The sequence below is a fragment of the Podarcis vaucheri genome, assembly GCF_965113315.1.
Source record: "Podarcis vaucheri genome assembly, chromosome: 5".
NCBI lineage: Eukaryota > Metazoa > Chordata > Lepidosauria > Squamata > Lacertidae > Podarcis > Podarcis vaucheri.
The window spans coordinates 26,217,113-26,319,571 of NC_138763.1; the positions used below are offsets into that span (position 1 = coordinate 26,217,113).

At 43.2% G+C, this 102,459-nt stretch overlaps 3 protein-coding genes and 1 long non-coding RNA gene across 9 annotated transcripts; 2 read left to right on the forward strand and 2 right to left on the reverse strand.

Annotated features, from left to right (window-relative positions):
- Positions 1-5,688: 5,688 nt before the first annotated feature.
- On the reverse strand, positions 5,689-8,156 carry LOC309533391. The gene is made up of 3 exons (XR_014220203.1): positions 7,408-8,156; positions 6,322-6,536; positions 5,689-5,917 (listed from the first exon to the last, which is right to left on the reverse strand). It is a non-coding gene; the product is annotated as an uncharacterized lncRNA (long non-coding RNA).
- On the forward strand, positions 6,718-39,436 carry CP (ceruloplasmin). 4 transcript variants are annotated; one of them, XR_014220096.1, is made up of 20 exons: positions 6,718-6,899; positions 10,778-11,022; positions 13,877-14,089; positions 18,034-18,204; positions 19,189-19,443; positions 20,622-20,787; positions 22,892-23,031; positions 24,676-24,816; positions 24,952-25,163; positions 26,478-26,628; positions 28,489-28,701; positions 29,996-30,203; positions 31,830-31,969; positions 32,437-32,565; positions 33,649-33,755; positions 35,636-35,855; positions 36,171-36,310; positions 37,591-37,754; positions 39,135-39,294; positions 39,325-39,436. XR_014220096.1 is itself a non-coding variant. In XM_082223971.1 (19 exons), exons 1-19 carry the CDS (start codon positions 6,745-6,747, stop codon positions 38,347-38,349), a joined length of 3,246 nt encoding a protein of 1,081 aa, XP_082080097.1. In that variant the 5' UTR covers positions 6,719-6,744; the 3' UTR covers positions 38,350-38,661. The 4 variants fall into 4 exon arrangements, 3 of the variants coding, with proteins under 3 accessions (XP_082080097.1, XP_082080098.1, XP_082080099.1); XM_082223971.1 differs by lacking the exons at positions 39,135-39,294; positions 39,325-39,436 and adding an exon at positions 38,274-38,661 and having other exon boundaries at positions 6,719-6,899; XM_082223972.1 differs by lacking the exons at positions 39,135-39,294; positions 39,325-39,436 and adding an exon at positions 38,506-38,661 and having other exon boundaries at positions 6,719-6,899.
- Positions 39,437-39,621: 185 nt separating this feature from the next.
- On the reverse strand, positions 39,622-63,222 carry HPS3 (HPS3 biogenesis of lysosomal organelles complex 2 subunit 1). Of its 2 annotated transcripts, XM_082223979.1 has the most exons (17): positions 62,927-63,217; positions 61,648-62,142; positions 60,646-60,820; positions 59,022-59,110; positions 56,912-57,104; positions 56,233-56,314; positions 54,820-54,974; positions 53,540-53,648; positions 53,227-53,408; positions 50,560-50,740; positions 48,904-49,134; positions 46,529-46,714; positions 45,080-45,268; positions 44,121-44,228; positions 42,830-43,036; positions 40,206-40,296; positions 39,622-39,935 (listed from the first exon to the last, which is right to left on the reverse strand). In XM_082223979.1, the coding sequence occupies exons 1-17, from the start codon at positions 63,147-63,149 to the stop codon at positions 39,808-39,810; spliced, it is 3,024 nt and encodes a 1,007-aa protein (XP_082080105.1). In that variant the 5' UTR covers positions 63,150-63,217; the 3' UTR covers positions 39,622-39,807. The 2 variants fall into 2 exon arrangements, with proteins under 2 accessions (XP_082080105.1, XP_082080106.1); XM_082223980.1 differs by lacking the exons at positions 39,622-39,935; positions 40,206-40,296; positions 42,830-43,036 and adding an exon at positions 43,049-43,465 and having other exon boundaries at positions 62,927-63,222.
- A 2,388-nt stretch (positions 63,223-65,610) lies between these two features.
- HLTF (helicase like transcription factor) lies at positions 65,611-99,308 on the forward strand. Of its 2 annotated transcripts, none has more exons than XM_082224014.1 (25): positions 65,611-65,751; positions 68,231-68,426; positions 69,664-69,830; positions 71,160-71,293; positions 71,501-71,598; positions 71,712-71,786; positions 71,923-72,114; positions 72,912-73,016; positions 75,422-75,455; positions 75,792-75,879; positions 76,183-76,259; positions 76,353-76,397; positions 76,891-76,974; positions 77,470-77,564; positions 78,594-78,737; positions 84,834-84,972; positions 87,007-87,142; positions 87,392-87,571; positions 88,916-89,040; positions 91,502-91,680; positions 93,216-93,335; positions 94,162-94,274; positions 94,917-95,097; positions 96,057-96,137; positions 97,663-99,308. In XM_082224014.1, exons 1-25 carry the CDS (start codon positions 65,732-65,734, stop codon positions 97,801-97,803), a joined length of 2,949 nt encoding a protein of 982 aa, XP_082080140.1. In that variant the 5' UTR covers positions 65,611-65,731; the 3' UTR covers positions 97,804-99,308. The 2 variants fall into 2 exon arrangements, with proteins under 2 accessions (XP_082080140.1, XP_082080141.1); XM_082224015.1 differs by having other exon boundaries at positions 65,615-65,633.
- Positions 99,309-102,459: the final 3,151 nt, after the last annotated feature.

Sequence of the window (102,459 nt, forward strand, 5' to 3'; positions counted from 1 at the left end):
ACTCCCACAATGAGGTCTCTGTTATTCTTCTCTCCCTTAATTTTGATCCAAATGCTCTCACTTTGGCTTTGAGGATCTAAATCTTGGATCTCTTCACAGGTATACACATCCCTGACATATAACGCCACTCCTCCTCCTTTCTTGTCTGGTCTGTTTCTCTGAAATAGATTGTATCCCCCCATTATTACATTCCAATCGTGGGACTTATCCCACCAGGTTTCAGTGATGCCTATTATGTCATATTTAGTTTGCTGTACCAAGAGCTCAAGCTCATCTTGTTTATTTCCCATGCTTTGCGCATTAGTGTACAGACATTGAAGTCCATTAATCATTCCCCTGTGTCTCTTATTTAAGGATTTTTTCCTCCCACCACTAGGTCCGCGTGCTGTTTGCTCCATTTGGTCTATGACATTTGGATGATCATCTTCATTAATTGATAGACCCCTACCTTCAGGAGCACTGTCTCCCTCCCCCACATTAGTCAGTTTAAAGCCCTCCTGATGAGGTTTCTGAGATTTTTGGCAAAAACATTTCTCCCAACCGTTGTGAGGTGCAGCCCATCACTTGCCAGAAGTCCATCTTCAAGAAACTGCAGTCCGTGATCTAAGAATCCAAACCGTTCCTGTTTACACCATTTGCGAAGCCAGCTGTTCACTTCCACTATTTCCCCCTCTCTCCCTGGACCACGTCGTTCAACTGGGAGGACAGACGAGATGACAATTTGTGCATTTAGTTGCTTCAATTTCCTGCCGAGAGCCTCGTAGTCTCTTTTGATCTTCTGGAGGCTATTGCTTGCAGTGTCATTGGTTCCCACATGAACCAAGAGGAAGGGGTATTTGTCAGTGGTTTTATGATTCCTTGCAGTCGTTCAGTTACATCTTGGATCTTAGCCCCGGGGAGACAGCACACTTCCCGAGACATCTTGTCAGGCCCACAGATCACTGCTTCTGTTCCCCTCAGTAGGGAATCCCCTATCACCACTACACGCCTCCTCTTGGGTTTGGTCGGGGTTCTTCCGTGAGCTGTCCGTTCCAAGGTCGCCTGCACATTCCCTGAGGACTGACTTTGCTGCTCGTCTTCATATACCTGATCGACTGTAATGAGGGAGAGATCCTCAAATGGAGTCTGCTCTTCGTCTTCCATGCTAGGGGAGAGGACCTCAAAGCGATTGTGTATTTCTAAGCAATCAGAGTGAACCCTGGGCCTCCTACTTCTTTGAGTCACGTTTTTCCATATATCTGGCTCCTGTGTTGGTGAACTAGACTCCTTCTCAGGGGAGTCCCCTGTCTCCTCCTTGGTGGAGACGGTGTGCTCTGTTGCTTCCAAGAAGAGCTCCAGCTCTCTAATTCTTTGGAGCGTAGCTACACGTTCCTCCAGTTGCTGGACTTTGTCTTTTAAGAGGGCAATCAACATGCAATTGCTGCAGGTAAAGCTGCCTGCAACCTTTGGCAAGATGGCAAACATTGCGCAGGAATCGCAGGCGACTGCAGCTGTTCCCTCCCCTTCCATCTTGAGATCGTGTCGTTGGGGTTGGCTACAGAGGTCCTCCATCATAAAAAGCTTGAAGACAGGACAAATAACTTCCCCCCCACAAAAAAACACCTAGATCTCCCCCAACAAACGTTTGAGACTAGCTCCCCTAAATCTAAAAGATGGATCTAACTGCGCGCGCCGCTAGGCGCGCGCCGCTGCCCTCCAAACTCTGATAAGCTCCTCCCACAGCTAATCCCCTGCCTCAACAGAAACCCTGCCCCCTCTGACCTTTACACAGGGAAAACAGCTAATCAGCCAGAAAGAAACACACAGACACAAGAAAACCCTTTTTGCTCCTTCTTCAACTGATGCCCTGCAAACTCTGATAAGCTCCTCCCACAGCTAATCCCCTGCCTCAACAGAAACCCTGCCCCCTCTGACCTTTACACAGGGAAAACAGCTAATCCCTTCCTCCCCCAAAACAAACACTTTGTGAGGTGAGTGGGGCTGAGAGAATTCAAAGAAGTGTGACTAGCCCAAGGTCACCCAGCAGCTGCATGTGGAGGAACGGAGACGCGAACCCGGGTCCCCAGATTACGAGTCCACTGCTCTTAACCACTACACCACACTGGCATTTGCTCACATTCCACATATCATTTCACTGCAGGCTCAGTGCTCTTTTCTCAAGTTACACTCACACAGTGCTCTAAATTGACCTAGATATTTTCTCTGCTGACTGATCTCTTGTCATTCCCCCAACTTGTTGCCCTATGGAGGCGACGCCTTTCATTAGTTTTAAGTGGCAGAGTGAAGTGGAGCGCCTGCTTAATTGACCAGTGCCTTTATCGTTAGGATTCCTAGCTCTGAAACTGTACATTAGCAATTATTTGGGAGGCGGGGAGAAGCAAGGTCACATTTCCAATTTGTGTCCAAGAAACAAAAATAAAAGAAAGAAAAAGACTTTCAGAATTTCACAGCCTCTGTTTAGTGAATGGCTTCTTTGTCTCAGGCTTCAGGGGCAGGGGATTGGGGAGGGACAGGAAGGCGGAAAACATCAGTTTTTGTTCAGGCATTAGCTTGGGTAAGCATGGAAGAGACATCTCAACAGCCACAGCGAAAAAATTATTTGACTAGACAGACTTCGAAGAGTTGTTTACAGACGATAACTGAGTGCACAGCCATATTTTGAAACTAAGCCACTGTTATTTCAAGATTCTGGTTATCAAATAAAGCAATGCAGAGTGTGGCTTGATTCAGTCTGTATCTTATCTGTCTTTACCCCCTATATTTCATAAATTTTCCTCTCCCTAGAAATGGTATTGCTACTGAAGGTCAACTGAGAGCAAAATTGGATGAAATTGCTAATATCTAACTGAAATAAAGCAAATACAAAAAACAGTAGAAGCTACATAAGAAAAAACAGACACTAATATATGCATAAAGGAAGTGGCTTAGCTAAGGCTGAAGCAGAACTTTTGACCATATGTATTCTTGGCATCTGTCTGCCTTGAGAGACAATGGAGTGTCACCGGGTTTGAAATCGAACTGCTGGGGAATCATAGCGCTTGGGGGCATCAGGACCCTAATCTTGACATGCTTTGCCTGTAGGGAATTTTAGTTCTAATAATGAACCTACACACATTAGTCATAGGCGAAGTTTTACAAACTACTGTAATAAAAACTCAATAATAGCAATCCTACTGTGTAAACTTAATTCTGGGATTAATTGCATATCCTTCTTTTTGTTTCCTGCACAATGGCTTGTAAAATTTAATAAGACTTTTATTAATTGCATTTCAGTGAATGCAAATGAACTTAATGAAGCAATTAAGCACAATTTTTCTTGTCAAATTACAGAAGGAAAAAGCACATGTTCTTACATTGCAGGAAACACATATTAATAGTGCCTTTAAACGTGTGTTTTTTAAAATAGAAAACCCAGATTAGGCCAACTGTATTGTTCTGTGGTCAATTCTAAAACAAAAGATGAAGCCATATATCAGAATAAGCTATAATTACATGAAGTTCAAGATGTTCTGTGAGCTAATTTAGGCAGATGCTGTTTTTGAAAAGGGCATTTTATGCAGTCAACAGGATCAGTATGTCCCCAGTGAAAATATGCCTTTCATAGGCATCTCATTTGCCATCATGAGAACAAGCTGCTAGACTAGGTGAGCCTTTGGTCTGATCCAGCAGAGGCCTCTTCTTATAGTCTTATGTCAACTATCTAAAAGCTTCAGATATCTTTGCAGCAGAGCAGAGACATCACCTTGCCAACAAAGGTCTGTATAGTTAAAGCCATGGTTTTCCCAGTAGTGATGTATGGAAGTGAGAGCTGGACCATCAAGAAGGCTGATCACCGAAGAATTGATGCTTTTGAATTATGGTGCTGCAGGAGACTCTTGAGAGTCCCATGGACTGCAAGAAGATCAAACCTATCCATTCTTAAGGAAATCAGCCCTGAGTGCTCACTGGAAGGACAGATCCTGAAGCTGAGGCTCCAATACTTTGGCCACCTCATGAGAAGAGAAGACTCCCTGGAAAAGACCCTGATGTTGGGAAAGATGGAGGGCACAAGGAGAAGGGGACGACAGAGGATGAGATGGTTGGACGGTGTTCTTGAAGCTACCAGCAAGAGTTTGACCAAACTGCGGGAGGCAGTGGAAGACAGGAGTGCCTGGCGTGCTCTGGTCCATGGGGTCACGAAGAGTCGGACACGACTAAACGACTAAACGACTAAACAACAACAACATCTTTGCAGCAGGCCAGTTGATTATGGCAATCAACACAAACCCAGTTATGCAGCTATAGGAAGAGAGCAGAAACCACTGAAAATGTCATTTGGATCATGCAGACATTATTTTCAGCAAACTGTTATTTTGAGACATGGGTTTGGATCTGGGCAGAGCAATCCTAACATCTGGCTGGACACATTGTGACATCTGAAGCCCTGCCCCTCGTGCTAACCAGGGCAGAAGGTAGGGATGCTGTTTGTTTTACTTTTTGCCGTGCCAGTTCCAGGTCCAGGTGGCTGCAAATGAGGACTCCGAGGATGATCTTGAGGGATCAGCAGATCCGAACTGCTGGCCCCAACCCCAAATGCCCCATATGGGGACTTACCACTCCCAGAAGCTTCTTCTCTCACTCTGTGCAGATGGGGTTTCTGCAGTGGAGTCCTTATCCTACCCCCTTCAACAGCAAAGATCAGGGTGTTGGGATTGTACTGCAAGGTCGCCTAAGGAAGTTCACAGAAGGAAAGTTTTCCAATCCGTTCTTTCCCATGCAACCAGAAGGTCCCTCCCCTAGCACCCTAGCCCATAGTAAAACATCAAACATTGTTGTTGTTGTTTAGTCGTTTAGTCATGTCCGACTCTTCGTGACCCCATGGACCAGAGTGTTGGTTTCTGTTACCCTCACTGAGCTGCAGCTGGTAGTCACAAGACTATGTTTTCATTCCACAGTTCAAGTTACTGTTGGGTTCCCACGGGTAAGGAAGACTGGATGTGACGTACACTGGTTTCCTGTTTCTTTGTTCTGTCGTTTCTTTGTTGAGAGAGTTGCTCTCTGCTCTCACAGAGGCAAGATGTAAATTTGTGTGTTTCTCCGTATAGCGAAATAAAATAGCAATGTAGCCATACCTTCCTCATCCTTTCGTTGCGGACTACGAGATTACACACTGCTGGGCTCAGGACAAAATGAGCCATATCAGCTCCAGATGGTCCGGAGCTGAATAAACTAACACAGAGCACGCCAGGCACTTCTGTCTTCCACTGCCTCCTGCAGTTTGGTCAAACTCATGCTGATAGCTTCGAGAACACTGTTCAACCATCTCGTCCTCTGTCATCCCCTTCTCCTTGTGCCCTCCATCTTTCCCAACATCAGGGTCTTTTCCAGGGAGTCTTCTCTTCTCATGAGGTGGCCAAAGTACTGGAGCCTCAGCTTCACGATCTGTCCTTCCAGTGAGCACTCAGGGCTGATTTCCTTAAGAATGGAGAGGTTTGATCTTCTTGCAATCCATGGGACTCTCAAGAGTCTCCTCCAGCACCATAATTCAAAAGCATTAATTCTTCGGCGATCAGCCTTCTTGATGGTCTAGCTCTCACTTCCATATATCACTACTGGGAAAACCATGGCTTTTACTATACGGACCTTTGTTGGCAAGGTGATGTCTCTACTTTTTAAGATGCTGTCTAGGTTTGTCATTGCTTACCTCCTGATACAGGGCTGCCTTCAGATGACGAATAAAAGTTATGTAGTTCTTTATCTCCTTGACATCTGAAAGGAGGGCGTTCTACAGGGAGGGCACCACTACTGAGTGGTTGATGATAGACTGTTAGATCCTATTTGCATTCCATACCTAATAAGTAACCACATGGTTAGATAAAAAGAAGGCCTTGGGTGGAGAGAAAAAAATCAGGCAGGAAATGTTGGTCTGACTTGAAACCTGGAAGGGATAAATATAATTTAATAAATATAAATAAAATGTCTGTGCTTCCTAAAATTATTTTCCTATTCTGCGATGTATCAATCTTTTTAACAGATAAAATTTGGAGAGAGTAGCGGAATTGACTGAATAGACAGATTCATCTGCGTGCATTAAAAACTAGTCATTCTTAAAATTGTGCATGACTCTTCCTATACTAAAAGGCATTGAATTTAGTCTTTGGCACTCTGCTATCAGGCTGCTAAATTTATATGGACTTTATCAACTGGATGAACAATGAGGAAGACCAAACAAGCATGAATGTCGAACAAACCATTTGTAAAATCCCTCAGTACTTACTAGGGTGAATAAAGAAAAAGAAAAGGAGACCTCTTTCGAAATTTGACAACTTTAATATTACTGACCACATGGAATCCACGTCACTGTCTTGCTGCTTGAAACCGTATGTTGTGGAATGCAGGAAAATCCACTAGGACCATGTCCAAGAAAGTAGATGGGCATTGCTTTCACACCGGGGAAACTCCAAAAAAAATTCACGGGGAGCTTTAATCCTTTGAACCCTTTTGATGGGGGAAAGTTTCTTTTACAGAAGGTCTTATTTGCATTTGAAGGAGGTTGGCTGAAATCAAAAGGAAGTTTTTCTAAAAATACTAATCCGTCAGCTGCCCGAGTTACTGGCATCAAATCTGGCTGTTTATTCTAGCAAGCATTGTGCAATCTTTTAGTCTACTGAACTATGCAACAGCAACCATGGGGGCGGGTGCGTAGGGGAAATCCTGATCTTATAAAGGGAACACGATCTTCTATTACACCGGCAGCAATAGAAAATGGAGCTGTTCGTACTAAGCCACTTGCTGGCTTGCTGCTTCTTACAGGCCTGGGCAGCAGATAGGGAATATTACATTGGGATTACAGAAACGGATTGGAATTATGCTCCCGGGACAAAGAACATCATATCTGGAAATCCGTTTTCAGAAGATGAGTAAGTGATACTCGCTTTGGGCTAACTGTATTGAAAACAAGCTTTCGCCTTTTAGTATAGACGATTTATCTCTGTTGATTTTAATGGGTGCTCAGTAAATGCATGTTGTAGTACAGCCTGATGCAAAGAAGGATGAGACTCTTTGCAAATTTCAGCTGATGCAGTTTTGTTCAAGCTATGCCTGCAAAAATTGTATACGTGGCTTCTTTTCTTTATTGTCACATTAGTATACAGTGGTACCTTGGGTTAAGAACGTAATTTGTTCTGGAGGTCTGTTCTTAACCTGAAACTGTTCTTAACCTGAGGTACCACTTTAGCTAATGGGGCCTCCCGCTGCCGCTACACGATTTCTGTTCTCATCCTGAAGCCAAGTTCTTATCCTGAGGTACTACTTCTGGGTTAGCGGAGTCTTTAACCCATAGCTGTCAACTTACAGATTTGAAAATAAGGGACCAGCAGCCTTGAAAATAAGGGACCAGCAGCCAAAATAAGGGACCTGCAGCCTCACCTGTTCCAGGCACTCCAGTCTTCCTGTCCTTCTGCAGTCTGGTCAAACTCATGCTGGTAGCTTTGAGAACACTGTCCAACCAACTTTGTAATCAGAGGTTCAACTGAATAGAATCTGAATCACATGCACCACAAGGCCTATGCAGCCTCAACTTAAGATGGCTCCCCGGCCTGGCTTTGCACTGTAAAGTTTGCAGCAGCACGTGCAACAAAATGGTGTCCAGCATTCAAAAAACCCCTCAGCTTGCATTAACTAGCCACACACAAGGCATGCAAGCTCCACCCCCCAGTCGTTCTTAGACTTCTTATTGGGTGAGCAACACAGCCAAGCAACACAGTTGGAGCCTCCCTCCTCCCTGGCCGGCAGGGAGGGAGGGAGAGGAGCTGCTTCCTTTGAAATTTAAGGGACATCATTTAAGGGACATTTAAGGGACATCTATCAAGAAGGGACAGCAGCGGGACATGGCGCTGGAATAAGGGACTGTGCCTTCAAATAAGGGACACTTGACAGCTATGCTTAGCCTGAAGCATCTGTAACCTGAAGCGTCTGTAACCCGAGGTACCACTGTACAGATTTGCTTCTATCGAAGTATACTGGCTGCTTAAGGACTACTTAAGAAAAAAAATTGATTTGTATGGAAAGGAAAAGTGGCTCATGCGGTTCCTACAGGAATGCAGCGATGGCCACTAACCTAGGTGGCTTTAAAAGAGGAATAGACAAATTCATGGAGAAGAGGGATGTCGAAGGCCACTAGCCATGATGTCTATTCTCTGCCTCCATTCAGAGGCAGTAATACTTCTGAATACCACAGGAGGGGAGAGGGCTCTTTGTGCTCAGTTACTCCTTGTAGGCTTCCCACAGGCGTCTGGCTGGCTACTGTGAGAACAGGATGATGGACTAGATGATTCAGCAGGGTCATCTTAAGTTCTCCTCCAACCAGCCTGAGCGTTCAGCTTAATTTACTTGGCTGATGAGGAGTTTAGCTAATGTCCTGTGTCTATTGAGCGCTTGTTCTGATTTGTTTGTGCGGTGGTTATACAACACTGAACCTCCTGCACCCATCCTGATTTGCTTGTGATATGTTTATATATGTGTTCATGTGGGCAATTCCTCCACCCAGGGCCACCTTACCCATAGGCACTAGGGGCGCGGGGCATCTGGGTGCCAGGCTCTCAGGGGCGCCAGGCCGAGAGTCTGGGGCCTGAGAGTTGAGTCCGGGGAAGAGCCTGCCTGTCGGTTTGAGTGCCACGGCCGGCTCTTCTGTTCTGGGCGGTTCTGAGCTGCGAGTTTGGGAGTGACCGAGACAGTGAGGCGCTGAGGCGACTGGCTGGCTCCGCCCTCCTGCACGCCTGGGACTGGGCAACCTGGGGGGGGGCACTGGCTGGATCTTTGCACCCCAGCACCGCATACGCTTAAGACAGCCCTACCTCCACCTCACACTTTTCAATGCGTTTCACTGTCACTTTCCAAATCATAAACGGTCCAAATATTTTCTTAAAGCTGACAAATCCTTTTAAGCTGCCATCCCTGCATGAATCTAAAGTTTCCCTCTGAGTTTTCATTCCCTCCCACAAAATACTGGCGCTCTGGAGGCACCCCAAAATGTTGTGGTGGGACAGTCTATACATCTAAATTAATTTAGAGTTATTTTTACAGTGCAATCCTATTCATGTCTACTCAGATGCATGCCCCATTGTGTGCAGTGGTTCTTGTGGTTTAAAATAAACCAATTATAAACAGTCATTCTGAGGAGAGAGGAGTGGTTTGATAAGAAGTGAGGTTGTGGCCACGGGTTCTGTGTTCGAGATGGATGTGGAAATGCAGAGATGGCAATCTCTGCTGGAGAAGTGTTGAAACAGGAAGCAAAAGCAGAAGATGGTCAAAGAGAAAAATCTGTTAATCCTTCCTCAAGGGCTCTCATGTGAGATGCAAAAGAGGCGTTTGAGGACAATGGCATGACACAATGAGCACTCAAAATCAACAAAGCTGATCCTGGCCTTTGCCCCTCCCTTTGCTTAATCTAGGCATCTTACCAACACCAGTCTCCTTGTCTTTGTTGAAAGCAGCTGGGCAAGAATGAGGAAAGAAATTCAAAGGACTGAGAAACAGTGCCTCTCAGGGGCTAGCAATAACCAGACACACAGAGTATTTCTGAAGAGCAAAGCAAAGGGAAAAGGCTGGGCGATACCAACAAGAGACATACAACAGACCTTCACTGCCGTGGTGTGTCGGCAACTCTATTAGCTCTCTGACAAAGCACAGAGGCATAGGGTCCAATTTCTTTCTTGGTGTAAATTCACTGAGAACAGCGAAGTTGCACTGTGGGGTTGCTTTTGGTCTATGACGCTTGACGTTTCACTTTTAACCTCTACTTAAACCCTTTAGCCCTCAGGAATCTTAGCTATGAGGTGGAGTTTTAATGAAAGCTATTATCTTTGCAGAGGAAGAGAAGGAGACCTTCCAATTAAATATGAATTATTTGGACAGTCCAAGGAGAGCCATGACATGCACATCCGATTTAATTTGTGACTCACAGAGCTTCCTGTAAGCAGGCTCATAGCCTGAGCCTTTGCAGCAACACTGGTCTCCTTTGGAAATCTCCTCCTTGCAGAGAAAAACCCAATAAGGAGAAACTACCCGTTGCACATTGGCAACCAGTCCTAGGTGGGGAAGCTTGGATGGGGAGTTTGACAAATGTGTGTTGACATTTCAGTGGGTCTCCTCTGTTGCTGCACCCTGCTGAAAAAAGCCCATTCTCATGTTGCCAGCTTCTCATGGCGCAGGCACATGAAGAAGGGCCTCAGATGATGATCACAGGGTCCGTGTCAGTTCATATGAGGAGAGGCGGTCCTTGAGATATTGCGGTCCTGAGCCATTTAAGGCTTTATAGGTCAAAATCATCACATTGAATTGGGCCCGGAAACCAATTGGCAGCCAGTGCAGTCAGGCCAGGACTGGTGCTCTAATTATCATTATTTATTGATATCATTAGCTGTTTTTAACATCTTGTACCTCTGTAAATCTTGGGATTTACTCAAGCCAGATGACATCTCCCTCTTGTGCATGGATGACGCCATTTTGTCTATGTAAGCAATGGCACTCGCCTCCAAACTTCGGAAATAGAAGGAATGATAATAATAGTTAATTTGAGACAAAACATATGCTGTGCAGAAGCAGTACTCATAGGACCACAGAATTGTAGAGGTGGAGGGGACGACCCCCTGCAATGCAGGGATCTTTTGCCCAGTGTGGGGCAAAACCCCACAACCCTGAGCTTAAGAGTCTCATGTTCTACTGACTGAGCTATCCCAGTGTACCCAGTATTTTTTTAAAGGACTTACGCTAACATGATTGTGTGTTGATCCTTTAGACAAGCTGCTGTCTTTCTCCAACAAGGCCCAGACCGGATAGGAAGCACATACAAAAAAGCTGTGTACATGCAGTTCACAGACAACTCATACAGCCATATTATTGCAAAACCACCGTGGCTGGGCTTCCTGGGTCCCATTCTTAAAGCAGAAGTTGGAGACACACTCATCATCCATGTAAAGAATTTTGCGACAAGGGCCTACACACTCCACCCCCATGGTGTCAAATACACAAAAGAAAACGAAGGTAAACTTCCATTCATGTTTCAACAGTCTTCATGAATACCAACTGATTCCATACCTTTCCTGTTTTGTAACAGAATTGCATCATTATGCCTGTAGACACCCACCCAGTGCTGTGAGGAACACCTTGAATTACAGTCAGGGTAGCCAACTGACTGGGTAAATCAACTGGACAAATCTAGTATAGTTGGCAAGACTGAGGGAGCAGCTGCATCTCTGACATTTTTGTGCTGATATTAATGTCTGACTCGATCCAACTCCCCACAGGCAGACAACCCTATGGGTGTAGGATAAGATGCGGGTAGCGCTGTGGTCTAAACCACTGAGCCTCTTGGGCTTGCCGATGAGAAGGTCAGCGGTTCAAATCCCCGTGATGGGGTGAGCTCCCGTTACTCTGTCCCAGCTCCTGTCAACCCAGCAGTCCGAAAGCATGCCAATGCAAGTAGATAAATAGGTACTGCTGTGGCAGGAAGGTAAACGGTGTTTCCATTCACTTTGGTTTCCATCGCAGTCCTCTGTGCACCAGTAGTGGTTTAGTCATGCTGGACACATGACCAGGAAAGCTGTCTGTGGACAAAAGCCGGCTCCCTCGGCCTGAAAGCAAGAAGAGCGCCTCAACCCTATAGTTGTCTTTGACTGGACTTAACTGTCCAGGGGTCCTTTACCTTATACCTTACCTATGGGTGTAGGGTTCTTTTTCTGCAACTAGGAAATCTGCCCCCCAACACCTTCAATTTTGAGATGCGGGAGAAATTTGTTTGCTTCACATTTTAATCCCAACCTGCTCAGCCACACTTAACTTTGCTCTGTGCTTTCTAGGCAAAATTCTGAGTTTCCCAAGTCTGTGTCTGAGCAGTTTTTTTTCCCTCCAGAGCTTTCCCCAGGGAAACCCAGAGTATACCCCTGGATCAGAGAGAATGCCAATCTGCAGAAAACCCAATTGCTGTTTGTTCCGATTCATCAGTACAGTGGTGCCTCGCAAGATGAAAAGAATCCGTTCTGTGAGTCTCTTCATCTAGCGGTTTTTTCGTCTTGCGAAGCAAGCCCATTGACGGATTAGCGGATTAGCGCTATTAGCGGCTTTTAGCAGCTTATCGGCTTAGCAGATAAGCGGATAAGCGGCTTAGCGGCTTAGAAAAAGGGGGGGAAGGGAAAAACCCCCGCAGGAACTCGCAAGACATTTTCGTCTTGCAAAGCAAGCCCATAGGAGATTCGTTTTGCGAAGCACCTCCAAAACGGAAAACTCTTTCATCTAGCGAGTTTTCCGTCTTGCGAGGCATTCGTCTTGCGGGGCACCACTGTAAAATGTTTGCTTTCCCAGGGAAAGCAATGGGACAAAAAAACCCTACCACTCAAATCTGTCTTCTTCTTTGGCGATCACTCGTAGCCAAGTAAGATTGTCTTCCATAAACACAGTTTTAACAATGAGTCCGTAAGTGACTGTGGAGGCCAATTCTGGATCCACACGTCCTTCCACAGTGGGGACATTGGTTTCCGGGCGGGAGTTGATCACAGTGAGGATTTGCCAAGCGTGCCTTCCTCTTAGCACGTTTCTCCCTTGCGTCCTGAGTTCGAGTGTCTTCAAAGCCCATGACACCTTTGGTAAAGGCTGTTCTCCAACTGGAGCGCTCGCAGGCCAGTGTTTCCCAGTTGTCAGTGTTTAAACTACATTTTTAAAGATTTGCCTTGAGACAGTCTTTAAACCTCTTTTGTTGACCAACGGCATTTCGCTTTCTATTTTTAAGTTCGGAATAGAGTAGTTGTGCCAAATCTGAACCTGTGTCTAGAAACATGGCACAAAAGGAAATGTGAATGAGTCCAAAACTGCATTTCCCTAGCTAATGGATTGTGCCCAATGATAGTCATACTCAGAGGAGACCCACCAAAATAAATGGACATGACTACCTTAGGTCCAATACTTGCAATTGGTTGAACTTAATTGGCTACAAATAAGTATGTGAACTGAGGGGCAACTCTCTCCCAGTACATTTCTGAGCACAATTGAAAATGTTGATGCTGACCTTGAAAGCCCTAAATGGCCTTGGCCCAGCATACCTGAAGGAACGTCTCCATCCCCATCATTCAGCCCTGACACTGAGGTCCAGCGCCGAGGGCCTTCTGGCGGTTCCCTCACTGCGAGAAGTGAGGTTACAGGGAACCAGGCAGAAGGCCTTCTCAGTAGTGGTGCCCGCTCTGTGGAACGCCCTCCCACCAGATGTCAAAGAAATAAACAACTATCTGACTTTTAGAAGACATCTGAAGGCAGCCCTGTTTAGGGAAGTTTTTAACGTTTGATGTTTTATCATGTTTTTAATATTCTGCTAGAAGCTGCCCAGAGTGGCTGGAGAAACCCAGCCAGATGGGCGGGGTATAAATAATAAATTCTTATTATATTATTATTATTTTGCAATATAATTCTGCAACCAAGAAATATACGCAAACAGGCATATATTAGGGGCAAGTGGACTCAAACTGCATATGTTAGTGAAGTGGCTTTAAAGGTCTGCACCAACACTTTTAATTGTGCTCGGAAACGTACTGGGAGCCAATGTAGGTCTTTCAGGACCAGTGTTATATGGTCTCCAGTGGCCACTCCGAGTCACCAGTCAAGCTGCCACATTCTGGATTAATTGTAGCTTCCGGGTCACCTTCAAAGGTAGCCCCACATAGAGTGCATTGCAGTAGTCCAAGCAGGAGATAACCAGAGCATGCACCACTCTGGCGAGACAGTCTGCGGGCAGGTAGGGTCTCAGCCGGCTTACCCAATGGAGCTGGTAGACAGCTGCCCCGGACACAGAGGCACTTGTACCAGTACTGTGATATATAATACCACGTTCACTATTTGTTGCATTTCCTAGGTGCACTTTATCCTGACAACACCTCAGGTTTGCAAAAGAAAGATGATGCCGTGCAACCAGGAGAACAGTATGTGTATAGATGGGAGGTAACTGAAGATCATGGTCCAGCAGCAGGAGATAATAACTGTGTGACCAGAATTTATCACTCACATATAGATGCCCCAAAGGATGTTGCTTCTGGGCTTGTTGGACCTCTGCTCATTTGCAAGAAAGGTAAGGGAAATATGGAAAATGACCGAGTGCTGTTTCCTTCCCCACCCCCCAAGAAACGAGAGTCAGAGAATCTTATCTGTTTGCAGTTCATGAGTTGTGTTTTTGAGAATTTATCTGAAGTTTTTTTTTTTTTAGATTTTTATTCAGTTTTCTTTTTCCTTATATTGATTACAACCATAATTACATATTTACAGTTTTTGAACCTCCACCAACACCTCCCACAATCATCCATTTTTCTTATTTTCTCGCATTTTCTATATAATATTGCTGGTTTACGATTAGTTTACACCTCTCTGATTCAGTCATGCAATATACCTTACAGTATTACAAAGTCTCTTTAAACCCCACTAGCGTTGTTTGTTGATCACCTATAGTTTCCAGATATACCGCAAACTTTCCCCAGTCCTCGATGAATTTTTGATCTTTCTGATATCTTATTCTTCCAGTCAATTTGTCCAGTTCTGCGTAATCTATGAGTTTCATCCTCCACTCATTCAAAGTCGGCATTTCCTCCTGTCTCCACCTCTGGGCCATCAGTATTCTTGCCGCTGTAACAGCATACTGGAACAGTTTATAGTCTCGTCTTTTTATCTCTCTTCCTGTTATACCTAATAGGAAGGATTCTGGCTTCTTAGCAAACGAATATTTAAACATCTTTTTCAATTCACAGTAAATCGATTCCCAGAAACCCCTCACCTTCCTGCAGTCCCACCACATGTGAAAGAGAGATCCCTCTTTTTCTTTGCACTTCCAGCACCTATTACATGTCTTGTACATTTTTGACAGTTTTACCGGTGTAATATACCACCTGTACACCATCTTCATTATGTTTTCCTTTAGTGCTGTACATGCAGTGAATTTCATATTTCCGTTCCATACCTTTTCCCAATCCTCTAATTGTATACTGTAACCAAAATCTCTGGCCCACTTAATCATGACCGACTTAATCTCCTCGTCCTTTGTTTGCCATTCCAAGAGTATTTTATACATTTTCGAAATTATCTTAACATCATTATCAATTATATCTGATTGAAATTTGGACACTTTTTCTATATAGCCCCTTTCTTTAAGATCTTTGTTAAACATTGCATTTGCCTGAAAATAGTGCATCCAATCATAAACCTGATCCTTAACTTGTTCATATGGCCTCAGTTTCCATTTCTCCCCCTCTTTCACTACCAATTCGCCATATGTTATCCAGTTTGGTCTCATATTAATATTTTTTACCGACATTACCTCTAGTGGTGACAGCCAATGCGGAACTTTAAATTCCAGAATATTTTTGTACCTGTCCCAAACCTCTATTATAGAACCCCTGATAACATGATTAGTAAAACCTCTGTGGACTTTCTTTTTCTCCAGCCACAAGTAGGCGTGCCATCCAAACCTATTATCGTGACCCTCTAGATCTAATAGTTTATTGTTATTTAACTTTATCCACTCCTTTAGCCAGCAAAGACAAGATGCCTCATAATATAATTTCAGGTCCGGCAGGGCAAAACCGCCTCTTTCCTTAGCATCTGTCAACAGCTTGAATTGTATTCTTGGCTTCTTGCCCTGCCAGATATATCTTGAAAGCGTTCTTTGCCATTCTTTAAATACACTTATTCCCCTAATTACGGGAATCATTTGAAACAGAAATATCATCTTTGGAAGCACACACATTTTGATCGTTGATATTCTGCCCCAAAAGGACAGTTTCAATCTAGCCCAGGTTTCTAAATCTTTCTTGATTCCGTTCCACACCTGAATATAATTATTCTGATATAAATCAATGTTTTTTGGGGTCAACCATATTCCCAGATATTTTACCTTTTTGGCTACATCAATTCCTGATTCTCGTTGCAGTTCCTCCGTTAAACTCTGGTCAATGTTCTTAACCATTATTTTTGTTTTCTTCTTATTTAACATAAATCCAGCCACTCTACCAAACTGTTCAATTTCCTCCAGTACCTCATTTAAGCTATTTTTGGGCTCTTCAATCGTTATCACAATATCATCGGCAAAGGCTTTAACCTTATATTCATTTTTACCGACTGTCACTCCTTTAATCTTATTATTATTCCTTATTGAGTCCAAAAGGACTTCCAGGACTATTATAAATAGCAACGGCGAGAGAGGACACCCCTGTCTAGTACCTTTCAATATCTTAAATTCTTCAGTATGTATATTATTCACAATCAATTTAGCTCTCTGTTCCGAGTAAATTGCCCTTATTCCATTATAGAATTCATTCCCAACCTCCATCATTTCTAAATTTTTCAACATGAATTCCCACGACACATTATCGAAAGCCTTCTCTGCATCCACAAACAATAGTAAAGCTTGCTTCTCATTCCTTACAGACAGGTATTCCAAAGTATTTATTATATTCCTAACATTATCTCTCATTAGTCTACCCGGAAGAAATTTATCTGAAGAGAATTTATCTGAAGTTTATCTGTGTGAGTCACATGTGCTCCTCATTTCTCTGAGAGGTGAGTAGTTTCAAGGAGCAAATACAGCACAGGTTTGGGTTTCCTTTGAAGGAGAGAGCACTGGAAGGTCATGACTTTATTTATGAATATACAAGCAGAGAGTAGATGGAAGCAAACAGGATGTGTGTTCCTGCCAAACGGAAACCACTGCTTCACATGAGATCTGCAGACTGAGTCACCCTGCATCCTCTGATGTTTCTATAGCCATCAACCAATTCTGTATCTTCCTGCTTCTCTCTGTCCCCAAACTTTCTCTCTGTCCCCAAACACACGAACATCTTACACAAGCCTCTTTCTCACAATTGCAGTGTGTGTGTGTGTGTGTGTTTGTCATTTTCCATTCTCTGATAGTTCTTCCATATCTGTTTTGTGTGTTTGTGTGTGGTTTATAACATTTCATCAGCTGTTGCACCCAACATAACTGTCCTGGATAGCAATAGACTGACCACTGTTATTTTTACTGTAGGAACCTCCAGATGACTCAGCTGCTATGCACTGCATGAGGAGTTGCCTTTAGAGATTATTTGAACTATTAGGAAACTTTAATTGGTTAAAAAAATAACAACAACAACACTCCTAGATAGTTGACCAGCAAACGCATTAGGGTTGCCATGTGTCCTCTTTTTCAGCAATAAAATTTGGGACACATTGCATTTATTTGCTTTGAATGGTCGTCATAGTGTCCTCTTTTTTGCTCTCCAAAATATGGCAACCCTAAAACACATCCCACCAGTTCTTAAACAGCTGACTTCTGGTCTGCTCTGTACTGTCTGCTGGTCTGTTTCTGATCACAGTTCAAAGGTTTTGGTTTAATCCTTTCAAGACCTTTCAAGCTTAGGATCTGGGAATCTAAAGGAGCATCACTCCCATGTGAACTTGCCCAAATGTTGAGATTGTCTTTGGAGACCTTTAGATAAAGAGAGTGGGTGACCACTGGGGGAAATTCCTTTTCAATAGCAACATCACATCCAACAACAGAAGGCTGCATCTCAGAACTGGAAAAGAGCCTTACTTGATCAGAAAAGCCCATCTAGTTCCACCACCATTCCAGTTCATTTGATGGCCTCAAGTTCTAGTTTTGTGATTTTAGATTTGTTTGATGTTGCTGATCCATTCAGGGTGTGCTGCTGTTTTAGCCATGATCTTTAACATGTGTGTGTGTGTGTGTGTGTGTGTGTGTGTGTGTTAGCTGCCTTGAACATTTTTATTTCACATTGAAGGGTTTGCTATAAAGTATTTCAAATAAATAACCTCAAATGTCTCTCTTGGCATTTTCCCGCCTGAGTGAATGCCCACTATTCATGCACATGGAGAAAAACAAAAGAGCTGCATTTTCAGACACTGTAGCAGAAAATGGGCTGGCCTCTCTATCATACACCACTGGTGGGCATTTTTCTGGTAACAAATAGCTGGGAGACAAGAATTTCAGCAGGTAAATGTGCAAAATGTGTCCTTCGTTTTCCTTAGGTACACTGCAGGGTGGAAAAGATAAGGATGTCGACCGAGAATTCATCCTGATGTTTGCTGTGGTAGACGAAAACTTCAGCTGGTACTTAAATGATAATATCAAGAAATACTGCTCTGAACCTGACAAAGTTGACAGGAATGAGGACTTCCAAGAGAGCAATAAAATGCACTGTAAGATTACCTTTCAGAACAAATTGTTTCATTCTTTTAAGAAACTTCTTTGCAACATGTACCGTATTTTTCGCTCTATAAGACGCACCAGACCACAAGACGCACCTAGTTTTGGGAGGAGGAAAACAAGAAAAAAAATATTCTGAATCTCAGAAGCCAGAACAGCAAGAGGGATCGCTACGCAGTGAAAGCAGCAATCCCTCTTGCTGTTCTGGCTTCTGGGATAGCTGCACAGACTGCATTCGCTCCATAAGACGCACACACATTTACCCTTACTTTTTAGGAGGGAAAAAGTGAGTCTTATAGAGCAAAAAATACGGTATATGTGTTTATGACAGTACAAGTAAGTTCCATAGATATTCACAACTTAGGCAAGATATTGAAAGTTATCCACAGCAGCAGGCAGTCAAGAGATATACTCTCCCTGAACATAGATGTTTCTGCCATAGTGAATCGTTTTTATATTGCTCCACACAAATATCTATATGGTGTATGAGTTACTCTAGATTGTACGTTTTTTTTTTTAAAAAAATATATGGCACCTGTTTAGAAGCTAAGTAGCTGATCCGTAGCTGAATGGCAGACTGCTTAAATGCCCCAAGTTAGTCACTCTGAAGATTCTAAAAACAAGTACAAGATATAGAGTGGGCATCAAAGTTCAGTGGGTCTCTTGCAAGTTTCCACTAACAGACCCAGACCAAAATAAAAAAATTCCTTCCAGTAGCACCTTAAAGACCAACTAAGTTAGTTCTTGGTATGAGCTTTCGTGTGCATGCACACTTCTTCAGATACACTGAAACAGAAGTTGCCAGATCCTTCTATATAGTGAGAAGGTGGGGAGGGGTATTACTCAGAAGGGTGGTGGGAAATGGGAGATTGGCAGATAGCTGGCAGATTGCTAACATATTAATTTGAATGTACTCTGTTTTGGGGGGGAGGGCACCATGGTAGTTTGAAATAATCTTTTAACTTTTTCTTTTAAAGCAATCAATGGATATATGTATGGGTATCTTCCCAATGTCACAATGTGTGCGGAAGAAAATGTGAAGTGGTATCTTTTTGGAATGGGTAATGAAGCCGATATCCATTCAGCCTATTTCCATGGGCAAGTCTTGACAGAAAGGAACCATCGAATTGACACGATCAGCCTCTTCCCGGCTACCTTCGTGGATGCTCTCATGGTGCCAAAGAACGATGGGCAGTGGCTGCTTAGCTGTCAAGTCAATGATCATATAGAAGGTACAAACCAAGGGTTTCTTTTTGCATACCAAAGAATTATAAATATTTTCAAGGTTCTGAAAGGTGTGTTCTCTTGAAGCCTAGAGTTCACAGCATAGGGTTCACTCCTTAAGAAAGTAATAAGATTGAGACAGGCAAAAGGACAGAGACTTTAGATCAGGGTTGGAGAACCTCTGGCCTTCCAGATGTTGCTGCACTACAGGTTCCCATTATCCCTGGGCATTAGCCATGCTTGCTAGAGCTGGTGTGCATTGTAGTTCAGCAACATCTGGAAGCCCAAAGTTTTCCCACACCTGTAAATCTGGGGTGGCTCCCTTTTTTTGTCAAATGGGCCAGCTTCATCCTTGACCAACCCACTGGGGCCCACATGCAAGCAGTGGGTGTGGTTGGGGATCGGGAAGGAATTCATCAAACTCAAATTGCAAATAATCAGATCTGGGCAGACCATGAGCTGGGTTGGATCAGGGGTCTACAGAACCCACAGCCCCGCAGAATCCTTTACAAGGTTGCTGCCTCTGTTCCTGTAAAAGGTGTTTCTGGCTTTTAATCCTCTTGGGGGGGAAAACAGGCAATACAGCTGCCCAGAGCCTGGAACAGCTGGCAGCTGAAGCTCCACAAATGGGGCTCTTTGTCGCTGCATTCTTTAAATTCAATATGGGAAGTCCCCTTGAGAGTGATGGGCCTTGATGATATTTCATTGCTTTCAGGGGGAATTGAACAGGAGAAAACAAGTCTGCGCTAGGGAGCAATTCATTTCACTTTCTCTAACAAATTTGCTTAACTGAGCTGCTCAGATATACTGAATAAAATTATAAGGTTCTGATAACTCATGAAAGACACCCTTCTCCAATTTTGTGGCTCCCAGATGTTTTTGACTACGTCTCCCATTAGTCTAAGCCAGCACAGCTGCTTCCTGGGGATGTTGGGAGTTGTAGTCAAAAAAATCTGGAGACCATCAGGTTGTAGAAAGCTGCTGCAGATTCTTGCTGATCAACACAAGCAAGAGAATGCTCATAGCTTTTACAGTGCTTCACGTTAAGGTGATTCTTCATGAGGAAATATGGACCTGGGGCTTATTAAAGCAAACCTTTAACTTTAAAGAGTCTTCAATCTGTTTGCAGAGATTCCCAGAATTTGAAGTATCCTAACGCCATGTGTTCTGTCTTTCTTTTCTTCAGGCGGCATGCAGGCCATTTTTGAAGTGAAAAACTGTAATAGCCATATCCCCTCTCCCAAGAAGAGCACCATAGCAAGGCACTATTACATTGCAGCAGAGGAACATGTGTGGAACTATGGCCCATCTGGAATAAATAACTTCACAGGGGAATCATTAATTCTGGATGAGTAAGTATTGCCTTTTAAGCTATCAAGCAAACAGCAGCCAGATGATTGCATGAAAAAAATGTGTGCTTCCAATGCACTCACCAACAGAGCTGTTCAGTCTTCATAAGCAGCTGTCTGGGAGGGATGTGTGGAGCAATCCAATCCAGCAGTGCCTTTCCTTTGTTTGTATGTTCAGATTTTTTTTAGCAGGGAGGGAAGTATAGAGTCAAGTCTGCACAAGAAGATGTGGCCCTGGTCTGGTACCAGCCCCTGGCATCCTAGGGCAGCTGCTGGGGACCCATTGCTCCCAAAGGACCCACCAGGGCTTATACCGTATTTTTCGTCCTATAAGGCACACCGGCCCATAGGACGCACCTCATTTTTTGGGGGGGAAATGAATTTAAAAAAATTATTTCCCCCCCCCCCCAGCCCTGGCTGCCGCCCCAAGCCTTGCACTCACCTGCCCGAAGCAGGGGAAGCCCTCCAAAGGGCTCCCCGTGCTTCGGGCGACAGGCTGCTGCCTCAAGCCTCGCGCACCCGGTGGGACCTCCTGCCGGGCGCGCAAGGCTTGCGGACACTTGCGGGGGCTGCAGGCGCAAGGCTTGCGGACACTTGCGGGGGCTGCAGGTACTCCCACTGGGCTTGCAAGGATTGCGGATAGCTTCCTGAAGCCTGGAGAGCGAGAGGGGTCGGTGCACACCGACCCCCCTCGCTCTCCAGGCTTCAGCAAAAGCCTGCATTCGCCCCATAAGACGCACCCAGATTTCCCCTTCATTTTTGGAGGGGAAAAAGTGTGTCCTATGGGGCGAAAAATACGGTACTTACCTTGGGTTCTCAACATCGTGCAGCTAGGCTTGTGAGCTTCAGTTACCTACAAGGCATGACACTACATTAGGCACTCTGTGGTATTGTGGGAAATTAAAATGGCAGCTCCCAGGCGTTCTTGGGTTCCCATTGCTGCAGCTATGGGGAGGCCCATTAATGTAAGAGGGGTCCCTGTCCTGGCCCTACCCTTTGCCTTGTGCATATCAGTTGCCTCAGGGACACGGGTTACGCTATGGTCTAAACCACTGAGCCTTTTGAGCTTGCCGATCAGAAGGTCAGCGGTTTGAATCCCCATGATGGGGATTCAAAAGCACACCAGTGCAGTTCAAAAGCACACCAGTGCAAGTAGATAAATAGGTGGGAAGGTAAACGGTGTTCCCGTGCAGCCTGGTTTCTGTCACAGTGTTTCGTTGCGCCAGAAACGGTATAGTTGTGCTGGCCACATGACCCAGAAAGCTGTCTGGACAAATGCTGGCTCCCTCGGCCTGAAAGCGAGATGAGCGCCGCAACCCCATAGTCGCCTTTGACTGGACTTAACTGTCCAGAGGTTCTTTACCTTTACCTATCAGTTGCCTCTGTGGTGGATGGGAACGTCATACCCCTCAAGTGCCCCAATTAAATCAGGACACCCCGTTTTTTGAGCTCTGTGCTTTCTTGCGGGTCACGTGACCCAGAAAACGCACATCCTGGCTTTAGGCCTGGACTTGTTGGAGGGTGTGGAATGTGAGAGTCTGGTCGGCTCTTCTCCTTCTTTGCTGCCACAGTTGAGGCCACTGACCGAAAAGGTGATGTGATTTGGAAAGAGGAAGGTTAATGTGATAGAATTGATTCCTAGAGAGGAGAGACAGGGAAGGGTATGTCACCAGCAATCTAGGAAATAGAGCAATTGATACAGGTCATGACTAGCTGGAACAGCAGCACAAGAGGACATCTGCACCTGGGGAAATTGTGCCGCTATTCCATTGATTTTTTTAAAAAAGTTGTTCAGAATGTCGTGTAAAGAGTCAGTGCATGGAAGTGTGGCTAGTCCATAGCAAATTCCCAGTGTGGAAGCAAATGTTGTTACCCTTTGCTCCTTCATTGTAGTTCTTCCATGCTGCCAGTAAGACTGACCATTTGGGACTCCAGGTGGAGTCCAACCATCCAAATCACTTTGATCCCAAGTTATGCCATTCAAAGCCAAACAACAGAAGAAATTAGAATGAGATGAGGACTAAACAATTTTAGTATGATGCAAAATGTCTTTCTCTTAGTCGTTAACTGAATGCAGCTCTTGAAAATAATTTGTGTTGCTGCACAGGGAGTCCAAGACATTTTTTGAAAAAAGCGAACAAAGGATTGGTGGATCTTACAAAAAAGCTCTTTTCGTTGAGTATACCAGCAGTGAATTTTCACAGCGCCGGAAGAGGCTCCCTAGTGAAGAACATCTTGGGCTTTTAGGTAAGACTGTTTTTAGCCTCTGGCAATCAAAAGCAGAGGAGATTTTCAGTTTCCTGGGCTGAGTCTTTCAAGGCTGAAGACAATACACCTTCTGAGAGGTAAAAGCAATGGTGTCACTAGTTTGGTGTCTGAGTACTGCAAAGGGGTCTGGCAATGTGGTTTTACCCAAAGTGACTGTCGATGGGAGCCTGAGACTTGACACGAAAGAAACCAAAACAGTCCTTTAATACAGGAGTGAGGAACATCATGTCCAGAGTCAAAATGTTACTGTCGTGGCCCCCACTAGCACACCCTGTGCTCGGGCTCTTGAGTCAGTTGTTGGCATTAAAAGTTTTATTCCAAAATTCTCTACAGCACCCAAACGTAAGTAGACTTACTGGTTACAAAGTCAGGAAGCATGGCAGATAGGCAGAAAAAAGACATTGACACAACATTTGACACACCCTCGTGGGTGGCGCTGTGGGTTAAACTACTGAGCCTAGGGCTTGCCGATCAGAAGGTCGGCGGTTCGAATCCCCGCGACGGGGTGAGCTCCCGTTGCTCAGTCCCTGCTCTTGCCAACCTAGCAGTTTGAAAGCATGTCAAAGTGCAAGTAGATAAATAGGTACCGCACTGGCGGAAAGGTAAACGGTGTTTCCGTGCGCTGCTCTGGTTCACCAGAAGCGGCTTAGTCATGCTGGCCACATGACCTGGAAGCTGTACACCGGCTCCCTTGGCCAGTAAAGCGAGATGAGTGCCGCAACCCCAGAGTCGGCCACGACAGGACCTAATGGTCAGGGGTCCCTTAACCTTTACCTGAGCATTCCCTTCGAAGAGCAGGGTGGGCACCTTCATTCATGTGGCTGAGGTATGAAGACTCAAAACTGGGGACTCAGCTACATTAGTAAAGAAATAACAAATTGAATGTATTTTAAACATGTAACACTAGATGGTGACAGAGAGCAAGAATTGTTTAAAACGACATTTCCCACAGGGTTTTTTTTATCCTTTTTAAAAAAACGATCTAAGTTATCACTTATCTATAGTGTTTTTCTACTCTGGGAAAGCAAGTAGGCTGGACATGTGGAGTCTGTTCACACCAGTACAGTCACTTCTGCATTTTTGGTGATGGCGGTAGAGACGATAGGGCTGACTCACGATCAGGTTTATCCCTCCGCGCCTCCCTGAGGACAGTAGATCTATGTTGTCAGAGAGCGCTGCCAGGGGCAGCACATTGACTGGCTGGGATACCCCATCCAATGACACTGAGGCAGGCCAATTTCCTGACAACCCATTTGGCCCTTCTCCTGGGTCTAGGTCCCCACCTCCCGATCTGCTGGACCTCTCCCTGGGGCCAAAGTCCTCCACCCGGTCCTGTTGATCACCTCCCACTCCACTGGGCTCCTCCCATGGGTCAGATTCCTGCAGTTCCTTGACCTCTTCCTTCCCGTCTGACCACTCCCACCAAGATGTTTCCATGGGGGGTCATGAGAGCAGCTTGCCAGCTGATGCTTGGGACCCTTCCTAAGCCACATCTCCATACAAGCTTTGTACCACACCTTATTCAAGTGCTTTGGCTGAGAGGCAAGTGTGTTTGAGCTGCAACCGTGATTAAGATATAATAGTTTTAATTTGTGTTGTTGGGTTTGTGTGATTTTTAACTAGGACCTGTCATGAGGGCAGAAGTTGGTGAGACCATCCAGGTGACGTTTTTTAACAGGGCAACGCACCCTTTCAGCATTCAGCCGCATGGGCTGAGCTACAACAAAGACAATGAGGGTGCCTTCTACAACACCATCTCTGGAGGTGAATATTTATCTTAAGGGAATGATGTAAATCTTGTGTTGCATCCATTGGATGAGGTAAACCAACTTTCTTAACATGCTTCCCATGATACAACTACTTAGGGGCATTTCTTTCTTGATGATGAACTTAATGTAGGACCTGCAAGCCCATCCTCGCATGTGAATCCTGGAGAAAAATTCACTTATGAGTGGGAGGTTCCTGAAACCGTGGGTCCTACTCCGGATGATCCAGATTGCCTTACTTGGATTTATTATTCAGCATCGGATTCAATCAAGGACAGCAGCTCTGGCCTAGTGGGCCCATTCTTGGTGTGCAGGAAAGGATCACTGCTTCCTTCAGGCAAACAGGTAATGCAGGAATAATTGAAATCCTCCTCTTTGTATCACCTACCTTTTTGGTGCCAGCCGCACATTTGGGATTTTGAGAAACTCTGGTGAGTGTTGGTCACAAAATGCCTGCCGCAGGGGCATAGCATAATGGCTGTCACATCTTAAAGACAAAATGGTGTGGGCATACCTCTCCCCACCCCAACGGCACCTACATCAGCCACCACCATCCACCCTCACAGACAGAAGTGCTTCTGTTCTTAACAGAGGGGCAGAAGAGAGGATAGGTTTCAAATTCTGGCATCGAATGAGGTGTGGTAATTTTTAAGGGGATGTGTTCAATGTAGTAGAGACTGAAAAAAGGAGGTGAGCAAGGATTTATTGATTTTTGAGAAGATACTTACTGAGATTTTTCTTGGCTGCCATACTGGGGGCACACTGGTTCCTGTGGGCACCACATTGACTCATTGCCTTTGCCATAGCTGTCAACTTTTCCCTTTTCTTGCGAGGAATCCTATTCGGAATAAGGGAATTTCCCTTAAAAAAAGGGAAACGTTGACAGCTATGGCCTTTGCCCACTGCTATCCTCCAGAAAACCTTTTTTTTTTAGTGCTAAGTTGGAGCAAACATCAGGGGTGCCAACTTAGATAAAATATTGGGGGCTCCCAGATAAGCCCCCTCCCCAATAGATCACAAGATGTGACACACGCACACCATTTGAATGACAATGCCCATCAACTTAGGGGCGTCTGCCTCCTCAAATATTTTATTGGGGGGGGGCAAAGGGACCTCAGCCCCTAGGAGTTGACTCCTTTACATAGAAGACTCGATTGATGTTTGCTCCAGTTCAGCGGTAAACAGTGAGTTTTCTTGAGGGAAGGCGGCAAGTAGAGGTGTGGGTGAGCCCTGACTTTCTAATCTCCAGCAGCATAGGAAGTCATTTGCCGGGTGATTTGAAAAAAAGCACCCCAGAACCTGAAAGGCGTTTGTAAGGATGTTGGATAAGGAACTTCACATTGTTTTACAGATACAGTGGTACCTCAGGTTACAGACGCTTCAGGTTACTTACTCTGCTAACCCAGAAATAGTACCTTGGTTAAGAACTTTGCTTCAGGATGAGAACAGAAATCGTGCTCTGGTGGCACGGTGGCAGCAGGAGGCCCCATTAGCTAAAGTGGTGCTTCAGGTTAAGAACAGTTTCAGGTTAAGAACAGACCTCTGGAATGAATTAAATTCTTAACCCGAGGTACCACTGTAGCTAGCCCCAGCCAGTTTAATAGTGTTTTCCCACAGGTGTCCCCACCCCCACACTTTTACACTTGCTCTTTTCCACAGAAAAATGTAGACAAGGAGTTTTTCCTCCTTGCCACAGTATTCGATGAGAATCTGAGCTGGTATCTGGATGACAATATTGCGCTATCTGGAGGAAATCCTATGCAGATTAATAAGGAGGATGAAGATTTCCAGGAATCCAACAAGATGCATTGTAAGTTTATTATTTTGTTTTGTTTTATTGAAATGATGATGCCAAAATTTTACCCCATCTCGCCCACCCCAATCACCTCCCCAAACAAACACTTATTCAGAGAAGGTCTCTGGGGAAGGTCTTTCATCCTGGCTCAGATGGGGAAGGGCGGCCTGTCTCATTTTGCCGCCTGAGGCAAAATGGTAAAGTGCCGTCTTCCCCAGCTGCTGCCACTGCCCACCTCGCTAACTGGGGTTGTACAGCTTCCAGGTTCTGGCAGTGCCCCCTCCCCCCATGAGATGTGGCAATGGCTTCCAGTTTCTGGCAAGATCCCGCCAGAACCCAGAAGCCAGTGCTGCAGCTCTTTCTCTTTGCTTCTCCAGCAGTGGTGTTTGGGGCTATTCTCCACTGAAGTTCTGCCACCCAAAGCAGCTGTGGCCCAGCCCTATATCTGGGATCAGCCCATAGAACGTAAGCAATTGGAACTTACATAGGTTCAAGGCCCCAAAATGGGCACTCTGGGAGCATGCCCAGAACAAGGAGAGACATCCTGGGAGCATGCCCAGAACAAGGAGAGACCGACGCCTATTCAAAACTTCCTTATGCTCAGTCACATGATACAGCCACCAGGAACTTAACCAGCAAAAGTGTGGGGTCAAATTCCCCCTGAAAGGAGCTTAGTTAGAATTTCTATAGTTAGAATTGTTGGGATACTGCCAGGGAGATAAAGCCCATCATGGCCCCCACGTCGTCTCCAGACGATCCATTGATCTCCCGTAGATACAGTATCAGCAATTAGCGGCACGAGCTCCAGAAAATAGCTTGTGACATTCCAGATGCACACACTATCAGCAGATAATTCACAGCAGAAGTTGCACACAGGAGAGCATATTTACAAGTTTATTCAGCGTTGGTCAGAACAAAGAAAAACATGACTGCCTGCTTCAGTGTCTCTGACACAGAGAAAGAAACGAAAGCAATAGAAAACATAAACATCCTGTGAACAGGAAATGCGCAGACTCTGTGACTCACAAAGCCTGCTCCCTTTTAAGGTGGAACGGAAATGTCCTAACAAGAATTGCTCTGTGTTTCTCAGCGAGTAATGGGGAATGAGATTGCAGTCTATCATTCTCTCATTCCTTGGGCAATAGGAGAAATAGTTTCGGAGACTTGGGTGCTTTCAATCAAGAAGCCACTGTTCCATGAAATAATTATTCATTCAGTACATAAACTATGGCACACACTCCCACAGGAAGCAGTGATGGTCACCAGCTTGGATGGCTTTAACAGAGAATTAGGCAAATTCACAGAGGAGAGAGCTATCAGTGAATACTAGCCATGATGGCTGCAGTCAGAGGAAGCCACACTTCTGAATATTAGTTGCTGGAAACCCCAGGAAGGAAGAATGCTATTGTGGTCGGATCCTGCTTATGGGTTTCCTGTGACCACTGTGGAACATGATGCTGGACTAGATGGGCAACTGACCTGATCCAACTGGCTTTCCTTACTTTGTTAGATTCATTTATTCCAGTGAGTTTGAGTAGGACTTAGCTGAATCCAATCCTAAGATTCTACAATTCACTCCTGTGTGACTTGGAGCAGAATCCAGATAAGACAGCAAATATGTGTATAGATGCATGTTTAATTAGATGTAAGCCCTATTAGCAGGGTGAAATTTATGTCTGAATAAAGATACATAGGATTGGACTACATGTGTTATTAAATATTTCAAATAGATGGAAGATGATGGCTTGTTTAATTTGCAAAAACTGTAAGCACATAATATGCATCTTTCCTTTTTGCTATTGAACTATATTATGTTAGTTGTGGGATTTTGAACCTGAATGTGTTTAAACATCAATTTGCACCTCTCTTTTGCAGCCTTAAATGGATACATGTACGGAAGCCAGGAAGGCCTTGAGATGTGTAGTGGAGACACCGTTTCATGGCATTTGATTGGCTTGGGTTCAGAGGTTGACATTCATGGAATACATTTTTCAGGAAATACCTTTTTGACCAAAGGAGGAAGAAAGGCTACAGCTAATCTCTTTCCACATAGCTCTCTCACAGCTCTTATGAAGCTTGACTCAGAAGGTGAATGACGACAATTGTACTTACTAATTTTAAACCATCCATTTGGTTATATGAACTTCTCAGTTTACAGTCTCTGGACCAGCAAATTATTTCTAAAAGGGGGAAACTGAGTCGCCATCTCTCCTCAGTCCTGTACTTAGTTTGAAGAAAACTTAACTATGGAACTCACACCCCAATGAAATTTCTGTGGCAGAGTTGAGCAATTTCCAAAGCGAGGTTAGGTATCAATGGAAAATTATACCAGTAACTGCTAGCTGATTATGCAAAACTCTGCCTCCATCCGACACTGTTCTGTAGTTGGCTCTACCCCTGCAGCACCATTTTGTGACTGGCGGGCCTTGGTAATTTTCAGTCTTCTCAAGTCAGCCATATGTGTAAAAAGCTTGGAAAACCCCTGCTCTAGCTCAAGTCTAGGAGGTGGTCTAGTGTGCACTCCTGCTGGACATGCTAAGAATTAGTGGAGTTGGTTTTTCTCTCTTGTATCCTTCTCTTGAGAACCTTCAATTGCATAATGAGTAAATAGTATTCTGGTCCTTCTCTTTTCTGTTAAGTGTGACCCATGGGTAAGCAAACTAAGGCCTGGGGGCCGGATCCGGCCCAATCGTCTTCTAAATCCAGCCCACGAATGGTCTGGGAATCAGTGTATTTTTACATGAGTGGAATGTGTCCTTTTATTTAAAATGCATCTCTGGGTTATTTGTGGGGCATAGGAATTCATTCATTTCCCCCCCCAAAATATAGTCCGGCACCCCCCCACAAGGTCTGAGGGACAGTGGACCGGCCCCCTGCTGAAAAAGTTTGCTGACCCCTTCAGTTGCCCCTTTGCTTGGGACAAAAAGATAGCTGGTTTATTTTTATTTATTTTTTAAAATTGTACTTGTCTCTGAATCTTCAATGTGTTACATTGAAAAATATTCCACTTGACCTGCTTCATCATCTTGACCAATTTATATATTGCACATCTCTGCAGCTCGAGATAACACTTCATTCATTTGAAGAAGTGTGCTGACACCCACTTCAGGAAAGCTGATACCATAATAAGTGTTTTAGTCTTTAACACGCCACAATGCACTTTGCTGTTTTTGCTGCAAGAGACTATAGTTTACTAAGGGTGTTAGGGGCTGTAGCTCTGAAGGGTTTCCAGGATCCTTTGCTTTTTCAAATGCTTGATGTGTACGTAGCCTAATGAGGCTCCTCCATTATTTTAGTTCCTGCAACGCAGGCCAGGCCATCATATTTCCTAGGTGTGCTTGGTTTGGATTCATTTGTTTGCTTCCTCTCTTTGTTTCTCCAGGGGTATTTGAAGTGGCCTGCATGACTACAGATCATTTCACAGGGGGTATGAGACAAAACTATGAAGTGAGGAAGTGTGCTTTATCACCAGAGGATAATGAGGTATATACCCATGAAAAGACCTATTACATTGCAGCAGTAGAAATAGAATGGGACTATTCCCCCAGCAGGACCTGGGAGCAGGAGAGACATCACTTTCATGATGAAAGGTAAGGCCAGATCAAACAATAAATTCCTAGAAAAGCATATCTGAGATTGCTCACTTTTCCTTTCCATCCTTTTGTAGCAGACATGGATCCCAAGTGGTTGGTCTAGGCTTGGTGAGACCCAAGTCAAAATCCTCACCAGCCTAGTCACCAGCTATTAGCCTAACCTACCTCACAAATTTGTTGTGAGAATAAAATGTGCAAGGATGGGGCAGGGGACCACATAGCTATCCTTAAGCTCTTTGGAGGAATGGTGGCAAAAATAAAACAATACTTCTCTGGCATATTTAAATGTAAAATGTAATGAATGCATGGCAAACAATAATTAGGTGGTGTCTATTATCACTAGAGGTGATACTAGAGCGCAAGGAAATGCTGTTTACCTTCCCACCGCAGTGGTACCTATTTATCTACTTGTGTTCCTGATTCTACTATGAATTATGCATTTCATGTAGCAGATTTCATAGGGAGCATTTTTTTCCCTGCTTCCGGCTTCCCTGTGTGGATTATTTTATGAATGCACAAGGGATGAGTTTCTTTTTTATGCAGAGTGCAAAAAATATTTAGGACTGGCACATCTCCATATCATCTCCGAGGACAGGCAAACCCTTTGATTAACACAAAGCCACATTCACAGAGTGTAGTAAAGGGCACTGTTGACTCCAGACCTAGGGTCTTACAATACCAAAGCGCTTAAGATGCAACAGGATTTTAAGTTTACCTTTATTCCTCTATTTAAGTTTCCATCCACTGTTTTGCTGATAAGGTCTGCCATTCTGTAAAGCAGCCTTCTCCAACTGGATACAACTCAGATACATGACCAGTGGTCAGAAATGGTTGGAGTTGTAAGATCTGCTAAACCTGGCAAGGCATGCAATGACTCATGCAACCCAACCCTTGCTTTTAAGCACGGGGCTGCAGGCAGTTATCTCTACCAGTCTCTGGTTAAACTCTCATCACAGGCAGGTGGATTGTTGCTCCAGAATAGCTATGGACTCTTCCAACATGACTTACTGAGATAGTGTGGCTGCAATTTAACAGGTCAGGTAGGCCTGCTGGAGGCCAAGATCGGGACCTCTCAGGTAGACAGGGCCTTTGGAAAGTCAGACGTGGAGCACATCTTCCCTGCGTTTGCTCCCCCCAAGCTTCAGTCTTGTTTGCAGGCATAGTGGAAAGTTGTCCCAGCCCACTTTTCAGCAGTGGATGGGGCCAACCCCCAAAGTAGATGGGGCAAGACACCTCACACACAGTCACACTGTGTGTGACTTTCCTAACCATAACATGGAGATGTCAACCAGCCATAAGCAGAATGGCGTCTCATTAGTTCCTTCCTTTAACTCAAGAGTGGGGAATCTTAGGCCCAGTGACCAAAGGTGCCTTTTGAAGCCTGTCTATCTAGTCCTCAAGAATTTGCACTCTCCTTTAGCATTTTTGCCTGACTGAAATTTGTCCTTGAACTCTGGTAATGCCTTTTGCCTACCTGGTTGGAAGATGGATGGTCTATGTGTTTGTGTAAAACACATTTTCACATTTGCAGTTACATAAATGATACCTGGAGTTTTTGACCAGTGCCTCTTAACTTTATTGGTTCTCATTTTCAATTGTATCCTTCACTTTTCCCCCCTTCAGCCCAGGGAATTCATTCTTAAATAAAAATGATAAGTTCATTGGGTCAAAATACAAGAAGGTTGTTTATCGAGAATATACTGACAAATCATTCAGCACCGCCAAAAAAAGGAAGGAAGAAGAAGAGCACCTGGGAATTCTAGGTACTGGCTTTATAAATTGAAAGAACAGCTATTGAACGTTATATTGGCATGAACTGAATTTTGCTGTGTGGGTCTCAAGTAAGGATGAAAGGAGGCAGCAGCTTCTGTATGTCACCATTAGCACTTTTTTTGATGGGCTACATCTGCAGGGCTACAGGTTCCTCACCACTGCATTAAACTGTGGGTTAGCATTATGCTTGAACCAGATCAATGTCTTGAAGATAAAGTTTAAGACTTAACACTGGATTTAATCCAGAGAAAATTAAACCCGCTTACATATAATTAAAGTCAATTGAATTTAAGTACACTGTTAAGTGCTTAAGAGCCCTAGCAATTTAATTTGAGCCTTAAGCGCCTGTAGGTTTCCTTTGCACTGATTAATCTTTGCAGTTTTGTTTTCCAATGCACTTTGGAATTTCCTTTAATGCTGTGTCTAAGAGAACATGTTTGTTTTTAATCTCTCCAAGGTCCACTACTTGTTGCAAATGTTGGGGATAAAATCACAATTATTTTTAAAAACATGGCCTCCAGACCTTATTCTATTCATGCACAAGGAGTGAAAACTGACTTTGCGGACGCAGCCGGAACCAGTTCAGGTAATAGTCTCATTCATTATTTCTCTCACTTTTAAAAATCTTGTTTTCCTTGCCTCAAGGTCTGTAGAATGGGGATAATAATAACAAAAGGACAAAAGAAGCAGAGAATGTGGAGCTGGTGAAAATCCACAAGGGCTTAATTCCTCCTGTTCAGTTTTTTGCAAAAACGTTTGGAAGATGATACAATTTAGTCTTGGTGAATCTGAAGGGGAAGGGCGTGCAACCACCAAGAATGCCTATCTTGTGTCTCTTATCATAGGACACAATCCTAACCCTAGGCCACCAGTGGTAGGGATTGACCTTTACCCTAAGCCACCAGTGCAGGCAGTTCTGCGCCCACAGCCCAACTGCTCACACCAGCCAGGGCAGAAGGTGGAGAGCAGAAAAAATATCCCTGTGCTACACCAGTTTTTAGGCTACTGCACTACGTAGGCCTAGAGGAGGCGCATTCTTGTCACATGGTGGGTCAGCACAGGATCCAGTCCTGCCCATGAAATGCTGCTTTTCGGGGCTTTCTGCCTGTCACCTGCCAGCAGGGATGCCATCAGTAGTAGCTTCCACCCACTTGCGATTTGGATGGGTGCATTGGGGTGCTCCTCACTGTCAGGGCTTCCCTGCCAATGTGGGCAGAGGGGCAGCTTCACTAGATGCCCATGCATTTTAGTGTTATGAGAGAGTGAGAAAAAAGTTTCCTCTATTCCCCTTTCTCCACCCCCATCGTTCTGCCCGGACACCGAGGTCCAGCGCCGAGGGCCTTCTGGCGGTTCCCTCACTGCGAGAAGCCAAGTTACAGGGAACCAGGCAGAGGGCCTTCTTGGTAGTGGCACCCACCCTGTGGAACGCCCTTCCACCAGATGTCAAAGAGAAGAACAACTATCAGACTTTTAGAAGACATCTGAAGGCAGCCCTGTTTAGGGAAGCTTTTAATGTTTAACAGACTATTGTATTTAATATTTTGTTGGAAGCTGCCCAGAGTGGCTGGGGAAACCTAGCCAGATGGGTGGGGTATAAATAATAAATTATTATTATTATTACTCCATGCTATGCATGATTTTATCAATTTTAAATATCTGTTTCATGCAGGTGCAGTCAGAGAGTATGTCTGGAAAATACCAAAGAGATCTGGTCCTGCTGAAGGGGATTCCGACTGTATCCCTTGGGCATATTACTCAGCTGTGGATAAAGTTAAGGTGTGTTTTTAATGGCAGTTACCAAATCCGTTCCCTTACCTGGGCACAGAACACTTCTTCACCAGACCCCCTGCATTGGCTTCATTCCTTACTAAACAACGAGTCATCTGACTTTGTTGAAATCTTGATGGAGACAATGGGATTGGCCCCATGTAATCTGGGTGTAGTGTGGAGTAGTGGTTAAGAGCGGTAGACTCGTAATCTGGTGAACCGGGTTCGTGTCTCTGCTCCTCCACATGCAGCTGCTGGGTGACCTTGGGCTAGTCACACTTCTCTGAAGTCTCTCAGCCTCACTCACCCCACAGAGTGTTTGTTGTGGGGGAGGAGGGGAAAGGAGATTGTTAGCCGCTTTGAGACTCCTTCGGGTAGTGATAAAGCAGGATATCAAATCCAAACTCCTCTTCTTCAAACTCTTCTGGAAGCAGAGCTTTTAAGAGCGGCGGGGAGGAAAAGGTAGAGGCAGAATCTGTTTTCAAAGTACTTTGGAAGTGGCAAGCCAACTTTCATCTATAATGGATGTGTATAGAAGGGGTTGGATCCAGACTAGATTAGGTCCCATTTAAATCCATCTGAAAAATTAGTCATGATTTAAATCTCATTGATCTCAATGGGACCTAAATGTGACTAATATATAGCAACATAGGCCAGAAAAATACGGAGTCATGGTGGTGGAGCTACCATTTCTGAAGCCTTGCCAACCAGGGTTAGAAGGTTGTGGGGCAGATTCCCCCCTCCTTTCATGTACAGTACTTGGTTTCCAGATTTTATTTTTCTTGTCGTTGGTTTCAGTGGGAGGGGAAATAACTATGGCAGCTCCAGGACTGGCTTATTATCATTTTTTTGCCCTTGTCTGGGAAATGGGACGGCTTTAGATCCAAAGCCTCCCTCAATCTGTCCCTGCCACACCTGATTTTCCCGTGCCTTACTGCCACTGCAGCACCAATAACTAAGGTGGTGAAGCAGGACCACCTGGAAGAATTTTACCCTTATGATTTCTATATAATCATCTATCCATATATAACCATATATCTTTATGATGATTTCTATATATCCATGTATACGAAGGGTGTTTGAATCATGAAGGCTTCTGCAGAGCTAAATGCTTAGATTTTAGAAATCCAAAATGACCTCTGCCCCATTTCTTCCCCCTTGTTCTTCTAATGCACTCAATGGCTCGCCAACATAGTAGGAAGCAAGAAATCTGATGTGCCGGCACTTTCCTCTGTCTAGGAAGCCCCTCAGCAGGAAAATGCTAACCACAATGTCCCCGTTTATAACAGATGGCGTGTAGGAGGGTTACCAACATTGTAACGGGCAAATAAGTTTCTTTTCTCCTTTCTTACTATAATTCAGGGGAAAGGTCAGGCTGATGTACCGTGAGGAAAGCAGAAGTTGGGGTTTATGCATGCGCTTGCTGGTTTGATTTTTGCTGCCATATGTGATTATATACGATTATGTCATGTTTTATGACGTATTTACTCAGGTATAAAGCCTAAGGGCGCTAGAGCTTCGGCACCCAGTCTTTGGAAACCATTCCACTGGGTCATTATTGCTCAGCAATAAAATACCACTTTCTCTTTCTCCATTGCTGCGTCTGACAATTCCTGGACACAATTTGAGTGGGCCACAGGTACTTTAAAAATCCTTGCAACAGTGGCAGCAGAGCTTTCCATTGCTGCAAGTAGGAGGCCTCTAGAAGGAGACTTCCAGAGGTCTCCATCTGTGAAGGGCATCTGCAGGATCCAGCAGCCCCTTGGCCAGAAGCTTAGACTTAATCCCAAGCACTCGATATGGGCCAATATTTCGTCAGATGCTATTTCCCCATCTCCATTATTTTAGTAATGGCGATAGGTAATTATATCCCTTTTTTTGGCTTTCAGGACCTCTACAGTGGATTAATTGGGACACTGCTAGTCTGTCGCAGGGAGCATATACAATTACTTTCCACATCTGCACAACCGATACAATTTAATGTTCTTTTTTTGGTGTTTGACGAAAACCTGTCTTGGTACCTGGATGAAAATATCAACACTTACGCTGTCAACCCAGAAGGCGTGAACAAAGAAGACGAGGAGTTTATCGAAAGCAATAAGATGCACGGTACGTTTCTATGGCGATGGGATATTTCCAACACCCACAATTGCCAGTCATTAATCAGACATTCTGTGTTCATTACATTTGCCACATACATGCCAAACTGTATGGCATAGGGTTGTATTGCAGCTCTTGGGTCCTTTTCTCTTTTGGAAGCTGGGCTCCAAACATCCTGCTCGCTTTGTTTCCTTCACAGTTGGCCTCCTGTAATTCAGTAGGCAGAGCGCATTTGAGGACCGGCCCTACCATTGGCTTCACTATATTGAAATTCACGTTCCATCAAAGAGTTTTTGCGTTCATGATAAACTTCTCTTTCCTTAGCCATTAACGGAAAGGTGTTTGGAAACTTGCATGGCCTTACAATGCACGTTGGAGATAAAGTCAGCTGGTACTTAATGGGGATGGGGAACGAAGTGGATATGCACACAGCACACTTCCACGGCCACAGCTTCGACTATAAGGTAAGATGATTGGTTCCTGCCTTTAATTTTAAACTTAGTGTTGGAGGAATGATAATGCGTTTTTTGGAGAATGCTCTTAGTCAACTGAATATACAAACCTGCTTTATGCTCAACTGTCCCAGTGTTTTCTATTCTGACTGGCACAGCTTTCAGCTGACAATACTGCCTGCCATCTTCTACCTGATGTAATGTTATTGGTGGCAAACAACAAGGGCGCCTTGGTGGTTTGTTTGGGAATAGGGTTTGAGCAGATCCACAGCAGGCATTTAAAGCACATGACTTCCCCAAAAGAATTCTGGAAACTGTAGTTCATTAAGAATGCTTGAAATTGAAGCTGTGCGAGGGGGAAACTATAGTTTTCAGGATTTTTTTGCAGGGGAAATTTTAAATGTGCACTTCGTGATTACAATAAGTTACTTTAACATCCTATCTGTCTCCAAGCTGCCAGGTCTGGAAATAATTACAGACCAGCAATTTCTATCCTAATTCAATGGAAAGGCAACTCTTTAAGAAAGCAACGATACAAAAAGGGCTACAGTACACAGCTCCACTGCCCAGTGTCCTAACAGCTACCCCACAGCCACAACCCACACTGTTTTTTCAGATTTTGGTTTTAACTGGTGGTAGTAGCAGGACCGGATTGGGCAAAGTTGCTATTTCTAATACATAAAATGAGGGGTGGGCAAATCTGTTGTTTTTTGTTTCTCTCCGTTCCCATTGTTAAGTTTAGTTCTTCACATTTAGACATCAATATGTTGAAATGGCTGGGGTAACCCAGTCAGATGGTTGGGGTATAAATAGTAAAATTATAATAAAATTTGCATTTAGTGTAAATTTCTCCTTTTTGTATGCAATGTTGCCTAATATACACATTTTTACAAAACAATTCCCCATAATATAATGCATTTTTGCTTGTTATTTTCACCAGTATATGCATTTTATTGCACACTTTACCCTAATATACACATATTTGCACACATTACTTGGGTAAAGAACTGCATTGCAAAATTCAGAGAAGTGCAAATTTAAAAGAGTTATAAGCTGAAACCAATTTCTCCCTCATGCAATAAAGGGGAAGTAGGCATAGATGGCTCTTACTTATTTTTTAAAAAATTAAGTTGCCTGCATTTTTCTTCCAATTGTTTAAGTTTCCAGCACAAATACATTCAAAGTTCTGCCACAATATTCTTAACTCATTTTATGTCTTCCAATTAATTACTTCAAAGACGCTGCAAAAATGTTTACTGATGTAAGGTGGTTTTGTGTGCTTGCCCTAAAAGAACACCAGAACCTACCGGGCCGATGTCTTTGATCTGTTTCCTGGGACTTTTCAAACTGTTGAAATGTTGCCCAAGTATCCTGGGACTTGGTTATTGCACTGTCATGTGACCGACCACATCCATGCTGGCATGGAGACCACCTACACTGTGCTCCCAGAAGAAAGGTAAGCAGTCACCAAATGTGTTCAAGGAAATACGTTGCACTTGCAAGGCCTACCACTAACTGGGGAGATTTAAGAAATGGGAAGGAGGCTGAAGGGGTGTGCAAAACAGAATTTGGGAAGGGGCTCTTCTGAAGACCTCAGGGCAAAACAGAAGTTCACCTGACACCATCATAACCCGTCAAAACGTAGCCCGTGAAGGGTGGGGAAATGAAATCATCAGCCTAGAAAGATTCCACATCCCTGAGCTACAGCAATCTTGTGCTGCTCCCCACATCAGAAGAGCTAACTGATGTTATCTGCAGCCAGTTGCACAATTGAGGCTGACTCAGTGGCAGCTAAGAACATTGGGTAAGTAAGGCAGGATAGGTCATGATAGATGGAGCCAAGGATAACAAGAGGCAAACTAAGAATATCAACCTACAGCAGACGAAGCTTAAGATCTGCTCCCTGCCCGTTAACAGTGACCACATATACCCAACTGTTGCATTCTTCAAGTGGCCCTACTTCCTCTCTTTTCAGAAATAAGTCCAGCAGCAAGGATCCCACCCTCTACCTCACCTCCATGATTCTGTTGTTTTGTGTAGCATTTCTATGATTCCACCAAGTACTGCTGCTTCCATCCGCCACTCAAGTTCCTACCCCTGGACTTTTAACATCCCCTGAGCCTATTTTTCTATTGCTTATTTCCACACCAGGAAGGGATTCACCTGCTAATCTCTTCCACTGTGCTATGCTTATTGTTGTTGTTTAGTCGTGTCTGACTCTTCGTCACCCCATGGACCAGAGCACGCCAGGCACGCCTGTCTTCCACTGCCTCCCGCTATAAATGAAACCGTGGTAGGGGGAACTGCCAGCAACAACATTTAAGCAACACACACGCTAAATAAAAGACAGCCAATCTACTCAAGACTGTTTCGGTTCTTCTTTCTATGAATAGTGTGTGTTGCCAGCCTTAGGGGGGGGGGGTGGACAAAATCCAAGCTATATTCACTCTGTCATTTTGAATCTCACTTCTGTTGACGTGTACATCTCACTCACCCAGCTGTTATTAGACAGCTGCATTTCAAGTGCAAGTAGATAAATAGGTACCACTCTGGCAGGAAGGTAAACGGCGTTTCCGTGCGCTGCTCTGGTTTGCCAGAAGCGGCTTAGTCATACTGGCCACATGACCCGGAAGCTGTACGCCGGCTCCCTCGGCCAGTAAAGCGAGATGAGTGCCGCAACCCCAGAGTCCTCCATGACTGGATCTAATGGTCAGGGGTCCCTTTACCTTTACACATTTATAAATCTTAGTATTTTTTGGTACTTCCAGACAGTTGTAAATAGAGACCAGGGAGAAACTCAAGGCAGATTAAATAGCATGTGTTATTGTTTGTGCAGAAAATCCGTGATAGGACCAGCTTATAAGAACAGCCCCAGCATCTGATTTCAGTGAAGTCCCGTTACAGAAGCTGCTTGAACAAAGAGGCTACTACAGATCCAAAAGGAAATCCAAGAACTTGCTGTCACTTTTTATTCGTGGCTTTTGGTGCAGAGAATTTTATTATTATTATTATTATTATTATTATTATTATTATTATTATTATTCACATGAGATTTTCAGCTGTTTGGTTTGTTGGACACCCCATCTGACACAGGTGATTATAAGGAGAAGAATAAAACTGAATTATATTCACAGTAAAGCTATCCTTGGAATGTACTGGCATATAGCCCAACTTTCTCCACATAGTATATGTCTAGCTCACTTATAACACCAGTGTTTAGCATCATAAAACTATCACAAGAAAGGGGAGTGAGATGGTTAGGAAAGGATTTCAGGCCACAGCTGAAACAGGCAAAGTCTTAAAAACTACACACACAAACTTACTTTAATGTGCCAATATTTATATTTTAATGTGTCAACCAATCTTCTCACGCACACAGGGAAATGCTAAAGACCCCCCCCCCATATCTACAGTATTGAATTTATAGTTGCAGAGTGAGCTTTCGTCCATTTGAGTACTTTCTCTTGCAAAACGTTTCTCAGAGATCACGCAGCCCTTCTTTCTTGTGCTTAGGTCACTAGTTTCCTTCTGCTGCACTGAAGCAGATGTGGCAGGAAGAATGCTGCGTTCCCATCCTCTGGTAAGACATTAAGGAAGTCCCTCAATTCCAGTTCCATGGCGATGACAGATAATGTTTCTGGGCAGGGAAGATACACCATGTTTAAACAAGATCCTCTTTAGCCATCAATTCTTACTTTGCCTAATTATGTTTAGCCTTGAAAGTGTTGCGATTGGTGCAGAAATGAGCTCACTTAGCATCTGCTCTGAATCCAGTTCTTTAATATAGTCATTAAAAGCTCCGCCCCCCCCCATGGCAGCCATCTATGCATCTAAAAGCTTTAAAAAAAAAAACCACACTGCAAAGACTCTGCACATCCACAAACTGACAAGAAGCACATTTCTTTACCTGTTAGGGATGACAGGAGTACAGAATAGTTGTCTCCAGGATCTCTGATTCGTTTACAGAGCTCAGGAAGGAGTTTGTTCCACCACAGAGCCTAAGCAAGACCCAAGGAGAGAGGGAAAAAATATCAAGAGTGCTATAATGTTCCTAATGGAATACAACCTCTTTGTTTCTTCACACACACACACACACTTTCTGTCTTAAAGGAGCACCTTTAAATACAATATATATTTATATTTGTCACTCTTATATCTGTGAAGTATAGCTTGTCAGGGTTCTTCTTAAACTTATCAACAAACAAGAGCGATGGCTCCCTCTTGTGATACTAAGAATTCAGGGCAAAGTACAAGCCGAGATGAAAGAAGTGATAAAATGCCTAACAGTGCCAAGGAAAGCTGCATTCTGTGACCTGCAGAAATCATACAAAATTATATATACTTTATACAATGCGTTCCCTTCCACTGTTACAGGGGAAAGGAAGAAAGACATTGAAAATGCTGCCCCACTCCTAAGTGTCAGATTTAAGCAAGCATTGCCTATAACTTTCAAATTATATTTGAAGCTTTTCTTTGCAGACTAGAAGCTTTTTCTCATTCTCTCTCTCTCTCTCTCTCTCTCTCTCTCTCTCTCACACACACACACACACACAATTTAGCACCCCAACACAATCTTGACTTCCACAATATTACATCGGTGTAACTTACATAACAGCTGTATTTGCAAGTAACACCAAACCACGGTTTAGCACAATGCAAACAAGTCCAAGTGTTGGACTTGCTCTCCAGGAGGACGTCTACCAAGTTTGGCCTTGCATTTTAGGAATCTCAGTTTAGCACATTGTACACATTAGGATCATGAATTGCAGCAACGGTTATGCAACTGAGCTTCACAACCCATGGTGTGAGCTGGCTTATTATGAGACTGGCCAGAGTTTTATAACTACGCTCCCTTGCTTGAATGCAAATGCTAAGCCAAGATTTAATAAAAGAGAAACTAAGCTTTGTAAAAGTCCTCAGGTATACATGATAAGATAAGATAAACTTTATTCGCATTAGCCAACGGCCATAGCAACATAAAACAAGCAATATATACAAATAAAATACATACAAATTAAAAAGACAGTAATGGGTAAAAAGGGCAATCAAATGACCAAGATTATCGTTCAGATCGTGGCCCTTAATCTCATTGCACCCTCAATAAACCTAGCAACCTTTGCTGTTGTCTGATCATTTTGATCTGATAAAAGAAAGAACAGTGTGGCCTCAGATGGGCGGCCTGGGATGGTAAGTAAGAGTGGGGTAATGATCTCATTCCTCAGATCTTTATTAAGGGGACAGGACAAGAGAACTTGAGCCACTGTTTCCAGATTACCATCTCCACAGGGGACCATGTATACATGTATGTATGTATATGTGTGTGTGTTCAATAGGTAAGGTAAATATACCCCTGCCCGTACAGGCCAGTCGTGTCCGACTCTAGGGTTGCGTGCTCATCTCGCTCTAGAGGCCGTGAGCCGGTGCCGTCCGAAGACACGTCCGGGTCACGTGGCCAGCGTGACGAAGCTGCAGCTGGCGAGCCAGCACCAGCGCAGCACACGGAAATGCCGTTTACCTTCCCGCTATAAAGCGGTCCCTATTTATCTACTTGCACTTAAGAGTGCTTTCGAACTGCTAGGTGGGCAGGAGCTGGGACCAAACGACGGGAGCTCACCCCGCTGTGGGGATTCGAACCACCGACCATACCATCAGCAAGTCCTAGGCACTGAGGTTTTACCCACAGCGCCACCCGCGTCCCTAATGTGTGTTCAATACACAAACCCAAAGCTTTGCTTAGACTTGCTGAATGTTGGCAACGCAGCGTTTAACCATGCTTTATATTTGTGCACTAATGGGGTCACTATATGGTGGATGGAGCAATGCTCATCAATAACAATGTACACGCCATCAGAACGTACATGACATTTCAGGACAGCAGAAGCTTTGTAACACCAAGTGTGATGGTGAAAAGGCAGCTGAGGAAACCGTAGCAGGAAAGCAACAAACAGCCTCCAAGGTGTGTCTTCTCGAAAGAACACCAGTTTTCTATATCCAGCAGAATAAAGCAAGCCTTGTGAGCATTTCACACAAGCACTTCACAAGCATTTCACACAAGAGCCAGTGTGGCGTAGTGGTTAAGAGCGGTGGTCTCGTAATCTGGGGAACCGGGTTCGCTTCCCCGCTCCTCCACATGCAGCTGCTGGGTGACCTTGGGCCAGTCACACTTCTCTGAAGTCTCTCAGCCCCGCTCACCTCACAGAGTGTTTGTTGTGGGGGAGGAAGGGAAAGGAGAATGTTAGCCGCTTTGAGACTCCTTCAGGTAGTGATAAAGCGGGATATCAAATCCAAACTCCTCCACTGAAGTACATTTCAACTGTGAGCGTTTTTTAAAAGAATGCCTGAGCAAAGTATTGAATAATTGTGCTATGTTAATCACGTTTAACAAATGCATGGAAGGCTGATCTGGTTAAGGAAAGGTTAGCAGTACAAATACTTGTATGATTTTCTAGCAGTGCTTTTTTTTGTTCATGGGTTTAAAGGAGAGGGGAAAAACAGAGCTAAGACTGAATGAAGGTAATAAATAAAGCTCACCCGACATTCATGCTTCAATTCATGTTGGGCGTAGGGTATGACGGCTTGAGGGCATCTTTCCAGAAGTTTGTCAATGGATCTCTCATACTGCCCTAACCGAGTATCGCAAAGAATGTGGATGCTCAGGCCAGGAAGAGTCTCTTCTGGAAGGGCCTCCAACAGTGGCAGAATGGAAGGTATATTGAAGTATGGACTACATAAGAGAGACTGAAGGGTGGGGGAGGAAAAACATTACCTCTAGAATTTAAGACACAATGAAAAAACCAAGCCATACCAATGTAGGCATGGACTGGAAGACACCAACCATTTTTAAAATTTAAAAAAAAAAACCTCTCACCCCCAATGTTTTCATCATTAAGAACAGCTTGGCAGACCGGGTGAGCCAGGGAAAACGGAAGCAAATGCAATTTTTAATTGCCTTATTTAGATTAAGACCCATGTCTGCTATCCTCACTTGTATGCCCATTACTTCTTTTGGAGTCATTCTTGCTTTGAACGAACGATGCCTTTGTTGCGTACTGGGATATTTCCGGCCTGACCTGAGACGTGCATTCAAGGCATTCAGTCTAACTGTAGGCAGTGGGTCTTCTATTCAGCCCCAGTGTCTTCAAGGCTGAAGAAATGGTTCAGAAAAGCCTAGGACGGGAATGGGGAACCTGTGACTTTCCGGATATGGTTTGACTGTAAGTTCCATCACTCCTGACCAATTGCCATGCTGGCTGGAGCTGACGGGAGTTGGAAACTGGCTGCATATTGAGCACCACAGCTTCTCCATCTTTTAAGCTAGCTAAAGCCTTGTGTACTGCATCTCTTTAAAATAAACCATGTTCCTGCACACACCTTAAAGGAGATCAAACACAGGTGTTTTTTAACCTACAGAGGCTAGGGCCCAGGGTTGCTGTGGGGTGTCTTCCAGATGTTTTGAACTACAACTCATACAGCTCCTGGTCTTTGGTCATGCTGGCTGAGGGTGATGAGAATGGCAGCCCACAACGTCTGGAGAGCATCATGCAGGGGTGAAACTAGGCTTTAATTCACCCAGGTCAAAGACCCAGTTTGGCACACACACCATGTGCATTTGTGCAAGCAAGCAAGCAGGCAAGCAAGCACACACACACACACACACACACACACACACACAAGCACTGAGAGTCTCAATGGCACCCCTCTGGAGGCTTCACCTGGGGCAATAAATCCCATCTAGCCCCCGCATAGCTACAGCTCTGCACCATGTTATTTACCCCGGGGCTATAGGAAAGAATAGATGCAGGAGAGGGAAAACATTTTATACCTGTAATTTTGAAAGGTCATCAGAAGCCTTCTGGTCAGAAGGAGGAATTAATGACATCATGAACGTAACCCAAGGAAAAATAAGTCCATAATGACCGCAGGAATTTATCTGAACAAGTGCAAAAATAAGTAAGAAAAAGCCATTAGAATTCTAATTATTTTTATGTCTAATTTCCAAGTCCTCATTTAAGATTCCCTCATTTTAGGGGGTCAAAACAAAAGCACGCTCCCAGTTTATTTGTAGACTAAATTACGGTTGAAAGTCATTTGTTTTGAAATATGTAGTACTCCTGAAAGAATTATTTCCCCCCGATATTATAAAAGTCTCCAATTCATCTAGAACCAAACTGATGCAGTTCCATTCAAACGTGTTTGTACACATACATACTGTCAGGCTTCAGGGAATTAGCTTCCTCCCCCGTGGCTGTAAATGAGCAGATCAAACAAAAGGGAATTCTTACCAGTTAGTTTCATTAATAAACACAGCGAAGAACTAAAGAAAGCATCTTCCCAGAATGGCGGTGCTCCCAATTAAGGGTCGCTCCCTCTTCCGTCCCTATTAATCTACATCACTCCTACATCTTGTAATCTGAGCTTGTAGCCTCTGTGCTTTCTTTTCTGACACTTTCTGAGCTCTCCGTGACTTTGGGGGAGGGTGTGTGTGTAGGTACTATCCAGAGACTGTGAATCTCTTAACTCTTGCTCTCTTCTAGTGTTTCTTCTGCTAGCTGTTCCCCATCCAATATTTCCCAGCTTCTGCCTTCTGAACTATGTCCCTCTGCAAACTGTTCCAAATCTATACTGTCCTCCTGCTCCTGGGAAGATTCAGGATCCGGATCAGGAGGTGGGAGTGGCTCCCGCCATTCTTCCTCGGTGCAGCCCTCCTCAGCATGGTCCCTCACACATACACACACACACACACACACACACACACGGGAGTAGGGTACAAACTCTGTTTACCAGATCTTCAGTGGTTTTCAGCGGCTTAGTATGGGGCAACTGCTTCCTGGAGAGCCGCCAAATATACTGCTCAGCAAGTTTGAAATGCAACTCTTGTACCACTTCTTTCTGACTGCATGCAACAAGAAGGGCTTCCCAGAAGTCCACTAAGAGCTGGGGGATGGCATCTTCCTCCTCAGCACTCAGCATCTGTTCTTCCGAAATATTAAGGGAAAGAGCCACTCACACACAGACACAAAATGTAGCCGATTTGATGCAGAGCCAACTGAGGATTCCCAGGTAAGATTCTCCACCTATTGTGTGGGCAGGCTGGTCCCTCCCCCTACCTTGGCCTGATCACCTTGGCCACGCCTCCCCAGGCGGGATTGGGCAACTGGCTGAGGTAGGCGGAGACCTCCAGGTATCCCACCTGGGGAAGGCGAAGCCAAGCCTGTGCTAATGGTGCCGCATAGGGTCCAGGGGGCTGCGCGCGACTAAGCAAAGGGCACCCCCCATTTAATGTGGGGAGCAGTCATTTAAGCAAATATCCTTTAAGCAAGGAGGGATAATCAGAAACGTTAAGCGGGGGAGACATCTCCAGATGCATCAGTATACAATGTGTGGGTGCAATGCAAAAAAAAATGATGTACCCAAGAGACTCACCCCCATCGTTCAGCCCGGACACTGAGGTCCAGCTCCGAGGGCCTTCCGGCGGTTCCCTCCCTGCGAGAAGTGAGGTTACAGGGAACCAGGCACAGGGCCTTCTCAGCAGTGGCACCCACCCTGTGGAACACCCCCCCAGCCCCCCCAGATGTCAAGGCAATAAGCAACTATCTTACTTTTAAAAGACATCTGAAGGCGGCCCTGTTTAGGGAAGTTTTTTTAATGTTTGTGCTGTGTTGTGTTTTTAATATTCGGTTGGAAGCCACCCAGAGTGGCTGGGGAAACCCAGCCAGATGGGCGGGGTATAAATAATAAATTATTTATTAATTTTTATTTTTATTATTATTATCATCATCAACAACAACAGCTGCTTTGGTTAAGCCCCATAGCCAACAAAGAGGAAGGGAGCTGTTGAATTTACTATACAGTGGTACCTAGGGTTACATACGCTTCAGGTTACAGACTCCGCTAACTCAGAAATATTACCTCAGGTTAAGAACTTTGCTTCAGGATGAGAACAGAAATCGTACGGCGGCGGTGCGGTGGCAGCAGGAGGCCCCATTAGCCAAAGTGGTGCTTCAGTTTAAGAACAGTTTCAGGTTAAGAACGGACCTCCGGAACGAATTAAGTACTTAACCCGAGGTACCACTGTACTCTCCTCTTGCTGTTTATGGAGTTGTATGAGAAGTCTGACTCCACAGATGGGAACTGAACTTTCAGTTTGTCCTTCCTTTGTTTAATGATGGGACACAGACTGCTCCAGAAGTTCCAAATAAACAAACTATTAATAAAAGCTAAATGTCAAACCTTGATGTATGCGTCTGCTTCTTCCAGCTCAATTTTGCTATTCTCGTGTAAAGCCAACACTGAAGCCACAAGGAATCCGGGCCTCGTCTCCTTAAGATAAACTGCAAGCTCAGTCGGGACAACTTGCCCTTTAATTAGCTGTCTCAGGAGTCTCGGCTCCACAATAAAACCACACACCAGCATCATCTGCAGACCAAAACAAAAAACAAAAAAGGTGAGAGAAGATTTAGATGTTGGCATTCCTCCCCACTCTACTCTGAAAGAGGGCTGATTCAGTTTCACTTTTTTGAGCTCTGGTACAAACATAGCCCAAGGCAAAGGTGAACATTTAAATCCTACCCATCTCTACAGACCAGGGCAGAGGTAATGTTCTTGATGGCTTCCTCATAGGAGGAATCAACAGGACTGCATGTTCCCTTGTCCCCCCGCCCTCCTCCTACAGAGCACAAGTTGTCTAACTGTGGTTACCTGTTGCATTGGCAGCAATATTAAGAACACGTACAGCCAATTAGGCTCTCACTGAAGCCAGGAAATAAAAGCTGGTTTCTCCCACTTACAGCTTGGTGCAAATATAACGGTTAACTAATAATCCCCAGTGGGAAACAGTTCCCATTTCAGAGGAGGAAGATCCCAGGGCCAGTTCCTTGTGGTTTAGCAGGAAGCCTATTACCTGTAACTTTCAGGTAACTCTGGAAATAGGTGCACTATTCTCCTAAAACACGGGTCAGCTAACTTTTTCAGCAGGGGGCCAGTCCACTATCCCTCAGACCTTGTGTGGGGCCGGACTATATTTTTTGGAGGGAAATGAATGAATTTCTTTGTCCCACAAATCACCCAGAGATGCATTTTAAATAAAAGGACACATTCCACTCATGTAAAAACATGCTGATTCCCAGACCGTCTGTGGGCCCGATTTAGAAGGTGATTGAGCTGGATCTGGCCCCCGGGCCTTAGTTTGCCTACCCGTGTCCTAAAACGTCAGGAGCGGTCATGAGACAGGAAGAGAACCTTGAGTTCCACACACTAGAATCACGCCACAATAATGCAGAGGAGAATTATATGCAAAGGGAAGGTGAAAACAGATCAGGATATGAGAGGTGTCATGACAATATTATAGGAAATGGGATTGCAAACATGTATCGATACTGAATTGTCTTCCTACACACTGACTTAATATGCAAGGAAACTGAGGGATTAAGGCAGTGTTTCTCAAACTTGGGTCCCCCCACTGTTGTTGGACTACAACTCCCATCATCCCTAGCTGGCAGGAACCAAAGTTTGAGGAACACTGGATTAAGGAGAAGGGGGAATGCATGCATATACCTGTGCAAGAGAAAGATGCTGTTGATCCACAATGACTATCTTCTACCAAATTGTCCATAAACACTAGGTCTATTTTCCCTGCCTCCACTAGTCTACTTTCTTTGCCACATTCCCTTCACTCTGTTCACATGTCCCAAAAGGACACATAGATGTGGAAAGGACCATAGAGCCATTGGCTCCAAATCCCTGCCATTCAAGCAAATGGAGAGCAGAAGTCAATGTTATCCACTTCCACCTTCCCAAATGCCACAAGCAAGAACACAGGAAGGTGCCTTATACTGCAGTCAGATCACTGGCCTACCCAGCCCAGAAATGTTTGCTCTGAAAGGAAGCAGATCCCAGGAACGGCTTTTCGCTCTATCACCTACTAGCTCCACTTTAAAAACAAAACAAAATGAAGATGCTGGGAATTGAAGCTGGAACCCCCTGCATATAAAACCAGCTCTACTGCTGACTTTCTGTTCTCCCCCAAAGCAGGGAACAAGTTCACGTGTCCACATGGAAAAAAGCTTCAGATAACTACAACCAATGGTAGTTGCTCCTAGTCTGTAGCTAGTGGGTTGCTGAGATATTGCAAACGCCACTGGCAACAGGTGGTGTTGCTGTTGCTTTTTAAAATATATATTACTGGATTTTGCCAATAAAAGAGAAAATCTGAATTAAATTTTGTGGATGGGTAGAGATATAGGACTGCCATTTTGATGCCAATGACATGGACCCTGAATGCATGAGAAGCAAGGCATTCACAACCCTGTGCCACCTGGAAGCATGTTGTATATCCCAGGCACAACCAACAGGTAGTTCGTGATCACCGGCTCCCCCCAACTACTTTGGCTCCCATAAAAAAAAGCTCAACAACTTTGACCTGAACCCCCAGTTTTTAATTCTGTGAGTAGATCGCAGTCTCTTGGGAGTTGGCCACCCCTAGTATATCTGAAGGGGAAACAGAACTTTCGCAACAACCCTGGTTCTCTGCTCACTCCCACTGCACATAACGGTACGGAAGACAACAACCTTGACACAAATGTTGATACATAGCCAGCAGGGTGTACCTCCGCGTAGCTGTCCAGCTCACTTTTACATCCATCGGGGTCTCCCATTTTCAGAGCCATAGAAGCTTTGGTTAGCGTCACCACAACAGACGGCACAACCTCTTCTACTTTCTGCAGATATTCGATGGCTATCTCAGGCGACATTTTTCTCATGCAAGGGCTGCAGAGTACCTGGGGTATTTGGTTTGACTCGGCAGGGTGGAATATATGGAGTACTTTGGCTGCCAGTTCCTGGTGAAAGAAAGAGACGTGTTTTAAAAAGCAAACCAACAGCTGTGCTTTGTTTTTAATACAAGGCCTCTTTCTACCCATGAATGTTCTGTACAATTCGCCCAGAAATAATCAGGGGTGCTAGGGGAACAAGTACTAATTTATCTGTTTCAAGTGTTTGTTTGTTTTTAAATGCAGAGCAGCTGAAGCCATTATTTCATTCCTGAGAAGGTTGCAGGTAATCTCAGGGTCACACACAAGCATCTTGGTTTGGGACATCCATTTCAAATCCACTTCCACCGTGCACAGCCTGTGGCCCTCCACAAGTTGCTGTGTGCCCTCCAGCACGGTCAGTGGTCAGGGGTGATGAAAGTTGCAGTCCAACAATATCTGGTGGACCACAGGTTTCTTATCCCTGATGTATATCCTAGGGAGTTATAGGTGTGTAGTATTCATTCACTCCCAGATCCCAATTAGCATAGCAACGTGCTAAAGTTTCACATAGTTATACGGCTTTTTCTAAGTGCTTCTAGAACTTTGCAGAATTTCCTCAATAATGGTTAAAGCAGGACAGTACAGTCATACTTCGGAAGTTGAATGCCTTGCGAGTTGAACGCTTTGGCTCCCAAATGCCGCAAACCTGTAGGAGAGTGTTCCGGTTTGCAAACATTCTTTGGAACCTGAATGTCTGATGCAGGTTCTGAGGCTTCCGATTGGCTGCAGGAACTTCCTGCAGCCAATCGGAAGCCATGCCTTTGTTTATGAACGTTTTGGAAGTCGAATGGACTTCCGGAACAGATTCCGTTCGACTTCTGAGTTACGACTGTATTATCATTCCATTTTATATAGAGAACCACTGAGGATAAGAGACTAGCCTAAGGCCTCTCAGTGCAAGGGAGAGAGATTTTGAGCAAAGAGCTTCCAACCCGCATTATACCACTTAACTAAGCACAAACAACAAGTCACCTCTTTTTTCCAGAAAAGGAACTTCTTATTAAGAAGATACCCCACCAGTAACACCTTTCCCCAAATCGATCTAAATATCAACACAGATTTTTACATCTCATAAAAGAAAAGCGAGCAACAGTGAAGTATAAATTGTAGCTTTCTGAGATTCACAACAGCTCCTTTTACAAAGGCTGGCTCACATTATACTTTTGGATACTTTTCACTCTCATAAAAGGAAAGTTATTCACATGATAGTCATTTGACAAGCCAGCCAGAGGCTTATTGACTAAGCCAAGAGGAAATTTCATTAATTGAACTGTTTGCTTTCTCCCCACTCAATGGTTATGAGCTGCTTTAAAGAAAAGTGGCATACAGATATTACATCAAAAGGTACATTCTGGAGGTTGGTTACAAATGATCTGTCACAAACGAACATAGAATAATCCATCTTCTACAGAGAAAGAGAAACAGCAACAACAAAAGGAACCATAGTCTTACTTCACTCAGCTCCTCGTCTGTGTCTTCACAAAGGGAATGATACAAGTAAAAAATAATCCCCTTTTCGTACTTATGAGTTTTATCTTCAAACGTTGGGTCTACTCTCTTCAGAACATCTGTCACGGACAGACCGGACATCTTGTAGTAAGGCAGAGCAAGGTGGAAGTCTTTGGTGTTAAACCTGGAAGTACAGAAACTACTAAACACAACAAACCTACATGAAGGGTCATATATTTTAACAGAAATGCTTCAGCATAGGGATGGAAAACCTGGCTCCCTTTGGGACTCCGCCTCGCATGACATGAGTTGTCATCCAGTAACATCCAGAGAGCTGAAGAGTCCCTCTCTTTGCATTAACAAGATATTTTCAATAAAAAGCTTTTCATATTAGGCCATGTCTCACTGTTACGTCAGGATTAAGGCTGTGTCTGCAACTTGTAAGGTTTATACTCCCAATACTGACAGGCTGATATTAGCTCATCTTTTTCAATGAGTAGCAACCAAACCAAGATGACTTCTAAGCACAGCCTAATGGATGGGGAGGAAATAACCTGGATGGGGGAATACATCATGGAATGTTCAAGAAAGAGTCACAAGGAAGGACCACTATCAAAGTGAGATCCAACTTTGTGCAAGCCAACCTGTTCCCACAATGGAGTATTGCTTCCGCATGTAGGACAAGATCCCTATGACAGAGGTGTAAGGGGCATTTGGCCCTCCAGCTGCTGCTGAATTAAACCAAGGAGCGGTTCTAAAAAAAAGGAACAAATAAGAGTTACAGGAACCTGTTGCTGTATTGTGTGAACAAACAAATAGAAACAAAACATTCTTCTTCTTCTGCGATCACTTGTAGCTGAGTAAGATTGTCTTCCATAAACACCGGTTTAACAGTGAGTCCGTAAGTGACTGTGGAGGCCAATTCTGGATCTATATGTCCTTCCACAGTGGGGACATTGGTTTCTGGGCGGGAGTTGATCACGGTGTGGATTTGCCAAGCGTGCCTTCCTCTTAGCACGTTTCTCCCTTGTGTCCTGAGTCCAAGTGTCTTCAAAGCCCATGACACCTTTGGTAAAGGCTGTTCTCCAACTGGAGCACTCGCAGGCCAGTGTTTCCCAGTTGCCAGTGTTTAGACTACATTTTTTATGATTTGCCTTGAGACAGTCTTTAAACCTCTTTTGTTGGCCACTAGCATTACCTTGGTTTTCCCAGTAGTGATGTATGGAAGTGAGAGCTGGACCATAAAGAAGGCTGATCGCAGAAGAATTGATGCTTTTGAATTATGGTGCTGGAGGAGACTCTTGAGAGTCCCATGGACTGCAAGAAGATCAAACCTCTCCATTCTGAAGGAAATCAGCCCTGAGCGCTCACTGGAAGGACAGATCGTGAAGCTGAGGCTCCAATACTTTGGCCACCTCATGAGAAGAGAAGACTCCCTGGAAAAGACCCTGATGTTCGGAAAGATGGAGGGCACAAGGAGAAGGGGACGACAGAGAATGAGATGGTTGGATGGTGTTCTTGAAGCTACTAGCATGAGTTTGATCAAACTGCAGGAGGCAGTGGAGGACAGAAGTGCCTGGCGTGCTCTGGTCCATGGGGTCACGAAGAGTCGGACACGACTAAACGACTAAACAACAACAAGCATTACCTTTCCATTTTTAAGTTTGGAATAGAGTAGAGGAAGGAAGGAACAAGCAAAACATACCAAGGTAACTACAGTCGTATCTTGGTTGTCAAACATCTTGGTACTTGTATGTTTTGGCTTCCGAATGATTGAAACCTGGAAGTGAGTGTTCCGGTTTTCGAACTTTTTTTGGAAGCCGAACATCCGATGCGGCTTTTGCAATTGTTTCCGGCATGCCTGCACAATTGGAAGCCAATCGGAAGCTGCACCTTGGTTTCCAAACATTTCAGAAGTCAAGCGGACTTCCGGAATGCATTCTGTTCGAAAACCAAGGCACGCCTGTATATAATAACTGAGAAGTTTCATAATGTTGAAAACACTGGAATTATCCAAACAGTACACTACAGACCACAAAGCAGCTCTCCAATAAATATGGAACAAGATTTGCAGGATTAAACCTTGTTTCACGCTTCTTCGAGCAATGAAAAGCATGGATGGATGGCAGCTAAGGAATCTTCATTCCCTCAATTCTTTGGTGGATTCCCGCCCCCCTTTTCAGAATAGTGTCAATGCAGTAGACCCTGAAAAGCTGCTAATGATCCCATTCATCTGCAAGCAGCCAACAAAATTACAATAGTGCTACATTTTCATTCACTGGGAGTGAGTATGTAAAAGCTGCTTGTCAAAACAAAATTGCACTACAACTCCAATCAGTCCCAGCAAGCATGGCCAGTGATGATTGGAATTGTAGTTCAGCAACATCTGGAAGGCCAAAGGTTCACCACACCTGCTTTTACGGAAGTGCAGGCAGCCGAGAATGGAAGTGCTTTGATCTATAGCCTATGTAAATTATGACTGGGCCAGAAAGCAGAGACTGCATGTCCATCATTGATGGAAGCAGGAAAAAAAGAGCAAGTTGTTGCTTTTCCATGCATACATCTTTGTTTTATATATGAAGGCTGAAAGAAGATTATATAAAGATGTTTAAACATCAGGAGTCATCCAAGTGTAAGTATTTATAGATATGACATCTAAGAAATTCAAACCTGCTGTAACAGTCTCCTAGGAGAGCACAGCTTTCCTGTAATGCTGCTAGGAGGTCTTCCTTCTCTGCCGATTCCTTCAGATCAGGGTCCATTAGTGCTGCTCTGACTAATAAGTGAGCCTCACTTAGAAGGTGGATACAACTCTCCGTTCTTACATTTTCATAGGTCTTGCTGTACTCTACCTAGGGCAGAAACAGGGCACACCATAAGGGGGGGGGAACGTTTGCAGACCTTATGTGAAGTTAGCAAATGCATTCAAGTTACAGTATGCAATTTTCTATATATAAAAAACCCCTAAAGCAGCGTATAGTACCATTTCTCTGTAAAGCAGGAGAGTTGAAGTTGTGTTCACGATGTATAAATTCCAGCCAGGTTCAAATTCTGGAGAAACCTTGGGTTTGATGCTATCTGACTTCCGGGAGCTGAAAGAAGTAGGACGTAGACTCAAGTTACAAGAAAGGCGATTCCTACTAAACATGAGGAAGAGCTTTCTGACAGTAAGAGGCTATGGAGTCTCCTTCAATTGTGGTTTGGAAGCAGAGGTTGGACGGCCAGCTGCCATGGATGCTTTAGTTGAGATTCCTCCATTGCAGGGAGTTGGACTAGATGACCCTCAAGGTCCCTTCCAACTCTTGATTCTATGTTTCTTTGTTTTTGCATTTATGTCCCACTTTTTCTTCCAAGGAGTTCAAGGTGGTATACATGGTTCTCACCCTCCTCGTTTAACACACCCAACAACCCTGTGAAGTAGCTTAGGCTGAGAGGCAGTAACTGGCCCAAGATCACCCAGTCAGCTTCATGGCAAAGTAGGGTAGTTGAACTCTGGCACCCCCAGGCCCTAGTCCAACACTCTAAACCACTATACCACACTGGCTGTTAAAATACACGTGTACCCATAATTATGTCTTTTAGGTATTTCAGTTACAGTCATGACTCAGGTTGAAGTAGCTTCGGGTTGAGCATTTTCAGGTTACGCTTGGCGGCGACCCGGAAGTAATGGAACGCGTTACTTCCGGGTTTCACCACTCGCACATGCACAGACGCCCAAAATGACATCACACGCATGCGCGGAAGCGGCAAATCGCTACCTGCGTACGTGCAGACGTGGGTTGCATTCGCTTCAGGATGCGAACGGGGCTCCGGAACGGATTCCATTCGCATCCAGAGGTACCACTGTATTTATGCTATCAAGAGCCTTCTTGAGACATTAAAACTAGTTTAAAGTAAACTTTTTTTTTTTTTAAGGGTGGGGCTGACAAGTGGGATAGCCCTGACTTCCTTGGAGTGGGAAGGTGACGAAGTCTGAAGGGGGAGCCTTTTGCATCTATGAAGCATCTCCATGCATTTTAGGATCCTGAGAAATCCTGGCTCTAAGATGCATGGAGGGCTTCTACAGATACAAAAGGTGACAAGAACAGTGAAAAGGGTGTCCCTGAAATCCACTTTCATACATGTTTATGTCGTCCCAATTGTAACGCTTACAATGTTTACAATAGGGTAAAGTTGAGTGCATGTACCCCCGTCACGGCTACTGATGCCACCAGACATGTCCCAAGCTAGCCTCTGTTTGAACATATGAACTACCGTACTCACAGGAGTCTCCTTGAAGGCTTTTTTCTCTCCGTAATGTCTTCGGTCTCTGCTTTTGTCAAAACTATGACGTGGTTCTTGAAGTGAGAAATAGCTTTCAGCCCTATAAACAGCTGCATCCTCAAGGCACAGACATCCAGGGACACAGGGGGGCAAGCCTGTGAAGAAATGGTTCTTTAGTTATCTTGAGCAAGCTTATCAAAGGTTCAAGTTTCTTACAGGGTCCAGAGTGGCAAGCTGATCATTTCCAAGCTGACTGACATAAAAAAAGGACATAAACCCCCTGTAAGGGAGATTCAGGGGTCTAAATAAGAAAATATTGCATGCTGTGTGAAGTTCTCAATCTACATGTGCACCTGCATTTTATGATCTTGAGCGTTCAGGCAGTGGCTCTGCTTTTTACATAGTTACAGTGTTATATAAGTCCCCCCCCACACACTTTTCCTGACAGAGTTTGTATGGTTTTGTCATGGCCTTTGGCTAGTATAATAAAGCATATTTTGATTTGATTTGACATAAGCCCTTTCATGGTTCAGTCACTGCGGTATGTGGACTAAAGGTCTACAGGTTTAACAGAGGTATGTAAGTTGCATATCTTTTTCACATGCTGAAACGTGGAATTGGCAACAGCTCAGGATTTCTCCATTCTCTTCAGTGGAAGAGAAAGGTTTCCATCTCCTCCTGTAGTCCCAACAGAGTGCTGAAGAAAACTAGGTAAAGCTTCTCTGTATGCTTACTGAAATCCGCCCAGCATAAATTTGAGACAGGTTTTTAATACCTGCTTTTCATTTGGAGACTCTTAAAGGGACCCCTAACCATTAGGTTGAGTCGTGCACTCATCTCGCTTTATTGGCCGAGGGAGCCGGCGTACAGCTTCCGGGTCATGTGGCCAGCATGACTAAGCCGCTTCTGGCGAACCAGAGCAGCGCACAGAAACGCCGTTTACCTTCCCACCAGAGCGGTACCTATTTATCTACTTGCACTTTGACGTGCTTTCGAACTGCTAGGTTGGCAGGAGCTGGGACCGAGCAACGGGAGCTCACCCCGTCGTGGGGATTCAAACCACCAACCTTCTGATCGGCAAGTCCTAGGCTCTGTGGTTCAACCCACAGCGCCACCCACATCCCACTGTTACAATGCCTTCACACATGTTTATCTGGCTGTGGGTGATGGGAGTTGAGCCCACAACACCTGAAAAGGTGCACAGGGTCCTCCAACCTAGGCTTAAGGCCTACAGGACAGTAATCCCCAACTCCTGCAAAATATCCCCTTGCCAAACTATCTGACCAGATGGAAGCAACAAGGACTAAACAAAAGGAAACTCAGGATTGTTGCAAGTCATTTGCCGCTGCTTTGCAAAGATGCAGATGTGACCTGTGGGCATGAAGAGCCAATCTGAGGGTTGAATCCACTCACTTTTAGCGTTGTATCAATGTATGGATCTTCATCACGAGCTGCTGCTGCACTGCATCTCACAGTAAAGCACTGCAGGTTGTTGCTAGGGAAGAAAAAGAAAGCCACTGGATAGATGGTTTTGCACCGCTCCGTGGTTATAAAGTACCCATGCCAATGCTGCAATATCTAGATGCTTACTTAACTTAAACCCATTGATTTCAACAGGTCTGTGATGGATACAACACCCATTATGCATTACAGCTCTGATCCTAAAGCTCTGCTGCTTTTAGGGATATGTTCGAGAAGGCAAAGGAGTAAACAAATCTGAGTGGAGTTCCTATCCAAGCACCTTGTGTGCCTTCTTCCAGCAACTACTGCAGCCAAGCTGGTGCCAAATGTATTGCTCCCCTTTTCTTTGGACCACATCAGGAAGGCTAAGAGAGGGGCTTTGTGTCCGGCCAGCCCAGAACATTCTCACAAACACTGCCCAGGCTTGCGCCCCAGGGAGATCACTTTGGCGCTGATAATGCAGTGGTTTGGCTTCACCCTCAGATGCACACTGCATTGTTTCTCGAGATGGACAAATGCCAACAATGTGTTGTGCTATTATTGTATTTCAACTGATTTTTTTTTAAACTGCTTTGAGCACAATTTTGTGTGTGGAAAATGCAGTATTTAAATTTAACAATGGCTATAATACCTTGTGATAACATGTAGGAATTGCGGGGTGAGTACCGCCTGTTGGGATCTCTCTGAATACTGGTAGGTGGAAATCAGTTCCACTAAGTTGCTCACTGTGTAGAGGTATCCAATGTGAGGCAGAGAAAAAAAGCAGAACAGACTCAGCAGTTCTCGCTTAGCTGGTTCAGCTCCGCCAGTTGTTGCAGAATTCTCTAGATGAAAGGAAGAAAGCAATTACTCCCCAGGCTCCCTTTCTTTAAGGAGGCATCAGCTCTCAGACATCCTGCAGAATGTTTTAGAAATATATTTAGCCGTGATTGAAGAGAGCAGCCCACGCTACATTCACTTGGGTCTCTGTTTTCGAGTTAGGAATTCTGAGATAAAACTCTTTCACTCTGTAGCCTATAAGCACTAGAGCAGGCACCCCCAAACTTGACCCTCCAGATGTTTTGGGACTACAATTCCCATCATCCCTGACCACTTGGTCCTGTTAGCTAGGGATGATGGGAGTTATAGTCCCAAAACATCTGGAGGGCTGAGTTTGGGGATGCCTGAACTAGAGTATTATTCTGCAAGAGTGAAAGCAAACCAAAACGTAATAATAATGGGAACGTTTATTAACTCTTGATTTGATCAAGTAGTTCTCCAGGTTACTGACAAATTGTCAAAGGATAAAGAGAGGTACCCTAAGCCATTTTGGTTATGAGGCAGTGCTCTGTTGGAAGGCTGGCATTCGTAGGAAATCATCACTTATACTTACTCCTTAGTATGAAGTGTGCTGTTTTTTTTTAATCCTTTTACTGTTGTAAACAGCTTTGGTAGGTTTGCTGACTTAGCGGTATATAAATTCTTCTATAAATAAATTTATAAACTTAATATTTGACTAAATTTTAGCCTACATTTAATGCACACTCTAGGGACGTGGGTGGCGCTGTGGGTTAAACCACAGAGCCTAGGACTTGCTGATCAGAAGGTTGGTGGTTCGAATCCCTGCAACGGGGTGAGCTCCCGTTGCTCAGACCCTGCTCCTGCCAACCTAGCAGTTCGAAAGCACATCAAAGTGCAAGTAGATAAATAGGTAAACGGCATTTCCGTGCGCTGCTCTGGTTCGCCAGAAGCGGCTTAGTCATGCTGGGCACATGACCTGGAAGCTGTACGCTGGCTCCCTCGGCCAATAAAGCAAGATGAGCACCACAACCCCAGAGTCGGCCACGACTGGACCTAATGGTCAGGGGTCCCTTTACCTTTACTAATGCACACTCTTCTTACAATGTAATTGCTTTCCTGCCTAACACCCATTCCAGCATCAATAAGAACCAACAAGCCCCCCTCCTCCTGTCCCATTTTCATCATCCCCTGCTTTATACATCAGCAATATAGACTATGCTGACTTGTTCAATCATACAGTAGCGCCACAAAAAAGCAAAGGAAAAAGAGACAGTGATAGATCTAAAGTCTACTCAGAGTATGATTAATGTTGTGAAGCACCGGCAGATTATAAAAAGTGTTAAAAGCCTAGAGAAAACTTTAAGATAATACCAGTATTTTATAAAGGAAATTCAATCCTTAATTCCATACAGAAGAAAGCTCTTTTTTACTTCTGACATTTAGGCATTCAAAGCTAAATTCAAAATAATGTACTTTTAAAGATTTATGCCATTTAAAATTATATATAAACATCTAATCAGAGTCAGCTACTACTCTTGTGATTAAATTACTCCTAACGTTATTTAAAGACAATGTGATTTTTAGGAAGAGGATTTTTATGTCATAGAAGTTCTGTAAAACACTCTAGAGAGCTATGCTTTGAATGAATGTATTTAATTGAAATCCCCTTTATTTATTCCTTTAATTTCATTTATAAGTCACCTCCCATGAAAGAGCTCAAAGCTATTCTACAATAAAAACTGACAACATATATAAAAACAAATTTCACACCCAGATTCATAATCTCTAGCTTTCCCACACCTTGCATAATTAATATGGGGTTTTTTTTCTGGGGGGAGTGGGGCTGCTCCCCAGTGAACCATAATCCCGTTTTCATTTGCTCCCAATGCTTTACTTAGCCCCTTTCCCCCAGAAAGATTGTGGTGGATGCCCACGAAGAAATGCAGATGTCATAAACCTACCTGTTACATACACAGGCAGCAGCTGGAGAGAGTGCAACTTGGCATCGTCGCCAGAGAAGGCAAAGGAGGATATGTCTAGAGCAAAACGTCTAAAAAGAAACATGGCGGGTGAAACAATTCCAAGCCAACATATAGGCATGAGCTGCTCACAAAACTTCTGGCAGAATGTTGTAAGGATATTCTGAAGCACTGCTGTGAGGCAGAAACTTGCATCTCAGTGCATGGGCAAGTACATAGAAACCCATGGGACCAAGGCAATAGGTTACAATGACGACAATATGAATATCCAACAGCTAAAATGGTCTCCAACAGAGATACAACTGGCTATTGTCCTATGACTGAGCCCACTTACTAAGTGTGCATGATATGCACAACTCCTAGGGAGCCAAAGGTGCTGGGCTACATAATCTCTATTGCCACACGCAGCTCCATCATGTACAGCCCAGTTCATGTAAGGTTGCTTTGCTTGCCATGGTCCTGTCCCACTTTCTAAGCTTGAAGACAAGGGGACAAGTTGTCCCCGAGCTTGCCAAAATGACAGCTATAGCTACATGGTTGGACCAAAACATTGAATATACAGTGGTACCTCTACTTACGTACGCAATCCATTTGCACCCAGAAAAGTCCATAAGTAGAGTGCCACTACTGTGTGTGTGAGATAGATCGCTTCTGCGCATGTGCAAAGTGTGCAGATCTCTTCTGCGCATGTGTGAAGCACGCAGATCACTTCTGTGCGTGCGCGGCGAAACCCAGAAATATACACTTCCGGGTTTGCCGCGTTCGCAACCCAAATATCCGCAACATGAAGCGAATGCAACCAGAGGTATGACTGTATGGTTAAAGGCATCTTGGTTTAAATATGCCTCATGCAAAGCAAAAAAAAAAAGAAAGAAAGAAAGAAAGAAAAGAAAAGAAAAATGGAACAGGCTGTGTTTCAGTGAGAAAAGAGTTGTTCATTTCTCAGCATATTAAGTCAAAATGTAATTGTCCAAACTGTCTCACTGGTCTCTGTTCTAAGCTAGAGTGGAATAATGACCAATGATCTATTAGTTATATATGTACTATTGGATATGGATCCAATAGTGGGACTAATAGTTAAGAAGGCAGTTTCTGCACATGCTGTAGAGGGAAGTAAGGGGCAGATGGGGCTTGTCAACCTGGGAATGTAGCCCATCTAGGAGAAGGAAAACTCTGATCCTAAATCTCCACTGCCATGGAGATATATTCTGGAGAAGAAAATGTTAAAGAGTAAACTCTACACAAATCCAGAGTGGAGCCCATAAGACAGCTTGCTATGCCTATTTCTTGCAAGTCCTGCAGCCAAACTGGTGCCAAATATACTGCTCTGCTTTTCTTTGGACCACATCAACGAGGCTGAGAGGGGGTCTTGTCTGGGCAGTGACACACTCTGCCCAGGCTTGTGCCCATGAAGGTCACTTCGGTGTTGCTAACGTAGCGGTTTGACTTCCGCCCCAGAGTCCACACTCCATCGTCTCTCAAGACAGATGGATGCCAACAATAACTATCTATCTATATATCTAGATATCTATCTAGATATATATAGAGATAGAGAGATAGATAAATATGGCTTCGTTTAAATTATTTTTTTTATAAAATTGACTACCTGTACAGAACATATTGCATCTGGAAGTTTGACTCTTCACCGACTAAGCCTGTTGACTCCAGAGTAACAGATATTCCACACTGCCTGCTTTCTTCCCCAAAGAGCTCCACAGGCTGCTGACAGATAACAAAGTCATCCGACTCAAACGGAGTTGAATCAGGTTCTTCTTTTACACCTTTAATAAATGGAGCAAAGAATCAGGTTTACAACCCGGGGGGGGGGGGTTAGAATGGTTAGGAACTTATGACATGCTCAGTGTCCTAAGAATAAAAGCAGCCTTACTTAAACAACTGCTACTTACAGTATAACTAACAGTATGGAGAAAAGTTCATATTCATGAAAGCATTAAAATTAGGACTATACAACAAGTTCAGGAATTTGGAATTGCAAATCCTAAAAGGCATTTTTAACCACGGATGGCGAAAAAACGAACAACTGAGATGAATGGAAATTCAAATTTTTGCAACCAATGTTCCTGCTGCTCTCAAAAGATTCAGCATGCCTGAAAAGAGACTGTAGCATTTTGATCTGTGCATAATAAACATATGCCAAGATGGAACTATTTCAAGTTAAGTGCAATTTTACTTTTTCTTTTGCATGACCTGATTGGTTTTTCTTTTGGTTTTTTAAAACACATACACAAACATTGGGCTGGATCGAGAGAGCTAAAGTTTTGTTTGTGCTGAACTGCAAAGACTTGATCCAGAGGATTTGTGATGTGCCATTACAGATAAATTCAATAGCAGCTTCCATGCTCTCGTTCCAACCTTAAAATATTAATTCAACTTCTTGTGTTTTCTAACTATCCACAGCTTGCAGTGCCTTTGAAAATAAATCTTTTCTCAACTATCATGATGGCTAGTTTTACACAGAAGGAAGCGTTTTATCAGCTTGTCCAGCCTCTGCTTCCATCCCAAAGACTTTTTTAAAAAACACCAACAAACATAAGTCAAAGACTACAAAGCCTTGCTCTGGAGATTTTAAGTGCCGTACTGTACCAACCTTTGTTGAACAACCTTTCAGACTCTACAGAGTCACAGGCCTGCTGTCTACTGCTGCCTGCTGCTTCCACACCAGCTTCCAGGTGAAGGATTAGGACCTCTAGTTCTGTTGTTATGGCTATATATCCAGCACAAAATGCAACTTCTGAAGGAGTGATGTTATCAATGTGCAAAATTAACAAGCGTTCGAAGTCCAGCACAGTCACATTCTGACTCCTGACAAGATGTTTCAGGGAGAACAAGATCAATTTATTCTTACAGCCAACAAGCAGGTCTCCAGTTAAAGGACAACAGGAAAAACACAATGGGGGGTCCGAAAGGGGCAATTCTACAATTGTAATTTGGTTCTTAGACGCTTCAGAATAGGATGCCTCCAGGTTATGGCCTATCATCCGCACACAGACGCGGGAGTTCCCAGTTGACATGCATCTCCAGTTTACATAAGCTCGCAAGAAGAGGCTCTCGTTTTTTTCCTCAATGGTGACCACGTAGTCTCCTGCGGAGGGAAAAAACAGAAGCATTTTTGAAACACAGAATCAATATGTACACCATACATAAGCTGAGGAGTTACCAAGTGAAAAATAGCAATACAGTGGTACCTCGGGTTACATATGTTTCAGGTTACATATGCTTCAGGTTATAGACTCTGCTAACCCAGAAATAGTACCTCAGGTTGAGAACAGAAGGCGCGGCAGCAGCTGGAGGCCCCATTAGCTAAAGTGGTGCTTCAGGTTAAGAACAGTTTCAGGTTAAGAACAGACCTCCGGAACGAATTAAGTACTTAACCCGAGGTACCACTGTATGGTGTCACCTTTAAGCGCAACTTCATCTGATTTGTTGCCCTGAGTGGCAAATACGCAAGAGATTGTAGTCCATGCAAGCGTACTCCATAACAAATTTGTTCAGTCTTCGAAAGGTGCCAAAGGACTGTTGTTTATCTTGCTGGAGATTAACACGGGCACACCTTTGGGAATTTCCAAATGAAGTTACATTTGCATTATAAAATGTGTACACTTCTTGAATTAGTCGGCAATGTCATCGGATGCTCACGCCACACAAGCAACAGCACAGAATCGTATCTAGTCCACGAAGGTTACTGGGCGATCCTACCTCGCAGGATCGTTGCGAGCACAAACTGGCATGGGCTTAGGGAGGCGGGGGAAACGATCCTGCACGTGCAGCCTCGAGCTCTTCCGGAGAAAGAGGAAGAGGGGCTGGCCTGCAACGAACGAAGCAGATCCTGCCCTCTTCACGGACGCTTTGCCCAGTTTGCCACTTACCCACTTCGCTGTACGCCATGCGCAGCACCCGCCCCAGGGTGCAGAAAGAGCCGAGGGGCTCGCAGAGCTCCGGCCGGCCGGCGGCGAACACCTCCACCTTGCAGGCGCCCGGCGCACAAGCCACCAGCAGCGTGTCTCGGCCGCAGCAGAAGAGCGCCGGCTCCTGCTTGGCGGGCACCACTTGCTGCGAGCCGAAAGGGTGCAAGTTGTACAGCTGCACCATGGCTCCCGATCGCCCAGGCCGCCTCTCCGCCTCCGGCCGCTGCTGTTGGCGGAACTGCAGCTTCCGCGGCAGGCACCGCCCCACGTCGGTCAGCTGGAAGGAGGCGTCAGCCGCGCCCCCGATCCTTGCTACGGCTTCCCACAAAGGCAGCATCGTAGCGCTGTGCCCGGCCCTGGGAGGAGGCCCATTTATACCCGTGGTTAATGTCCGCGTACGCAGAAAGGTGCGGGGTCCCAAACCTGGGGAAAGCATTGGTTCTGGTGTTAAGCAGTGCAATCTTACACAAGCACCCTCGGAAGGAACCCCCCTTTTCTTCATCGAGACCCGTTGGCAGGTAAAATGTGCGCAGGATCAGAGCCCCTAGGCGCACATACTTGCAAGGAATATTTGCTTTTCAGCTCCGTCGGTTACGTAGCTGGGATCGGGCTGCACTTGTGAATAGACGACTCTTAAGCAGCAGTGTGGGAAAGGCTTTGTACACGCAAGACAGAACTCGAGAGACACGCAGTACTAGCATGGTTTTAGCAAAAGAGGGTTAAAATTTGCCCACGCGCCACTCTTCTGCTGTGTTTACGGAGAAGTTAGTTACATCGAACCAATTGCAGTTTACAGTATTATTTAAATTTATATCTCACATTTTAACACCTTTGGTCATGGGCGTAGCCAAAATTTATGCTGGGGGGGGGGCAGAACTGAGCTCTACGAAACGATTGGTCAGTTAGTTATGTATTTTTGTTTATTTACTTGACTGCCTTTGGTGCCCAAAACAGCTAACAACCAAGAAAGGAGATCAAATCAATTCTGGCCAGCGGTGTTGCCCTGTTGAGGTCAATGGGGCTTGTTGCTGTTGTTTAGTCGTTTAGTCGTGTCCGACTCTTCGTGACCCCATGGACTAAAGCACGCCAGGCACTTCTGTCTTCCACTGCCTCCCGCAGTTTGGTCAAATCTTTGTCCATGGAGTTTTCTTGGCAGGGATACTGGAATGGCTTGCCGGTTCCTCCTCCAGGTGGATCACGTTTGGTCAAAACTCTCCACTATGACCTGTCCATCTTGGGTACCCTGCTCGGTATAGTTCATAGCTTCTCTGAGTTATTCAAGCCCCTTCACTATGGCAAGGCAAGGCAGTGATCCATGAAGGGGCAATGGGGCTTGTTGTTGTTTAGTCGTCCCAACTAAATGGGATTAGGAATGCTGCCCAAATGAACCATAAGTGACTCCTTTACCGTTACACGCTTTTATGTTTGTGTGAGACAGACAGACACGCACACTTTTTTATACATATAAAAAGTGTGTGTATATACATATGTTGTAAACAAAAATCTGCCCTTTTTCCCTTATGGGGTATCCAAGAGCCGATATAGAGTCCTTACATAGGTTCCTTATTGGTAGGGGAAAATAACAGAGGCCAACCAGAGAATATTGAGAAGCAAAGCAGCTAGTAAGCCTAATCTTTATTGATCTGTTGCAACAGGTTGCTCCCCTCACACGCAGGAAAGGAGGAACTGAGAACAATGGCACGCAAGGCCTTATATGGACTTTTGAAATTGCCACCCTGTAGATCAAGACCACCCCCAGAAACATCATACATACATCACAGAAGGGGTGTAACCTAAGACACCCCCCCATACATCAAACCTACATCACAGAAAAGGCGGTCTACAACAGAAATTTGAATGTTGTTTTTCTCCTGTCCTTGTTTATGTCCTGTCTGGCAGGTTACTTGATTGGATTGCCTGGGGAGCCTGGCCAGTCTTTTGTAATGATAAATACTTAGTTCCTGGGCCATGTCACAGGCTCACACTCCATTCAAACACAGACATACCCTTAAGACATTGAAGGAAAAGACAATGGGGAGGCTTTTCCATTTTCATTTGACCTTGCAGAGAAAACATTTGGTCAGTTTGGGACAGTGTGGGAATCAAAAATGGTTCCAGGTCGGTTTTCCTGTGCTTATCTATGTATGTGATTGGTTGGTACACTTATGAACATTTAACATATAGCTAAGACCTCAAGATTCCTATCACACACACTTGTGGATTATCATTGTATATTGAAAAAACATGCACACAACTACAACACTCATCAGATTTCCATGCCAAATATAACATATTCAACACAACCGGGCATGCTATGAGAAGCAGTAACTCAAGCGCCTTAGCAAAAGAAACGCAAAAGACGCAGAAGGCGCGAAATCCACCCTTCGGCAATTACTTAGTCACGTGCGTCCCTTATTATGCTTTCAGGGCGCATGCTCTTTTGGTTTCGGAAACCCGAGCTGCCCCGCCCCCATAACCCCTCTCGCGCGGCGGGCCCATCCTTCCCGGCCTGCTTCATTGGACGCGCGGAAGCGAGTGACGGGTAAGAGCAGCCATTCGGCAGCGGGCGTTCTAGGTCGGCCCGCCCAGCTTCTTCGCGGATTGGGAGCTGCGGCTTCTCGCTTTAACCGGGTTGGCTGACTGTGGAAGCTCTGAGGCGGCTGTGCAGGTTCTTTACTCGGCGACGTTCGCGTGGCGGGCTTTTTCGGTCCTCTCGCTGTTGCGGGGCGTTGCCAGAGCGGCTTTTAGGCGTCCGGCGGCCGCGTCATGGCTTGGAGGTTCATGAGGTGGGGTTTTTTTGTGGGGGGGGGGCGCGGGTCCCCGAGGGCCTAGGCAGGGAAGAATTATAAATGGTACGGGGAGGGGAGGGGGGTCTTCCCGCGTCCACTCCCCGAAAGGAGGCCTTGACTTGAAGGGGCTGCAATTCCCAGCCGTTTCTGCCTCCGCCTCCCCTGCCGCTTTTGCACTAGGCCTCTCGGGTTATGGGGCCGGGACCGGTCGTGCTCCTTCTGCCTCTTTAGGCAGGACTTGCCCTGCTGGTTGGGGACTGGTGGAGAAGCTCTTCGGCTGCCTGGCGGGGTGTTGGGAGCGGTGCCTTGTGCTGCGGTCTCAGCCTGTAATTTGGTTTTGCATTATTATTATTATTATTGTTGTTGTTGTTGTTATTTAATTATTATTTAATAATAATATTGCTAATCAGGGCAATAAATATTTCAAAAATGCTAACAAGCGTCCAAGAGCCGCCTTCCCCCTAAAAAGGAAGAAAATGAATTTGGTTAAGTGCTGTGTTACTAAGCTAGGGTAAAGGAAAGGTCTGTGTCACAGAAACTTAACCTCGACCGATATATGTGCGCAAGGATGGTGTTTCCCGGGACTCTGTTTATATCATCAAGGACTTTGTTCTCATTCCTGGCCCTTGGATTTCCGGTTTGATCCACCTCTTCGCTCTGGCCTAGTAATTTCTTTCTTTCTCACATTTCTTCAAGTACAGTACACAGGAGCCAACTCCTAGGGGCCATGGTCCCTTTGCTCCCCCAATAAAATATTTGAGAGGGTTGCCCCCCCAAGTTCAAATGGGGTGTGTGAGCCGCATTATGTGGTCAGTAATAAGGGGTGGTGCTTACCTGCCGCCCCCCAATATTTTATTCAACTTGGCACCCTTGTCCAAGTATGTTTGGTGCTGCACCAACTACATCTTGGAAGTAACATTGATTCAGCGCTGACAGGCCCATTTCTTCATACCTGTGTTTGCCCTAATTGCTTATAAAAGCAGGATGTCTGTAGTTTGATTTTCAGAACATGAGAGGGAGCAAACCCTTCATCACACTCTTGGCACTTACCTTATTATAGCTGCTGCTACTCTATCATCCAGTGTGTTTCTCCCAAGTGTGCTTCTTGGTATCAACACTCAGCTGAGGAGAAAAGTGTTTACTGCACATATGCACACCCCTTTTGCTTTAAAAAGAATTGAGACCCACATTTTATACTGAATTGGGATAGAATATCTTTGTCATGTCTAGTTTGGTCTGTATAGTAGACTTAAGGCATTCAGAAAGGGGATCATAAGCATAGAATAGTGTAATTTCTGCAAAGAGTCACCATTTCCAGTAACAAACTTATTTGATCTCACAGTCCCAAGATTATTGTCTAATGTGGAACATATTATATTCCTTTCTTTGAACTCATCATTCTTTCAGTACTGTCTTGAAGTACCGTATTTTTCAGCCCATAGGGTGCACCTAGTCCCCCCCCCCCAGGCGCGGGGCTGGGGCGGGGGAAGCCCAAGCTTCCCCCGACCCCAGCCCCCAGAACAGGCAGCTCTCCCACAGCTTGCGGAGAGCTTCCTGAAGCCTGGAGAGCGAGAGGGGTCGGTGCGCACCGACCCCTCTCGCTCTCCAGGGTTCAGCGAAAGCCTGCATTCGCCCCATAGGACGCACACACATTTTTCCCCCTTCATTTTTGGAGGGGAAAAAGTGCGTCCTATAGGGCGAAAAATGCGGTAGGTTTTTTAACATTTTTGTTCCATAAATGGGTAGCAGATGGCGAGAGAGATTTGCCCAAGGTCTACACGTTTTGAATTCATAACTGATTGGAAGTTTGATGGGTAGGTTAATTGCTAGCGGGTTGGCTAACTGTTGACAAGTTTACCTTGTTGAGACAGTAGTAGCGATGGTGGTTATCTGAACTGTTTGTGCTAAAGGTTTCTTTGTGTTCTGTTTAATTTGTGTTCTCCCCACATTTGGGGCTGGGGTGGGGGGAGACTTTGAACTCACTTAGACACTTTCTCCCACATGTGTGCATGTGTGGGAAATCCCCCCCCCCTTTATTTGAATTGCTTAAAAAGTGCCAAGCCAACTTCAAAGATGTCAAACAAAGATTGCAGTATTGGTTATTAAACGTGTACAAACCAAAGGTAGCTAAACGTTGCTAAACATGTACAAACCAAAAGGTAGTACAGATTAAACAACAAAATGTTACAGTGTCCAGCTTCTGGTCAGGGTATTGGCCTCTCCATATCCCCTTCTTAATTCCTCACCCTGCAACAGCCAGTCATTTGGGGTAGGTTGAAATAGATTTAAGCCTAATCCCAGCTGAATCAAAACATTTCTCCAGCAATGTCTTTGAGCAGCTTTCATTTCTGCCCATGAAGGTATTTCAAAAGAGCTCATATGTGTGAACTAGGAAGTGACCTATCAATTGAACACCCTGCCTCCAATAACAAACAATTCCAAATGAAGTTCTTTAAAAATTCTTTCCTCCCCCCAGCAATTTTGAATGGGAATTGGATCCTGATATATATGGAGATCGGCATTACAATGCTTTTACTCGAGAATTTTATCCCAGCCTAGAAGACCTTATGGGATCAGATGCTACTATGGTGACTGAAGAAGATACGGATTCAGCTATCTTATTTGGAACTCTGAGAGGCAATGTGGTTGGATTGCGGTATTATACAGGAGTGGTAAGTACAGGAGGAATACAAATTAGTAACAGAACTAGATTGCTTGAAAGGAAAAACTAGGTATGTTATATAAATTCTAGATAACCAGGTTGTTTGTACTCCCAGTAATGAGCAGAGGTGACTGAAGCATTAAGTAATTTGCACTTTAATTGTAATTCCAAGGTGGGGGGTAATTCAGGGATGGCTAAGCTTTGACAATGTAGTGTCCATCAAAGGTTGTTGGACTCACAAATCCCATCATCCCTGACCATTAGCCATTACTTGTGAATAGGATTATGTAGGAAAGGGGAAGAGTGATGGCACCGATGGGGGTATTTATATTGTTTGCCTTTTAAATAGCCCCACTCCTGTTTTACATGTGAACTGGGCAAACCCAAATTTAAAGTATGATTGCAAGTAGTCACATCATATGATGGGTTAAGGCTGTAAATAGATGTTCTTGATAGTGGTGCCTTGATTAGGGAATTCCCCTCTGTCTCAAATTCAGTTGAGGTGAGGTAATTAAATTTCTATAGCACCCTTCATCTGTAGATTGCAGGGTGGTTTGTAATATAAAAATCTTCAAGGTGGAACTTATTTTTTTGTGTATAACTTCATCCAGAGCTGTTCACTGAGCCTATTCTACAACAGATTTGGACCTTACTCTACTTCTGCGAGGTGACTGGTATTGCAAGCAAGATCCACACTTCCACTGTGTGTGTATCTTATATCAGATTCCCAATGTGTTAATTGTACAAAGAAGCGTATTTCTTTAAGTTGAAGCATTGTAGCATATTATAATGTTCCAACTTTGATTATACACTTGGGTACTGAGGCTAAAGACTGCTCTGAAGTTTAATGTACCTGAAATGTTGAGGGAAATCCTCAGTCCTTCTTTAGCTTATATATAGAATGTTTCTAGTACTGTAAAAACTTCCTGTTAGAACAAGGGTTTTTGCATTTTTCTCCAAAATGAATTGAACACTTTCCACCTTCACTTCAAGTCAGGCTGTCATATTCAAATTCTTTTGCAACATTAAAGAAATTTCAGCTGCTCTCTGAGCAATGGCATATGGACGATTTTATTACTTTGAAATTTCATTGTGTTTAATATTACTGTAAAAAACATTGGAAGCAAAAAATATACGGTGTAAAGGTAAAACTGCCTTAACAGTGCTTTAAAGATATTTTGGTTGTATTTTGTGTATTTTATTGTGTATTATCTACATTTTAAATAACGTGAAGGCTAATTTTGCAGGTCAATAATAATGAAATGGTTGCACTCCAGAGAGAGCCTAACAACGCATATGACAAGAATGCTGTAAAAGTAAATAATGCGAATGGAGACCAGGTAGGCCACATCAAAAAAGAGCTGGCAGCATCATTGGCATACATCATGGACAACAAGTTGGCAGTGGTGGAAGGGTAAGTATGTAAATGTAGGGCTATTTCCCCTGTTGTTTTCTTGAACAGCAGTCCATTGGTAGTAGTTAGTAAAAATAAATGTTTGCTACTGTTTACATGATGTGAATCATTCTGATTGTGCCACTAAAACTAGTTTCTAATAAGTGGGATATCTGGAAGTAGAATCACAATTTACAGGAAGCAAACTCTATAAACTAAGAAGTCTCAGTATCTGATTGCTGGTTGTGCTGGTGGCTTATGTTGAACAGGTATAGTATAGTGTAAACAAACTCGCAAACGTGAAGTGGTTTACTGAATCTGTCACAGATTGATAAGTTCATTGAGGTTTAGAACTGAGACCAGATATATAAGTAATAGTTATTCTACTATCTCTTGAAGCATTGCAGAATTAAGGTTAGGTTTTAAAGACCAAGGTTTTCCCTACCTTTGAATTTAATTAATTTTTGCCACTGAATTTCCATACCTTTTTGAAGCGTACTACTAACAAGCCAACAAAGGTCCCTATAGTTAAAGCCATGGTTTTCCCAGTGAGAACTGGACCATAAAGAAAGCTGATCACCAAAGAATCGATGCTTTTGAATTATGGTGCTGGAGGAGACTCTTGAGAGTCCCATGGACTGCAAGAAGATCAAACCTATCCATTCTTAAGGAAATCAGCCCAGAGTGCTCACTGGAAGGACACATCCTGAAGCTGAGGCTCCAATACTATGGCCACCTCATGAGAAGAGAAGACTCCCTGGAAAAGACCCTGATGTTGGGAAAGATGGAGGGTGCAAGAAGAAGGGGACGACAGAGGATGAGATGGCAGGACCGTGTTCTTGAAGCTACGAACATGAGTTTGACCAAACTGCGGGAGGCAGTGGAAGACAGGAGTGCCTGGCGTGCTCTGGTCCATGGGGTCATGAAGAGTCGGACACGACTAAACAACAACAACACTAACATATTGATTCTGCAGTAGTATTGTATATGTAAATAGTAGAAACAGGTGGTTCGCTTAATTCTCTCCGCTCTTAAAATCAGCCTGCCCCCCCCCTTACCCCTTCATTCCCTTTCCATTGCATTCTAGGCTCCTTTTATAGTTCATTTTAGGATTGTGGTAGTTATAGGTAAAACTAGAACTGATGAGGCTGAGATTCAAATTCCACCCAAGTATGATGCTTACTTGGCAACTTTGGTCAGTGTCTCAGTCGAACGTACCTCACACGTTTGTTGTGAAGATAAAAAATCCCCAGCTATTTGTGTGCACTTTATGCTGTCCCAGTGTTTTGGTTTTTTAAAAGGAAGGGCAGGGTATAAATGTAATAATGTAATGTTTTCCCTTTTCTCTAGGGTTGTTCCTTCTGGAGCAAAGAATACTTTCACTATGCCAGTACAGTTGAGTTTTTGGGGGAAAGCAGAAAATAAGCAAGCGGTTGTTGATCGACTAAAAATGCAGGGCTTTAAATTAGCTCCTCCAGGAAAAAGTAAGTTAAATAAATATTTTATACATATACTTAACAGAAATTCCTTTAATCAAAACATGAAGCATTTCTTAGCTTATTAAACCTCTCTTCTTTTGGATCACATCAATCTCTGTAAATATAAAGCAGTTTTGGTCTACTGATGATGGGAGAGCATTTGCAGTCATTGATTAGTCGTCCCCCCCTTCCTCTTTTAAAAATGATACTCAGTTTCAGAATTTAGCGTTGGGACTAGCAAGAAATATGGCAAAGCTGGAACAAGTTACAGTGCTCCGGTCCATGCTGCTGTACAAATGACAACTGAACAGGTACAATGCATGTTTGTTGTTAGAATTTGAGTTGCTGAACTTTAAACTCTCCTTTTAATAGGAGTAGAGCTTTGGGGTATATTACCTCGTCTAACTTCTCTGTACAATTCTAGCTCAAGACTGAATTTGACAAACTCTTTGAAGATCTGAAGGAAGGTGATAAAACACGTGAAGTAGAAGCAGCAAAGGTAATATATCCAGCACGTCACATTGATTGTGTGTTAGTGCACACGGTAAACACTGGCAAAATGCTAGTAAGTTCTCAGCTACAGGTTGTGGTTTCTGTTACGAAAATTCGTATAATATGACACCTTAATTTTTCAGGCTGTTGTAACTCCATTACTTCCACATCAGAAGCAAGCTTTGGCTTGGATGATTTCACGTGAGAACAACAAGGAGTTGCCTCCATTTTGGGAAGAGAGGGAAAACTACTTCTACAATACAATTACCAACTTTGCTGAAAAAACGCGGCCAGAAAATGTTCTTGGAGGAATATTGGCAGATGACATGGGCTTGGTAATTGTCATATTAGAATGTTGCCTCTGGGAGCCAGTGTGGTGTAGTGGTTAGAGCAGGGGTCAGCAACCTTTTTCAGCTGTGGGCCGGTCCACCGTCCCTCAGACCATGTGGTGGGTCAGATTATATTTTGAAAAAAAGAAGAAAAAAAGAATGAATTCCTTTTCCCCACAAATAACCCAGAGATGCATTTTAAATAAAATGACACATTCTACTCATGTAAAAACACTCTGTATTAAGAAGGCGATTGGGCCACATCCGGCCCCCGGGCCTTAGGTTGCCCACCCCTGGGCTAGAGTGTCAGACTGTAACTGAGGATATACAGGTTCAAATCCCTAGGTAAAGGTAAAGGGACCCCTGACCATTAGGTCCCGTCGTGACTGACTCTGGGGTTGCGGCACTCATCTCGCTTTACTGGCCGAGGGAGCCGGTGTATAAAGCTTCTGGGTCATGTGGCCAGCATGACTAAGCCTCTGGCGAACCAGAGCAGCGCACGGAAATGCCGTTTACCTTCCCGCCGGAGTGGTACCTATTTATCTACTTGCACTTTGACGTGCTTTCGAACTGCTAGGTTGGCAGGATCCAAATCCCTACTCAACTGCAAAACTCGGTGGGTGACTTTGGGGCAGTCACTGCGTCTCACTTGACCTACCCTCACAGGTTTATTATGACAATAAAAGTGGGAAGAAGCATGTATGCCTCCTTCAGCTCCTTTGAGGAAGGCAGTATAAAAAAGAAATAAATAATACAAACTTATCATATGAAACAATGTTAATAAATTGTTCAATGTATTTTAGGGTAAAACACTTACTATGATAGCTGTGATACTTAGCAACTTCCATGGTGGCAAACCTCTTCCTGTTAGACAGAAAAGTGATCAACTGAAGATATTTCCTATTAAGGTAATTTACTGTTAATACCACACCCCTGCTTGAATTGTATCAGTTCCAACTTCTCATAAGACAAAAATAATGCAGATATGTAAAGCAAGAAAGAAGGAATGATATGCCACTGATGTTCGTGTAGAATATTTGGTCTTGTTCTCTATATACAGTATATATGTGAATTTGATTTTGATACGGAACGGAAGGGGGGGGGCTCCTTTCCCCCTTCCTTCTAGGAACATCCGAGGCCCCGCTTATTCCTATGGCCCCGCTTTAGCCAATCACAGCCATGCATTCGTCCTGCAGAAGCTAGCTCAGGGAGCTCCTGCACGCCTCATTTCACCCCTGACAAGCTGCTGACGGCCCCCCACGGCGAGAACAGTGGATCCGAAACCTGTTACAATGTATCCATTCTGTTTCTGCTTTTGCCCTATAGTACAGAAGGGGTTTGAAATCATTGAAATCTTTAGAAATTGATATAAAATCAACCGTAACTCCGATTTCTTCGCTCTCAGTGTCATTCAACTCAGTTCCCCGTGGACTCCATGATGCTATCCGTACTTCCATAATCCCCGAAGCGGCAGGTCACGTACGCAGGAACTTCTTAATTCGCCAAACCTTCCCTCTAGGCAATATTAGGTGGCAGACGATGCATATCTCTGACCCATTGTCTTGCCACCACCGGTACTCAATAAATGTGTATCTATGTATATTTCCCGCTCCGCATATCCCCCCTCCCTCATCCGAAAATGCTAATTAATGTAATCCCACCTTTTCATAATGTATTCATGACGTGTAAAGTATATTCATGATGTAACTTGTGAAACCCAACCTTCCCATAATGTATTCGTGACGTTTCATGCACTGTATTCTGGGATATGGAGGGAAATTTCAAAAGTTCATGTCACCCCTTTCTCTGGGTTCAATCTCGCCTTGAACCTGTTGCGCAATAAACTTGGATCTTCTGCAGTTTGCTCCTGCGTCCGGCTGAGCTCATTTTCTTCCGCAGGGACCCACGGACTTAGTCCGATGAGCTGGGTGGCAGAGTAACCCCGCACCCAGATTTTAGCCGTAACAATTTATTTGAATTCTATGTGTTACTTGGACTTTTAGCCAAGCCATCCCTACGACTCAGTTTCTTAAAAAAACCAAAAATACCAAAATAAAAACTGCAAATAAAATGTGTTCTATCACCTCTTGTGCAGTAAGTTTTATCCAGGCTACCAAAAGCAGCCCCAAAGAAAAGGCTCTTCAGAAGGTTCAGGGTTTGGCAGTTTTCCAGAAGGAGGTATTTGTGTAGATATGGATCACTTCTGTCCAGAATAAGAGAGAGCAGATATAAATAGCCATGCCTCACAATTCTGTGTGTCTTGATTTCGGTGGAACTTAGCAAGTATAGGATTGCAGCCTAAATTCTTCTGTAGGATAAGCGCCACATTTTGTCAGAAATTCTAGCAAAGTAGAAAGTATCTCTAGCAGCAAGTGCCATCTTCAGTAATCCTTTTTCTTACAGGTTGTTCTCAAAAGTACATAGATGTATAAATTTACCTACAGTGGTGCCCCGCAAGACGAATGCCTTGCAAGACGGAAAACTCGCTAGACGAAAGAGTTTTCCGTTTTGGAGGTGCTTCGCAAAACAAATTTCCTGTGGGCTTGCTTCACAAGACGACAATGTCTTGCGAGTTCCTGCTGGTTTTTTCCCCTTCCCCCCTTTTTTCTAAGCCGCTTATCAGCTGATCCGATCAGCAGATAAGCTGCTAAAAGCCGCTAGACGAAGAGAATCACAGAACGGATTCTTTTTGTCTTGCGAGGCACCACTGTAGTTGCTAGTTGGCTTAGATTAGTTAACATTTGGGGCATATTGGAATTGTTTTGTTGCATTTCTGAACAAAAAATATTGTAATGCCCTAAAAATGCTATGTTTCTGGGCAACATGTCTGATGCATTCAGTATAAATCCATAAGGCCACTAGAGGGTGCTTCCTAAGTAGACACCATGTACCAACCCTGTACTGTACTACAAGAAAGAGACTTAAAATCTCAGGGAAAATGGTCCGAATGTTGCAATCTTCTGGAGAAGATGGGACAACAGTAGCAGCCAATTAGAAAACAAGAAACAAATTCAAACAAACAAACTGTATTCTTAATTTACAGGGAGGATCTAAAATATACAGTGTTTTAGAAATTACAGCTTATTGTTGTAAATTTTGGGAAACCTTGATTGATTGATTGATTGATTGAGGTGAGTGTATTATCTGAATAACTGGAACTGTCTGAAGTAGTGGAAAATGTACTAACTGGTACTTTGAAGAGCTGTGCTAGCCACGTGTGCTTTCAAGTATGTTTCAACTAATTTCCATAAGATTTGTTTTGTTTTTAAACTAAATTTTAGATGCCATTTCAGTGTGTTTATTTTTCTTTTAGAAATGTGTTCCTGCTGTGAAAAAAGACCAAGAAGGTAATTTTGATCTAGAAACTAATCACATTTGTTTTGAATTCAGTCAGATGACAACTTTCAGTACAAATTAATTTAATAATTTTTTTTTTTACATTAAATATCCTAATTGATCACCAATAGCTTAAATTTATAACGTGTTGTGGAAGGGGGAATTATTGGCATGCCTTTGTCTTTGCTTTTATTTTGTAATTATTTTTATTATGTATTTTCTGTTTCTGAGATCTACTGAATAGGCTGGTATGCAACATTAATTAATTAAATTAATTAACTAATAATAAGTTATTAGAGAAATCATGGAGTGTTTTTTTGTTTTGATTTTTAATACTTATTGTTAAGCACCCAGAATTGGCCTGCAGCTGAATGCTTCTGATACAAAGGAGAGTGAGTCTCTTCCATCTCAGTCATCCAGAACCCATCCAAAGAGGTAAGCAGATTTTATCTGTTCTTATAAGTCAATTGCAAACTACTTCTGAGCTGTTCTCTTCCCCCTCCCCTGTGTGTGAGAGGGGGTGTTTCTTGGGAGAGAGGTTGCTTTCTGGAGTTTTTTAGATGTGCGAAACATGTTGCAAGGTTATCTTTATTCTGGCCCATTTGGTGACTAGCGTAATTTCTCTTCAATGCTACTGTTTGGTAAATTTATCTCTATACCCTATCAATCTAAATGATCAGTTAAACACTTGTGAAATCCTCTATTCATTGTAATCCTTTTGCTTTCTAAATGCTTTAGAGCTATGGGCAAAAAGCCAAAGTATACAGTAAGCAGTGACTCAGAGCCCGAAGAGCAGAACACAGAAATAATGGAAAGTGAGCTTCACTTATTTTTTGGGGGGTCATTATATTTGTTTTAACAACTTTATTGATTTCCACACTGTGTTAACACTTTTCTTGTTTTCCCAGCCAAAGTGCAAAAAACGCCTCCAGCAACAAGAAAGAGAAGAAAAGGTATGATGCTAGTACTTAAAAAATACTACCGTCAAAAATTTATTGTTCCCCCTTCCCAATAAAACCTGATAACAGTACCCTAATGAGGCCTTTCTAACAGAGAGTGTGTGTAACTTTTTGCAAAACTTAACCATATACTGGTGCATAACACATGGTTGTTGGCATGATGCAAGTGAATGTGTGTTTGCACATTGTCACCATGCTTATGGATGGGCTGCTTTAGGTATTTGAATTAACTGGCCTGTGGTCTAGTTGAATCAGGACTGGCTCTAAGCTAGGAAGAATAATCTTTGATCTATGAACTGTAATATCTGTATTAATTGTGGTGGCTAAACCTATAGTTCTCATCTTCTTTATACCTAGAAGACAGTGCACGGATAGTATGTGTATGAGTTCTCACATGATTGTATAAACAGATTATTTTAACTAATTTAAACAGGAACTTTCATTTTTCAAATGTATGTGACTATTTGGTTATAAAACATTTTCACAGCTTCTTGTGATATTCAAGAGGATAAAGCATTTGCTTCTGCTCTTGAGGAACCAGCCATTTCTTCAAAAAAGACAAAGAAAAAAGGTATCCAAACTATTAAGCTTTTCCTTTTACAATGCCACTTAACACGAAATGCTACACAGTATACTTTTTAACAAGCCTATAGTTGGGAAGGAAAGGAAGACACCTGAAACTTCTGGACTGATTGAACCATGTAAAGCAATGATTCCTAGCTGGTGGTATGCAGACCCCAGGGTCTCTATGTAACCCACCCAGGGGCTCTGTGGCACCATTAATATAACAAAAACTATCATAGAGGTATCAAAATTTTCAGAAGTAAGGGGTCCATGGCTTGGCTTTTGAAAAACAGGGGGGTCTGCAATACTTAGCTAATTGGGAACTACTGGTGTAAATGATTGGATTCCTATGCAGTAGTTAAAGCAAAAATGGGAATAATACATACTTAGGATTAGAAATGATAGTAAATAATTGCAAATTGACTGGATACATCTAAAGAGGACTACATGGAAGTAATCACTGTGCAGTTACATTGCTAATTATTGTTTTTCCTCTTCAAAGGTGGTGTTACTATTCAGCATAAGAAAAATGAAGGTGAAGAGACACTGGGGACAACACTGATCATTTGTCCACTTTCTGTCCTAAGTAACTGGATTGTAGGTGTTAAATTTAAACAATTGTGCTTTTCTAAGATAAAAATATGGCATCTTAACTTCTAAAAAGAATGTTAAAGTGAAGATATATGGGGATTAGAATTTTAATACAGCCTAAATGTTCATAACCAAGATTTAAAGCGCAATCATATTTATTCATATATTCTATTGAATTCATTGGGGCTTATTCTAAGGTAAACATAGAATTGCAGCCAGAGTAATATAATTTAAGACGGTTGATGATGTACCGAATGGGTTGGGTATTTCTAATGTTGACTGTGCCTCCAGCCTTGAAACTATAGTATGCAAGTTGCTCCCATTTTTTTCCCCAGCAGAACAACTTCCATTGTAGTCACAATAAATCTGAATTAGGCTTACTCTTACTGTGCTTTATCAGGAAGGGCTGTGGCTTAGTGGTAGAGCATCTGCTTTGCCTGCAGAAGGTCTCCGGTTCGATCCCTAGCATTTCCAGGTAGAGCTGGGAGTGCCTCCTTTCTGAAAGATGCAGAGCCACTGCCAGTCAGTGAATATAGTACTGAGCTAGATGCCCCAAGGGGACACGGGTGGCGCTGTGGGTTAAACCACAGAGCCTAGGACTTGCTGATCAGAAGGTCGGCGGTTCGAATCCCCGCGATGGGGTGAGCTCCCGTTACTCGGTCCCTGCTCCTGCCAACCTAGCAGTTCGAAAGCACATCAAAAAGTGCAAGTAGATAAATAGGTACAGCTCTGGCGGGAAGGTAAACGGTGTTTCCGTGCGCTGCTCTGGTTCGCCAGAAGCGGCTTAGTAATGCTGGCCACATGACCTGGAAGCTGTACGCCGGCTGCCTCGGCCAATAAAGCAAGATGAGCGCCGCAACACCAGAGTCGGCCATGACTGGACCTAGTGGTCAGGGGTTCCTTTACCTTTTTTTAGATGCACCAATGGTTATGATTCCTATGTTCCTGACTGTAGTATAGCTTAGAAATCTCTTGACAGATGTCAGTTGTTGAGCCATCAGTTAATCACAACCATCTGGTTAATTTTTATTTCAGGATCAGTTTGAACAACATGTGGATCCGGGTGTTCACTTGAACATTTACGTTTACTATGGCTCGGAGCGCAGCAAAGATCCAGCGGTACTTTCAAGACAGGATGTTGTATTAACAACTTACAACATTTTAGCTAGTGACTATGGAGTAAGTATGGTGAAAAGTTGCAGCAAGATAAAGAAAAGCAGTTTATACATCACAAATATTTGACTTTTGTTCTAAAATACAACCTAGTAGTCTTAAGCTTTTTTCAAATCAATGCCAAATGCTCCATTGTATTCCTTTTGTTTTTTTAAAACATGTAATCTGCTTTTCCCATTGTATGAGTCTTTAGTTAAGAACAAACATATATATACGAAGGAGGTTTTTGTCTTGTAGAAGGGTGTCCTCAAACATAAACTGCCGTCGCTCATCTCCAATCATCACCCATGACCTCTTTCCCCAGATGGGCGCTGGATAAAACTAGCGCACTTGACAACTACAGGGGCAGGGTTCCTCTGTAAATCTGCAGTTCTAAGCAGATGCACAGAGAAAATGCATTAATATTTTCTGGTGTCTCCAGTTGTAGAAAGTGGGATGAGATGGCAAATGTTCTTTTTTACTCCCGCCCAGGTGTTTTAGTTTCTAATGGCTTCCAGTCACTAATGGTTTCTATGCTTTTATCTTGAAACAGTTTAATGTTTTATATTTGAGGTGTTCATTATACTCCAGCTGCACTATGATGCACTTTCATATAGGCTGTTATATTTTATTATACTGTAAGTTTTTTGGGATTCTATCCAACTAAGTCATATTCAGAGCAGACCCACTGAAATTGAGGGACGTGACTAACTTGAGTTCATTGATTTCAGTGGGTCTCCTCTGAGTACAACTTAGCTGGCTACAACTCTTGGAGTCTTGTTCTACCTGGCATTAAGTGCTTAAATTACTGTAATGGATAGCTTGGAAATAACTCGGATGTTATTCTAAGTCAGCTGTTGCAGAAGGAGTAGTAAAAATAAGTGAAATTCTGTACCTGGAAGCTCTCAAGGCTTTTATGTTTTCCAGCTGGGCAACAGAAAGATAAACATTTGGTTCCTGCTCTTAGAGCTTGAAAATGATATCAGTTCTGAGAATTGCATACCTTTTAAGGATGTTCAGTGGAGACTGATCTTTGTAAATGTAGGTGTGGGCATTTAAAAACAGATCCACTGTGCAGTGGGTGTGCATGCCTTAAGTAGCAGTATAGAGGTTTAAAAGCACATGCTCAAGTAGCAAATCTTTTACAGCAGTTTTAAGTTGCAACTGATGTTTGGAGTGTGGGGGTATTGCGGTGGAGAGAATACAGCTCAGACTGGATAGTAATACTGGGACTATGTGTGGTGGTGCAGTGGCTGCTGGCTGTGACTTTTTTGTCTGATTAAGCAGCTGACACAATCTTGCCTTCCTCTGCCCATTTCTTAGGTGATGTTATTAATTGCATCTTGATGTGGGTGCTCACCCTTGGAAATACAGTAGAAAACTTTGGTTTTTCTCATACAGCTCCAATGGAAACACTTGTAAAATACTGAGCTGTTTTGGCACCTGCTAAAAATGATTTTGTTTAGGCAAGCATGTCCAGTCATGTAAATTGGATGTGTAATTTATTATGCAATTTTATTTTGTAATGTGTGTTTGTATGAGTGATATATATATATATATATATATATATATGCAGGTTTTGGTGTCTTCGGGTGTCTTCCCGTGTAAGAGTCGGGGTGTCTGTGCGACGTTTCGACGAGGTCTCACTCGTCATCTTCAGGCTGGTGCTTTCGGCTTCTTGTTACTGGAACAGAGCAGAATCTGGTGTTTGAGTTCCTATAAATACTGTTGAGGGGTGTGGTGTATAGCCTCCAACGTTCTGGGCAGAGAGGAAGTTCCTAGATTAGTGTGCCTTTTCTTCTTTTGTTCCTTAATTACTTGAGGGATATCTTGAGTGATTTCATGAGTGATATTCTGAATACCACTGGGTGGGTCATTAAGTGTAGATTAGTTGCTAAAGCTTTTGTGTCTTGACCTCTTGAGCTTGTGAAGAGTTTTTCTGAGAAGATGGCTGTGCTGCATTTAGTTGTGCTCTGGCTTGGCTTCGTGTATAGGGGCGAGCTGTGGTTTTGTGCCTTGTGCCAGCCAGATCTGTGTAGGGATTGCAGGGGGGTGCAGCATCCGGAGGTGCCACTATAGTTTGGCTACTGGATGGAGTCTGTAATATGTCTGTGGAGAGGGTCTGGGTTTGGGTCTGGTGTGGTTGATTGGTGACGGCGTTCTGTGTGCCTCTGGTTCTGGTGTCGGTTTTTGTGGGGAGGGCTAATTTCCAGATGTCTGGCAGGCGGGACGTGTCGTCACGCTTGTTCATGTTGTGAGGGTGTTTCTCTATCTCGATGGCTTCCATGATTATTCTCTTGTGGTGATGTTCCATGTTAAAGAGCAATTTGGAATCTGCAAAATTAATTTCGTGTCCTGTTTCTTTCATGTGTTGGAAAAGAGAGGAAGTTTTTTCTTCTTTTTTGACGGCATTCTTGTGTTCTGCGATACGTGCATTTATTCGTCTGTTTGTTTGTCCAATGTACGTGGCTGGGCAGACTTTGCAGGGTATTTCATAGACCCCTTGGTTTTCCAGCTGGATTTTGTCTTTTGGGTTTCTGAGGATATTGGCTATTTTTTGGTTGGTGCAGAAGGCTGTTTTGATATTGTGTTTATGGAGGATTTTGCTGATTTTGTCTGTAGTGCCCTTGATATAAGGAAGGAGGGCCATGCCATTGTTTTCTTCTGTGTCTTGGTTTTTGGGGGGTGTTTCTTTTTGGATTAGCTTCGTAACCCTGTTTTTCTGGTATCCATTGGCGATTAACACATTTGAGAGATTCTGTAACTCAGTTGTCAAGTGGTCTTTGTCAGCCAGGCGTTTGGTTCTGGAGATGAGAGTCTTGGCTACGGAGTTTATTTGTGCAGGGTGGTGGTGTGATTGTGCATGTAAGTAGCGGTTGGTGTGTGTTTTTTTCCGGTAGATAGTGTGTCCTAGGGAGCCATCAGGTTTTTTGTAGATTAGGACGTCAAGAAAGGGGAGTTGGTTGTTGTCTTCTATTTCCATAGTGAATTGTATTTTGGGGTGTAGGCTGTTGAGATGTGTGAGGAAGCTATCTAGTTTTTCTTTCCCGTGTGGCCAAATTACAAAGGTGTCGTCAACATATCTGAGCCAAAGTTTGGGTTTGTGTTCTGACTTGTCTAAAGCATTGGTTTCAAAGTGTTCCATGTACAAATTTGCGATGACCGGTGAGAGGGGTGATCCCATAGGTGCTCCTTCTATCTGTTTGTATCTTTGTCCATTGTGGATGAAGTACGTGTTGGTTAGGCAGTGGTTGGTCAGGTCCAGGATGTATTTGGGGGGGTTGTATTTGTTTTGAATGGCTGTCAAGGCTTCATTAATGGGCACTTGAGTGAAGAGAGATACAACATCGAAGCTCACAAGTAGGTCATCGGGATGTAGGTATTGCTTCTTTATTGTTTCTATGAACTGGAAGGAGTTAGTAACGTGTGAAGCGATAGATTCTGCATAGGGCTGAAGTTGCTTAGCGAGAAATTTAGCGAGATTTTGTAGAGGTGAGCCTATGGAGCTGACTATTGGTCTGAGTGGTGTTCCTTCTTTGTGTATCTTGGGGAGACCGTAGAGTTTGGGGCATCTGGAAGATTTTTCTCTGGGGATGATTCTTAGCTGGATTTCTTCACTGATAGGAGAGGCTTTTATTTTGGATTTGGTGGTTTTTTCCAGATGTGGTGGGATCTGTTTTTATAGGTTGGTAGGTAGGGTCTTGGAGTAGATTTGATAGTTTTGCTTGGTAGTCCGATGTGTTCATCACAACAGTGGCGTTGCCTTTGTCTGCTGGGAGAATGATTATGTTGTTGTCTTTCCTCAGGTTGGTGAGTGCTTTCTGTTCTTCTTTGTGTAAATTGCTTCTGGGTGGTTTGCTGGAGCAGAGGATGTTGGTGACTTCAAGTCTGATTTTATTGGCTTCATCTGGGTCGATTTTGGTCAGGCTAGCTTCGACTCCGCATATGATGTTTTCCGTGGGGATGCGTCTCGGGGCGACTGCAAAGTTGAAACCTTTGGAGAGTACTTTGGTTTCAGTTGGGGTGAGGATCCTGTCTGATATGTTATGTACTGTTTGTTTCATGGGTTGTTGTGGAGGGTGGCTGGGTTTCTGGCGTTTCTCTAGTTTGTAGAGTTTGTTGGTGTGTCTGTCTGTCTTATGTGAGGTCTCAGTTTCAGCTCTCCAGACGGCTAGTTGTTTGCATTTGTCCCAGAGTGCAGGGTGGATTTTGTTACATAGTTTGAGGTGAAGAGTGAGCAGATCTTTGTTGGTTTGGTTTAGTAGGTATCTTTTCTTATGTATTTCGTTTCTGATTAGGGATAGTTCAGTTCGTTTCAGGATCCTTTCGGTAGCTGGGGTTTTAGAGTGGAATTTAAGTTGGAAGCATGTGGGAGTTAAGTTGTTGTCTCGGCAGTTGCGTAGGAACAGGAGATCACATAAGATGGTGGCTCTTCGGATTTCTAGTTTCTCGTAGGTTCTTGTCAGCTGGAAGGTTTCCTCCCCGTAGAGGTGAGATATTTGCTTTCGTAGATTTTCACGGGTACAGGAATGCAGGTTTTGGTGTCTTCGGGTGTCTTCCCGTGTAAGAGTCGGGGTGTCTGTGCGACGTTTCGACGAGGTCTCACTCGTCATCTTCAGGCTGGTGCTTTCGGCTTCTTGTTACTGGAACAGAGCAGAATCTGGTGTTTGAGTTCCTATAAATACTGTTGAGGGGTGTGGTGTATAGCCTCCAATTCCAAATTGCTCTTTAACATGGAACATCACCACAAGAGAATAATCATGGAAGCCATCGAGATAGAGAAACACCCTCACAACATGAACAAGCGTGACGACACGTCCCGCCTGCCAGACATCTGGAAATTAGCCCTCCCCACAAAAACCGACACCAGAACCAGAGGCACACAGAACGCCGTCACCAATCAACCACACCAGACCCAAACCCAGACCCTCTCCACAGACATATTACAGACTCCATCCAGTAGCCAAACTATAGTGGCACCTCCGGATGCTGCACCCCCCTGCAATCCCTACACAGATCTGGCTGGCACAAGGCACAAAACCACAGCTCGCCCCTATACACGAAGCCAAGCCAGAGCACAACTAAATGCAGCACAGCCATCTTCTCAGAAAAACTCTTCACAAGCTCAAGAGGTCAAGACACAAAAGCTTTAGCAACTAATCTACACTTAATGACCCACCCAGTGGTATTCAGAATATCACTCATGAAATCACTCAAGATATCCCTCAAGTAATTAAGGAACAAAAGAAGAAAAGGCACACTAATCTAGGAACTTCCTCTCTGCCCAGAACGTTGGAGGCTATACACCACACCCCTCAACAGTATTTATAGGAACTCAAACACCAGATTCTGCTCTGTTCCAGTAACAAGAAGCCGAAAGCACCAGCCTGAAGATGACGAGTGAGACCTCGTCGAAACGTCGCACAGACACCCCGACTCTTGTAATCCTGTTAAATAAACAAAAGCTCTTTCTGGAGTGAAATAGGGCCTGTATTACACTTCCATTTTCTCTGTCCCTTAAAGACAAAACTCCAGTTGCTTAGCTGCTGCTTTATTTTAAATTATATGACTTAACAGTTCTATTGATACGTTCTGATGACTGCCATGGGAATAAATTTAAGAAATCTGTGTAGTATCTGCTTTAGATGTGAACTGTAAGTTGAGCATGCTATATTTAAGCCATTCAAATAATTTCCCATATCTTACACTGTGTGTGTGTGTGTGTGTGTCTGTGTGTGTACATACACACACCTGTGATCTGGGGGCAAGTGTGGCCCTCCAGGTCCCTCTATCTGGCTCGTGGGGTTCTTTCTAGGCCACACACCCTCTGCACTTGCACCTTCCTTGAGTATTTTTCTTGGTTGAAATTGTCCTTGTAATGCCTCTTGCATTAATTGGGTTGGATTTTCAGTGAAGCTGCAAAAGTGATTTGGCTTCGAGGCCTTCATGCACGCTTGATGTAGCTGACTTCCTCTATTCGTCTTCATAAAGGTTACATATATTCTTCTGGAATAGAGAATGAAAGGAAAATGGTTTCTTTTTATTTTTTTAAGTCCCTGCTTATTTTACAGAGTTTACTTATATCCTTAAAGTACTACAGCCATTATTAAAATTTTGTTCTAGGCCAGAGGTAATAGCCCTTTACACAAATTAAAATGGCTGAGAGTGGTGTTGGATGAAGGACACACAATACGAAATCCAAATGCTCAGCAGACAAAAGCTGTACTGGACCTAGATGCACAAAGAAGATGGATTTTGACAGGTAATTATGCCAAAGGGAGAACACTGCAGCAATGTGTTAATTGACTATAAGAGTTATGCTTGTTGCACAGCTTACTGATTTCAGTAAGATTTTTCAACAGTACTGTGATGCATTATGTCTCTTAGTTTGTTTTGCACTCTGTAAAATTGCTTTAGTTAAGATTGTAGCTTGCTACTTGCTTTGGGGCATGTGTGTATGCACTCCTCCCTCCAGGGAGCATTCAGTTAGCAAATTTCAGCCCAGGCAGGAGCAATCAGTGCAGTGGGATAGTACTGCACCACCCTATTGACAGCACTGTTGCTTCCACTTAGCAGGATGGGGCAGGGCAGTAGCAAGGTCAGGGCTTGTATGGACAGATCAGCAGAGCCAATGTGGCACTCTGGGCTGCCACTCTGAACTGCTCCTGCACCATCCTGGCAAACAGTAGAGACCCCACTTTTGGAAGGGTGGCAGTGCAGCAGCACCCTGTCTGCAGCTGCTCCTGAGCATGTGGAATTTAGCAGCATGTAAGAGATGCAAGAGCAGTTCTGCTAGGGATGCAACATCTGTATTTGCTTCCCTTCTGATCATACTAGCTGCTTGGCATTGGAGCCACCCAGAGAAGCAGCCAAAACTACTGTCCTATTGCAATGGAAGTGCTGTTTCTGCTTTGAGTGCCTGATGTTGCTCAGGGGGCGGTATGAATGTCTTTGCTGGAAAAAAACTGCATTTGTAGTGCATATGCAGACATTTTCTCACTTTCAGATGATAACTCTCAGAGAGCAAGCACCTTTTTGACTGTATTTTTCTGCTTGCCTCCAGCACTGCTTTTACTTTTCCAGTCATAAATTCCAGCTGCAAAAATGCAGCTGAAGTGGCTGCTTCCTGTTCTGAACAGTTCAATTGCTCATCAAACAGGGACGAAATTAGTACATGAACTGATGGTGTTACTGTTAAAACCCGATTTGAAGCCATGGTTGGACTAGATTCAAACGCTTATCACTGTTTAGTCTTAATGGACTACTGGGATCAAACCCATAAACTTAGATTAAAGAAAGCATCTCTCCCAGGACAGCAATTGTTCCTGGCCTTAAAGTTTAAATTTTCACTTAATTATACAACTGAATAATAGTTTGAACCGGGACACCTAGGCTGAGAAATGCCGGCCATCACACCCTTTTCTTGTGCCACAGCACCTCCGACCCTCGGGGAAGCATTTATTGAGGACTCCGGGACTGGTGAGAGAAACAGTAGGCTGAAAAGTCAGCTTCTGCCAGCCCTGTTATATGGGCTGATGATCCAAAGATCCAGCCCATTTTTAACTTGCTGATTATAGTGGAGTACTGAGGTTGACATTAATATTAAAATGAAAATGCAGCGTTGTAAACAAATGCATCAATGCAGTTTAAGCCCAAGAATATTTATTTTCAGTGTAAACTCTTATTTTGATCAGACTCTATGTCTTTTAGGTAATGACTGTACCTGACTAAAGATGTTTCGAAAGCTAAGCAAAGTAGATGCCAGAACTGTTGCATTTTGCAGTAGTGAGGGACTTCATTATTTGCAAGGAGGCACTGCTTTTAAAAAACCATTTTTAATTCATGAAATAAAATCATCAGGATCTAGTGCCAGAATGTGTTGATCCAAAATAATAATCGATGATACAGTCTTTCAACGATGTGTGGGTTTCCATCAGCCTGCAAGTCAGCCAATCACGTTAAGGCAGGTTCATGTAAATGTAACTTTATAGGAAATTAACAAATGTTTTAATATGTGAAATTGATTTTTTTAAAACTTGCCTAGCAGAAGCTAATGGTAGAGTGGTACTTAGCAATATTTTGGTGTGATTTTTTTAAATAATACATAATAATATTTACCTAAGAATTCAGGCTGATACAATGATACAAATGCCAAAATAGTTTTTGGCAAGTTTTTTATACTTGTACAAGGATATTTTTTGTTTACCCAGTCTTTACTTTTGTTTTTGAGTGAATTTTATGTGGTGTAATCATAATGTGCGGCATGTTTTTGTTTTGTCTTTCTTCTTCCTTTTAGGCACACCTATTCAGAATTCCTTAAAGGATTTGTGGTCTCTTCTTTCCTTTCTAAAGCTGAAGCCTTTTACAGATAGAGACTGGTGGCACAGAACAATCCAGCGTCCTGTCACTATGGGAGATCAAGGAGGGCTCAAGTATAAAATATTTCTAGTTTCTAGTTTTCTAATACATATTTATGATAAGTACATTTTGTAAAGATCAGTACAAAGATCAGTGGATTATACATAAACTGAATGATGTGTGAAGAATGCAGACTTCATTTAAAGTTCTTTTAGTAAAATACAGAAAATTTTCAGTTTTCACTGGGTATACAAGACTGAGCGACTGAGATATAAAATATATCTGATGTTAAAGCCTCACGTGTGCTTCTTTTGTCTTGCTAGGCGTTTACAATCCCTAATTAACAGCATTACACTTCGAAGAACTAAAACAAGCAAAGTTAAAGGGAAGCCAGTTTTGAAGCTCCCGGAACGCAAAGTATTCATTCAGCATATTACACTTACAGATGAAGAGAGCCAAATGTATCATTCTGTGAAAAACGAGAGCATTGCTGCTGTTAAGAGGTAAATAGTGCCAGCTGTTAAGTGGAAGAACAGAATTCCATTAGGTTGCATTCAGTAATTGTTGTAGTCTGATTTTTTATCTTGCATGTCTTATAATGCAATACTAAATATGTCTACTCAGAAATAAGCCCTATTGGATTCAGTAGGACTTAACTCCAAGGTAAGTGTATACAGTGGTACCTTGGTTTATGAACTTAATCTGTTCTGGAAGTCCGTTCTTAAACCAAAGCATTCTTAAACCGAGGCGTGCTTTCCCATAGCAGTGGGGGACTCAATTTACAAATGGAACACACTCAACAGAAAGCAAAACATGTTCTTATTGCAAAGAAAAGTTCACAAACCAAAACACCTACTTCTGGGTTTGCAGCGTTCTTAATCCAAAGTTGTTCATAAACTAAGCTGTTGTTAAACCAAGGTACCACTGTATAGGATTGCAGCTCTGTAGATTCCATTATAATAAAACTCCATGCAATGCAATATTAAGACTCCCAAATTTATATATTTATTTTTATAAATTTTATTTTCAGTTTTCATATACATATTAGACTTCCCTCTCCCCCCTTTTGTGGTTTCTTGTCTTACTTGAATTTTTTAACTGCATTTTTCACATTACTCCTTTTTAAAGTTATTATCTTGATAATGCTTTTAACTGCTTGATTTAAGGTAACTCTACTAATGCATTTAATTGCATGCCATGATTTTTCCAATATTACACAAATGATCCCCACTCTTTTATTTATATGTGTGCGTGCGTGCACAATATTAAGACTCCCAAGTTTTTGGATTATGTAGAAATTTAACTTCTTCCTTCAGTGGCCAGTACATTAGCTGTTTTTGTTGCAGTTGGAATAGTACTAACAAACTAATCAGATTAGTACTCATCACTAGCAACATGGATTGCTAAAAGGATGGTTGAGAAAACGGGAACATTTTCTGCAACTGTTCAGTGACTGCTTGGTCTGTTGTATACAAATAAAACTGCATTGTCAGGCAGAATACTGTTCTCAAAACAGGGCATGAGATTTTAACTAAGTGGCTCCTGATAATGCCATTGTTTTTCAGTCCATTATGGAGGGTTAAATGACATGGGAAGCAAAGTGGATACACATACATTTACACACTCCTTACACTGAGGTGCCTCATTTGATAGCCTGGATTGTAATCCTTGGTTAAGTTACTGTTTCCAACACTAATGGTATGGTAAATATGACCTAACAAATCCTGCAAAGTTCTCTAATTATGGCACAAGAGAGAATTGGGCCAGAATTCGGAGGATTTGTGGATCACAGCTCAAGTATTTAAACTGTAACACTTGATTTATTTAATGTCAAAATTATCCTGCAGGTATTTCAGTGATAGAAGTGTCCTGACCCACTATGCAGATGTTCTGGGTGTGTTGCTCAGGCTAAGGCAGTTGTGTTGTCATCCATGGCTCTGTACAAGTGTGTCCTCATCCAGTGATACAGAAGGTAAGTATTCCTATGTTCTTTTAAAAACATAGGAGACCTTTAATCTCAGGTGCTTACACTTCTTGGTTTACGGCGGTTGCTGATGATCCAAATGGGTTGGGTAGTATCTCTCTGCACGTGACGAAGGCAGGAGAGCAAAGAACTCCACAGTAAAAAGTTGTGTGTCATCCTTGCTTCTATTAATGCACACCTACCAGTTGTTTAGTGTTCAGATCTGTGTACCGTATATACTTGAGTATAAGCTGACTTTTTTAGCACATTTTTTATGCTGAAAAAGCCCCCCTCGGCTTATACTCGAATGAGGGTCCTTTCGGGCTGCTCCTTCCTCCTCCTCTGCCTTTGCTGCTGTCGGCGGCCGCGGAATGAGCAGCCCAAAAGCAACCCTTTCGGGCTGCTTGTTCTTCCTCTGCCACTGCTGCCACCAGCACCCTAGGTAGGCAGGGGGACGGGAGGGGCTGGGGGGAGAGAGAAACCCCCTCTGCCGTGTACACATGCGCACACACACACTCTGGCCCATCAGGAGGTTTGTGGTGTGGTGAACCGGCTTATACTCGAGTCAATAAGTTTTCCCAGTTTTTTTGTGGTAAAATTAGGTGCCTCGGCTTATATTTGGGTCGGCTTATACTCGAGTATATATGGTAAGTGAATACTCAGGAGGCTAGAGTACCAGCCAGTTGCCCTCCACATGTTTTGGACTACAGCTTTCATCAGCTTCAGTCAGCATGACTAGTTGTCAGGGATGATGGGAAATACAGTCTGATTTTCCCCAAGATGCATTTTGCTTGATAAGTGCTGGCTCAACTTCATGTACTGCATGGTCTAATAGTTCTTCCTGCAATCTGTTCTTTGGGTCTCCTAGCCTCTCTTACTTTGACCATCGTTGAAGCGAGATGAGGGAGGCAGGGGCCTACACTTACCGTATTTTCCCGTGTATAAGACAGTGCTTTTTGCTTCAAAAAATTAGGCACAAATTGGGTATCGTCTTATACACAGATAGTGAATTAGGGGGCGTGCGTGCAATTAATGGCAGCAGCAAGCAGGAGATTGGCAGCAGCGATTGGTGGCTGTGGCGAGGTGTGTGATCGGCAGTGGCAAGCGATTGGCAGTGGAGGGCAGGCGGGTGAGTGAATGGCGAAAGTGACCCCCCCCAAAGCTAAACAACTTAATTTCGGGTTTAAAAAAATAGGGGGTGTCTAATACATGGAAAAATACAGTATATTTCGGTCTGACAAGAAAAACAAACTACTTGTCAAAAAGAAAATAAATATTTGCTAGAAAAAGTCAGTTTGTGACTAGTGGGCACTACACAGGACTTGAACTTGTGGTCTGCATAGTGAATCTGCTGAGTAAGCTGTTGGAGAATTTTAGCTTCATGCTTGGTGAGAATAATTTTGTGTATGCAAAAAGATATTTCTGTAAATATCTTATCTGAGACAACTAGAATGTGAAATGTTCAAATGCATAGTCTCAAAACAGATACTTGGAAAATGACGTTTGTTATCTCATGGGGAAAAGATAATTCTTTTTAAATGCTAGTAAATATCACTGTAGTGGTACCTCTTCCCCTTAAATACTGATAACGAATAAGCATTTGAGTACAGTGGATAAGTACCGTATTTTTCGCTCTATAACACACACCCGACCATAACACGCACGTAGTTTTTAGAGGAGGAAAACAAGAAAAAAAATATTCTAAACGAAATAGTGGATATATGATTTTTGTGGTTCATGCTGTGGCCACAGACATGTGATCTGACAGTGAGTTTGGAGTAGCCCAATGCAAAAATCCTGAGGATCCATGTGGATCCATGCTTTGTAACCACGGAGGAGGGAAGGAAGGGGAACCATGGATCCTCTGCTCACGACTGCAGCAGATCTCCCCCGCCCTCCGCAGGCATTCGCTCCATAACACGCATAGACATTTCCCCTTACTTTCTAGGAGGAAAAAAGTGAGTGTTATGGTGCAAAAAATACGGTATATTGTTCCAATATGAATTGTGATATGGTATCTATTATCTAAAAGCAAACTTAGGGGTTGACAGAAGTGGAACCAAAATGTTGCTATTGTGAAATAAAAGGGGCACTGACATCCTTGGGGGATAATAAAAGTTCCAAAACATTCCAATCCTTTAGGGACATCTTCCACGAAAAAACCTAAATGCCACCAGTCCAGCCCAGTGAGGACTAACTATGGTCACCACCCACAGGATGTTGAGAATCAACTGGAAAATAAAAAAGGGAAAATCAGGAGGCTGGGAGAGAGAGATGAAATAACCTGCTAGTTAGGGGAATGGCTATCTGGAACCTTCAATAGGATAACTCCTACTAGAAGATGAAATACACTGCAACATTTTGTTGTAGATCCTGCTGAAATAGATGTACTTTTGTGGTTATCGTGCACTGTGATACTTTAACCGTGTAACATTGCTCTTTTTAATTTTTTGTGTATGTGTTTGGACAGCTAATAGTACCCCTGAAGAATTGCGTAAGAAATTAATAGAAAAAATGAAGTTCGTGCTCAGCTCTGGATCAGATGAAGAATGTGCCATTTGCTTAGAGTCCCTGAACTTTCCTGTGATAACACACTGTGCCCATGTGTTCTGTAAACCATGTATCTGTGAAGTCATCCAGAGAGAGAAGGTTAGTTATTACCTTTACGAAACTGCAGTGAAGGCAGTTTATATCAGTGGCCAGTAGGGCTGCTGTTTTGATAAAACTGGTTAATACTCCTTATATTTTATTTTAATTTATTGCCATCGAAACTAATCTACTGACTTTTCTACATTCTACTGCATGTATTCCTCTTGATTCTGACCTTTTGATTGTATTGACCTGCACGGTTTTTTTGTGTGTTTTTTTTGCATGCGTTTATGATGGCTTCACATTAGACTGAATTGGTACATTGGACAACTTTAACTTGTTTAATTTCAAGGTTTTGCTCAACACCTTTTTCTCATAATTTCATTGCTGTTGCATGTTTTTTGGTGAGAGGAGGGAAAATGCATAATTATGCTAATAATGGTTAACAGGTCCTACGTGGCATTCTTAATTCTTTCATAGGGGTATATTGCCACCCACATCATGTCAAACCAAATAGCAGATCAAAATTGGTAAATATCACTCCTGTGCAAGACCTCGTTATTATTATTTTTTAAGAAACCCAAATGCACATTGCTTCCCATCTCCATTTTGTCTGTAGTGAGACGTAACTATGGGCTGGTAATATTTGCTGTTACGCACTTCTGGCAAATTATTTTGTTTTGAAAAGCTATGAATGCCCAGAGCAGGAAAAGACAGTGGAGGTTGGGGACGAGTGATTGCAGAGAGGGACGAGAAACACACACAGCCCAGGTACATTCCATCAAGTTCCACCCATTGGGGTGGAGGCAAGCAGTGGACAAGCAAAGAATATTCATGACGGAAGAAAAACAATGTGTGGAAACTAACGCGCTAAGCCGACACATAGACAGCCTGATCTGAATGACCCATCTGCTGTATAAAGCCGCTGTCAAACCAACCTTCATCTAAATAGGACTCTAGCCCACAGCAATACAATTAATGGTGCCAGTAAGCCAAACTGTATCTAGGAAAAAAGGGAAGGGGACACCGATGTCAATTGTATTGTACACAGTATGGCAGTATTGTTTAATTTGTTCATGGTAGAATGTTACCTCCAAAGAGACCTGATTAATTCTTCTTCTTTTTTATTTTTTTAAATTCAAAATTAAAACAAAACATAATATCCAGAAACATATCATCCTTACTTTTCCCACATTTTTCTTCCCTCCCCCACCCTCCCACACAAAACCCACCCCCCCGACTTCCCTCAGTTCCATTCTTTGATTTCTCTAAGAATGCTGATTTCTGCATGTTACAAAGTTGTATAGATCCTCAAACTATTTAGCTGATTATTATCAATAAAAAGTTTGTGAATGTTTATTCAAAGCCAGCCAAGGAGTCCAGTTCGCTTTGTTGCGTCTTCAAATACTTTGTAAAGGGTTAGGGTTCTTTAATTCTTTGTAGTAGTCACTTTGTATATTGCTTTGTGTGAAACCTTACCCTCTTCAAAAAACCGCTGAACTACTAACCGAAGCATAATACAAAAGCTAGCCTTTAAACATGCAAATCACAACGGTGTATTTCTCAGAACTATAAACTTGTGTTGTCTTTTTCAGACAAACGCCAAATGTCCTCTTTGCAGGAAAGAGGTTGGATTAGAAAATTTACTAGAATGTCCTTCAGAGGAACTGGATAGTGAAAAAAAGCCTGGCCAAGAATGGGTATCTAGTTCAAAGGTAAATGTCAGATTAGAACACTTCATTGTCTTTATTCTGTGGCATGCAAAATATGTTCTTAATTTGTTTTGCATTTTTGCGCCAAAATATTACACTTTAGATATTTACCACACTGGCTAGATTTTGATACGTGGATTGTGCTTAGTAACAGGAAAGGGCATGAGTTAGCCACTCTTTATGTTCAGTCTTCTTGGTCCTACTTCTTCCTTACTGATTTTTGGTGTCTTTTTCCTCTGTGCCCTCATTAAGGATTTAAGCAATTCATCTAGACTTGCAAGAACTCTGCTTTCTCCATATTATTTTCTATTACCTTGTCCTTGGCTTTAGCCATCTTCGCTGCTTTATGCCACTGAAAGCAGTGGGAGGTGAGGCCATAACTGGAAAGAATTGTTACCTATGGAAAATACATGGCTTGCACATTTGTGAATTCCTGATATCTTCCTACATTTAATTCCATTTATCAATGTGACTTAGGTTGCTACTTCCTAAAATTCACACATTACTTTCATGTATGTGCTAACAGTTCCTGTTTCTTTCCAAAATTGAGATTCTAGGTCTCCTAAGTAATTTTATATAGGAAATTAAGTTTTCTTCCCAATTCTTGTAACCTGTGATATTAGTTCCAGATTCACCGATTTTATTTCATTTCTGTTAGGCCAGTTATTTTTGGTATATGGTGGTAAGAAATGAGAGAAACAATTGATCAGTCTAGCACACAGGACTCGATGAGAACATGCATGCTTTCCTTTGTAACAATAAAACTAACCTCAGGAAAATGAAGAGATTCGTTGTTAGTAAAACTGAAAATAACTACTTTGTGTTTCAGGTCAATGCATTGATGCATGCCTTGATAAAACTAAGGAAGCAAAATCCTGCCGTTAAGAGTTTAATAGTTTCTCAGTTCACAAAGTTCCTGACTCTAATAGAGATTCCACTAAAGTAAGTAGAAATATGTGCTTGTTAAGTTTCTTCAGCAAAGAACTGAAAAATGTAAATACTTGCTATCTAATCTGCTGTGCTGCATGCATTCCTGCCCCTCCAAAAAACAGACAAACAAACAAAAACAAAAAAAGAAAACAAAAATTTCTCATGAAAAAAATCAAAACTTCATATCAAAGTAGGGTTTTTCATTTTAGGGGGTGTGAAACTTAGTTTTTGCAAATTTCTTCAGTGAGGCATCTTAAAAAGATGTTTTTGGGTGTGAATAAATCAAATCTGCTATTATTTTTATGGCTGGGCAACATTTAGCTTGATAAGTCTACATTTGATGAAGAAGCACATAAGCTGCTTTTGGAAAACCAAAGAATTTTAAATTTTACCTTCTGAAAGTGTCAGATAATAATTATAATTAATAATATAACTGCAGGTACTTGGCAATCATTTTTAATGATTTCTATGCAATTTTACACACGTTTTACTTAGCAGCAAAATACTAACCAAAATATCTTTTGATAACCGAAGTCAAGTTATAACTTTTTAGCACCCTTCATTTTGGGAATTTGGAAGTTGAAAAATTCAACATGCCACAATATGAGGTCAGAACTCTCAAATTGACTAACTGTTGTACTTCTTCTGATTCAGGGAATCTGGGTTTGCTTTTGCTCGTTTGGATGGGTCTATGACACGGAAACAAAGAGTACAGGCAATTCAGCAGTTCCAAAGTAATGCAGAAGGGTCCCCAACTATAATGCTGTTATCTCTAAAAGCTGGTGGTGTTGGTTTGAATCTCACAGCAGCTTCACAAGTATTTTTAATGGATCCAGTAAGTATAAACAAGTCAATCAGTGTGATATTTACTGGCTCTGCAACACATCCTAGAAATAAAAGAAGGAATGAGAAATTCATTTTTAGCTGCTAGATAGTGGCAAAAGAAAGTGATAATGGTGCTATTAACTGCAGCAAAAAACAGGTTCTACCCCATCAGGTTAGCTGTGGTAGAAAACCTGTAATAAAGTTACTGATTTCAAATGTGCATAAGTTAACTTGAAAAGCTAAGGGAGCGATCCTAACCTCTGGCTGGCAGAGGTGCGGTTTGATGCACGTGCATTTTCAGGAGTAGAAGTTGTGGAGCGGGGAGGAAAAAGGTCTCTTTGCTATCCCATCTCCAAAGTTGGTTCAGCGAAAAGGCCCAAATTGGGCCTCTTGTAACATGATGACAGCAGGTTTGCACAGCCTCTCCTCTCAGGGATTTCTGCTGGTTACTGCTGTCGGAAATGCTATCTACCTGGCATTTGGGATATGTATGTTGAGGTGCTCCTTGCTGGTGGAGGCTGAGCAGGGGGACATAACCGTTCCATCCATACCCCTTCAAGATCAGGAGTTTGTGTGCCTGCTATCATCCTTATAAGAAAAAGTGAAATTGTATCAGTTCATTCCTCCCCCAGTCATCTTTAAAGGCTTTATGGAAGTGAATGTGCTCTCCTGGAGAGCCTTTGTATTCTAGCTTAACTATAATCAGAAATCCGTTTTTCTTCAAGAATACTCTTTAGTCCAGGCAGCTTGATGGGATAGGCAGTTTGTCACCAAGAAATGGGCTGGTGGACTGATGTGTCATGTGTATAACTAATAGAAAATGGAATATGTTATTCTCAAGTCTTCCAACGCCATACTAGTAAAACACTAAAGTCCCACAGTGCTATAGTGATCATAGCTTAGAAATCTGAAATGTGAAAGGACATTACTTTGGCAAGGCTTAGCATGACTACTGAATATCTCTGATAGGCTTGGAATCCTGCTGCAGAGGACCAGTGCTTTGACAGATGTCACAGACTTGGGCAGAAGCAGGATGTTGTCATCACCAAGGTGAGCTGGCGATTATCTTAAGCACCTGTAGTTATAAGAAGTTGCTTTTAATTCGAGCACGCCTGAACCCAGAGTCTGCAGTTGTGCTTAGGGATGCAGTATAATAAAAGAGGGACTAGCAAGGAATTAAAGGACGTGGGTGGCGTTGTGGGTTAAACCACAGAGCCTAGGACTTGCCGATCAGAAGGTTGGCGGTTCGAATCCCCATGACGGGATGAGCTCCTGTTGCTCGGTCCCTGCTCCTGCCAACCTAGCAGTTCGAAAGCATGTCAGAGTGCAAGTAGATAAATAGGTACCACTCCAGCGGGAAGGTAAACGGCGTTTCCGTGTGCTGCTCTGGTTCGCCAGAAGCGGCTTAGTCATGCTGGCCACATGACCCGGAAGCTGTCTGCGGACAAACGCCGGCTTCCACGGCCTATAGAATGAGATGAGCGTGCAACCCCAGAGTCGGTCACGACTGTACCTAATGGTCAGGGGTCCCTTTACCTTTAGCAAGGAATTAAATCGCATTTTCTCTATTGCAAACATGTGGCCTTTGAAACAACAGTGCGCATAGAGTAGCTAAGGGTGCATGTGAAGAGCGTTAAAAAGATGAACTTTTGCCAGTTAACTATTTGGCACAAAGATGGGAAACAGAATCTTGCTTCCCTCACTGACATGATTTCAGTTTTGTAAAATGGCCTCTGATGTTTGAGTGGGGTACGCAGATAGTTTTCAGTTTAAGTCGGTATTGTAATGTAAGACAGCTTCCCAACACATAAGGCTCCTTGCTATATGAGCAGTTGCAAATAGAAATGAAGGCACTACTTTCTTCTTGTTGCTGCAAGTTCTAGGACTGTACTTTCCATAAATATTTTTTCCTGAACTCTTAGTTTGCCAAAGTTCATGGAGGACCACTTAACATCATGGTTTTTGTTCTACAAATCAAAGCACATAGAACCATAGAGTTGGAAGGGCCTTGAGGATCATATAGTCCAAACCCCTGCAATGCAGGAAACTTGCCCATCATGGGGCTTGCACTCACAAACCTGAGATTAAGAGTCTCATGCTCTAGCTACTGAGCTATCCTAGCATACATTAATGATATTTAGATAATGGATGTGCATGTGTTTTGCGAGTATGGTTCTGTGAAACTGAGTGTATCAGTTTTTAAATCACTATGGGGCCAAGTACAAATACTGTTTGATTGTTGTTGGTGAACCACAGTTTGAGAACCTTTATCCTAGAATGGGGAACCTATGGACCTGCGGCTCTTGTTGGACTCCCAAGTCTCATTAGCGTGGCTAAGGGTGGAAGATGGGATTTGAGAGTTCACATCTGGAGGGCCATAGCCCCCCCCCCGTTCCCCATGCTCTAGTATTTGTCTCCTTGCTATTTTACTTCTTCACATCATAGTAAATGAATCACACTTTAGGATAGCACATTTTCAGTAATATATTTAAAGTACCTTTGGAAAAGTAATATGATAGCAGTGAATTTCCTTTTTTCTTTTGTTTGACATTTTTTTAAAAAAAAACACATTTAGTTCATTGTGAAGAACTCAGTAGAGGAAAACATGCTGAAAATCCAGGAGAAGAAGAAAGAACTTGCGACTGGAGCCTTTGGAAACAAGAAATCTTCTAGTGAAACAAAAATTAACGAAATCAAGACTTTGATGGATTTATAAGTTGAGATGTTAGGCCCAGCTAAAGACAGTCGACCTGATGTTACTTGTTCAATCAGTGTGTACATAGCTTTAGAATTACTCTGTTAAATCATCATTGGCATAAGATGTGCCATGTAACAAGCAGGCTGATGCAGCTACCATTATTATTATTATTATTATTATTATTATTATTATTATTATTAATTTTATTTTAGGCTGCATTCCTAAGGCACGGTGGCTCTCAGTTTTAGGACAGATGAGAACATTAATTACTCTCATTTTTCTTTCTATCCACACTTCCCTCCTGGCCACCATTTCCCTGGGAAATAAAAAAAAGATTTTTGTTAGCTCCTCAGGTGGAGTATTTTTTTTTCTTCTAGTGTTGGGGGACTGGGTAGGAGCAGGATTCTTTGGATCCAAGCCTCTTCTGCATGTCCCAAATCTCCCAAAATCTTCCCCACTTGGCATCAGAACTGACATTGGTAGGGCCATAGCCACAGAAGTTTCTGCAACAGTGGTTGTGGGGGACCAACATCAGATCTCCTTTGCTGAAGTACAGGGGGAGAACCAATGTATCCTATAATGCCTGGGACTGCAGGCATAGGATTTAAGATGGTAACTATCCTGAACTCCTGGGCTTCAAAACACAGTTAAAGCAGTTCTTTATCACCATGTTCTTTAAATGTACTGGTGCCCTTTTATCAAATTTTCTTGAATTGTGTTTAGTGTACAAAGGGCAGGTATTACTAATAACAAAGAATACTATTCTTTAGAGTTAAATGAGTCACCTAGCAGTGTCATATTTTATTTGTGTGTTGGGCAGATTGACAATGACAAACACCAACATGCTTTTGCCTCTGCGGTGAATGCCAGTTAGATAACCTAGTTCATGTACTCCTGTAACTGTCTTCATCAGTAGAAAAGGATTGTAAAATGAGGATGTGTATGACCAGAATTAAGTTCCTTCTTTTTTTTTGCTAGACTATATCCAAACAATCTTAACTCCTAAAAGTAAAATATTTCATTTTAAGTTATAGCTTCACAATTTTTAGTTAATTGCACATTCTTAATTTTACAGTGATATGACTTAAAACGGTCTATAGATTGTTGTCCACTATATACTGTGTTTTCTACTATCTTGTACAGCTAGAATCCGGATTTAGGAAATCATGTTTACTGAAAACAAGTAAACTTTTGTCTGAGTTGATACGCTGCCTCTATTCTATTGCTGCAAAGTCATTCAAGAAATAGCATCGCTTGAAATAGTAAAGCCTCAGTAATTCGGAAGTTTTATTTCTAGGTAAATAAAATTGTGGCTTATGCAGACTCATGCCTGTAATTATTAACATTTTATAATGCTTTTTGTTTATCTACACAGTATGACCTGTAAACAGCAACTGAGGCATAAGCTCCTGACAGATCTTGTAAAAATGCACAAGAATCTAATAAACTTTATATCCATGGGCTTCTCGCCCATCGCTTAGCTTATCTGCTAATCAGAAATCAAAATCTCTAGTGCTGATAAACATTCCCCTGCTGTCCCCATTCTATGCTGCTCACTCTTAGCAAGTAGTTAAAACTAGTGGAACACGGAAGAAAACACATTGAGGTGTGGCGTACTCCTGTGCAGCATTCTGTAACCAGCAAGCCACTCACTTCCTCTCATCATTGTGCCATTTGAGATTTTTCCATCCTTTCTTTTTTTCTTAAAGCTTTGTTTGATTGATTGATTGTTTGGCTTCATAAGGATTACCATGTAGGATATAATTTGATGGATGAGTGCTTTCAGTGCACAAAGGGTAACATGATCTAAGAGTGAGTGGCCTTTCCCTGTTTTCCCTTAACAAGACAGGAACACAATTTTCCCTTGATAGTACATCAGGCGAGCTATCATCATTGGACCACAGCTCCTGCCATCCCTGACCATCGGCCATACTGGGTGGAGAAGATGGGAGCTTGAAATCAGCATCTCTATAGCTCCCCTGCCCTTGCTGAGATACTATTAAATCATGATGGCAGTTGTTTATTATGGCAGTCTTCTATGGACACCACAGAAATGGGGAACTTCAACTATGCTAGTGGGACGTGCATGCATCCAGCAAGTAGCCAAAACATTTATAAAAGCGGAAAATAATTTAGTGTTGTCATAGTGACATGGCTCACCTCCCCTACTCCTGAATTTATTAAGTGGCCTCAGGTAAGTTGGGGAAATGTTTTGGCCCAATAGATCAGAACTTGTGAATTTTTCACTTTCAGAACTTGTCTAGCCTCCTACCACAGAGGCAATGCTAGTTAACAGACCTGGTGAAATACAACCCTTGTCTGTGGCGATTGGATGTTACAAATCTGTATGTCTCATTCAGTTTGGTCTGTCGAAGCCAGGCACAGGCAACCTCTGCCCTCCAGATGTTTTGGGACTACAATTCCCATCATCCATGACCACTGGTCCTGTTAGCTAGGGATCATGGGAGTTGTAGTCCCAAAACATCTGGAGGGCCGAGGTTGCCTATGCCTGGTCTAAGCTTTCATTAAAAAAGGAAGCATTGCTAAAAGCTAGGAATGAGAAAACTGAAGACTGAACACTAGTGTGTCACAACAGTAGTTAGGCTGTAGGAGTGGTAGTTAAATATGAAGCAGAATGATGTAGTGTTGTTGGCCTAAGATAAATAATACTTTAATGAATGTAGAGCAGAAAATAGACGCTTGAGAGAAGAAACATGGCCTGTCAATAGAGCTTAGTATAGATATACAACAGAGGTCTGGCAGAAACAAGTATCCAATATAAAGGTGACGAAGAGCGGTAAATCTGCACTTGATAGCCCATTTAAGCAACAGGCACAAACAGTTGTTTAGCTGCATGATTTCTAACTTGTTTAGCTGCATGATTTACTAATGCCATAGTTCTGCTTTATTTTTACCATCAGTGATTGCAGGTGTGGCAGAAATAGGCCGCTTCTGAAAGGATTTAATGCAGAAGTAGGAGCTCGGAAGTGCTTTCTAGTTTAAAACTACCACCATCCATTGTGATTTTGCTATTTGTGTTTAAAAAATTGAATTAGCCACCTTCCCGCCTTCTTAATCTATAAAGGATAGGAGTGGTTGTTTACAGTTTTTGTGACAAGTTTTGCTTGCCGTGTTTGAACATACATCACTCTCAAACTACTTAAATACAGAAGGTAGCTTCAAAGGCTATTTTTAGTTCCTATTTACTGAATCATTGCTTCTTTTACCTAAAGTGTTTGCATCCCTCTGCTTGGCAGAGTTACCCTGCAGTCTGCTTGCTTAAACACTACACACACACTGCCTTTTCTGCAGCCACCTACAACAATCTCTGCTCTTTCAGCTGCGGGCATCATTAGAATAGCCCTACCACACTACCTAGCAGTTCGAAAGCACGTCAAAGTGCAAGTAGATAAATAGGTACTGCTCCTGCGGGAAGGTAAATGGTGTTTCCGTGCGCTGCTCTGGTTCACCAGAAGCGACTTACTCATGCTGGCCACATGACCCGGCTCCCTCGACCAGTAAAGCGAGATGAGTGCCGCAACCCCAGTCGGCCACGACTGGACCTAATGGTCAGGGGTCCCTTTACCTTTACCACACTACAGCTATGAGGAAATTGCTAAATGCACATGGACCATAATGCAGGGGAAACCAGTTCCAATTTTGTTTTTGTTGAGGAGTCACTCATACCAACCCAAGCAAGGACATTTTTTCCTAACAAAAAGTATTTCTAAACTTAATACATTTGAACTGGTAAGGCAGTTACAGGGGAGTACTGTTCCTGTTTCATTTAAATGCCTGAGGATGTATTTATAGTAGTTATAGTTTAGTCCTGGAATTCAACAGATTCCTTCCCTGCCTTAAAACAACATGCCTCTTGAATAATGCTACTAGGAGAAAAAGCAAAATTAGAACTGGAGTCCTTAATATGGTGCTTGATGGCTTCTCACTATTGAGAGAGAGCTTCTTCCTACCTCAGGAATGTATGGTATTTCTGAACCTGAACACTTTCAGAATGAGCAAACAGCCTGCTAGTGGGAAGTACTATATAATAACTTGCACTTTTCTGTATTTGGCAACTCATCTATATTAGAGTAGCTTTCTGGAAACACTGCACTTTGCAATAATGTACAGGGACATGTTATAACTGGATGAATGTAGTTCAGAGTGCTGCAGCAGGCAAGGGTTGATTTTTATTGAATAGATATGAGTTCTAAAGTCAGCTTTACATATGATCACCCTTCTGAGCCATTCATGTAGTTGTGCAGTGTTAAACACTTATTTTTAATTACCATATTTTTCGCTCTATAACACGCACCCGACCATAACACGCACGTAGTTTTTAGAGGAGGAAAATACGTAGGCATGCCACCCGTAGGCATTCCCTCCATAACACGCACAGACATTTCCCCTTTCTAGGAGGAAAAAAGTGAGTGTTATGGTGCAAAAAATACGGTATATAAGACATTTTAATGGTGCACTAAAATTAACCCAGGCTAACAGCCCACAGAAGAGAAACAAGTCTGGTTCATGTATATATACACGCTTCATAAAGCCTTGTTTGCACCACTACTCTGTTGACATGGGTGAGGAGTATACTGAGAGAAATATAGTCACTTTCATGAAAAGATGGCTGTTAGACAGGCCCTTCGTTGGCTAGGTGTCCGACAGCATTTG

What these genes read in the sequence shown, in the direction of transcription:
- CP (XM_082223971.1), top strand. Translation starts at nt 6,745, where the DNA reads ATGGAGCTGTTCGTACTAAGCCACTTGCTGGCTTGCTGCTTCTTACAG. An exon ending in ATACACAAAAGAAAACGAAG is followed by an intron (nt 11,023 to 13,876) that starts GTAAACTTCCAT and finishes TGCATTTCCTAG; the next exon opens with GTGCACTTTATCCTGACAAC. An exon ending in TCTGCTCATTTGCAAGAAAG is followed by an intron (nt 14,090 to 18,033) that starts GTAAGGGAAATA and finishes CGTTTTCCTTAG; the next exon opens with GTACACTGCAGGGTGGAAAA.
- HPS3 (XM_082223979.1), bottom strand. Translation starts at nt 63,149, where the DNA reads ATGGTGCAGCTGTACAACTTGCACCCTTTCGGCTCGCAGCAAGTGGTG. An exon ending in ATGCAATATGTTCTGTACAG is followed by an intron (nt 59,111 to 60,645) that starts GTAGTCAATTTT and finishes GTTTCTTTTTAG; the next exon opens with ACGTTTTGCTCTAGACATAT. An exon ending in AAGCCTTCAAGGAGACTCCT is followed by an intron (nt 53,649 to 54,819) that starts GTGAGTACGGTA and finishes TACTTCTTTCAG; the next exon opens with CTCCCGGAAGTCAGATAGCA.
- HLTF (XM_082224014.1), top strand. Translation starts at nt 65,732, where the DNA reads ATGGCTTGGAGGTTCATGAG. An exon ending in TGAAGATATTTCCTATTAAG is followed by an intron (nt 73,017 to 75,421) that starts GTAATTTACTGT and finishes TTTTTCTTTTAG; the next exon opens with AAATGTGTTCCTGCTGTGAA. An exon ending in TTTTAGCTAGTGACTATGGA is followed by an intron (nt 78,738 to 84,833) that starts GTAAGTATGGTG and finishes ATTTTGTTCTAG; the next exon opens with GCCAGAGGTAATAGCCCTTT.